A 144,179-nucleotide genomic window follows, 5' to 3' on the forward strand; every position below is an offset into this window, starting at 1 on the left:
CCAGCAGCAGTCAGGATTTTGCAAGAAGCAGAAGTAGCTGTTGTTACAAATCGTTGCTTACTGCTATTAGATTTCTACCACTACGGCAACACGTTGGGATGTTTCACAGGCGCTGTGCTTAAAGTCCCTATTAATACAGCACAGAAAATTATTTGCATTGCAAAGTCATTAGGAGCAAAACTATTTTTTTTCAAAGATATCCTTTGCTCATTTAAAACTTAATTTTTTAATCTATCCAAATAAGCTGCTGAATCTGTTGTTCTAAAGAGACAGGTTGGATTTCTTGCTTTTGCTTTACTTGTATTGCAAACTAACTACGTTTCAAACAGCAAAAAAAAATTGTATCCAGAAATATGAGAGCAGAGGATGTTATGGACGAGGACACATTTTTCTGACTGGATATTCATTTTTCTATTCAAGCCCGAGTATGTAACTACAGATATGCAGCAGGGCCAAGGCTGCAGCTAGCAGGCAATGCATCCAATACATTTAGACACTGCTGGCACTGATCCACGAGCAGGAGACCTCACCTTTCTCAGTATAGCACACACTGATTAGTTTGTTGCTTAAACTTAAAGGTATAATAAATAGGATTTTCCTAGAAAAATAAAATATAGACTTTTACAAATAAAATATAATATAAATCATCACTTATGGGCCTCTATACATGTGTGTTGGTGAGTGTGTGTGCAGACCCTTGTGAGACCCTTCGCTCTGCATCTGTTCTCTTGTTTTGCTTTGCTCGGGATGTTTTCAGGAGGGGTGCTGTTGTGGTTCCCTGAGCCAATCACAGCGTATAGCTGAGTGTGGGAGTGGTTCAAATTAGCAACTGGGCCCCATTCAGACCGGCGAACATGGTGTAAGAGCGATGCAGAGTTGGCCTTCTTTCTGTTGGACAGGTAAGTGCCTCAAACTGGGTAGGACAAGCTAACCAGAGGTTAGCATGCTAGCGCAAAGGTAACCGTGATGCTGTTGGTGTTAGCTTATTATACCTTTAACACTTTAACCATAAACACTGACTGGACATCCACATAAAATGTGTCAACATTTTCCTTTAATGCAAAAAAATGGATGTCCAACTTTAAGTGGTCTAAAAATCTAAAAGTTAAGACCTTAGTTACGAGTATGAGCCTAGATTTGTTTGAAAGCAACATAAGTGGATGCAGTATACTGTACAGTATATTATACACTACACACAGCATCCAGGCTGAGAAACGACGCCAGAGACACAGCAAGAGGAAATGAAGCTGAGCTGATGTGAGTTGCCGTCTCGCCCTTCTGAGTCGCTGTCTGAGTCAGAGGAGAAACTGGGAGGTTGTGGCTCTGTTCTCAGCCTCTCCTCCCTCCTCATCCGCTGCCTCTCCTCCTCCGCTCGCTCCTGCTGTTCCTCTTTCCGCAGGAGGTGGAAGTAGCTCTGGCCTCGCTTAATTGCTGTTGCCAAACGCCTGCAAAGCAGAGAGACACACGAGCAGATGTCATAAATACAGGGCTTTAATAATGATGTATGTTCACAATCCAACAGTCCAAATGACAGGGAAGAAAAAACTAAAGCAAATGTAAGGCGCACACATCCATCACATCCATCTCCTGTGATTGTCAGACACGTACAAAACCATCAAAGCTGATGAGTAATATTCAAATGCTTGTGTCATTGCATTAATCCCTCACAGCCATGCACACACGCACACACACACACACACACACACACACACACACACACACACACACACACACACACACACACACAAGTGCACTGTAAATCATCCAAATCAGAGCACACCAAAGCAGCAGGCGGGCACAAATGACACCTAACTAGAGCATTATGGGGGAAACGTGTTACGTCTGGCCAGATTAATGGCTTAATTAAGGCGGTTTAGCTTCCAAGCGTAACCTTTCCTCAAATACTGTTTGCTTGTTTTCCTCATGCTGCACGCGTAATTACCTTTGCATTAATTTTGTGGTGGAAAATTAAAAGACTCACGCACAGAAGCAACTGTCGAGGTGACTTTGCCAGGAGACCGGGTGAGGAAGCACTCCTCTGTGTTTCTTAATAATTTCACATCATGAGCAGTTTTGTGAGGGGAAGAAGGTCAAAGTGCACGCTGCTACAGAGCTCATTACTGTGATGAGATGGAGAGTCAAGGTGGTTTACACTGTCGCCTGTATGATGCTTTGTTGTTGGAGCTGGCTGGGATTCATAAGAAGTATTACAGCGCTGTCTGTGCGATCAAATGTAATGTGGCTGAGCTTATGTGGATGTTAGAGGAGGCTCAGCAGATTCAGAATGACTGTGACTCTGAGATAAGATGTCACGTTAGATAAAGGCAATATCTTCTTGACAATAAAGTACGTCAGGGAAGGAAAACAATTCATATCGTTTTTTATATGTTTCCAGTGAAATTGTATTGAGATGATATGAACTAGTGTTATCAATTACAATATTCTGCTGTCCAAATTAATGATTTAAAGCTTACTGTATTTAGAAAACTAACGACAGCAGTCATTGGGGCGGCTGTGGCTCAGTGGTCGTCTTTCAATCGGAAGGTCGGAGGTTCGATCCCCAGCTCCCTCAGGCTACATGTCGAAGTGTCCTTGGGCAAGACACTGAACCATGGCATAGCCAACGGGTATGAATGTCGGGTATGATATCTGATTGACAGTTGGGTACATTACGTAGGAGCCTCTGCCATCAGTGCATAAATGTGTGTGTGAATGGGTGAAAGTGCCATGTAGTGTTAAAGCAGCTTTGAGTGGTCGCAAAGACTAGAAAAGCGCTATATAAGTACAGTCCATTTAAGTACAGTTAAGTTAAGTGTTCAGGGACGTTGTGCAGAACGACAAGACACAGACTGTAAGACACAGTGCCGATGGAAAGGTCTGTCTGATGTCAACGTGAAGCGGTGACAAAAACCTAAAATACAGCGTACACTTAAACTGAACTGAAATTTAAAAGGGACCATGTACAGTTTAAAACATAAATGTCACCATTTGATGCACCGTACCAGATTATAGCTTTAAGCTAATTCGCATCTGTAGTCCCTTTAATTAAGTGGCTAAAGTACATGGTACTCCTGACCCCGTCTGCAGCGGTGCTTAGCTTCTATGTAGGAACTGCGGCCGGCTTCTCCTAAGAGGGGCCGTGCTGACTGTTACCTACTGTATGTTGTACACTTACTATTGATAAGTACCTCATACAACCCAAAAATCGATCCCTTTAAACATTCTCTCATAAAAGTGTCCAAGAACATATACCTTTGCCATCCCGACTCTGCTCATTGTCTCGTTCCATTACACTGACAGACAAGTGGTTGCAGTAAAGTAGTAAAACACATGCAAAGAGCAGAGAAGAAAAGGATCTCAAAAGAAGTTGGACAAATGGCAGATGTGTTCACTTGATTGTTCAACGTTGTATGCTTACAGGGGATTTACAGGGATTGTTGTAAAAAGAATAAAAATAAAAAAGCCTCTAAAGACAACATGTTTACAAAAGAAATGCCACCAGAGAACTGAGAGAGGAACTGCGGAGGGTCGAGTCTGAGAAAGGCCTGATGGAAGCTGGATGGGGTCCGGACGTTCTGGTGGCTGCTCGTGGTACAACAAGGAAACCTCTCCCCCAGGAACCACCTTTATAAAAGATGTGAAACCTTTTGATGTTTAATCCAAGAAGATTTTGCTTTCTGAAAACATTTGCCTCGAAAATCCATTTGCATGCAGGTAGGGTCAGTGAGCCATACTATGTGAACAAGTCTCTAATGTGCACGTGTTCCACTGAGCAGGCTAGGGAAGGACTGCAGGGCTCAATGAGCACATAAACGCAGCATCCCAAGCAAACTGAGAAAACGTTTGTATGAGAGTAACCGACTTGATTTAAAATTATATACATTTTAAATACATTTAAAATGAACGAGGTCACTTCTTGGAACACAGATCCAGTTTCCTTAATAGAACCATGATGTAAATGCAGCAGCACCAACGTGCTCTGGAAACATCCGTTTTGCAATGATTTCATGAGGACTAACCCAGTTGTCCAGATCTTACATCGAATAGAACAGAGAGCCACTTCAGTGTGCTGAGAATGAAGAGTGAGGGTCAGAGCCACACTGACCTTACAGTATTGTGGTGACCTTTCTTTTCATGAGACCTAGATTTTTGCGAGGGTGAAAGCAGACATGCAAAGGCACAAGCGCCTGCATATGTTTCCACCCTCTGCTGCTCCAGTTCTTATTTGTTATCTCGCAAGCAGCTGGCTCGTAATATTTCGCCTACAAGTGGAGCCAAGCACTTCAGCCTGGGAGGGGGGCACGGAGCACTTGTGCTCCAGCATGCTAATTTGGCTCAGTTCGGTGATACAGCGAGTGCACCAGTTTAGCTGGGAGGCATGTCTGTTCCATTTGCATACCACCACACCCCTGATATTACTTATTAATCTTCAGATGTGACATCTTAGTCCAAAATGCAGCAGTCTTAATTAAAGTGTGTTTCTATCAGCATCGCTAATGACTCGTAGCTCCGAATGTGCAAAAAGTTGTTTCCCCGGAGTGGCTGCCGGCTGCCAAGAGTGTGGGAGGTGGCTCAGTGACCTTGCCTCAGACGTGACTAATTTCGTTAGCTCTTTGTGCTAAAGTGACTCTTTCACTTTAGCACAGCTTTTGTTATTTTAAACTGATTCATATCTTCTAATTGGCAGGAAAGTGGGTGTGTTTCTAACTGTGTTTGATGCACCATATGCGCTAATGTTTGTGACAACAGGACAGGAAAGCTGCAAATAATATGCTGAAGAGAAGAAGAAAGCTGCAGACTCAATGACAGGCTGCTGTATGTGGTGTGACAAGAACATAAAAGGCATTGAGAAGAAGCAATGTATCATCAATACGTGAACACACAATGAAACTTTTGTGTTTGAAAGCCAAGAAGCTCTGAAGTGAAACCCCATTACGCCTTTTCTCATCACCGCCGTCTGTCCTCCCAGTCAATAACAAGTTATTCTTTTTTGTGGGAGTGAATCATCACCACAGACCAGAGACTGGCTTGAAAAGCTCATTAAAAATGACAATGCTTGGAAGGACGACTTGATAGGTGGTAAAAAATGTAGACATTTGTGCCGAGAGGAGGGTGGAGGGGACAGTGTCTTTTAACATTTCAGATCATGGGGGTCGTTGGGTGGCAACAAGACAGATAGGGTTCAGGGAATCTTTACAGTGATCAGACCCGCTACGATGTTGTGGGTTATTCTCTATTCTCATGTCATAATACAATGCTATACGGGAGCTTTTGACGCAGAACAATGTGGGAAGTGTTATCTGCCTGCTACAACGTGAAATGAAACAGGACTCCAGTAGTGTTGACAAGACGGACCGGGTTGTTTCATGTCAACACCGCCAGAGACAAATGGCAGACTGTGACAACACAAGCTGGCGCAGTCATAAGTGACGGAGTACCACAGGCAAGGGTAAGAGCCAAAACACTGACTGGGCTCTGTAGTGTCTACTGAGACAAAGCAGGACGGAAAAGACAGGAAATAAGAAACAAAATTGGACACTAAAGACGTCTACACTCTAGAAAAACATCATGGAGCAGCACAGCGTGCCACCATATTGGCCCACGAATGCTGTTGGTATACAAGGATTTACTTTTTCAGCAGGATTTTGTGAGACTGTGGTGGAAGGACCCTCGAGGGGTGTCTGAGGCTTTCTCCCGAGATGAACACGTAATAGATTTTAAAGTAAGATGAATCAATCTGGTGAACTTTGACAGCAAACTATGAAGAACTTTGTGCTGAACAATTTGGTGTTCTAATAATTGTATCATAAATTTGAACAATTCAGTTATTAAAGTAACAATCTCAAAGATTTAAACTTTTGAGCTCTTGAGCGCCTCCCACTGGCGATAATCAGTGATTACAAGAGCACTCTCCCGAGTTTAACCAGACGTCTATGGCTGGCTTCCTTTGTCGTGATTCTAACTCTTGATTTTCCTCGCTCATCGTTTGTAGACTGACTTGATCTGAGTGTCAAATTTGTTTCTTTTCTTTGGATTTTCACTTATTTTTAAAGAAGATTATCGTTTACTCGCAATGCTTACGAAAACCGGAAGTGCAGCCGCTTAGCTCCGCCTACCCTCACTGGCAGACCAACCACTGCTGGGGGAAACCGCTCGTGAAAAAAATCACAAGCGCCGCCCAGTTAGTGACGCGTTTTCCAGCAGCCAGCAGTGGTTGGTCTGCCAGAGAGGGTAGGCGGAGCTAAGCGGCTGCTTTTCCGGTCTCTGGAAGTGTTATGAGTAAACAGTAATCTACTATGGCTGAACAAACAAAGAAAAGATCGATGACTACAGATACAACTTCAACAATAAGTGAAAATCCAAAGAAAAAGAAACAAACTCGACGCTCAGATGAAGCAAACAGTCTGAAAAGGAAAGTGACCGTCAGCGAGGAAAATCAAGAGTTACAACCGTAACAAAGGGAGCCAGCTGTAGACGTCTATATCTAAAGAAGGGGTATTATGCTATTTCAGATCTGTAGGTAAAAGTATGTTGGAGTAATCCCCAGGCTTCTCAGCTCAGGCTGCTGTGAACGCCAGGTTTCACACACTTTTTTCTACACGCTGCACTTTGTGATGACACAGGGTTCTTGGATGCCACAAGGAATGTTCTAGTGCATGTGAGCTAAGGCCTCAAAACACTTCTTTTATGTTGTTATGAGAAGAGAACAAATCTTTGTGTGTGGCAGGACAAACTAGGCTGTGAAGGGATGGGACAGTCAAAGGTATAAGTGGAAAACACTAGGATAGAACCCATATAATCAACGCCAAATGCCAAAGCGGTAAAACAAAGCCATTTTTTGTACACATGATGTGAATAAAATGATGGGTGTGGTGCATGAAACTCGAGTGGATATCTTAAATTTGTGTCCTAATTTCTAACTCATCTTTAAATGGCAAAGAGACAGTTCAGACAGTACAGCTGCGTCTGTGTTCTGGGATTATCTCATTTATGAGACAAATCTCTGTCCTAGAGAGAATTAAGGCCATTTGAAATACATTATATGACATTATGTAACACAATTATGCATATGTTTTGACATGTTTGTGCTTTTACGGAGAATTGTGATTATTTTTACTTAACTGTGACTATTAAAAGAGCTATAATGTTTTTTTCCCATGGCACTGCTTTTCCTTATTCCCCCTTATGATTATCCTGCTAGATGAAACTCTTTTTACTGGTGGAGATTTTACATTTCTGTGTTATTACTGCACTTATGAATGCATACACTATTTATAAAAGGGAAAAGCTGTGTTCAAATCATCCTTTTTTTTTGTTGCAGTCAGTTTAACATCATGGTTATGTAAGTATTATTGAGATGGTTTCCAAGAGTTAAATATGCCTCGTGAACTGATGATTTTCCATTAAACGAGCTGAAGCTCCTGTGAGGAACCTGCTTGCTTAAGGAGCAATTGACCCCCGGAAAAAGCCACTGTCAGTCAAAGCTGGTGTTCTCTGTAATCAATAGAAGCAATAATATTTGGTCGAGGTTTCGCCCATTCTACATTCCAACAACACCCAGCATGCATTGCGCCCCCCCCCCTCTGAAAGGAACAGCCCAGCGAGAGATGCTGTAGTGAAACACAACCTACTACAGTGGGACAGAATCTGAAATACGATGAGAATATACCGCTGGATCGTCTATAAAATCTTCAGCTCTGCAGTCTGCATTTCAAACCTGACGATTTAGAATGAGACATGACATCGGAGGCGGGCGTCCTAGATTGAGGAAGTGTAGTTTAGCGAGCTCCCTGGCCTCCGTCAGATGACGTGTTTTACATAGTCTGGCGGAGGTTTTCCAGGGCCCATTGGAGAAGCAGAAAGCGTCCTCCAAAGGCACAGAGCAAAATTGCATTTTTTTCCTACCATGATGGCATTAGCTCCCCATAATAGCACGATAGCACTGAGGTTGAACTGGCCCTTTAAGACCTCCATAAACATGAAGATGGAGTAGCTGAAAAACAGACCAGCACGTGAAATATTCCCACCAAACTGCCCGAGCTGAAAAACAAAACCCAGCTGATTAAGTTGGAGAGGTTTTGGCTCTGGACAGAGAAGCAGTAAGATGCATGAGCTTTCGACATGTGAGCTGACAGAGAATGGGCCTGCCATTTGGCTTAAAAGGCATCACAGCCCCAAATCATTACTACTGTATTCACTTGCCGGGATAAACAGCCACAATTCATCTGGGGGTTAGTTTCTCCTGTGAAAATGGCAACCTTTCCCCACAACACCTGAATGAATAATTCAACACTCTGCGCTCTATCAGAGGCTGTCAGAAATGTCAGCCGGTTGGAAGTACCCTCGGCTGCCCCCAGAGGATGTTGTCTCTGCACCCTGTGGTGGGGTTAGGGGGTTGCACACAATCTCACAATACACACATGCGCACACACTGGACCAAATGCCACAGCTTTTTCACTGCCAGGACTCCACTGCCTGCAGGACACAGAAGCACTGAGAGCTGAGCATACCTGCGGCGAGCAAACAGTCGCTGCTTTCCCTTTTTTAAAGATATAGGTTGCTTTTTTCATCTGTTTCAGGGAGAATATCAGCTTAAATCCACATGTTTCTACCAACAGAGGGGATTCATTTCTACATTTGCTAAAAACCCGCAGCTGTAACTCTCACCTGGTGTAGCCGGGGTGCCTCCTCAGGGAGACAATAGCTGCTCTCTTTCCAGCCTGGGTACGACAAACTCTGAAAAGAAAGTGCACAAAAATAAAGGACACGCAGCTATTATCTTCTTGTCTTTGGAGCTCAAAGTATCTCTCTACCCATGAGAGACTCTGCCGCATCCTCGTGCGACCTCTGCAGAGGAAAATTAGGCAGCAGGCCAAGAGTAAAAATTGTGACATCGTTATTAAAATGACAGATAATCAGGGAATTAATCTCAATATAATTAACTGCAATGAGTAAAAAAAAATCCTTATGCAAGATAAAGTGATGTTTTCTACAGAATAAATTGGATAACAGGGTGTGAGAGGAGTGTAAATGTGGGCCTGATGATTATCCGTCACACCTTACTTCCTCCTGTGGAATCTGGAGGTTTGCTGTTAATGGATTTGTCGACTATCTTTGGTGGGTCATCCGTAGTTGCCTCTGAATACATCATCAGACTGGCAAAGGGGCATGAGCTAGGACTGGATCTTCTAGAGTTTTCTTTTTATTAACTTAGGTATCTACAACAACATAAAATACTTTTCAAAGCCAAGAACGTGAAAGCAAAAAGTGTTATGAATGGATTACAGTGTGTTGATCTGCTCGAATGTAAACTGCAATCATTAGTGTGTCCTGCAAGCTATCTTACCAACTAGAATAGTAACCAGACTTAACTTCTCCGGTCAAGGATGACTGAATAACTAGGTCAGATTAGTTTGCAGGATTAAAGGTTATAATAAAAAAAAAAAGTCCTGCAGAGGGAACTAGTCCCCGATGCCCTCAGAATTTAAGCTACTGTTAGCATCTCAATCTTGATATCACATATGGGGAAACTTAAGCCCCCTTTACACTGCCAGTTCAAGGCGGGATTATTACGCCTCTGTTATGTTCTGTCTTCTATGTAAAACACACAGAGAATAAAAGGTGTGGCAAAGTCGTTCCGCGTGTATGCTGTTTGTTTACACCTGGAGCACGTCTTGCTTCCACAACGCCAGAACACAATGTAAAAACACACACTGGGGCGGCTTTACGCCGGCGTTGCATGGGCCAATGTAAAATGGCAGAGGCTGCACGACGGTGGAGCTTCGTTACGGCGCTGAAGCGGAACCACAGTGTAAAAAGGGCTTTACACACAAGCAACCCCAGCCAATTACCAGATATAATTACATTTACCAATGCTTTGCCTGGTCCTTGTCCTAAACCCCTTTAATCTTTTCCCTCTAATGCAAAAATAAAAACACGCAGTTTGAAACTACAGTTAAGAGCGTTTGCTAAGAAGCCATGTTGACATGCAGCTTTATTCTTAGAACAGTTTTATGTATGTAGCCATAAAGTGCATATTTAAGACTCCTTTTCCAAGGTTAGATTTGAAAGATCAACAAATGCAGCTGACGTTAGCTTAATTAGCTAGTAAGCTATAGGGAAGGAAACTTGTAACAGCCAGCAAAATAAACGGTTGCTGACAAGCAAGCAGAATCGTACTTTTGCCTTCCGCTGTGTGAAGTGGACCCATGCAAAATTAACCCATCAAACTGCCTTTAACCCTCTGTTAGGCTTGTGAATCCAGAGTCATGCTGTGCAGCCAAATGCTCTTCAAACTCAAAGAACTTTATTTAAAATCCTGTCCTGCTTTCAGACAACAAATCTGTCTGCATTTGAGGAGAAATGTGTCTAAAATTATGCAAAGACGTCTAGAGTATTCCTTAATTAAAAATGAAAACAACAAACAGTCTTTAGTTTGAATATTTCAGTCAGTGTAAACAAGATATATTTTTGATTAAGAGTTGGAATATCATAGTAATATCTGTGATACTGTCAGACAGCCAGGAGGATATTTCCAACCTTAAAGCTGTAAAAAAAAAAATCGGGGTAAACTGTATGTAAAGAGGTTAAGGAAAACTGAGCTCCAGTAATGCTGAATCATTGGTGGTTAATGCAGTTACAATTTTACCCTGCTAGATGTCAGGACTTTTTTAAAGATTTATGGCAAAGCTACAGATGATCTGGACAACCACCAAGAACTAAAGTCTGCAAGCTGCAACATCCAAAGGACAAGAGCAAAGGTGCCGGAGAGCACGGAAATGCCACTGCCGTCATATTTCACCGTGAGGCTTCTCCTCTCTGCTCGGCCCCTGCTCCGCCCCACCGTCTCTCTTCATCTTCCTCCTCACCCTCCTTCTCCTCATCATCCCCTTGTCCCCATGCGCTTCTGCTGATGGATGAGCTCATTTGCCGCAAATCTCTTTCGAGTCAAACCGGGACGCTGGTGTTGCCTTTCTGCTACTTCAGCGGACGCACAGAATGGAGACCTCAGCATGAATACAGTATGTGTGCACATGAAAGCACTCAGAAAATGCTCCTTATATACATGAAATGGGAAAACTTGGTCTGTGAAGCGGTTTTTAGCCTGTGTGATTCTATAAGCACCCAGGAGAAACACATTTACACCAAACATTGTTGTCAGTATTGCATTTGTCTTAACAGCACCACAGAGAGCTGAATGAAAAGCACTGTAAATGCAATAACACAGCGCAGGAAAGTGCACATTAGATTGCCTTGTTTTCCCTCTTTGGTGATGTACAGTGTGTATGGGCTGATTCTTGTTCACTGTAGTCATAGAGACAATAGATTGGAAACAAGCACGGCTAAACCAATTCAGCAATGTATTTCTTCTATCAATAGCATCCTTTTATGTTCAATTAAAGTTCAAGCCTCACTTTGTATTGTTTCAGAGTCGTGCTGGCTGCAATAACTTGTAAAATACCAACATTTCCATGGATAAGATACTCCATTCTGATGTGTCAGTTTTGATACGTGGCATGCATCTATTCACCAGCCAGCCAGCCTGCCTCAGCAACTGAGCCAGCCTCACAATAACTATGATGAATGCAGTGTCCACAGGGACAAACCAGCCGTTTGACACTTCATCCCCCTTGATGCATTAGCTGCTAATATTGCGCGGATTTGTGGCGGGCTGTTTGAAGCCTTGTGATTCGCTGTGACTGGCCTCTGCTGAGCCCTCCCCTGAGCATAGGTGACTGTAATCATCTTACAAATGGCAACGTCTTACTTCAAATGCATTTGTTAGTGGGAACGGGCTTTAGATCAGACACAGCATCTGTGTTGTTGATTAGGAAAACTGACTTTGAAGATCCTCTCTGACTCAATCACACGGGCAGTAAAGTAAACTGGGTCAGGGGTGTGTTTCCTTTACTCTAACGGCAAGTCCAAAATGTCTCATCTGGGCTGGAAAATTGTATTTAAGACGCACTTCATGTGCACGAGTGCAGAGAGGGGTCAGTGCAGATTAAAAAAGTAGATGAAGTGACTGGACTAGAGGGGTAGTGGGGGTGAAATAGACGCCCTGCCATGAAATGAAAGGGATCACACACACACATACACAGAGAGATATGAAAATATCACTTGAGAGGGGCATTAGCAGTTCAAGGGAGGAAAATCAAGAGGGACCAGGAAGGAAGACTTTCTGATCTCTAGCAGCTGCCAGATGGGATGTGGATGAATGAAGAATAAGAAGAAAAGACAGCAGAGAGAGAAAGAGAGAGAGAGAGTTCAAATTAGCTTTTTTAAGATTGAGGTGAATAAACTGCCAGCAAACTTTAAAGTTAATCCTGATTTAAGGCATCAAAATGATTTGGTGATGATGTGTTTACAGGGGGGCTGTCATCTGAGAGAATATATTACGTCAGTCTCTCTTCTCCTGTTAAGACACAGACACAAACTAAATAATGGTATGCCCAGTATTGCAAGGCTTTTTTGTGGGGGAAAAATGCATTACAATATACAATAACTATTGGTTCAGTGCTGTGTAATTAATTATTATTTAGTTTTGTGTTATTTCTGTGAGACAACTAGAATACATATCCCTGACATATTTGACTTTTTAGCAATTATTCTTCAATATTTAGCTGGTTTGCAAATAAGAGAGAAATTACTCAATCTCATAATAATGTTGAGTTAAATCTGAATTAAAAATAAAATTCAGAAGTGGAACTAAATGAGCAATGTGTGTGTGTAAGGAGCCGACTCCTATTTCTAGGCTGTGCCAAATGATCAGACTCACTGAAAAGAGCTGAAATTCCCATCAAACTTTACAACATTTGATTAACCCCTTGCAGCTAAGGTAGGCTAATAAGTGAAAATCTTACCCGTATTTTGTTGTCCTACATTTTCCAGGATCACTGGTTTGATTTTCAGATAGCAGGCTCCCCTGGGTGCTTCTGTCAGTCTCTAGGGACCTTCCGGTTAACCCTGCCGGCTCAGGTGCAGCTTTCGGCGGTCATGATTTTACCGGAAGTCTGCCTCCCTCCGACTCGGACGTCCAGTTATGCTCCGTTTCTGGTCACAAACCAAGACAGGCGTATCTGTACACAAATGACGCGGATACAGCGTCTGCAAGTTGCGAAGTACGCTACAGTTGTACAGACAGAGGAATATATAGTGAATAAACGGAGTTGATCAGTAATAGGGTAAAAACATTTTTTTTAAATCGCCAAACATCTCCACACGATTTGGCCCTGTGACCTCCGGTTCCCATGGTAACGGTACTTATTCTATTTCTTCTTCTTTGGTGTTTTACGGCAGTTGGCGACTGTGTAGTTGCATTACGGCCACCTTCAGGGTTTCCATTTTCCTGACTTTTCAACAAAATAAGATTTGTTTGTCCAGCTCAGTCGTCTTTAAAAAAAACAACATCCACTTTCTGTGGTCTCTACTTTCTAAAATACTTGTGTAAATAATGTATATTTATTTTATTTTTAATAGGGTATTGATATTTTTATTATTACTTCTTTATTTCTTGTTGTTGCTGTCTTACTATTTTTGTTTATTTATCACTGTTTTTTGAGCTGTTGTAACAAGTTAATTTCTCCCAATGGGGGGATCAATAAAGATGATCTTATCTTAACTCATTGCTCTCTTCTAGAATTCTTGTGTCTAGTGTGTATATTTTGTTACTATTATAGATGGTAATGGTTAAAATTATTTGGACACTTATTAATCTACCATAAGTCCTAGATGTGCCCACACTTTGCAGCATAACTAAGCTAAACATATATTAGCATTGTTTATAAAACATAAACGTTTGCGGTTGCTGCACTACAACCAATTATACGGCAATTGTGAAAACTCTTGCTTATAAGTGATTCTCACAGGTGGTTGAAAGTCTGATTAGTGCGATGTTACAGTAGCTTAACATGGTAGCATCATGGCAAAGCAAGGCCTATTTATATTACAAACTAGGCCTACACAGAGAAATAATAATGTCTTGTTTGAATGCCCTATTTCAGGCTGGTCATTTCATATTGTCTTTAAATTATTTAGCAATTGAAACCATCTTAGGACATCTGTAAAACATGTAATTAACAGACAGGCCTGCCTTACCAACACAATTTACATTCATTACAAAAGTTTGAAGATGGTGGCGATGTAGATCTTGTAGATGTAGATCTAGAAGCTTATGTGAGCACCTTTAGCAGAATTTTAGCTAGATTTTAATTCTTCATAATCAGATTTAGCATTTTGACCTTCATTTAGTTTATAGAATTGCTAATTGAATTACAAAGATGGCCGTTTTATCGAGACTGGATTTACAAATAACAGCTAGAGGGGGGAAATCATTTAGTTTTAGCTGGAGCTATTAGAAGTAACTAGCTATGCAGTTAGCCTTCAATATAGCATAATTACCTGTCTTGCTGTAGTTGCATTGTTGGGTCTCTTCATTTACTGCAATGTAAGATAGATAATTAGATACAGTATATGTGTTATATATTTTAGAAAGAGGATAATTGAAAGTATAAGCTTAGGATGCTCTTCTCCTTGTTTAAACCAGCATGTTGTGCAGGGACTAAGACACATTGTCCAAGCTACCAACTTGGCAGTAACATCCTCTTGTCGGTCATCTTGTCCAGTTCAACTCCTCCTCCAATCCCTGAGGCAACCAGTCCCAGTCTGTACCATCCATGTGTTTTCCTACTGCAACAAGTTGGACTCAAGCTGTTGTAGAAAAAGCACAGGTATGACTCATGACATGAAAAATGGAGATGCTCTATGCTGTCCCAGTAAGTTCTGAATGTGACAGTGACCCAGCATGTACAATACCAGGACCCTGAAACTGAAGAAGGTATTCATTCGTTAATCAGCCATCATTCATGTTATCATTTAAACCGGTTTTTCCTCTTCTTGCATTTCAAAATGTCTGCATGAAAAAGGCCTATTTTCCTTTAATTGTCGTCTTCCTGTTGCGATTGACCCAACAGTGAATGTCCCTGCTTGGCTACATTAACTTCTTCTACACAGAGATTTATATCAATCACCTCTGAGATTATCGATGTTATGAAACCATCAATCACACTCTAAATATTGTGACTTTATTTATATTAGCTGAAGTGAGCCAAATCTTTTTTATAGCTTAGTAGGTTTAGTCAAAATAACCGCTCTGTGTGAGGCTGAATGTAATCAATCCCGATAAATAAATCAAGATAATGATGCAGAATCAATATTCATTTTCCCTCAGCCCATTAATCTACCTTTTCATGCTCCATCTCTTCAGTATCATTACAGTCATGCAGCTCTGGGTTAAACCTGGATAACTCTCAACCTACTAATTATAAAAATTACTCTTTAATCACCTTCTGTCCAATTATCTATTTCACCAAAGAAAAACACTTAAAAAAAACCGAATTGAGTTTCTCTATTGTGATGGATGGACTCGACCCTGTGCCACTAACCAGAGGAGAGGAACTCATCAAATGTTGCTGTTTGGCTGCAAACCTGCACATGAAGGGCAAGTAAATTTTACCCCACACAAGCAGGACGGAAATCTGAGTTTAGAAAAAGAAGATAAGTAAAGTTCAAACTGTGATTTATAAATACACTTTTAAAGCCATACCATTTATTTGTAATTATGTACTCCAAGACAAAATAGGCAACTAATGCGCTTTCTGAACTGTAAACTGGTGAATGATGAAAAGGCTCTTTTTCAGCTAGATAAACTAAAACATTTGGATGCATTTCAGGGTGAAATTTAAATGTATCCAGCATTTTATGTCATGTGATGCATTTGGTATTTCTAAAATGCAAATTAGTGTGGCGCCTCTATTCAATGTCAAAGGGGCGTAGACCAAAATAACTCTGGTTACTATGACAAAGCACAGCATAAAAACCTGTGTCATAATGGTAGGCTGCTAGGCTATTTAGCTTGTTCCAACATCCAATTTGTACACTGTCTGGTTCTAAATAACACACATGTGGTGTGACAACATTTTTTTAAGCTAACACTAAGCATTTTTGCAGATTCAGAATGTTCTACATCAGCCATCTTGGTTGTTTATGTAAATCTTTCAATGGCACTTAAACCCCGCCCATTATTAGAGAACAGTAGTGATTGGTCTGCCCTGAATCAGGTCAGCTTGAAAACTGTCTATACGGGAAGGGAACCTGATGTATCCTCAGGCTAAAAAAAACAACATTTGTTTGTCATTTCATCTGGTCTAGAAACTCATATTTAAAATAATAGGCTTAATTTTAAAGTATTTTTTCGATGTCGAACAATAGTCACAAAAGTAGTAGAAAAAATCCAGTAAGTTTCCTCAGTTTTCCCTTATTATATTTCCACTATAGGCAAAGTGATTATGAAGAATAGCATGAACTTCTTGGTGCACTTGTGTGCTTTTAATGTGAACATGATGGAAGTCTTTATGGTTCAAATAGATGAACCAACGTTTCGGGCAAAGAATCCCAAATGTAACCTCTCACAGCATGGACAGAATCTGTGGGTGAAGCATCTCCCAAAGTGTCAGAAACATCTGTTCAATCTGTTTTGTGCTCCAGTGGACAGTACGCCAGGATCTCAGGGCACACGGCTCTAAAAATGAAACACTGACAAGTCTGTCACACTTGATAAAAGAGGGAACAATAATAATCCTGTTGAAACTGCACAGCGAAAGAGAAATGGAGTAGAAGGGAGCTTTGCACAGTCAACACACACAAGAAACCTTTCTGATAACACACAAAAAGGAGCATTTGCAGCGTCTAGTAGAGGTATTTCATGCTTCAGACAAACTGTGTGTCCTTTGGGGGGTGAAACACTATCACTCGCTTATGACAAGACTGAGGAGCCCAGTCACCGCCGACAGAATAGCGTTCACTGGGATGTGAGAGGAACGGTCTTCAGGCAACAGATGCAACAGTTCAAACACACAAGTAGCTCCGGCCAACTGCTCGCTATTTGCCACTGTGCGCTCAAAAGTTATAAATACAACTACCGGTAATTAGTCTGCCGCCTTCTTCAGGCCAGGGAGAGGTAACAGCCTCCAATCCACACCCATCACCCCATGCCCACACTCTCTTCTCATGGGATTGGCATGAGTGCTTAATAAGTGCTAAAACAGACAGGAGCAGTATATAAAGCCCCTCAGAGAAGTCTTTGTCTCATCACCCTTAGCTTTGGGGAATCATTTCCTCACTCATGATGAGATTTTAATTGCTAAAATTTCAGTGAGTCAACCCTAAAAGTCCAGAACTTATAGACAGTCGCTGCCTTACATCAAAAAAGAGTTGCCATTTTCTGCAGAAACATGAGTGTGCAGGCAAAAACAGAGCTGTCATGTGGGCAGTATGGGAGGGAAGTCCCCTGGTACCCCCTGAGAAAATGGTGGCAATCCAGCCGGCTTCTCAGTCAGGATGTTGGCCTGCCGCCTTTCCTGGACCCTCGGGACCCTCTGTGGATGGATGTGGAGCGGCTCCAGAGGAGTTTGGCAGCCTGTTCCTGGCCAGGCTACACACCCGCTCCGCTGTTTGTGCCCTACATCTCTGCTTCGATGCATCATCCCGACCAGAAGATTAGCAAGGAGCAGTACAAGTGGCGGGTCAGCCTGGACGTGGCTCACTTCGCCCCCTCTGAGGTTTCTCTCAGCGTCAGTGAAGGATTGCTGGAGGTCGGAGGTACAGAACATTAATTTGCTCACAGCTCTGTTAATTAAACAGCTCTAAAAGTTCACTTTATTAACATCGCTAATTACTTTTATACACAAGATAGTTTCTGCTCTTATTAAAGTATTAATAATCTTGTCTATCTAACATTATTATCTCAAAGAGTAACATAGTTATCTAAATAGACTTCTCCCACAGTTCACAGAACAAATCCCTTAAAACTAAACGAGAAAGCTGAATGTAACAAAATTAGAAAGCTGCTTAAATAATATGCTCAGGGAAATCACTGCTCTGTGGCAGAAATTAATTTCTGCGTTGAGTGGTTTTGTCTGTGTTGCCTGATTCCTCTGCGTGTCCTCACATTCCTCCCCATAAACGGTAATCCATCCCCAGGGAGACACGAGGAGAGGCCAGACGAGCATGGATTTATTGCCAGATGTTTTACAAGGAAATACAGGTATGCAAAGCAAACACGGATCTAAATACAGACGATGGAATATCCACACTTTAAGCTATTCTAAACACCCGTCAGCAGCCAAGAATGCAGCACTGTAGGTCTTTTTTTAAACAGTATCCAATCTGTAATGTGCTCACTGGGCTGAAAAATTAGATATCTTGTACATCAGTTTCAGTATTGAAAACGCTGGCACTTTGCATGTAGAGACATTGTAAACACATTTCTGTCATTTTCAGGCTCCCAACTGAGATTGATGTCACCACAATTGTATCCACTCTTTCTGTTGATGGTATCCTGACTGTGGAGGCTCCAGTGCCTGAATCCTCTGTTCCTACTGCCATCATCATTCCCATTAAGGTGATCACTACTGGAAAATGTATCTACATGAAAAGGCATAGTGCATGCTCACTTACTTTGTTGCAGAGAGTAGCATGAGAAGGTTGAGGCTTTTTACATACATGCTCGGTAAATGTAAGTCTGTAGCTTGCAGGCACTAGCATAAAGACTGGAAACAGGTGGAGCAGCCAGCCTGACATTACATGCATCTTGTTTTTTTTTAGCTAGAAGTGAGTGTGACCATGTGTGGTCAACAGGATGGATTAGCATTGCTATGTCTTTGTGCTAGCTGAGAGGTCACCGTGATTGCAACTTCAATCACAGGTACCCAAGCCTCTAAAGCAAACCCTGCTTTATTTTACTCTGGATGGGACAATAACTTATCTTTCTACTTTGAAAAAGACTTGAATCAAGCGACTGAGAATTGTAAACTCATTAGGCAAATGTTTACTGAGGTTAAAAATCAACTACCCTTCGATTCCAGAGGATCCGTCTCCGGCGCGTTCCGTGCGCACCGCGACCTCCAGAGTCGATCGCGTCTTGAAAAAAGACACTTTTAATTAAGTAGTGTACTCAGCCATGGTAGAAGCACAAAAATCACGGAAAGATGTCCAAATGAGCAGATAATCAACCTCGGAGGTGCAAACTGAACTGTTGTGTATTGATGTTATCGCGTGACTTCGCAATTCTCACGCAATAATGTAGTTCTCCTGCGATCTTGTAGTCTCGCAAACCCAGCCATCCATCCATTATCTATACCACTTATCCTGCAGGGGGCTGGAGCCTATCCCAGCTGTCATTGGGCGAGAGGCAGGGTACACCCCGGACTGATCGCCAGTCAATCACAGGGCTGACACATAGAGGCAGACAACCTTTCACACTCACAGTAGTGCAGATTTGAGTCATCAATGAACCTAACGAGCATGTCTTTGGACTGTGGGAGGAGGCCGGAGTACCTGGAGGGAAACCACGCATGCACAGGGAGAACATGCAAACTCCACACAGAAAGGTCCACTACATCCAAACCGGGATTCGAACTAGGAACTTTCTAGCTGTGAGGCTACGGTGTTAACCACTGAACCACCGTGCAGCCCAAAACACGTTTCAGAACAAGTTGTTTTGACTGAATGTAACTAATACAACATGTTGAGCTTTAAAGGTGAAATTTGTTATCCTCAAACAGAGCCGAGTAAGCTGTCCCCGCTTTCAGTCTTATGCTAAGCTAAGCTAACCTTAATCCAACACAGCCAAATAAACAAATTTCCAAAAACTCTTCTTTGTAACTGATTTTCAAGACAAGTTCTGAACAATATCTGCTGATTGCATCCAAGTCGATATCCCTCTTGAGTTCCCACTAATGAAAGGACTGGCATACAGATTCAGTAATTAGGAGGGGCATGAAAGCCGAGCCAGCTAACCTTTAATTATAACCATTCATTTAATTTCACTGCTGACATTTTCAACACATTTATGCACCCATGCAGGTGGAGATGGAGGCAGCGGGAGAAAAACAGGAGACAGAAGACGCCCCTGATAAAGACCCAGATTCCTGCAGAGCACCAGAGGCCGCAGACAGTACGTGTGCAGAGGGCGGTGGAGAAGAGTCTCCACTAGAGGTCCACGGTGATCTTGCCCACCCTGGCAGCTCCACAGCTGGACTTCAGCAGCATGAAGAGAGGAGGGAACAAGAGGAGGAGACCTATGAAAAGCCAGCTGGAGAGTCCCACCCTTCAGAGCCCGCAGATGGCGAGCACACAGAGAGTCTTCAAGATCCTTTTAAGCACCGTGAAGCCCTGGAAAGCCAAGAAAGCCCAGACAAAGAAGCGTCCAAACAGCCGGAACACAAAGAAGCAGGCGTGGATGGAGAGATCCAGGTAATGGCAGGCTCAAGAGAGGCCACTGAAGAGATCGCCCAGCCTGAGGAGCCAGAGCTGGGCAAGAGTCCACCGAGCCAGGTCCCGAGCCAGGAGCCGGAGGCTCTGGACATAAAACAAGCACACACTGCTTAGAAACACAAAAATCTGGAAAGTGTTGCACACACCACACATTGATAAAATGTGAAACAGCCTGCATAGATCGCCTTGCACCAAATCTTCAGATGCATTTTAGTCAATAGATATAATAACCACGCTGTCTTTGGAGCTCCAATAAAGCAAAAGCATGTGATAATGTGATAAATTGTGTTGGTGTTACTCATTAGTTCTTCAAGCTTTACCTCCTCTTAATCATAAAATGAATTGTGAACGATCCACGTGTGAATTTGCAACTGTTAATGAATAAGCGATCACATTCATGAGCATCATATTCATAATTACCTCTGAAGAAATTAAAAACAAGATTAATTATCCTGCTGTGTCAGCTAGGAGGTTTCGACATTAATCAGATACTATACGTCTGTACAGCTGTTCATTAGTCACCTCTGCAGTGACACAGGAGTAACTTAGCCAAGGAGACATCGGCCTGATTCTAATGATGCTATGAGTCCACACATGTAGTCTAATACCAATGAGTGCAGCAGTCTATGAGAGCTGGCACATCACACAGAACTGCAGAGGGCTTTTGTCGTTTAGTGTAGCTTCAGTTTGGAAACTTTTTCAATTCAAAGCGATCATCCCTCTTGATTCCAACACACTGAGAAGATTACATTATTTTGCATCACACAACATGCAATGGAACTGCCCCAATTTTTTTGCACTTGCATACAAAAGCTCTGGCAGTGTTGCCTCCGTGCGTTCGGCCAATCTCGCCCAGCACTAAACCCTCTGTTAATCTGCTGCTTGTTACCCAACAATAACACCACAGGCTGCCTGGAACCCTGGAGCCAGGCCTGTGAGTGGCACGGCTCTCAATACAAAGACACAGATGTTAAGACACACTGGAAGATTGGCTGGACATTTTTATTGCGTCAGCCGATACAAAGACATCAACAGAAAACAAAGAAACAAACGTCTTTGGCATAAAAGTCAGTCCGTCCGCTCCGACATGCAGCCGACCGCCTGAATGCTCAAATAGAAAAGAAAATTCAAACCGTATTGCAAAACCTGGAACACTTCAGATTAATGCTCATAATGAATTGGCACATATTAAAGTATATTTACAATACACTTTGCTAGAATACAGTATCAATGCACACAATTCACCCTGTAATGAAGACACAAAAGGTGACTCACTTTCGTTTCTTGTCAGTTTAAGTGACATTCATTAACTCAAAAGATTCACAACGGTGACACTGAAGGAAGTCGAGGCACTCGTGTCAATAAAGGCACATTTATGATGATTCAAAAGCCAAATAAATCACTTACAATATGTTTGATAGAAAGACCATCATACTAACTTCATTGCATATTAATATAAATACAAGAATAGATTTGATGCTGTAGAAGTTCTCACACAATCTCATGTTAACTTGCTATGACTTATAATGTGTCGGTGACCAAACAGCTCTTATATGACCTCAGAATACAGCCTTGTATAATATTAAAGCTGCACAGGTAAAGGGGACAACCTGACGGCTTTGTAATGTAGCTGCAGCTGAACATCTGAACACCAGAAATCAAGCATCAAGTTTGTCCCAAAAAATGACGAAGGGTTATTTAAAACAATTTCTGCTGTGCTGAAGATACTTAAAGACTGTTTGATATATACAGCTCCAGAAAATAATTAGAGGTGATTTGTGAACTCATCCTGAGTTAAATCATTAATATTTGGTTGTTTAAACATGAACATTAACTTGTTTTCTTTGCATTAATCAAGGTCTGGAAAACATCTGTTTTGCATCTCTTTGTTATCTTAACCAGTCGCTATTTTCTGCGAATAAAAGACCTCAATGAGAATATTTGATGTGGTAGTAGTAGTTCATCAATTTCTTCTTGAGCTGTTATTGATTCAAGGATTCAGTATAACAGATACAAAGTGAAAAAAAATGTATAAGCACAATCATCTTTAAGATACGCACACCAATATATCGTCTGGCTGAAATGTTGTATGTTTAACACAAGATATAAGTTTGTATGTTTTACACCCTGGACTGATCGGCAGTCATATTGAGACAGACAATTTTAGAGTAACCAATGAGCCTAACGAGCATGTCTTTGGACTGTGGGAGGAAGCCGGAGTACCCGGAGGGAACCCACGCATGCACGGGGAGAACATACAAACTCCACACAGAAAGGCGCCCTACTTCGAAACCAGGAACCTTCTGGCTCTGAGGCGACAGCGCTAACCACTGCACCACCGCACAGCCCATGTTGTACACAATAAAACAAAAGTTATTTTTACTCAAACACAGTGGTCTCTTAATTTTTTCCGGAGCTGTATATTGATTCAAGGTTAAAGAAGAATTCAATATAACAATCATGTTTAAGATACGCACACCAATATATCACCTGGCCGAAATATCATATGTTTTTCACAAGATATAAGTCTGTATGTTTTTCATTTAAATGTCTAGATTAGTTCAGTAGAACATATTATCATATTTTAGTGTTTTTGAGTTGACGGAAATGTGACTAATTGTATAAAACGTTTCATAATATCGTCTCATATCCGTCTCAGGCCCAAATCAGGTTAAAAACTATCTTCAACATCCAGCCGGGCCTTTACTTTTCATCAAACCCAGAGCTTAAGTCTGCTACTAAAATGTAAGGGTAACATATCAGAGGACAACTAGACATTGTGAAGTGACCTTTAAGTTCATGTTTATCAAACCAGCTGGTCTGTAAACATTTTGTGATAAAAGACAACAAGGGGATAAAAGTGAAATTAAACAAAAACTTAAGATTCAGTTTCTTTTTGTCTTTCTTTTTTATATATTTGAGCGTTGGTTCATATTATTAAGATAAAAGATAATTAACACCAGACATGTCTGTGGACATATTCCTTTGGGGTAAATCTGTAGCAGCTCAGTCAGTAGGTCGAGGAGTCTGTTCAATATCCTGCTTGTATACACAACAATGATGCCCTTATTTGACACATTTGAATTCCAGGTGTTTAACAACATGAAGCTGAAGGCCACACATATCATATCAAACTTGAAACCAAATGTGCAAATGTTATGTTAGTATGGATGAGGGGGTTTAGACTATAGGGGCCTCTTGGGGCTTGGGGGCCTCCACCTCCAGCGAGTCGCACCCCTGGGAGCCCTCGTTGCTGAAGAGGGAATACGGAGGCGTCTGCCGAGCTTCAATGATGAGGACGCCCTCAGGGGACAAGGAGGCGAAGACGGTGAGCGGGTCCACATCTATGGGGATCCTGGAAAAAGAAAAGTGAGAAGAAGAAGTTGGTTTGAGTTTTTTTTTTTATGCCTGAATAGAAGTTTTGATGTTAAGAGTGGCAGAAGTTTACTCTGTGCTGTGTGTGTTCAGCATGTTTAAAAGCCTGAGTGGGAGGAACGGAGTGAGGAGAGCGGTGAGAAACAGCCTGGAGAAACAGTTCCTGCTTGGAGGTCATGCAAAACTCTGTGACATTTTCCTCCGTAAGAGCCGCTCTGCGAACATTGTTAAATGCTCAGATTTTTCACTGACACTTTGTCAATACCCATAAACAGCCTGCAGTCAGATAATTTTAGCACTGTACGTCTCCGGGAGAAAAAAAAAATGTTGGCTCGGGATTTTTGACTGTTATTAGAAAACGCTCACCATCTCCTCCTCGGCTAGCGCTCGTTCTGTACTCACAAAAACCATCTCACACCCAGGAGATGATGTGAAAGCCATCAGGAGTTTTCATTAAAACCCTCTAGCTCTGCGTCAGAGGGGAGGGAGACAAAACACACCGCGGCTGCAGGTGTGAGGTTGACAATGAAACCTGATTCCAATTAAAGAGAGTGTCATCTGCATAAGTTTAACACCTGTAAATATCCATCGGTGCGTACCTGCTGCTCTCATCTGTCATACAGGCAAGCTAATTTTGTCTCAGGCATATTTCTGCCACATTTTTTGACACTAAAAATGTTATTTTGTCCATGGCAGAGAGGGATAATTGGCTTTTAAAACTTGCAGGAAATACAGTGTTGATGGAAAATAAGCCAGTGCTGCTTTAAGTAAGGGATTACTTCCTTAAAACTTTACACCTTAGGAACAATGATGATGGTAATATGCTAATTTCAAGCTTCATATTTCACTCTGTGATACTTGTGGAGTAGCTTGGCATAATTTATAGTAAAAACTCCCTCCTACAGCCTCTGCCTGAAACAACTCAGTCAGCTCTGTCCCTTTAAGAAACCCCGCCCCTACGAGCCAACTTTCTTCTAATTGGCCAGCTCTCCGAAAGCCTGCTGAGGCTGCACCGTGTGACGTCACAAAGTGCAGCGTGTAGAAAAAACTGTTTAAAACCTGGCGTTCATAGCAGCCTGCAGACTGAGCTGAGAAGCCTGGGGATTACTCCAAAATACTTTTACCTACAGATATGAAACCCACCCACGTTTAGTCTGGACATCCAACATTGTGACATTATATATATATATGTCTTAAAGTGTGTAACAGCATACTCTTTAATTAACTTAATTTATCAAACTTCTTGATATCAAGTTCGTTTTGAAGTTATAGTTGCTCCACTTTGGGATGAAAGATGACCAAAACGGTCCGTAGAGGCAGAACAGAGATCAAGGCAGCTCTTTGTCAGACAGTGTGGCCAAATATGGGTATTGTAGATTTTCTGTGAGAGCAGCCAAGTGTCTCTGGGATTTAATATAAACATCAGGCTGCCATGTGCAGAGAGGGAGACGGGGGGGTTTACCCTCCATTTAATTAGAGAGGACCCTCCACTGCATGACTTCCCACTCCACTGAGAAATACAAGGCAGCAGGAGAACTTCATCTCACAGGAGCAGACAGACAGAGAGGTCATGTCAGGTCTATTTGTGAAGACAAATATCAAATACAGTGCCTCATCGAGCTATACAAATCCACTTTATAAACAACAAGCTCCAGACCCAGCCCAAGCTCAGAGAATAGCTGGGGATGCAGTAAGTAGGGTGGATAAAGGCTATAAAAAGAAGTCACAAAGTTGTAACAATAAAACGATGTTAAACAATAGGACCAAAGCAAATCCAACTTAGACAAAACAAGTCTAATGCATTACTTTTTTCTCATTGTTGGGCCATGAACGCCTGTTTGAAATATTATGAGAGACAAATATAATAGCTGTTGAGATATTTCAGTCAATATGGACAGGTGTAATGTCAGGGATCTCCTAAATCATTAGGATTCATCCTCTGTGGACAATAAATCAGTGTGTGTAGCTTAACAAAAATTCTTACAGAGGTTTTTGAGATATTTTCAGTCAGGACCAAATTGTTAGTCACCATATTCAGATGGCAGACAGCTCAAATGCTCTTATAATGTCGTACTGGTGTGTTCCAGGTTTGCAAATCTTACAAACATGGGGAATCTGACAAATCACATTGAATCACTGCTGGAATGATCAGCAACTGAAAAGCTAATGGGTAGTGGAACTTGAGAGAGACATCGGTCCATATTTCAAGTTAAAACAACATTTGCTAACTCACTAGCTAACGTTAGACAACAGCTAACATTAGCATTTAGCCCCACTTCCTAGCTAGCATTGCAGTTTGAAAGTGTAAGGGCCTGTGTCCACTAACAGTGTTTTTTTTGCGCTGGCAGCACCAATTTTCTTTACAAAACCAATGTAGTTCAGCGCCCTCAGCGCAAAGGCGCCCTCAGCGTCAGCGTTTTTGTTGCTGCGCTCACAGCACTCTCAGTTGAAAATAGTTAAACTTTTGGAACACCTCCGGGCTCGTCAATGTAACCTCTCCCCTCACAGAGCAATCGAAATCATAAAGAAGCGGGACTTCAGTTATCAACTTTGTCAACAACAATGCCAGAGGAGAAGCTAATCCTTCCGTTTTTTTGAAGGTTACAATTTCCAGGTCTAGAGCTGTTGCTAATGCAAGACACGATTCCTCTCCATTGTTTTCATGTTTCCATGTACAATTTCCTTGAATAAAAGCAAATCAATAAAAACAGAGAGATTTAAAACAGACTAAACAGTTGCTACAAAGGGAAGCGGAAGTGCCACCAGTCAACTTTCGTAACCTAGCAACAGTTACCACCGGTGACAATTGCTCTGAAATTAAGGTCATGGGTGCTGCCAGTGCAAATAACACCATTAGTGGTCACAGGCCCTTACAAGACACACTGGGAGAGGGGTGTAAACTAGCTAACTGCATTTTGAGCTAGGAATTGGTTGAATGCTGTTAGTTTCTGTGACTTAGAAGTCAGTACCTAATGGGTTGTCAAATATGTATTTAACATTAAATTATAACTGTGTGCGCCTCTGGAATTTTGGAACTATTGTCTTTTTAACTTGCAGATCAGTCAGGACTACGACTACTTTTATGACTTGCAAAGGTAGAACGTAGCAGTAGGACCTTATATCAGCATTTGAGCTGAACTGAGCATGATGTCAGGGGAAAATGGCCGCCTGGTAAATATTGTGAATAGAGCCATGACGCTGCTAGGGCTAGAAGTTATGTAATTTAGTCTACTGTAATATATACTTGCTCATTATATTGACTAAAATATGATTTTACATATATTTGAAGTTAGAGTACGCCCCCCAGCTGCCTTCAACGAGCCAATTGCTGCAAAGCACAGTCACCCCCTTCTCCCAAAGTCAAATCAGTCGGCCCATTGCGTGCGACTCCGGCAGAAACCTTATCTGTCCAGCTTGGGAGTTTATTTACAGTACCTCTGGCAAACGCACTTTTTATCCCATGCATTGATTTTGTACAGCTGCCAAAATTCTGTCCAATGTGCTTTCACCCGCAGAGAGGCCGAGAAAGACGAGACGCTTAGACCGGACCAGGCTGTGTGTGTGTGTGTGTGGTGTGTAACACATATAACCCATGTGCTCCTCCCTCCCACACACCCTGACACTGAGCACATGAGTCAGTCCGGTAATATCATGTGTCTGATGAGAATAGAAACAGAGGCAGAAGCAGACATTCATAAATTACAGACCTCTCACACTGCAGACATTGGATGTAAACAGGTGGGAGTTCTTGTGTTGCTGCTGGGCGACATGACCCGGAGGTTTCAAGCCACCTTTGGCCTCACAATTCAGGAACAACACATTTTGTTAATAACTAACATATTTCTCACTTGTTTACAAAGAGTTTAACAGAAAAACCCAACCTTTCACCTCGTTGTACTTGTTTACTGTCCAACCCGGTGAATATTATTAATCATTCCTGTAAGTAACTGTTGGTGTTGGTACTTTATTAGGAGAATTTACTCTCTTCATCTGCTGTTTCGTCTGCCAGTAGAGCAAGAACGTCTTACTTTTATTTGTTGGTAATGCATGCAGTTATATTAACAAACACATAAACTGAAGTACTGCACTTAAAGGTATTTCTACATGAATTTTGCCTTTTCATGCTTCTTTATTCTTCTACTCTGCTGCATACAGAAGGAATGATGCATTTTACTCAGCTACAAGATTAAAATATTTCTTAGATGTACTGTGATAATGTTTTACTGATATAAAGATACTGTCTATGGGTCTAAAAGGAACTGTTCTTCACAGCGAGGACTTTAAGTACATTTGGCTGATATTACTCCTATACGTTCACCACAGATCAATGTATTAAAATGTTGATGTTTAAATTTTTATTTTGTCGGACTAAAAGTAAAAAAATATTTTATTTAATATTGAATAAGAGGAAATAAAATCCTGCAAATCCTGATACATGAGAAGTTGGCACTACTTAATGTTTTAAAGAGCAGCTCCAGTCATGTTTTAAGACGTGCACAAATATGCTCTGCTTGAACAACTACAAAAATCCTCCCGAGGCATCTCCTCCTTCATTACAAAATTCCTGAATCTGCAAAGTCCCCGCCCACTCTGTGCTACGTTTCTCTTTTTGTAAAATTACAGCCAAAAACAAAACACGTCTCTGCCATCGTTTAGAGGCAACTTGTTGAAACTTAGCGAGCTTGAAATGTAGTGATTAGTAGTAGTAACGTTAACGTTAGTAGTCAGTAGTGAGCAAAAAATACGATGACGGTTACAGCTGGCTCGCACGTCGCCGAAGTTGTTGCCATAGCTTACACATAATGATATGCATGGCATCAACCCGTCCATTAACAGGATTGGCTCCTTAGGTTTGTGATGTCTGAAACCTGCCAATCTGAAAACGTGTTGTTCAGCTTGTCCTTGGTACACTGCAGTTTAAAAGCAGACAGGCCCAGCCATGGAGATGACTGCTGATGTTGTCCCTGATATGTCTTGTAGCACATGAAGAACACCACATGGAGATGTTTACAAGGTTAAACACTTGATTTTCACTGGACGGGGGTCTTTAAATTATCCTACAACCAGTGAAACAAGAGTCTGCTGTGTGATTCAGAGGTACAAGGTTGATCAATGTAGACATACACGCTGTAATGTCAATTAACAGTATTCAGAAGAGGTGGCTGAGGCAGAGTTAGGCTATACACAGAGATTGAAAGGTCCCAGTGATGTTGTTCTCTATATCAGTACTCAATGCCTCTTGTCCAATCAGATTACTTGGTCTGAACCAACTGTTGCATAAAGTGATTTATTCGACTGATTGTTTCAGCTCTTTTAATCATTTTTCAAAAGTTTTTGACTTTTCTCTAATGTTGGCTCTTATCTGTCTTGTTTGGCTCTTGAATATTTGGATAATTTAACTTTAAGAACTGCGTAGGAAAGAGGTGTAAAGTAGCAGAAGAAGTAAATACTTTCACCTTATTATTGTTCCAAGCAGTGATTCATTTAAAAGTACATTCCCAGCCATGTAAACTACAGTAATGTGACATCCCTGTGCTGCCTCTCCCTTTCATATAACCAGAAGGATTTGGGTATCGAGGTCAGTTATTTATATATGACCCCCCTTCTCACTTCCTCCACCACCAGACCCCTGCTCCTCTTTATACATTCAGTGTGTCACTGCTTTTAGGTTTTGCTCGGCTGGCCAGATCTCAGGGCTTTCCAATTAAAAGGATTGTGATATGAACAGTGCGCGGCTAACACAACTGCTTACTAATTAGCCAACAGGAAATTAGCAGAACTGGAGTGACGCGCCAGAGAGACGGCGATTCGCACCAGCGATTAGCGCTGCCGTTTGAAGTCTTCCCACTGGCCAATTAAACGAGCAGTGAGCCGGGAAGGTTCTGGAAACTTCTGGGATGAGTTTGAATGTGATAAGTCTACAATATGTAAGACATGTGTGCTGCCCTGTGCTACAAAACACTTCTCCTTGTAGAGCTCATGCTTCAGTTCTAGTGTTCATAAGTGTTTCTGTTAGTGTCGACAGTTCGGAGGTGACAGGTTTGGATTGGAGAGTTTTTCTTTAAAGATTTTTGAGGGTGAAAGTTGACTGGAACAAAACTGACAGAATAAAAAGCACTGATAAATACAGGATGTTGTCACAATATAGGATAACAAAATGTATCTGTGTATACTCGGTTAGCTTCTGATTAACTAGCATTTAGCGTTCAGACTTTTTGAGCTTTCTCTCCAACGTGTTAAGCTAACAGGCGAAATGTACTGGGCAGTGTAATAAACCACATTGTCTTCTATGTACATGTTAGGTAGCAAGTTAATATGCATGGACATTTTGAAATACATTTCAATACAAATACATCATGCATTTTATGTTTTGAAAAGTAGCAAGGGGAAAAAGCGGAAAAGAGGGACTGAAAGTTGCTGAGAAGAAAATACAACTAAATAAGGACCAAACGATAAGACACTGTAGAAAATGAAGTGTTAATTTGAGGGGGAAAAAATACCGTACTTTTTGCCTTTATTTGATTACAGTGGATAGAGTTAAAAAGGAGGGAAGCGAGAGTGGGGGATAACATGCAGCAAAGGTCCAAGGGTCGGAGTTGAGCCTGGGGCCGCTGGGTCGAGGGCTGGGCCTCTCTGCATGGGGTAGGCGCTTTGACCGCTGAACTAAACCAACGCCTCCTCTTCTGCTTTTTGTCCCCTTAATGTGAGGACATGAACGTGCTTCCCTTCACATTGATTTAGTCTACAAACGATCTATCACATAGTGTAGCATACTTCAGTTTGTCATTCAACGCCAGTATTCATGTAACATCCCCTCAGATCCATGTCCTTGTTGGAGTCTGGAGAGTGGAACGACTACTATGGCATTTATATACTTTAAATTTAAATAAAACTAATCTAAAAGGCACCAAGGGGAGTTTCTGACCACTAGGAGCTACATGGAGTGATGTTTTATGAGCAGTGTTGGGGGTAACTTGTTTTAAAAGTAATCCGTTGAGTACTCAGATTACGTTTTTGTTGTAATGAGTAACATAACACAAGTCGTTAGTTTTGCAAGTCAAGTAATCCGTTATTTTGTTACTTTTTAATAAAAAGTAATCTGTTACTGAAAAAAAATTGCCGTATTTTGTTGTTCCTTTTTTCGACACGAAAAGAGACAATCCCTGAAGCACCGTTTCTGTTTCTCTCCTACTTCTGGTACGGTGAAACATAACTTGTGTCTAGAGGATAAGTGCTCGTCAGCTGTGAAAAGCTCGACTTTAAATGTGAAAGAGCATCTGCAGCTAAACGCACTGGTGGGACTAAGAGCCTGTGTTGTATTGTTGTCATGGAAACAGCTGTGCCTAAAGGCCAGTTCAGATCAATGATTTGCAACGAGACTGGATGCATCTGCCAAAAGAATCCCCTGACATCTGATCCGTAAACATTCTAAAACTGGGCCGTTCACATCAAAGCAACGCAACGCACACAGACACAGCTGACCGTCTCCATAGCAACGACGCACTGACATACCCCACTAATTCTGCTTTAATACTATATAACGTTAGAATTAGGCCCACATGTATTTTCTAGCTGGATTTCTGTTGTTATAAAAAGAAGTGGATGACAGTGACAGTGACGTGCTCACAATGTTAGCTGTAACATTGATTAATAAACGTTGAAGACAGAGAGGTTGGAAAGAGAGGATCTGGAGCCGAGACAGGGTGCCTACGCCAACTTATGCTGTTTCCTGATTGGCTGAAGTGAAATAGCTACATCATTCATTTCTAAAACTGCATTTGGAGATTTGACAAGTCAAATCTTCTGCAACACCACACAACGGCTTCAGACGTTCTGCAACTAACCAGCTCACACCACTGACATTTTCTTTGCAACATTCTAAAACTGTTTTGTTTTGTTGCGAATCATTGATCTGAACTGGGCTTACTACTGTCTGCCTCTGCCCAGTTCACTGTCAGATTGTTAGCATAACAAAGAGCTGTAAAAGTTATACAGCGTCTGTCATTCCTGTTATGAGGCTGCAGTTACAGCTCATGGGCCGTGAACGAGGCTATGCAACATCGGTAGAGTCGATACATTCAGAGGTAGACGTACAGCAGGCTACACGCCGTCCCAACAATATAACCTACATGTGTATCGAGTCACAAAGGGGGGTTTAATTTTTGGTAACACAAAAGTAATATAACACGTTACTTTTCTCAGTAGGTAACAGTAACATTACGAGTTACTCTTTAAAGAAACCCAACACTGTTTATTAGTGGGTCCTATTTTGTTTGTCTCATGCATGCACATTTGAACACAGGTTTACAGTTTCCGGCCGATGGTCTCACACTACCAACAGGTTTTGGGGTAAACGAGAAAATTCCACGCTTAGAAAAAATGCTTGTTTCATGATGAAGGAAGTGCATTTAACCATTTTTAGAGAGACTCGGGCTCCGATCTGGTGCCGAATATGGTGTGTAAATAGTGTGTGTGCAGTGTGAGAGGGCTATTATTTATGAATGTCTGCTTCTGCCTCTGTTTCTATTCTCATCAGACACATGATACTACCGGACTGACTCGGACTCACATCACATCAAAGAGTGGGCAAACATCTAACAATACAAAGATTTATATTTCACCAGCCTCTTGTGTCCATAACATGTAAACACAGAGGAGAGAACAAAAAGCATGGCCCCAGAGAACGTGCAGTTATCATACAGCGTTCCCTGAAATGATACTCACTGTATCTTCTTTGTGAAGTTCTTTGTCACTATGCCTCCTTCTTCCTGCTTCTCTTCGTGCTTTCCTGTTTAAAAAAACAGCAGAAAAAAGTGAATGAGTCAAGTGGAGTGACTGTGAATAGCAGCTGCTCAAGATTATGCAACAGTTTGGCGAGGTCATGGATCATAAAAGAGTGTCCTTCTAACCAGTTTAACATCTACGTTAGATTCAGTTTGTAACTGGACAACGAGCTGCTGATGACAACATTTGGCACACACAGTTTTCCATTGCTCCATCGCTGGACTCTTCGTGTTCTGGGACCTCTGGGTGCGTTTAAATGAGTATGTTGAATTAATGAAACACCTTTTTCTCCTTTAAACTTTCATCCAAGAACAATTTTCCAACAAAAGACACGTTGCATGTTAAAGATGTGGAGGACAGCTAAGCCTGGAAAGCCCCTGCCCCCCTCCACCTTCTCTTCTGAGCTCTGTTTATGGTCGCTCTCTCTCTGGCTCGCTAGCAGCTGCTCTGGAGCTGCTAAATATCCCTGCCTCCAGCCAGCAGCGTGGTCGCCCCACCCCTCAACCCCTCCGTCTGCACTCCAGGCTCGACTATGTGCTACCCTACACCCCCTCAGTGACGTCTCTGCTTGCCGCAAGTGCTGGACTCCACCGGAGGTCGAGGTTGGAATAAAACTCCTGAGAGGTTGTGCTAAGATCACCGGTGAAGTCATGAGTTTAAAATTCAAACCTCGTCAGGACTTAAAACTGCTCCCCTGATTACCTCCCGCAGACGTGTCATCAATAATGAAGGTTTGGTCAGAGAGTGCTCCCAAATCAAGCTGCCTCTCCTTGTTTTTAAGGCTCTTAGGACAGAGATGCCAAATTCCAGATGCTCTGTGTAACACTGATGTTCTGGGAGGAGATCTTATCCTGATACATGATGTAATAAAAGGTTTCAGTCTGTTCAAGTAGCAAGGACGGAGCTGCAGTTTCCACATATGCAGATGACGCTTTTTTATACTTTTGTGACCGTGTCAACGGGGAATGCATCTGTTCCCCTCTCTGTCCAAGCAGTGAGCTATCAATATGACTCTTTATATACTGTGTGTTAATCTGTATCAAAATGTCAGTGTCGCCTATTCAGGTTCAGGGGCGCTTGATGCCCTTTACTGTATTTGTAGCATAGGCTTACACATAGGCATAGGCGACCTAAAATATGTATTCATACTGCTCTTAGCTCGGTGGTATTATATTACCGCGAATCTGGCTGTGTTTACTTTAATCTTGGGTCCTTAATCCAAGGTTTAAGGTCAGTCCAGCCCAAAACAAGGCATACAGAAGTGCTATTTATAGCGTTAGAGACCCCGTCCAGTGAAAATCAAGTGTTTAACCTTGTAAACATCTCCATGTGGTGTTCTTCATGTGCTACAAGACATATCAGGGACAACATGAGCAGTCATCTCCATGGCTGGGCCTGTCTGCTCTTAAACTGCAGTGTACCAAGGACAGGCTGAACAACACGTTTTCAGATTGGCAGGTTTGAGACGTCACAAACCTAAGGAGCCAATCCTGTTAATGGACGGGGTGACGCTACGCATATCATTATGTGTAACCTATGGCAACCACTTCAGCGACGGGCGAGCCAGCTGTAACCATCATCTTAATGTTTACAAACTCACTACTGACTACTAACGTTAACGTCATTACTACTAATAACTACATTTCAAGCTAAGTTTCAACAAGTTGCCGCTAAACGATGGCAGAGACGTGTTTTGTTTTCGCGACAGAGGGGGGCGGTCGGAAATGTGCATAGTGGGCGGGGCCTATGCAGATTCAGGAGTTTTTAATGAGGGAGAAGGAGGAGATGCCTTGGGAGGATTTTTACAAGGTAATTAAACGTATTCTGCAGAAAAAATATATCAGACACAATTAATTATTTCAAGCAGAGCATTTTATAAGTCTGAAAACATGACTGGAGCTGCTCTTTAATAGTGCAACCCATTTGATTATTTGTGAATATTGTCCGTACTTTCACTGAGAATAAGACTTTTGTAAAGATTCTACATTAAGATTTTAATCGACTTGTTTCTGACCAACTTTACGAATAATTCAGTCCCATTCTTTTAGTGATTTTTCATAGGAAGAAACCCACGCATAACATCACTGACCTCCACCTTAAAAAGCAACTGATTCACTAAGTGACAAAGATAATAAGTAACTTCAGTGTCCTCTGAGTAAAACATTTGTTGCTTCATGTACTGATGCTCCCTGTCATACTTGTAGAGCCGTGTTGAGTCACTGAGACCGGACGGCCTAACATGGCGCTGATTGAATGACCCAACTGGCATACCAACAATGTTCTTATAAAAAAACTCAGAGCTGGGGGGGCTGCTGTCCCCTCGGCCTCCAGGCCGGGGTATCCCTGGAATTCATGTATCTTTTGAAACACGGACATGAGGAAGCAACTTCTACAACTTACTCCCATCGCCTGAGACAAAACGTGACACCGGCAGAAGCGAAAGCTGCCAGGTAACAGTGTGATCCTATTTCCAGAACATTCTCCCCGGTGTTTAATGGCAGCGAGCAGCGTGTCTTATTGTAAACAGAGACTGTTGTCACGGGCCTTGCCTTGCTTTAAATCTAAATCGAGCTCAGAGTGATTCTCCAGGAATCTGAAACAGGTGTCTAAGCTTGAGGATCTGCCTGCCAACGTGCAAGTCCCAGTCCCCAAAATCTGTCAGCCTCTTCCATATCGAGACTCATTAATGTGGAGAGAATGTTTTTACCTCTGAGGCTTTCATTATAGAGCTTCAAATGTGCTGCCAAAGAAAAAGAGTCGATAGTTCTTGGCCAATGTAGAGTGAGGATCCTGAGAGAGACAAGGCAAGGTGTTTTTTATGCTTTGTTTCTTTAAGATCTCGGAAGACTTTTGCTTTTTTCTCAACTTTTTTATTTTTTTGATGTATTTTATTTTGTTTGAGCAGGAATGGGCGTTATCTTTCGGTGAAGGGTTAAATAAAAATAAAAAGATAACATAGAAGAATGAGAAGTAAAGAGAAGCTTTAGAGAGATCAAGGTCAGGAGTCCAATTTCCCTCGGTGATATCCAACCATCACTGCGGGGGAAATAGTTACACAGGCCAATAAATAAGTTTGTAAAATGTTTAAATGATTAATTACTTTGTTAAAGTATACTGTAACTGTTTGAATATGTTTTCTTTGACCTTTTAATTTCAGAAAATCTAAGTCTAAATGTTTTTTACCTTCCTTACTCAAACAGATACATTCCTGCTGGAGAGAATAAATAACTTCATTAAGAGGTGTTTACCGTGTATTAATAGCCATACTTATTTAATTGACCTTTTAAATCTTCATTTAAATAACCTTTGAGCAGCATTTGTTGTGTTTGAATATTCTCTATATTTCTCGTTAATCTGAACTGCTGGTTATCACAGGTTAAACACCTGGTGGATTGACCACCAGTAATTGATTAGAAGACAGTCGTCCATTTACCAAGACAGTTCCTTCCCATAAACGCCTTTAATCCTTGTGAAGTTTATTATTCTGTTATTAAATGTCCTGGAAAGGTCGTTACATTTGGTTTAGACCTCTGCACCAGCACCCCAACTCACCTGACACTTCTACAAATCCGTCCCTCGTTTTGACGTTTAGTTCCTCCGGTTTGAAGCTGTGCACGTTCACACAAACTTTCCATGGCTCCCCCCCGGTGGTGGTGGGTGAGGCCCGGGACGAGGGCTCTCCGTACCTGCTGGTGTACAGCGTGGGGCCTCCTGCCGGGGACTGCCGCGAGGGGAAACCTGTGCGTAAACTGCTGCTGAAGGGCGACGGCGTGAGGCGCGTGCTGAGCCGGCCCGGCCGAGCCCAGCCCGGCCAGTCCATTGCAAGATCATCAGGGAAATGTGGCATCCCAAAGTCTTCTTCCATAAACCGAGATGCGAGCTGATCCCGGAACGGAGACTGCTCTCTGAACGGCGATTCTCCAAACGGATCCCTGGGAAACCTCTGCCGGTTTCCCATAGTGTAGAAGTCTCCCTCTGCCATGTCCAATGTGGGGATCAAAACCAGGTAAACTTATGCTATTTATGCTAAAAACAATCGACCAAAACTTTTATTTTGAAAAACATAAAGACCTTAAATCTACGCGCGATAAAACTTTATCTCTTTTGGATTACGCGCATTACCGTTACGCAATCAGTCACTAGTTCATCCAACAACAACTTGTTAAGTGTGCGCAGCCTGTCCTTAAAGTGAATCCCTCCTGGCTCTGGGTTTTATACTGGACCCTGATTTCCCAGACGACGATCCGGCTCAGAGCAAGTGTCAGGAAAGTGCTGGGAGGATCTAGAGAGCATGCGCACTGCAAAAAAAAATCAGTCTCAGAAGTTATTTACAATCTTAAGACCTATGTAGTTAAAACTTGATGGAATAATCTCTTACTTTAAACAAAGGTGAACTATTCCTGCTTTCTGTCAGAGTCAAAGAACATTTTAAGACTTCAATGGAGATAACATTTCATACTCATGTTGATATTTTTTGCAGCGTGCAGGCGCAACAGCTGACCAAAGACCGGCCCCCTTCTTACCGAAATAAGTTACTGTCCACATGTCACTCATACTAGTTGGACCCCCCTCTCTTTATGACTCATCTGCTTTTTAATAGAAAGTAACTCAGCGCTTCAGGTCAAACATGTGATGTCACAGTACAGATACAACAAACAGCTAAGGATCTAACTTTGTGCAGATGTTGCCTGATACTGTCAGAACATAAAACAAGACTTCAGGGCTGTTTTTATTCAGAACATGATTCTCTTTTAATACAGCTTATTCTAAACACGCAGTGAAGGGAAAAGTTTTCATTGGGTTTTTCAATTTCCAGGTGACACATTATTACAATGGCGGAGATTGCACTGACACAAGATCAAATGTGACAGTATGAAAAACATATGCTTCTGCAATATGCTCCTTCAGATGTAAAACAGAGAGAGTATGCTGATTTAACACTGAAACACTTGGTCACTATTGCTATATGATGCTGTTATTGTGGACTTTTGAAAGAACATAAGATATGATCAGAGGGATCTTCAGCACAAAGACATCTAGAGTTCATTGATTGATGCCTGCCTTTTCACTGCACAATGCTTCATATCCACATTTTAACATCCAACAAGGCCCAAATCACATTCTGCAAATAAATTAATCACACTTTTGTATAATTTATACAATGCAGAGGCATATTTACACCATAGTACTTACATATTCAAAATTATTTTCCACAAGAACATATGTAAACTTTACATTATGAGATGGGGAGAAGGCCATCGGCCTCTGTGCCCATCTTAAGAAATTTGTCAGCACGACTGCACAAATCTTCCCTCGGCACCTCGTCAACACTGGCTGACATGAGTCATCATCAGTTTAGAGTTTATGAATGACTTTTGTGCCAAGTCCCTTCCTCCTCCAGCCACATATTTCCCTCATTCGTCCAATTTAGTTGACATTCAGGGAAATAATCTGAGTGTATTGAGTGCATAGAGAGCAGTCTGTCGGGCCTGGAGCAGTCACACAGACAGGATGATGGATTTGAAATGATCGAGAAATATAACTCTCTTAATTTTATGGAAAGGCAGTTTAAAACTTTTTTGCAGATTCAAACTCTGGAGTCAAAGCAGCCTGGAATTCACCTTCTTCCAATAGTTTCACATTTTAAAAACAAGCGTTTTTGCGAGTTTTTAAGAGTTAGATTAGAAAATTGATATAGCTGTCATGTCTTTGTGATAAGTCATGATCAGTGGCCTGTTAGCTTAGCTCAGCGTTTAGACCAGAAACAAGGAGAATAGCTCGCCCGATTCTGTACAAAGGTATTTAAAAAAAACAATCTGCCTGCATCCTGCTAACATTAGCTTGCTCGCTAACGCAGGCAAACTGGTAGCTAGCTAATGTAGCACAATGCTGTCCTGAGTGGATAACATGAGCTTCATTCTTTCAGAGTCCGTGGGCTAGGGTGGCTACTTAATAGTCTAGTCTGCTGTTTTTGAATGACTTTAGCTAACTTGACAAAGCATCTAACACCATATCCATGTAGCTCGGATGAGCTATAGCTAGCTGGCTAATCTTAGCTTGCTTGCTTGCTAAAAATATCCCTAGCTAACATGCTGCATAATAATAACTAATGTTTTAAAATAAGTGATGAATTTATTAGCTAAGAGAACAAAACAAAGATGTAGCCTATCGCTAACGTGGTGCGGGTCAATCACTTTGAGTCTCCTGTATGTCAGGCAGGTCAATGCCAAAGATGCTGGGTTCAGAGGTGCTGGTAGTCAGTTTTGTTAAAGGCCGTCATTGCGACCCCCAAATTTGTAAAAATAGGGCCCAGGTGTAAAAATACCAGAGATATCCTGTAAGACTTTGACAGAGCTAAGCTGCTTCCCTTCTTTCAGCGTTCATGCTAAGCTAAATTAGCCTGCAGCTGCCTAAGCGTCATATTCATCCGACTGCAACAGTGGTATTAATCTTCTCATCAAACACTCGCCAGGACAGCATATTTCCTCATAGTGTTTCACAGGTACAGGTTGGATCTTTTCTCCCATCCCAGCTTTTTTCTCCTCCATCGTTTGAACATCTGCTTCTACATGAGGGTCATGAAGGTGTCAAATCCCCAAAATAATTTACAGCAAACCAGAAAGAAATTACAGCAGTGTCATAATAACTATAACTTGACAGTGTTGCATAGAAAGATTGAGCACTACTGACAGGGACAAGAAACCAATAAATATTAAATAAGTAATAAATATGCATGATGCTGCACAATTCATAACCTGACCTTCTGCTGCGACAAAACTCAAGAACAAAAACATAGCTGACGAAGACTGTCCGTGTTTGGGTCCATTGTGCAACACGATGCACAGCTTTACATTTCTGTCATGTCCTGAAATCAAAAGTATGATAGTAAGATCCCAATATGTGCATTAAATTAGGTTTTAAAAAGTCCATTATATTTAGTTTAAAAGTCCTTCTCCCAAAACAAACTCATCACATTTAATTCCCCATGAGTTGTCAGTGAAAATACCTCCTCTGACTCCATGGACATTTTGTCAAAAGAAATCCCCCTCCCTGTTCCCTGCGCAACGTTTCAATCGCTCACTGTTGTACTACACGGACTGACATTTCAATTGTTTTCCACCTGATCAGAGGATAAATTAATTTGACATTTGAGCTGACAGGCAGTTTGCTCGCCGTCAGGCCACCCTCGCCGTTTCATTTTTCAGAGGCTCCTTTTTTTTCCCCGAGCTTGTGAAGTGTCGAGATCAGAGCTATGAACCTTTTCCGTATTCCTGATAACGATCCCTCTGAAGCCATTTGTAAACACTCGGATCAAACGGCTCAAATGTTACCTCGATACTTCACATCTCGGCACTGAATCTAAGACATGGGGACCTGACGAGGGACAGTAAACGTCTGATGTCTTATGACACTTTGAAATGTTTACTTGGTGCTTGCATTAGCCGACACATTCTGCATATTTCACCTCAAAAACATCATTGGAATCAAGTTATTTCAACCCTTCTAGGTCCCTCAGGCCTCGCTGTGCACCAAAATAGAAGAATAATTTTAAAGCAATTAATTCAAATAATATCAGTGAGAAGTGCAGCGATATAAACACAAACAACGGTGATGTTAGCCGACGAAATACAGGATTCTGTTTCTGTCTCATGTGCTGTCTCTATTGTAAATATCTAAGGGATGAACAGTCGCAGGCCGTTGCGAGTGCTGATGCAAGAGGAGGATGCAGTCCAAGAACAAAACATAGAAACAAAAAGACATTCAGGCTCCAGCGGTCTCTGTGGGCCGAGTGAACAACACTGCATCAATAAAGGACGTGGTCGGACCCCTGCTGGGACATTTCCACTCAAGCGTCAAAGCGGACGCTCACAGTCGATTGCTCCGACATCCAGCGCTGTCCTCGCTCTCAACTGGAAACACGACCAACGCTTCAGTCCCTTAATGTTCTCTGAGACACCCTAATGCCTGTTTTTGTTGTGTTTGTTCAACGGACCACGACTCCGGCTTCGACTCCGGGTCCCAAAGATAGAGTTCCAGGATGAGCTGCGGCTGTAGCTCCTGTAGGAGGAGTAACTGTGGCTTCTGCTCCGGCTCCTGCTCCGGCTGAGGCTGTGGATCGGGCTGCGGCTGCGGCTGCGGGTGAAGAGGCTGCTCCAGGACGACACGCTGGTGGACCGACTGCTGGACGAAGGACTGGGTCGGAAGTACGGGATGGGTCGCTTCCTGGCACTGTGGAGAGCCAAAAGAGCCGGTGTGAAAATGAGAAACAGTCAGAGATCTAAAGCTGCACCGATTTATATTCTCATATTAATATGACTAAGGGGTTTCTTATAATGACAAACACCCAGAGAATATTCCCCTGACTGTTGTTCCCCTCGAGGCTCGAGCAGCTTTTAGATTATTGTTTTGGTTTTACATCGACAATTTCTCGTGTTGGAACAATGGAAGTTTAAACTTTTCAAGTCTGAATGTTAAATGGACTGTACTTTTGCTTTTCTAGTCTTCTGACCACTCAAAGCTGCTTTTACACTACATGCCACATTCACCCATTCACACTCACATTCACACACTGATGGCAGAGGCCTAAGTCCCAATCTCCAATCAGTTTCTATGCCCATTCATACCTGATGGCTCTGCCTTCGGGAGCAATTTGGGGTTCAGTGTTTTGCCCAAGGACACTTCGACATGTGACTGTAGCAGTCAGGGATCGAACCCCCAACCTTCTGACTGAGAGACGACCGACTCTACCACTGAGCCACAGCCCTTTAAAACATGCTTATGCTGCTCTGTGATGGCTTGTAAAAAAGGGCTGTTTGCTTTTGTAAATGTTACCTCCATTGTCTATACCACTTATCGTGAGAGCAGCGGTTCCCAAACTTTTATGCAACTTTAGTTTAGACTAATGAAAAAATTAATTAATGAAAAATAAAAACGCAACATAGCCTATTTATAGACGCATTAAAGGCATCAAGTTTCATTCTGCACAAATAATCAAGATATTCAAAATATTCAACTGATCACATCGATGTGTTCTTATATTCGAAACTGAAACTACACAAACTCACGCACAAGTCCTCGATTTTAAAGAGCAAAGAAGACGAGTGAGGACGAGGAGAAACACACAGGCCCATCATGAGTAAGACGGACATGCTGTCACATTTTCAACCACATTAAAGAAAAATTTAATCAAGTTAAAAATTACAATTACCAAACATAGCGGTTATGGAAATAAGAACATCAGTAGCCTAATTTGAATCAAACTGCAAAGTTACACACGATCCACCAAGTAAAGAAAAGTTAGACTGACATGCACAGGCTCAGAAACAGATCACATGGACAAAAAGTAGATCCATTTGAGGATTTTCAAGTGAAAAATCCCACATGGTGTAATTAAGACACCATTACACCACCATTACATTTTTCCTCACGCGCACCCCCCAGAGGGAGCTTGCACCTCACTTTGGGAATCCATGTCTTAGAGGATCAAGGGGGGCCGGAACCTGTCCGAGCTATTGACAGAGACAGCCATGCTCACTCTGGCAGGTTCGAACCACAAGCTGTCTTGCAGGGATGGAACAATGTTAACCACTGCGCCACTGTGCCGCCTCTAGTCCAATATTTACATTTGCCTTTTAGCTCTGTTTTGGTCTTAAAATATTCGGTTCTTTAGTTTCCAAAAGCTTCACTGTGTTCATCCGCTTGTTCCTAACTTAGTCTGTCTGCTGTACAAATAACCTTATTTAACCTTTATTCAACTCACTGAAAATAGCATCTCTTCATGGGAATGTTGTCAGATAACAGTTCTTAGTCGGCTGTCTCTATGAGTGACCTCTTTCAGATCACATGTACTGAGTTTGCCCGTAATTAATATACTTATATTAAACAGTGCCGCATTAAAACAATCTTCTGAATCAGTTATCTGTGAACTCTCTGAGGTTTTCATGTTCTTCTGTTCATATTTCTGGTTGTATGTTTTTAGCTGCTGTGAAAAAGCAGCATAAAATGAAAGAAAAGTAACACTAACAGTGTGGCAGACCAGATAAAACTGAAAAACCGATTTGCCTGTTATTTTTTTTACATTTCAGATTGCTTGTGTTTGCCATCTGCTTCTTTAGCACCTGCGGTGGCTTCAGAGCTGACGGTTATCTCATCCTCTGGCTGAATGCCATTCAAGGTGCGCAGCACATCAACACGATGTGACTTCAGGTTGGGGATTTGTCCAACTGAGGGGGCGGAGGGAGGAACCAGCAGCATTCGTGCTGCCTTTAGGCAAACAAAAGGGATATTACAGCTATAAATTACCATGGTGGTAAAGCTGTAGGCTACCTTGTGATTCGGCGTGCTTCCAGATGGCTTGGTGAGTCTCTCCTCCTCTTCTTCATGGGGGAGTAGGATTTGCGTCTTCGTCTCTTCCCGCTAACCTTGTGTGCATGCTTCACATCTGTCTCTCTGGAGCTCTGTGTTCTCTTCCTGTCTCGCAGTCTGGGAAGCAGACACAACACTATGAAATTTTAATCACCAGCAATGTAAATATAGATATTTATCCTCGTGAAACTCTAATGAGGAGTCATGAGCAGCTGAAAGTTCACCTGTCAGGACTGTATCTGGAGTAGCTTCCTCTGGAGCTCAGGCTGGCCACGCTGCCTCGTCGCCTCGGATCAGCCGAGTAACTCGGCGAGCGCGAGTACGAGCTGGCAACGACAAAGATCACAATTATCCCCTGAAAGTTGTAGTTACACAAAGTTGAACACATTTTATGCAAAAATCTTGAACTCGTGACCTGATTACCAAAGTTTTGCTCAATCAACTTTTAGGGCAATTTCTCTCCAAATCAGGAAGTTAACTCTGTGGTGATCTTCGAGGAATCAAGTGACCAAAGTCATTACCATTCATTGTCTGGAGCTGCAAATGTCTGTTCTACATTTTGCACCAAGTTATCAAGTAGATTTTGAGATATTTCTCATATAAAGTATAATGTGATCTGCTGCTGACACTAGAAAAAGTCAGGGGATGACTAACAGCCGTGCACGACGACACCGTGGACATCTGTACCACATTTCATGAGATATTTAGTCTGGATCAAAGTAGTGGCTGTCATATGACACAGTAAAGCCTTGAACCACCTCAGTGCCATGGCTCAAAATCAGTTGTGTTCAGCAACAAAGCCCCTAATGTATTTGGTAACACCATTTAACTGACCTGCATGATGACAGCGACAGGCTTCGAGAGTGACGCCCAGAGTATCTGGAACTCCCCGAGGATCTGCTCCTGCTCCTGCTGCTGGACGACCGCGTTTTCAGTCGCCTCCGAGACGCTTTGCTCATCCTCTGTGAACAGCTGGAGGTCTTTGGAGATCTCACCACTTCTACCCGACACCCCAAGGTTATCTGCTCCCTGCAAAGAAAACACATTAAGACGTTTCACTGCTTTGAGTGATAACAGCCAAACTGTATGCTGGGCTGTCCTTTTAAGAAAAGCTCTCCCTTATTCTCACATAAGATGAATATTTCAAAGAGGAAACAGAGCGTGGAAACAGAAGATAAACAGCTTGCTATTTTCCTGGGAAGCATTCTTTCGAATGCATTATTAAAATGAAAACAACATTACCTCTTGCCGTTTGCACTGAAAAGCGTTGCAGACAAGCCGTCCTCCCCGTAAGGTTTGCACAAGGAGGCGTAGCTGGTCACAGAGTTTCCTGAATCAGACACATTGTCTCTGTCTGTGAACCTCAGCTTCTCCGGCGAGGCCAGACGTTGACAGTGATTCCTCTTGTTGTCAGTGACACTCGCCCGAGAAACTCCAGTTTTGCTCGACGGCGGCGAAGACGTGTCATTCCCAGAATCGTAATCGTGCGGACCTTCGATGTGGCTCGATAAACCCTGAGACCCGTTTCCTTGTAAAAGCTCGCCTGCAGGTTTTGGTGACAAAATCTGCAAACAGACAAACAGGCTGCAGCTTAAAACCAATCATGTGTTAATATATGGAACCTGCTATCTGCTTTGATGCACAGTGATTACTCTAGTACAAAGCCACATATTCCCTTGAAAACATAAAGAAGAGATTTCTTTTTTTTCTCCGGACAGAAAACTTTGAAAGGTAAACGACATCATGCAAATTTGAAGCATGCGATTAACCTCAAAAGAAGGTCTGAACTCAACTAAAGTCAAAGAAATCAAGAAGAAAGAAATTCAGATAAAGTCTAAACTAAAACAATTATATGAAAGGAACAACAGAACAGCAGAGAAGAAAGGAAAACTATGCGTGGAAAGATCTACCGCCTCTAACTGGAGTGAAGAGAAGAAGAGTAAACAATAGCCCCGTTGAAAAGCCTCATTTAAAGAACATTGAACAAACATCACAAAATGGGTATTATGTAGAAATGAAAAGGATTGCAGACAAAGAGAGATCCCATCAGTCTAACTAAGAAAGCCCTCAGAATAGGACAGATGACTGTGACTCTGTCTCCTGTAAGAAGTAAATAATTAGCCTGCAGCGACCTACAAGTAAATCCCTAAATCTGCGGATAGCATCGACTTACCAATCAAGATTTCCTCCTTAAGTAGGTAAGGTGTAAGAAAAAGGGAAGAGCGGGCAACATAAGTGCATCATTAGAGTCGTGAATTGCAAGAAAAAGACAATAACCCTCTCTTCAAACCCAGAGACTTTTATTGGCATGTTCCTTTTTCTTTCCTTAATGCTGCTTTGCTTTGCAGTTTTATGTTGGAAGAGAATTCTTTAAATGCGTGCGTGCATGTTGCACACTGAAATAAAAATGCCTTTACTGCAGACATCCACAGATGGAAAAGGATAGTGACTCTCCATGGATCATGGTGGACTAATCTCATAAAATTATGATCTCTCTTTACTTATTGAGACTCTCGGAGGTTTAGCGTCCTCTTTTCCTGAAGGTTTCCCGCTATCTAAAGTCGACACTGCGGAGCAGCCCTGAGGGAAATTTAAACAAATCTTGGTTCCTCTACCATCCTTCTTTACCATCGATCTACACATAATCTGTGTGCACTCAACAGTAAAAGATCTCACTTACAGAAAGACACATTTTAAACAGAGTCATTCTTCAACGTCACCATGAGACATTTGGTCAAGGCTGCCTTCAAATAAACATTTTATATTTCTTTTGCTTCCACCACAAAACAAATTCAATAAAACTGATTATATTTACAGAACAGGTTTATATTTTATGCCCGACCACTTTCACTTTGAATCTTCTGATTTTTAGGATTTTCTTTCAACCTTTACCTACCGTTCCCTTCAGGATAAAATTCAGGGTACTTTATTGTCCGTTAAATTTACATAAAATGGAAATTCAGAGCACACACCAAACACAAGACAAATAAGAAAATAACTTTTTTGGGGTAAAAATTAAGCAAAGCTCATTCTATTACTTGTGAAATTACATGCTTTCATTCCCCAAATAAAAACCCATAAATAAAAGCAAAAAAACCCTCAGTAAGCAAACGTGAAGTCCTCCTTAAAGACTCTGGGATATTGAATTCCAGCCATGATTCAATATATGGATTAATTTATTGAATTTCAATTAAAATCCTGTGGTGTGTAATTAAAAACATTTGTCTGTGCAATTAGCATAATTTAATGATTGCTGGAGAGAAATTAAATATATTTCATGCTCCAATAAGCACCAGACAAAGACTTTAAGGACGTGGCTGTTTTTACGAGGCTCTTTGGGAAAATCAACCTGCAGTAACACAGCACGATGTTAAGAGTCTGCCGTCTGGAGGCTGTCTATCAGAGATCACAGATGTTTAGTTGTTGTGGGTCAGGTCTAAATCAGATCTGCAATCTGAAGAACTTAATGTCTGTAGGAAGTTTAACCTTAAACAGATGCAATGACCTATTTCTGTGGGGTTTAATCATCCTTTATGATTCGATGAGGCGATCACTCTAGAGATGTCCTAATTCAGTCAAGTCTCCCTACTGATTCAAAGAGCATGATGTCAAAGCTTGGTGCCAGAAGAGGACGTCCATGTGTGTCAGGAAGGTGTCTAAGGTTGCAGCAGCGAAACAGGCTGGATAGACTGCATTGTTCTCATTGCGGGCAACAGAACCAAAACACATCCACTAGAGGCCCTTCTGTTGTTTCATGACTGGTTTGAATGCAAGTCTAAGTGTCTGGCAGCGATATGCAAAGCATCCCTACAAGGATAGACCGTTTAGTCAAAGAGTAAGACCCTTTTTGTCTCGCTCCACGAGAAGTCTCACTCTGAAATCTCATGCGAGGTCAGGTGTTTCACGAAGAAGACAGAGAGTTACAGAGAGGAGTTTGAGGTTGACATAGCGTAGCTACTAGCAAGAATTCATTTTAATCTGAGCGCTTCAGTGGAAGTGCTTTAAAGCTCCTGTGAGGAGTTTTTCGCTGGTTCTGAAACAGACTGAAATTAACTCTGATTACTCTACATGACTTAAAAAAGGAAACATAACATTAGCGTCAAGACTGATTATTTCTATATAGTTATTTTTAATGCCTGAAACTGCTGGCAACTGCTAGGTGTCAGATGAAGCGATTAACTGCACGCTGCCTTTGTTTACATTTTCCAGGGCAAACATTTAAAGTGAGTGATACATATGATGGTTAAAGAAAGCAGGGTGAGATTTTTTGTATAAAAAACCCAAAACTAAACGGCCAGTTTGCTGATTTTCTACCTCAGTCCTATCATATTATGGGGAGCTAATGCCACTATGGCAATTTGGCTCTGTGCCTTTGGAGGACGCTATCTGCTTCTTCAATGGGCCCTGGAAAACCTCCACCAGACTACGTAAAACTTGAACTACACCTCCGATGTCATGTCTCGTTCAAGATCATCAGGTTTGAAATGTAGACTGCAGACCTGAAGATTTTTTACACAATCCACCGGTATATTCTCGTCGTATTTCAGATTCTGTACAGCTCTGAGCCATCGCCTGCAGCGTAACAGTAGTATTTCACTCCAGCGAGGGGCGCAATGCACGCTGGGTGTTGTAGGAATGTAGAATGGGTAAAACCCCGAGCTGTTTGTACAACTTTCTCCACAACTATGACGTCAATTTCAAATATTATTGCTTCTATTGATTACAGAGAACACCAGCTTTGACTGACAGCGGCTTTTTCCAGGGGTTCCTCACAGCTTTAATCACAGTTGCCCCAAGGATTACACTGCAGCCATTACAGCCTGTTTCACTGCTGCAGACTGAAGCAATCTACTGGACCGATTCCAAAACTATTCATCATTTAGACCTCATAATCTGGGTTTAGAATCACTGGAATTACCCTGTTAATGTTGGTTGTAACTAAGCAGTCTGTCAGACTAGTGATGGCCTTCTAAAACACACAAGCGTTTCCTATTTGCTGCAGTTCACTGCTTCATGCAACGAACGCAGAATATTTTCTGTTGATGATAGAGGAAAGAAAATTCACTTCCTTGAACTATACTATAGACTTCTATAATAAACCACAAATCTAGTAAACACGAGGTCATTTTTTTGGCTGTAACCAAGTTTTTATACTTTCCCTAACTTGACCGCTGCTGCCATGTCACAGCTGAAATAATTCAGTCAGACTTCAAACTACAGAAATATAAATGTGTGGAGGGGAATAGCTTTTGTATGTTGTTCATTTGAGTATTTTCCAGCGGTGTCATTATTATTATAATGAGGAGTCTTCTCTACAGAGAACTTGATGGTGTTAGTTTTAAAAACAGAAAAGCAAGAACAAAATTACCTCAAAATAAAGAATCCATGTAAAGAGCTCAGAGTAGGGCCATGTGTAGTTTGAGGATAAAATAAATATTGCATTTTGGTCGAATATTAATGTCAGGAATTATTTAAAACATTTTTAAATCTCAAAAGGAAGACAAATTTCTTCTCTTTAATCACAATACTTTCAGCCCCCTCCGCCTCACTGTGGGCATTTCTGACTGACAATAAGCTGTTCAACATGGCCGTAGCTGAGAGATCACAGTGAAGCAGCGGCAGCACCGTTAAGAGTCCTAAAGTGTACTTACGGTGGCGGTGGAGAGGATGGAGCGATATTTTGGAGCCGTTTTACACACTGATTTGGTTGCAGGTCTCCACTTCATGTCCGTGCGGTCGAGCACTCCGTTGGTTTCCTCAACTACAGCTGCCAGGTCTCCTAACGCCTGATGCACCACAGACTTCTGCAGATGGTGTCTGTGGGAGAACGCTGGATTTAGTTTCCATGACACGGCTTCATCAAACAAAGGCTCCGTTTCACGCGCTCTGCACTTCACAGAACGGGGCACAAAGTGGAACCTATAGACTTCAGCCTGACTTGAGTTGAGGCATGAGTTTAACCAATCTATAAGTTGTCTAAAGATGCTGTCATTCTAACTCAGTGTGCAATATTCTGTAGGCTAAGGTAATCAATAAGAAATCAAGCCTTAATTATCACCAGTTATTGCACTTGCTACAGGAGATCATCAGGCCACCGACCTGTTCTTTATAACCCATAAAACAGTGAGAAATGTTCTTTCATATTATCACACGTCTAAGATTCGTCTTTATAATTGAGTCCATCGATCTGTGCAGTGAATTTGGGGCCGTTTCCTGTGAAGCTGTGATAAGGGCCTGAGATCAGGAAGTCACCTCCGCCTTATCAGTCATCGCTGCCGTGTGACCGGGAACTCTGCAGACACCTCGGGCTGATAAGATAAAGTGAGGGAGTAGTGGGGGGGTAAGCAAGGGGGGGGGGGGGTGATGGGTTCCTACCTGTCCTCTGTGGACGATTGGCAGGAAGAACTGTCCGACTCTGACCTCCGATGGCGTCGTCTGCGCCGTGAGTGAGTCCGTGAACTGAAGGAGGTGAGGAGGAGAGAGGAGGAGAGAGGACACGAGTGGATAAGGAGCTTCGAGAACTGTGATCAATGAATGAATACTTGACAATTATGACGATAATCTTTCAAATAGCTTTAGCTAACCAGCATTTAAGGCGTAAAACAATGAACCACTATCTCCTAGGTTTACATCTCTGCTGGGAAACGTTGTCGTGTCTTTCTGCTTATATGTCTCTCTCACCCTTGGACTTATTTTTAGCATTGCCGCTGCCTTGCCAGACCTCAGATACAAACTTTTAAATCAATTGGAGAAGGTCTGCGGTTGTGCTCTCTGATGTATTCAGTCCAATAAGAAGTAATCACCTGGCTCATACAACGAAAAAGTTCACTTTTGGCACATACAGCCTCCTCAAAGCGAGCAGAAGTTTTTCTCTTCCTGGACTCTGCCTGCTCGGCCTGTAGACTCACGTCCACACATTTCAGATGGATTTTCTTGGTTTAGTTTTACAGATGTTAAACCTCCACAGAGAGAATATTAATGATAGAAGGAGTCATTATTGACCTTGGTTGCAGTTAGACGTGTCCTGTAAACAGCTACACTGACAGGAAAGCTGAAGAGAGACAGGAAATATTGGGAGGAGAGAAAGGGGGATGACACGCAGCAAAGGGCTGAGAACAGGAGTCCAACCGGCAGCCGCTGCATCGAGGACTGTAGCCTCTTTATATAAAGCGCCTGCTCCACTGACTGAGCTAAACCAGTGACCAGGAATATCCTTTTTTGACTGCAGGGGAATTTCTCATAAAGGGCCAGTGAGCAAAATTGGAGGAACAGGGCTTAGCGGTGGTGCCGGATTCAGGTATTAAAAATATAAATATATATATATATAAATACAGAGCTAGCTAGCTAATGGAGCATAACCAGGAAGAATTGTTATAGAAACATGCATGAAATTGTGTCATCTGTGGAAGGCCTAATAACATTTTTATATGACCTTTTTGGCCTTTTGCCTTTATTAGAAAGGACAGTGGATAGAGTCGGAAATGTAGGAAGACAGAGTGGGGATGACATGTAGTAGAGGGCCAAGGGTCGGAGTCGAGCCCGGGGCTGCTGCGTCCAGGATTGAGCCTCTGTGCTTTAACCGCTAAGCTAACCACCAGCACCTCCGAAAAAATAACTTTTAAATCTAAATATTTCTTTCAATAACATAAAAACGTGAAGTTCACTGCCTGTCCAGGAGATTCTGGGAAAACTTAAGGAGAAAGGAACTGATGGAGCTGTGGAACAAAACATTAAAGTGAGCGATCGTGTTGAGTGTGGTTGATGGAGTGCGCTCCTTCTCTCTCTTTACTGCAGGGAGTTTTCCCACATGGTAATTCTGACCAATCAGAGCAGTTTCCTCGCCAGCCAAACTTTTGGTCAGTTGGTAAAAGGAGACATGTGAGCACAAACCAAACCTCGAGGCAAAATGCAACATTGTAACAATTTGGTCTTTGATTTGGAATTCAGGTGTGAAAGCACCCTTAAACTTCAATTGTCCCTCAACCAACCAATCATGTATGGATAGATCAATCAAAGTTTCTACAGTTCTATAGCGTTTACCCAGAGTGTGACCTAATTTGTTCCCTTTAATGTTCTGGAATAAACCTCCCTGAATCCTGTAGCCCTGTGGAGCACCCTCTGTATATAAGTCTGTCGGCGTTAGCGGCTGTTTGGATCTTGTTTTCTGATCTGCACAGCTCAAGATTATAAATATACACTCGGAGTTTAGATGTATAATTCAAATAGGCTTTTTTCAAGTACCCCATCTCCCCCTCTGATGTATATGGAATGTGTTTGAAAAATATGAGAGCCCATCAGAGAGGGGGAGACTATAAAGGAAGAGGAAAGGCTTGAAGACAACAAAGGAGGGGAGAGGAGAGCGTTGTAGTGAGCCAGAAAGCCGAGGTTTCTGTTGGAGTAAGCAGCGGCTGAACTCGGCTCTGTGCTTACAAACAACGGCTCGCTCATCCAAAGTCGAATTATAAAATGTTGAAAGATCACAGCATGAAATTGGTTTCTCTTACCCTCTTTCACCCCTCTTTTCCCTCTCTTTGTGGCTCAGGCTTTCAATCTGTTTCCCTCTTTACGAGGCTTTTTTCACGCTCTGCTCGGAAAAATAAAAGCTGCACGTTTCTGTATTCACCCGTCGTGCCCTTACATGAGAAGCTTCTGGAGGATGCTCTCTCTTTCTTCCTCGGCATTGGGTGTTGTGAAAAGGGTGGCTGGGCTTACCATGAGGGCGGAAGAGGAGGTGGAGGAGGTGAAGGGGGCGGCAGGGGGGTCAAAAAAGTTGTGTAGGATTTGGAGAGTACATGATTCTGATGCAACCAGCACACACTGACCTTTTCTTGTGCTTGCGCTCATCCTTCCTCTTATGTTTTAAACTTGAAGAGCTGGTGGGATGAAAGAGAATAGAGTCATGAGCGAGGAGTATTAAATCTGCATAGACAGCCTGCTTTCTGATACATAAAGGGAATTGGCTTTTAGGTTGAAAATCCAGCAATCTTATGGAAAGCAGAAGCGTAACAGTACAGCAGGAATTATCCAGGTGAGGGCTTAAAGTTTGCTCTTTTAATAAATATACGAAGCATAAGGCATGCTGACATTACCCACAAACCCTTGCTTAATCATATACATACCTGTGTTTGGACTTTTTCGAGGTATACCTGCAATAGAGGGGAAAAAAACATGATTTCAGCACCCTAAATATAAATGTCAGGACATTTTGCTGATACGTTCTTAGTAAGCAGGAAATACCTATGCCGCTTGCTTTTCTTGGAGCTCTTCTTCTTCTTCTTTTTCTTCTTCCTCAGCGGCGACAGGCTGTGGGAAGGAGACCTAAAGCAGGAGAAGAAATAAACATGAGCTCCAGCGAGTACCGAGCATTCTCCTGCACACGACAGGGGCGACAAACAAACACCTCACTGCAGAGTCATCGCATATCTGGGAACTGACCTTTTCCTCTTCCTCCTCCGTTCGGACTTTCTCTTCTTCTTCTTCCCCTTGGGGCGAGGGGAGAGATCCTCGTCAAAGGACGGGCTGCGAGCAAAGAGAGAGCAGAGGGGACAATTACTCCTGTGCTCATTGCAATGATGGGATATGAAATGAGAAACTCCAGCACATTGTTTCAGGGCGAGTAACAGCATCCCAATATCTGAACTTCTGGAATTGGATATATACACCAAGTCCGCTGAGTGTTAAAGGGTCTTCCACACAAATTACACTTCTTCTTCTTCCCTCTCACTTCTGGTAATTTAATCAGTAGCTAGTTCTAGTTTTCGCCCAGTTTTGGGATATCCCTCTCTGAGATTTATTCTTCCGCTCCGATACAATAGAGGTGAATTGAATTTCACAGACTGGCATCCCTTCAGACCAGAAGAGCATTGCAGGTAAAATTGCAGCAGTGAGTTGGCACCTGTTTGCACTGTCCCGGAAAAAGATGGGAGAAGAGGGGTGATATTCGGCATTCGGCATGAATTTGTGAAATCCTCTCTGAATATTCGCTCACGGACAGCTCAAAATTCTTGACTTTCATGTTGTTTTTCATGTTGTAAGTGCAGAGAGTTGTTGCAATGTTTCCTCTAGTCCCACTGGTGTTAAGATGCAGGTTTCAGAGCGTTGCAGACAGGAGCGCTGCAAGAAAGTTTCAACTCGTCTTGTTGCAGAACCATATGCTGTGTTTGAATGAGGATACTATATACTACATACTGCATTCGGCGGTAGTATGTAGCACGGAGCTGTTCAACGCCAGGTGGCAGTTTCCGGTTTTGGACAGCGGAAGTAAACAATAGTTATATGATAATAATAATAATTATAATAATATATAATATAATAATAATAATAATTCTTTAGCTACAGCGCCCCCTTCTGCTGCCATCTGCCATTTCAACTGCTGCTGTGACGTTCCAGCATTTGCATTGTGGGATAAAGCAGGCGAGGCGGACTGGTCTGATGCATGCTGGAGATTTTTTCCGAATCAGTACGACATCCGGGTATTTTTGCCGTACTGTATATTTTGCTCTTGTTTGCATGCTGCATAATTCATTTAGGCCAAATCAGGATGTACTGCTAGTGTAGTACGGCATCATGAACACATCCTTAGTCTCTAATAATCTAAGTCCAATGATAGCAATGCCAAGTGGTTAACTTTAACATGATCCTTCCCTGACCTTGCAATCACCAAGAGCACATTTAGTAGAAAGTGATTTTTAAAAATGTTGCTATTTGAAAGAAAGTCACTGTAATCACTTGTCTTAAGTCTTAAAAGTATTTTTAAAAAGTCTTGAATTGAACTTCTCAAGAAATAGTCCCTATGAAAATTTTGAATGATATTTCTTAGATCCTCAGGTCGGGCCTTTCAGGTCGTTCCAAAGTCGAGGCTCGAATCTAAAGGTGACCGTGCTTTTGCCGCCAGAGCCTCTCAGCTTTGGAACGACCTGCCTGAGGAGATGAGTCTGCAGAGTCACTGACTTCTTTTAAACCAATCCTTTAAACTCACTTGCTTTTATGTGATGTCTGTTTTAAATGCATTTTTAAAATGCTCTTAATCCATTCATCTGTTCATAAGTCCTCCTCTGACTTTCTATTCTAACCGTCCTTTCTTGCTTTTATATATTCACTTATTTATTTATTGGTATTCGTCTCACTGTTTCAAACCTTTTATCTGTTTTTATTTCCTCTGATGCGATGTCGTATTCTTATAATCTTTTTAGTGTCTTTTGTTGCTTTTGTATTGATCTCTTTACTTATTGCTTTAACTGCATTTCCAGATCTGCTGGTTTTATTCTTCTTATTTGCATTTATTCTTGTTGACCTTTTGCGGATTTTCAAGATTACTCTCTGCTTGGCCTGACTGTCGACTGATTATTCTGTAATCTTCACGAGTTCCTGCCTTTGCTTTGTAAACATTGACAAATAAAAACCTGCAGATGAAACCGGAACTATCAGCATGTCCTGACCCCACCAAAGGTGAGTAAAAACTATTCATGTTTTTGCTGTTATTTCAGGTGAGCTGCTCCTCTAATATGAGATATTAATGAAACATGTTCACAGTTTCAAAATACCAAAGAGTGACCACCTACAAGGATCCCACCAGTTAAGCAGTTTATACAGCTTTAACAGTTTGCATAAACAGCAAGTTTAACACTTAAATCGACTGTGTGAGAGCTGTTATATGATTCTGCTTCCTCTCATATCACCAGAAGATTCTACAGAGGGAGTTTCACAGTTTGCTGGAATCGACAGAGAAAGCTTTGAAACTCCCTCTATAGAATCTTCTTCCCTAAATTATTTGCATACAAATAACTCCAACAGAATGGTCGGGGTAAAATAATCCACATGACTCATTGTTGGCATCACATAACTGCACATAAAAGCATCCTGATAGATCCTGACACACATAAGCAAGATTATCTGTGAGCCAAATGTCCCGTATGAGATGATCCCATCACAACAGGATGATGAAATCCAATCCAGACGGGTACAAAGCACGAAACAGATCTCATGCCAGCGAGCTGCACCGGAGTCAAGTCAAACACGGCCTCAGTCACAGATCATCCCTTCACTTCCAGTGTCTCTCGCTGACTGTTGGATCTGTATCCTGCATGTCTATGTGCAGTTTAGGCCTGATGGATCGTCTCCTTTCTGTTTTATTCTTTACAATTATACAAGAAAACAATGACACTTCAGCAGCAAAGCCTGTGAACATAAACGTATGATTTGTTTGAACTGAATAGACGGTTTATTTCTTTATTATTTGCCATTGAAAATGAACCTTCAGCGTGTTGGACTGACTCTATATGTTACGCGAGTGTTTAAAGAGAAGAGTTTTTATCATTTTAAAAACTTGATTTTAAGCTTTCGAGGTGTAAATGTTCAGTTTGGCTCGGCAGTTAAATGGCGCGTCCCATGTGCGGCGGCCCTTTGCCACGTGTCGTCCCCACTCTCTCTTCCCTTGTTTCTGACGCTATCCACTCTACTTTATCACTATCAAAGAAAAGGTAAAAGAGCCAAAAAATAAACATCAAATGTATTTTATTGTTTTATTTTAAAGTAATAATTTCAAAGATTTTCATTTAAATAAATGTCTGTTAAGTCACTATCTATCGCAGAATGAGCTTTCACAATGGTGACTGAGCCTATGGCCCGCTGATGAAAGCCTTTGTAGTTGCAGTATTACAGACTGGGGCGCACAGACGTGTTTTCCATCAGCCAGCAGTAGTTGGTCTGCCAGAGAGGGTAAGCGGAGCTAAGCGGCTGCTTTTCCGCTCTCTGCAAGTGCTGCGAGTAAACAGTAATCTACTATGGCTGAACAAACAAAGAAAAGATGGATGACTATGAAATGTGAAAATCCAAAGAAAAAGAAACAAATTGGAGGCTCAGATGAAGCAAACAGTCTAAAAAGGAAAGCGACCGTCAGCGAGGAAAATCAAGAGTTACAACCGTAACAAAGAAAGCCAACCGTAGACGTATAGTAAAATTGGGAAGTGTCCTCCCGCAAAGAGAACTAAACTGAAATCTTTGAGATTGTCAGTTTAATTACTTCTTTAAGAAATTATTTTAGTACATTTTAGGGCTGTCAATTTTTAATTGGAATTTGATATATCGTTCAAACCTGGTGAAACATTAATAGTTCTTCATGTAATGATGTGATCAAATGCAAAATTGAAGCACAGCAGAAAACGCTTTCCCATGAACAACTTAGCTGATGTTAGTGTTTGATATAATTCAAACGAGATATGGAATTTGTTCCAACTTGATTTTTGAGTTAAGTGACAGCCCTAGTACATTTTGAGTTTTATTTCCTCCGTACCAGTATTTAATTTGACCTTTGTATCATCTTTGTGTCAAAACGTCCTCCCTGTCTGCAGATTTCCGTGGCGTTTTATCAACCTGTTTTTTTTAGTGCGCATTGTTGTTTGTCTTTTATTTGCTTTGGTGATTGACTCTAAGTCATGTTATTTACTGTACCTGTAAATACGACTGTTCATCTCATTGTATGGACACACCTTTTAATCATGTAAATATCATCCCTCACCTGACATGACTCTATGCACACTGTTTTTACTGTAAGTACTGTATCTACCTCATGTCATCTGTAACATAATTATATATTTTTTTACATTATTTCAAGATCTTTTTCACTTTTCATCATTGCACTTTTATCATTTGTAGCTTGTACATATTAGTTTAATGTTTAATGTAGGCTTGTACATATTAGTTTAATAACTAATGTCTAAGGTAGGCTTGTAGTTTTTCACTTAATATTTAAAGTTTAATGCTTGTACATAGAGAGCGAAGTTAAACCAGAATGAAATTCCTTGTATGTTTCATACCTGGCCAATAAAGCTGATTCTGATTGTACATGAGATTTGCCCCCTAAGTATAAATAAATGTTGATGAATGATAATCTTAAAAGAGGACTCTAGAAGCCTAGTGCAGCTGTTTTACTGAAACTTGAACAAGACTGTTATTTTAAAATAATAATATCAATTTTATTCTTAAAACAAGCTTTACAACTGTGTTTCTCAAACCTTTTTTGCCCTTTAGTGGCAAAGAAACAGAATGTCCCACCAGCTTTATATCAATCATTAACAAAAATGAAGGCCACAGATTCAGGTTAGCATGATAGCCTTGCTAGCATGAGAGCACTTGTATTTGAGAGCCACTGGTTTAAAAGGAGTTTTATAGTGAAAAAAGAGAAAATGTAACATGAAAACGATAAGGAAAAAAAGCAACATCATTAAGACTCATTAAATAAAACACATGAAACACAGAAGAAAAACTGACACTAAAGAATTGAAACAACAAAAAGGTGTTGGAAGGTGAGATGGGAAGATCACAGGAGGGCTGGATTATAAACTTGTGTTTTAGGAAGAGAATTAAATGAAGAGAAAGATTTAGCCGTCCTAATCTCCTTGTTCTAAAGTCTGGGGGCCCTGACGGCAAAAAAAAAATCCTCTGTCACCTTCATTTTTTTTGGTTTGGATTTAGGAACCACCAGGAGAGCAGCATTAAAGGATCTCAGAGCCCGTGACGGCACATGGGGAGTTAAAAGGTCAGAAATATAACTTGGGGCTGAACTCTTCCAGGCTGTAAAACTTAAAACTAACTCTAAAACTAACCGACAGTCGGTGCAAAGATGAAAGGATAGGTGCTCTCATTTTCTGGTACCTGTTAAAATCCTGCTGGCTGCATTTTGGATTAATTGTCGAGATGAGAGAGACTTTTTGCAGCAGATGGAGAAGAGGGAGTTGCAAAAATCTGGTACTGAAAAATTGGATCCTACACTTTCCACATGAAAGGAAGGAGGAATCTTTTTTTAGACCCTACCTGCCTGGGAAATGCCTGCGTCTCTTTAACTTCTCGCCTCCGGATTGTAACGCAGGATTTATGTTAAATGTGGAGCCCGATGGAGGATTACTAAAGTGAGACCGCTTCAGTAATTTGCTCAGACTTCAGAGAACTCTGACACAACAGAAAAAACATTATGTTTTCACTGAGTTAGGCTTAAAGCCTATTTTTGATCAACACACTGTGATGTGTTTTCCACTTCATACAGCCTTCTTTCGGATAGCACCTTGGCACACATATGAACCAAAAGAGCAGCAAATTTTGATGCTTTTAAGACTCATCACATTAACTTGTGCATAGATACCAAGATGATTCCCAAATAGTCTACTAATGTGGAACCTCTCCGTTTATATTATATATTCAGAAGGTTCTAGCAGTGGGCGCTGAACAAAATGCTGGATGCTACAGCCATTTAGAATAACACATGGGACACTGTATAACCTTATTTAGCATCCACTCCTAATATACTACATACACATTAAAAGTAGTTAGCGGTAGCAGGCAGCCTACGGTAACGTTGATTGCTGTAAGGGTGGTGGCTGCAATGGTGATCATGACGGTGCATGTCCATTGAAAAAAACCCATAAAATTTGACATAAAAATATTAATATAAAATATTAGCAGCAATTAAATCCAATGTAATGAGGTGTGTTTCATTTGTTCAAGTGAGTATTAACATCTGACATTGATTTGAGGACACTGTTTCACATGACATGGAAGCTATTGAAAAAAAACCGATACATGTTTCTATAAATAGATGAAAAAAATGTATTAAAAGTCTTACACACCAAATTTGATGGTATTTGTTTTGTGTTAATGCAACTTGAAAGGTTTAAGGTAATCAGTTTCCTCAACTGAGATGAGTCGACACAGGAGAGTTTTAAGTTGAGATAAGCTACTGAACTAAGTTCATCTGACTTAATTGATAAGTTCAAAATACTCACTCATTTTAAGTTCAATACACTGAATGGAATGGGAACTGTTTACTGTTTAATTTATTCAAGTTACCTGAACAGAAAATAAAGGAGTTAGGTTTCTTCAAATGGTTTGAGTTGAGTTAACTTACCAGGTTTTACAGTTTACTTGGAGACATTAAGTGCTCACATCAAAAAGTACAGCTTATTCAAATAACGTATGTTCGTTCTGAACACTTCAATGACTTTCAATGACTTGACACAGTTAAGGTCTTTCACTTTTCCCAAGGTAATCGGTTTCCTAATTATTATTTTTTTAAGTAAGTAGTTAGAGTTTACAGTGTAGGCCGCTAGGCTACGTAGCTAGTTACAACATCCAATTCATCTTACTTCTTCCATCTCAAAAACATTACCTGTCGTCGCCCCTCCCTCACCTCATTCATGCCTTCATCACCTCACGACTGGACTATTGCAATAGTATTCTTTTTGGCACATCCTCCACAACCCTCAATAAACTCCAGTGCATCCAAAACTCTGCCGCCCGTCTGCTCACCCACTGTCGCACAGAGACCACATCACCCCTGTCCTACAACACCTCCACTGGCTTCCCATTAATTTTCGTATACAATTCAAAATCCTACTTATCACCTACAAGGCTCTTCACAATCTTGCCCCCTCCTACCTCACTGACCTCCTTCTCCAATACACCCCCACCCGCAACCTCAGATCGACTGATGCCAACCTCCTCACCCCTCTCACCCGAACTAAATACCGGACCTGGGGGGACAGAGCCTTTTCCACTGCTGCCCCCTCCCTCTGGAACTCTCTCCCCCAACACCTCAGGACCTCTCCCTCTCTTCCTTCCTTTTAAACGGCACTCAAAATCCACCTATTTAAATCTGCTTTTAACCAATGACCTGTTATTATTTCTTGCATTGTATATGTTCTTAATGTATTTGCTGTTGTTGCTTTTGTTCTTTGTTTTTTGTAAAGTGCCTTTGAGTACCTTTTAAAGTGCTATATAAATAAAATGTATTATTATTATTGTTACTTCTAGCTGAACATAATACACAGCTGTTGGCATGACACCATTAAGTAACCAACACTTGTTGTATGTAACTTAAATCAACATCCATGGTTCCACATCAGAGGCAGCCATCTTGTTTGTTTACGAAAATGTCTGAACAGCACTTATACCAGTCCAGTATTAGATACTGGTTGTGATTGGCCCGACCTGAATCAGGTCAGTTTAAAATCGGTCTGAACAGAAGAGCTACCAGACACATCTGCCACAGCAAATAAGACGGGAGCTTGCAGATTCGTCTGCTTCCAAGGCAAAACCTACTGTAGTAGAAGCTAATGTCAAAGGCTTTGAAGACATCTTACCATAAACAAAGGTTGATTCACTGACTTTGTAGCTTAAAATGACAAACACCTGTTCTTTATAAGAGTGCCACTACGGACTGTGACATGACCGTGTTCCATGGACACCACATACCTCTACACATTTTTATTTTCAAAGACAAATATGCTAATGCTAGCCTGATTTATTTCTTGTCCTTGATCTATTGTTGTCTGTGTAGCTTTGGAGGCATCTACTGTTACAGTTGCAGACTGTAACCAACTGATAACCCCTCTCCTCTATGTCCTCCATGCATGTAGGGTATTGTATGGTGGCTGCAAAAGTTGCTAAGCAAGCCGTCTCCATTAGTGTTTGGTATGTCCATTCTTGGCTTCTTTAGTAGGATTGGGAATCACAGGGTAACTCACGATGCGATACCCGATACGCGGCCCAGGATAACGAAAATATCACGAGCAGCGATTCTGCAATAATTGATATATTGCAAGAAAATTATATAATAATACATCACGATATCTGATTAACTTCTTGTGCCACTTAATTCACGTTACCCTCATGCGTGTCATAAGTGCCATAATGAGGAGAGATTAAGTACTGAAGCAGTGAGTCAAAATCGCAGGGAAATCTGTGAAAAGCGCAGTATATTTGTTAATTAAAAAAATCGCCTATGATAATTGTATTGCACGAGTCAGGACGTCGATATGTTGCCGTATCGATATTTTGTCCCACCCCTATTCTTGAGACACATGGCCATGCAGCATAGACTATGTGGACAAGCTGGCTCCGTCTGTAGATACCAAGAGCTCATTTAGAATTAATGAAAACACCACACTTTGTATTTCAGGTGATTTTACACTTATTAAAAACGTACCCCCCTAAATCTTACACACTGGGCCTTTAAAGTGTAACCTCTTCATTATACAGAAACGTGTTAGATTCCATCTGTTGTCCGGCTTGATTGCAGTCCAGAGGTCCACTTCATGTGCTCTCTGAAAGTGAGCGATGTGGGAGAGCAGATGAAGTCCTTTGAAGTGGCTTATTGAATGAGCCTTTCAAGTAGGAGTGACTGACTTTCATAAGAAGCATAGATCAGGATGTGAGTGAGCATGTAGGGAGAATGAGAGGATGCTTTAACTGAATCTTACCTTGACTTTGATAATGTAGATAAAATAAGCTTTATTTGAAAACTGGAAAGGGTGTCTGGTGCAGGTTAAATCCGAGTTTATGTCGGAGCTATGGGGGCTTTACATCGTTAATGATCGAGTAGTAAATAAGGAGAGGAGGAAGCTGGCATTGAGACACAAGGCACTGCTGTTATAGCCTGACAAGCTGGTTGACTCCCATACAGACAGGGAACTATATGGGTACTCCAAACACCCTGAACCGCTCTGAAGATTTACAAAGGTGTTGATGAGAATGATGTCATTTTCAGACATTCCATCTTGTGGTTTATCCCAGCGATCAAAGCATCATGTCATCTGTAAAATGTCAAGTAAACCTCCTTTAATGTTCACTCCAACATGCTGCCATGCCTCCTCTTGATTTTCTTGATCCGCCATCAAGGCGATCAGCAAATTCCCCCCGGTAAGGATGTTGAATCTTTAAATTAAGACCCATCGGGAAGATGGTCAGAAACATCCTTTTTAGTGAGTGATCAACGTGAAATTAATCTGCAGCTGTTTTGATATTGGATTCATCATTCAGGCGTTTTCTCATCCTTTCACAGACGCCAGCTTCTCTGAAGTAAACATGTTTGTTTCTCTTTTATATTGTTTTAAATGTAATGCCTTTGTGTTTTGGACTGTTGGTCAGACAAGTCAAGCAGCACGAAACATCATTATTGGCTATGCACTTTTATAGACTAAAAAATGAACTTTCAAAATAAAAGATTAACAAACATTAAAAATAATTTGGGGTGAATGTTTCCACTACTGCACATTTTTGTTGTTCAAGTTGGAAGATCTTCCCAAAGTACAAAGGCTCTCATTGGCTCAGCATATAAATTAAACTACAGATCCCAGATTTGGTCTTTTAACTGGTCTTACCCAGAATAAAACTGAACACTTCAGATCGTCTTCATTTCTGAATGAATATCAGTAAAGTAAAATATCATAGACTGTTTATAGGAAGAAGACGTAGCCTCCAAGTCAATGTGAATTTTGGCAGCTATTTTAGATTTAGTCGTAGTCTTAGGACCAAAATGCTTTTAAGTTTTAGTCAGTAATTTTACCCTTCTAGTTTTAGTCAATATAAAGAAATCACATTTTAGTCATTACTTTTAGTGAAAATGTTCTCTCTTTGGAAACTAATTTACTGAGCCTGATACAGGTTCAGTCTACTGTCAAGTCCTTTTAACCGTCCTTAGATTAATTATGTCCTAACGATGTTCTGCACATAATACAGATCCTCAGCTGAGGTTATATGTGTTCATGGAAACTTCTGGAACGTAACGTTAGGCATGTAAAGCTACAGTTACAGAGGCACATACTGCACAGTGCTCCTTTTTATATATTGGTAAATGGACTGTACTTATATAGCGCTTTTCTAGCCTTTGCGACCACTCAAAGCTGCTTTTACACTACATATCACATTCACCCATTCACACACACAGTCATACACTGATGGCAAAGGTAAAGTGCAAATCAGTTATCACATTGATACCCGTTGGCTATGCCACCGGGAGCAATTTGGTGTTCAGTGTCTTGCCCAAGGACACTTCGACATGTAGCCTGAGGGAGCTGGGGATTGGACCTCCGACCTTCTGACTGAAAGACGACCGACTCTACCACTGAGCCACAGCCGCCCCAAATATTCCTGACTGAGTCTGACTGAAGCACCCAGCTAGAAATGTTTTGTTCTAAGAACGTTCTGATAATGTTACGTGCAATGTTCTGGTAATGTTGTGAGCGGGAAGTTTTTATTTGGTTCCCAGAATGTTCCTTTCAATAGCAGGAGAACGTTCTCTGAAAACATTTTCAGAAGAAAGTTGCAGTGAGAATGTTCAAATTCACATTTCAGGAACGTTTTATAAATCACGTTCTGACAGTTCAGGCCGTACTAACATCCTGAAGAGATCCTCAGAATGTTGATCTAAGCATGTTCTACCTTTGTTTTTACGTATCATTGAGCAAATGTTTTATAAAAGGCGTTCCGACATCCCAGGCCTCAATAACATCCTGAAAATCTCTTCAGAATGTTGCAGTTAAAACGTTTTGTCTTCGTTTAAGTTTTAACGTTACAAGAACTTTATTTGAAATGATAAACATCCTTAAAACACTCGAACGATTTATTTTTAGCTTGCAAACATCTCATCCTCATCATCGAAAAATGATTGTTGACGAACATTTTTCTTCATAATTTCATGAACGAAATGAACACTGCTCCAGGTATGAAATTGAAGCCAATGCAGAAGAGCTTGAACCTTTTTCTGTTGGCCAGCAGGGGGCGACTCCACTGGTTGCAACAAAAAATGACCTTGTATAGAATTGGATGAGAAAGTGACCCTGTTTTCACTGGATTTATGACCTCTCCATAAAAACAGTTTCCTACTGAGTTTTTGATCTCAGTCACTAGTTTAAAGTCTTCTTCACTAAAGCATGATTTCCTTTCATTAGGTTATGGTCCCATTTAGAGTGAAGTAGACATTAAAGCAGGGTCTGCTTTCGGGAGTGGCCACCTGTGCAAACTTGAGGCTTCAAAGTGGCCGTCAAAAAATCTTCTTCTTATTGACAGTGTATGATGATGTCTTGATATGTTTTCATAGCACAGAATCAGGCTTCACTCATCCCTGGGAAGAAAACATTCAAATATGTACAAATAATAACTGCTATACATTTGTAGGCACTTTCGTGCTTCCTCGAGGGTAATTGTTTGCCTTTTATGTCATGTTTAAAGGAAATGTGGTCTTATATTACACAAAAAGCAGGTCATGCTAACAGGTTAGCGTCATCAGAGCTGACACAGACATTGACAAACTGCCCTCCTTGTTGATATATGTGACCACAGAGCGCCGTGCCTGTTTCATTGGATGCCGAGGACTGTCTGGCTATAATAAATGACCCTGCTCTGTGCAGTCGGCAGTTTGGGAGCATTAGGAACTGAAATGCATTAGGGCTGATTAGACAGACCAAGCCCAAGTACCCTCTCCTGGTAATGAGAACGCTTTGTCACTCATTAACACCTCCACCATTCTGGCCTTGTAAAAAGGGAGCACAAGGCAAGCATTTGCATTTTTTTCTTGCCAGCAGAAACGCTTTCTTTTGATGAGGTGGAGAGAATGAAAGGCAGAATGAGAGAGCAAGTCAATTGCCAGCTACATTGGGATGGTGATTGTGCGAAACAATGGTGTATGGAAAAGGGATTTGGGGACATTTGATGGGAGTATGCTCGATGCTAAATGCAGCATTTTTCCTGAAGAGCATGTGCTTCTTTCCCTGCCGCAATCGTGCATGAATACCATTAATGTATACATGTGACTATACTCCAAACATGTCATTATATATATACAAAAATACATCCCCCGCCTGGCATAGGGCTCTGTGTTTGGTGCAGTTGTGATCCGGTGGGTTTCTTATGCTTCTTTTCAGGTTATTCAATGCTTTCACTGATTCAGCTGTATTCAAATGAAATGGTTTGTCGAAAACTGCTTTGTAAAACTGTCTGTAGCTATCATACTGTTTCTAGAAGGCTTGTGGTTTCATGTTATAATCAACATTGGATGCTCTGCTAAATTGGGCTGCTGCCAGCCAATTAGCAAGATAACAATCCAAAGAAAAAACGTCTCTCAACAGAGGAGACTTTTCTCAGGCAGAGACTGGCGGTGCTTTGTAACTGCGACAAAGAACGGGCCTCATTAGCCACTTCTCACTAAGTGGAAATGAGTAAACAAAACACAGTATTTTTAATGTACTGCTTCTTTTCGTGGTCACTTTTAATCCATTATTTATTTACATTTATAGCTTTTTGCTCACAGCTGGAGAACCTTGGTGTCTCAGGCATCTATTCAGCTGCAGAAGCTCAATCACAGCCTGATGTAGCTGCTGTCTCTCGTCCTACCAGCCGACCTTGTGATCAGAGTTGATAAAGAATCGACCTGAGATAAAAAATGACCCTCTACTATCAGATTCCCAGATACAAGGTTACAATCTCACAGACGCCGCTAACACTGAGATTTTGAGTCCTTGTCTTTGTGGTTCGTGATGAACAGAAATTACTAATATTCAGAAAGCTTGAGTCACTCTCTTGTGTTCAAGGCTTTGCGTGGGCTTGCACAGGAGTATATACCTAAACTTCCAAGCTTGCGCTGCACTCCTGAAAATGTCCCTACATTGTCCGGGTGGGCTGCATGTGTGAACGCATTTTCACCCCGATTTTATGCAGAACTTTTCCGGCCAGCCTCCTCGTAAAAACTGACCGCAAGAAGTCGGGGCGATGTGTAAGCAGCAGGTAATAGTCAGGAACATTCACCGCAAGTGAGTGGGTCGATGACGTATATATCATGTGACCGGTGTTAAACAAGAAAAGCAACATTTAACAGGATGATCAAAAAAGGATCATGTATAAGACGACAGTAGCAAAGATGTCTGCAAACTGGTGAGGTTCAGGAGCTTCTGGCTGTGAGGGCTGACGCTGAAATTCTTCGCCGCTTGTGAGGAAACGGCAAAGAATTTGGTCGTGTATGAACAAATGACTACGCTGCTACGCTACACGGTGACTTCTGTGACGTACTTTTTATCTCATGTCCTGCCTCATGAGACCCCCAATCCGCCCGACAGAGAGAATCTCCCCCTGTGAGGGACACGTGTGAAAGGGCGACTCTGACTTTTGTGGATATTGTCAAGAGCGCATGTGTGAAAGGGGCTTAAGTGTGATGAATGGGCTGTATGGGCTCCTTGACTCTGGAACATTTTCTTTGCTTTTTAATTTCAGATTAAAGCTTGTTGATAGAGGTGATTGACTGAACTTGACTTGTAACAAAAGGAAGCCTTGTAGGTGTTCTCTGACGCTTATTTTGCTTCACCTTTTGTCCTGTTTTGTGGGAAGTGATGGAGCTTATTTTGTTTTTCTGTTTGGTTCTGCAGCTTTTATTTCCTCGTCAGTGTGGGTTTTTTGTTTATTATTTTGGCCTTGGAGACGCTAACGCCTTTTTCTGCAATTTTCATTGGTTTATCTCTTAATTTTTCTGCACTGAGAGTGCTTCAGCAGCCTTTTCCTCAGTACTTATGTTTCAAACGACTTCTCATATCTTGCTGCCTTTTGAAATTACTGAACAGAGAAGTCCTCTAGTGCAAATTCAGCTCAGAGAAAAAAAAAACCTCTCAGTTTCAAGGATGAAAAACACTATAAATCTTTTCTTTCAGATGTCTTCTCTGGCACACACACACCAGGAAAATGAAAATCAGCAGCGTGCACGCCTGCGTGTTCTCTCCACTCGCTGTTTAACTCTGAAAACAAAGCGAAGCAGCCGCTGGGTAAAGTTCAACCAAAGAGAAGTGATTCATGTCTGTGATCCTCTGCAACACCTCAGATGGAGCTTCAGTCATGTTTTACACATCACCGGCTGCTCCCCTGCTGTGGGACTGTAAAAAGACTTTGAAGGTGTCGGATTAATTAAGACGTTTCTCTCTTTTTCAGCCTCAGAATGGGAAGCCTGAGAATGATATCAGACTTGTGCTTGTTGGTGAACAGAGAGCGTCTGAATGACAGCGCGTGGAATTCCTCACAACATGTTTGTATTTCTCTGCTGGGGCCGACCTGATAAGACTGTTTACATTCACGGCAACAGAATATAGAGATTAGCTCTGTTTTCTCTGTGAGAGGAAAGCCCTGAAGGAGTTTTGTTGTACTTTAAAAAAGGCTTTATCAGCAGCAGTCAAATCTGCACAAGCAACTCCAGAAACAAATAAAAAGCATCCATCTTTAGAAATTTAACATCTTTAAAGCATCTGATTCCTCGACTTCTCTTTACAAGCGCTCGCTCTTTGAGAGGAGGAAACCTTTCTTGATGGTTTTCGAGTGCAAGCACAGCGACCGGCTCACCTCCTGGCCCTGCGATGACTGTGGTGTTTGCGTCCTTTTGCTTTGATGCAGCCATTTCTGTCAGCGGTGTCCACCCGGGAGTCCGCCGCTTTCCTCTCATCAGTGCTGAGCGGCTGGCAGGCGGTCGTCTCCGAGCTGTGAGGGGAGAGAAACAGAAAATAATGTAGTTTTCGCACTTCTCAGGAGAACTTTCTCTAGTTGTCCACACAGCTAACGCTTCCATCGCACAATGGTGAGGAGGATTAACATGCTTGGTTAGCCTTATTCCCTCTGGTCTACTGGATATGTGTTTTATTCCCCTCCATTTCTCCCTCCCAGACATTTCTCCGGGAAAAATTGGAGGTCAGCCATTTACTATTCAAATCGAGGTGTCAATTGAAATGTAGTTATTTACACGCTCCAGTTGCCCTGACATTTTGGGAAATGGTTGCTTCTATCTCGTGCTTTGCAGATGCAGCCACGGAAGATGCATGTTCATGAGAGGAGTCGCTTTTATTTCTATTTCTCATCACCCAGAGCTTAAATATTTTTAGTTATTTACATATATTAACGCAGGTATAAGAGTGAAACCAGGAATCACGTACTCAGCCTCATGTTTAAATATTTTTTGCAGTTTTAAAATGTATGAAAATGATTCCTGGCGGCCTGCTAATGCTGCTATAAGTCAGGTGTTTACTAATCCAACCTCCAAAATATCCTCATCCATAGTCAAATGTGCCTGCAGAACGAATGACTAAATAAACTGAACGATTAGACGTGAGCACACAGTTCCAGCCCTGCTTATTATCCTCTGTTTTAGTCATGGGAGATTTGAGTGTAATTACACATTCTCCTCTTCTTCGAGTGGCTCCCGTCTGATCGTAATGAGAAGATAATCAGAGACAGAGATTAGGCCGTCAACGCCACCTCCTCCTCTCCCACCCCCCAGCGTCGACCAGGCAGGAGCCGTCGCTTTCCATCTCCCTCACCTTCGCTCTCCTCTGCTTCCCCGCATGAGACGGAGTGCCCCCGAGCAGGGAGCTAATAATGTAGAGCGGCAGACTGGGTGCTCCAACATGACCGGGAGTTTGAAAGGTGGGAGGGGAGATAAAGACGGCCACCTGAAGGATGATTAGTCTGATCAAGGAGGCTGCTGGGAAACGAGCCTCTGAATGTCGTGGTGAGTGAAGATGTAAGATGTAAAGAAAGCTCTGCTTACATTTAGTCCTGGATCGTTTGATGTCATTTAAAGTGTTTGATAGGGCTGCACGATATTGGAAAAAACTGACATTGCGATAACTTTTTGTTCGGCGATATTTGTTGCAGTTTTAAAAAACACAGGAAATTATACCAGATAAATGCATTGTTTTTATGCACATATTAACATATTATCATACTTTTATTCTTTGGGACTTTAAGTCTATTTTCTTCGAACAAAACAAAACATCTCTCCTACTTTTAACACACTGACAGCCTTATGAAAAAGTAGAGAGAGTTCAGGTGGAGCGACATGTTTCTATAAAATAAATACAAACAGGCAGAAGCTGTGTTACTTACACGGTATGTCATCTACTGTTTCTAACAGTGTTCAAACGTATAAATCATCCTGATCAGCCCGGTGACAGTAACATTTGAAACAAAAGCTCACGTCTCCTTCTTCCTGTCGACGCACACAACCTCACGCCACAGCGTTTAACCAGCACCGGGAGGAGGTGCCGCTGATGACGGGAATGCACTCATTAATAAGCCACCTGGTAACGTGTGTAACGGAGCGTCTGCTTCGATCATCCTGCAGCATGATCTGTGACAGCGGCAGCGTCGCGTGCTTGAGTTTACAGGCAGGTGACACACAGACTCTTCAGGAGAAGAGCTGCACTGATGTGACATCAGACGGACTTCTCCTGTAGATTAGTGATGGAAAACAAGAAAGTGGCGAGAATTCGTTTTGCACCAAGCGACAACAAAGCAGCAGCTCGAAGTGTTCAACGTGACTATTGCACATGCGCACATTGCAATTACGATTGTTATATATAGTATATATTGTGCAGCCCTAGTGTTTGAGGTAAAAAACTGAGAAATAATTCACGTACTATATTCATGGTCGAGAGCATGATACAGATTGTGACGACCCTCTGGGAGCAGGCCTCACCATCCAGGGGCCTGGTAGGCGGAGTCAGGACATTTGGCCTTGCTTCTTGCCATATAAGCTGGTGGCAATCAGTCAATCTTCTTCACTCCCCTGGCTGCCCTTCTGTTTGGTTTTGTCGTCTTTAGTTTGTGTAAAATAAGCCTATAATTACTTTAACTCATGTGTGGTCTCCCATTCTTCGTCTAGCTTTGACACGTCTTGAAAATCACAGAAATTCTAATTGGATACAAACTCCTTTTGGCTGATGCGAAAGTTATAAAATCTAATACTGGCAAAAAGAAATCACTTTTACTTTGTTCTCACGTCATTCTTGTATCCTCCAAACTTACTATTTTCTTTAAGTCTATATCTCTGTAAAACACCTCAAAACTGCCTGGATTGTAAATTGTGCGGTATAAATAAAGTGGCCTTGCCTAGCTCGCTTATGGATTTGCATGTTTGCCAACAATAGTCTTGTATATCCTGAGATGTCACGTTGCAGCCAGTGCTACAACATCATGAGAAGATCTGAACAATGTGAGCATTTTCCTCAAAACAGGAGAAAAACAGGCTGAAACGTTTGTGCTGTTGCACGCTCTGATCTGTGTCCCTGCATGAGGCTGCAGAGGAAAGTCGCTCAAAGCTCCTCTTTACTGGCCTCCTCTCTGCCTCGTTGTTATTCGCTGTCACTCTAAGAGCTGCGCTTGATGACTTGTAAATGAAATCGATTTGCCATCACGGATGCACATTCCCTTGATCCGGCCGTGCAATTTATGTCCCAAACTTTCCAAGCTATAAGCACCCGGATTTATAGCGAGCTGTTTGTATCTGTCAAACGAGGCCCTCGCTCCTTCTCTCTCTCACAAACACATGCAGGCCCACAGTACACACACTCTCTCACACATGGACAATCCTTTTTCTGTCTGAATTCATAACCAGGAAGTGATTGAAGGTATTTAAAGGGACAATCCAAACAGGCAAAAAAAGCTCGAAATGAACGCAAATACTGAGCGGATTAAGTTAAAGTACTTCATGACGGAGAATTACGTGGACACTAATCCTCCGAAATCCTGACTGGATTTGTTTACCGTAACGCAGGTAAAATGGAGTCATGGGCAGGCATCAGCTCCATTCGCTCCCTGCTGAAGTAAGGCATGCTGGGAAGGAAGGACTACTCATTGAAACCACTGTCTGTGTGCAGAAACACTGCAGATACAGGTCCACTTCTCCACGTTTTTGACCTCTTCTCTTTATGTGTCATACTGTGCATGTTTGCCTCCCTCAGCGAGGACTAACTCTGTCATCCGAGGAGTGACCGTGCTGAGACTGGCTCTCATTTCGCTCTTTGTCGTCTCACTCCTCTAGACTCTGTCATAGACCGCTGCTGCTCAGCGTCACGTGGATGGGTAACAAATACTGACAGATGGTGCAGGAACAACACACTGCAAACAGGAAGACTGTGCTTTCTTTTTTAAAGGGGGTGAGGATGTAAATTTCCCCGCTTTGAGCTTCCAAATTTGGACGGAGAGATGGCTCGCAGTGCAGGATGTGCGAGCATGCCAACGCTGTCTCCTGCAAAATACATCTATATAAAACCAATTTGCCAACTACATTTCACATGGTGATGGCTGCCTGGATTAATTTAACACACAAAGTTTTTTCCAAACCAGAAAGTGGGGCACTCTTTTAAAGCACAGGTCACAGGAAGGTCAGGGTTGATGGTTTGGGCACGGAAAACTAGATTACGACATCCTGCTTGCCAAGTGTTGTTCTAGGCAATAAAAAGACTCGCGGGAAGGAAACTCTGGAAGATTCGACATTTTTGTAATCGTAACCAACACGTATTGTCCTTTTGGTTATTATCATAGATGTATAAAAAGATGGACGACATGACAGCTCCCCAAAAGTGAAGTCAAACCCTCTCTATCGCCCCCTGCTGACTGGCTGCAGTATAGGTCATAAAGCCCGCCTCCTCCATGTTAACAGATGGGACATGAGTCAAACTATAAAATCAAAATACACGCCAAATACATTTTTCTCAAACATGGTTTCTGTCATTATAGTTAGTTCTTATCATGCTGATTTACGTCCAAGTGTTCATGTTTCTGACAAGTCTTAATTAGTTATTTGATGCTGTAAAAATAGGTTCTGTTCTGGATTAGCAGAGCAGAAGAGGAACTGCGAGAGGAGACGTAACAAACACTAACCCCTCAAACCCACAGGATCCGTCTCCGGCGCGTTCCGTCTGCGCCGCGACCTCCGGAGTCGATCGCGCCCATTCAAGTCAATGCTCGTGATTCCACAGCACGCGCCGCGGTCCCAGAAGCGTGTCTCCGCTCTGCTCCGCTAAAGATATGCGCCAGGTCTATTTTTGACGGAGGCCGTTTCAAACACGCGTCAAGCTGAACAGAGCAGATCGTTCCAAACAGGAAGTCACACACGAAAGCAGCATACAGCATCCGGTCATTTCAAAATAAAACACCATGTTCGGACCGGTTCATACTCCCGTTTTTTTCAGTTTATTTTAAGATCAACACACTGAAATCTCCAAAAAAGAACACTTTTAATTAAGTACTGTAGTCCTCCATGGTAGAAGCACAAAAATCACAGAATAATTTCCAAATGAGCAGATAATTAACCTCGGAGGTGAAAACTGAACTGTAGTTTGTGTGTTGCTCCGCTAACATTGATGTTATCGCGTAATTCCTCAATTCTGCTGCGCTGCGGACCAGACAAGCTTCCTGTGGCCGAGGGCTCGTGCCGTTGACGGATCAGAAACGCGCCGCAGACGGACTGCGCTGCATACGGATCCTGTGGGATCGAGGGGTAACACAGTCATTGAACTTTCCATAACTGTGAATATCTGCTTCAGAGCAACACAAGAAATTAAATGTGTGTTGTGGTCACAGCAGAAGGGGTGGGACGTCAATACCACGGCTTCACCAGCTGATCTCTACTGCGCAGACTCTGACTACAAATGCGCAAGATATTAGAATAAGAAGAATGAAGACGAGATATCGTGATGTATATTTACACATTTTTTCCTGACAAAATGTTGATCAAACAATTGCCAGATGAAGGAATAAAAAAAAGAGCTGCAGCTTTAAATTAGTTGAGATGTGGATGTAACTTTTAAGAGACAAGAGTTGTTTTATACATGAGTGCACAACTGCAAATGTGTCACATAAATGGGTCTATTTTTTCTGGCAAAAAAAGATGATGAAAGAGAAACAAAAGGCAGAACATGTTTGATCTTTTCATCTAACCATCTGCTTGTCTCTCCAACCTCCAGCTCTGCGCTCGGATCTTCATAAAACATCATCTACTGCCGGAGCCACGGGACCATCATCATAGTTTGTGTACAGTTTCATTGTCCACGCCCCATTTACGATGTGAAATTGAGATAAACTGCGACAATATCTGCCAGGAGCTGCTCAGTAATCTGCCAGCTGCTTTACACACCAGCAGCTCTCTGTGGGAGGGCTCAAGCTCACATCAGCTGACATGGTTCAGGTGTGCAGGAAGCACGCAGGCAGCCATTAAAGTAACCGGCAACACGGAGCTGCACAGCTCCGGTGTTTGCGTTAAAAATGTGTCAAAATCACACAGACGATTAACACAGATTGCATTCTCACCTGCTTCAATTACATCCTGGGATACATATTTACATCTGCACTCTGCTACTTCAAATTATGTGTTTACTCAAAGCGTGTGAACAGAGCTGTTTGACAGTTTGCTTCAGCGGGCCTTCTGGGGTGTTTGAGTGTGTGCAGAGCCGAGAGAGGATCTTCAGGGACACAATAAAACACGCAGCACTCAAACGCAACCTTTTCCTTCTTCCCCTTGTGTGGATATAAGAACCCCGCTGTGACAGAATGAGATCTTACAAGATAGAGCTGAGAGATACTCGAGGGGCATTTGTACATTTTCTTTGCTGTGATCTTGTGTATTCCTTAAAGCACAGACAGACAGACTCACTCCCTCTGATGTGTTGTGCTCTCTCAGCAGGACGTCAGTGTATACTTCCAACCCCTGCTACTCGGGTCCACTCTGTTTACTTCATTTTGTTTAACTATACATGTGTGCATCAGAAGTGTACACTGGATAATTTTACTCATAATTCAAATTCAAGAAAATTCTTCATCAAGAGGTTACTGTATCCCTTTAACTATTGAACTGGTCAGTAGGTCTCACTCTTCTTTTGTGACCATGTAAAGTAGAAAGGTTTGGTAGCAGTAAGAAGTTATTTGCTTTCTTGCTCAGAGCTATATTAAAAGATACAACTCTCACATGTCTACTACCAGCTATACCAGCAGCCTGTTAGCCTGGCTTAGCACATTGTCTTGTCATCAGCCATGAAATTGCAAAGCAACAAGCTAAGACTTCAGGAAACACTGCCCTGGCCAAGAAATAGATAAACAATTTAACAACAGAATTTGTTTTTAGCACAAATTAAACAAAGACTATAGCATGGTAAAGAGTCAGCATTAAAGGTGCTGGTTTTCAGGTTGTGTTACCTTTTGACACAGTCAGGCTAATGTTTTCCTCCTGTCTTTATGCTAAGCTTAGCTAACGGGTTGCTTGCAGTAGCTTCCTGTTTACTCCATGAGCAGCTGTGTCTCAATCCCGGGGCTGCATCCTACGCAGGATGAGTCATTCGTAGCCTGCGTAGACGCTTGGGTTGAAGTGAAACGAGACGGTCTGGTCTACAGAGGATTTCCTGTTTGCGTCACCAGCTGTTCCCGCCCTTACCCTTGCATCACAAAACATTGCTCATGTTGCCTAGCAGCAGGTAGCTAGCTGGCTAAGTATCTAACATAACATCACGTAACTTAATCTATTATTTTAAAGATAACTGTTTCAAGGGCCCTTTCATTTTTTTTTTACATGTGTAACTAGGTACTCGATTGAGCTGAAACCAAAAGCTTCGACATTTGAAAGTGTATTCCTCGGCCGCCATCTCATTCGAATTAGTGCGCAATGAATCTCGGAATACGCTGGGAAAAAGGAGGACGCATCTGTCGGCCGCATCTGAAGGAGCCTTCAAAATGGGACAGCTTTCGACGCACCGCTGTGACGCACTTTGCCTTCAAATACGTCCTTCGAAGGATACAGCCCCTGATTTGGGACACAGCTAACGTTGTGATGTTTGGGACTTCATCAGATTTGTCTCTATTTTTCATTTATGTTGTTGTTTTGCTACCCTCCTTCAAAGCTAATTTTAAACTATTCCTCTTAAAATGAAGGGAAATCTACTTGTGATCTGTTACAGGATACATGTTGATCATAAATAATCAGCAGTTAGCCAGAAAGTTCTTTTTTTCTCAGATAGTTTCCTCTGATGGATTTTTAGAGGTCGTTTGAAGAAGTGTTAAATGTTTTACAGGGAAAATAAATATATAGATATGATTTTTGTGTAACAGTAGTATTTCTGTCTCCCTGTTCCCTTTAATCATCTCTAAGACTCCTTAGATTTCTGTATTTGCAGCGACTTCTGTTTGAACACACTGTTTACAGTTGCAGTCTAAAGAGCCATCTTGGCGGACCCTCTGTTTTGATGGTGCCATCCCGATCCTCACAGAGATGCTCTGTCCTGCTGAGTGCTGGCCTCATGCCTAATAGTTCAAGTGAATAACAAACTGTGGCGAACGAGTCAGAGGACATAAAAGGAACGATCAATACAGCTAAGTCAAAAGGAACAACAGGAAATCAACAGCAGGCGATCGATGGATGATACGTCACTTTGAGAAAACAAGGGAATGAAACATTTTAAAGCCAAAGAAAATTTACAATTTACAAGAGTCATGCTGAAATACAGACTGGCAACTCTTGAGCTAGAACTACTTTATTAAGGGTTAAAAGTAACTGACGGAAACTTTACTTCACATTAGGTATATTGGAACAAAGATTTCCACAGAGTGTCATTACTGTCTACATTGGAGTGGCCCTCAGTCTAACCCTCCAAACATCCGGATTATTCAAAGTATAGAGTCCTGCCAAATTGTCCCAATTAGCTCTTGAGGAGCTCTGCTCTCAGTCACAAGCTTGTAAACACGTCAGAGCTATCAGGGCTGATAATGGAGACAGTGGAAGGACTTACAGGACCTCCATCCTCTCAGGAGACGTTAGTGTAAGAGGCGGGGAAGCGTTATTTTTTTCTCTTTGGTTCCACAGATGATTTAAGAGTTCCCCAGCCTCTCGTGAGGTTCAGAGAGGCTAATAAACTTTTCATTATCCCCGTCAGAGGCACCAGGAACAATTGATTATCCTTGTTACACGAGTGATGATAGTTGAGATAATTACCAGGGAAAGAGATGATCTACTACCACAATTACACCCCAAACAGGGTGGTCCCAAGGCGCGTCGCTTTCATTTACACTGAGTGTTCTCCAAATTTCAGACTCGAGTCGAGCACAACTTTATCATCACCCAAAGGACTCGAGCGGGCGATTAAACCAACAGGAAGTGAATCGAGCACATCCCTCATAAGGCCTACTGTTACCGCACTTGAAACCTGTTCAAACTTTCAATTAAAACAGGATACTTTAGTGAGAAGTGTTGATTAAATGTAAGAGACTTTAAGCCGGGCATGCAATCAAGCAGCCCCAATCAATTAGGCCCATTAGCAAACGATGTGACCATTTGATGACTGAAGCCGCCGTTAAAACTTGAGGATAATGTCACCAGGTTTCTGTATCAAAAGCTTGACATTCACAAAATCACATTCAGGAAATTTAGAAGGTACTTAAATGTAAATGAGCTTCTGAATGAGCTGGTATTTTTAGTGAAGCATAATCAGATATCTGACAAGTGAACACTTATGTTACCATGAAATTAATACATTTCCCATCAGTGTTAGGGTGAGAAATGTTCTGGGGGTTCTCATGTCCCCAGAAACAAGTCTGTTCATGTGAAAGTGCTTTCTCTTCTCTTATGGGTAAGAAAATCACCTCCTGTATTCCCGCCCCAGCGGAGGTGATTTTCCTCCCAAACGTACGCAGATAGGTAATAGATTTTTTTGGTGACGTTCCTCCTGCCAGAATAAATTGCAAGGATGGATGCAAATCCTTTTGAGCTGCTGAGATCAGCCCCAAATTGGCCGCCTCCTCTTCCTTACAATGCATGATGGGAAGGCAGAATGATAGAAGTGAACATCAAAGATTTAATGGCTGTACAGCCGCGGTTAGGAGGTATCACTGGCTCCAGGCAATTTCTCGTCTTCGCTGGTTTGCTCCAAATCTAACATCCAACTTGAGCATTAAGCTTTGACAGTACATTAGGCTGGAATAATGGAGGAAGGGAGTTGAGTTTCCTGCTTTCTGTTTTAATTTCAAAGCTCGTGATTTATCTGTTAATGAATTCTCTCAACAGTTTGCACTGGAAAGCTTGTATCAAGAGAGGATGTTGAAGTACATTCATTTCATGCTACTTTAAAAAGACATGCATTTACTTTTTACTCCTCGACATTTATCTTATATCTTTAATTATTCTTAGGCCTAAAATGTTTGGTTATATAATAATAAATGTAGCTTATTCAGTTTCAGCCTTTTGTCTCATTTCTGATTTCTTTAGGTTGTCAGCAGTTCCACCAAACACAGATTTCTGCTCTAACACATTTTAGATTTTCTCCTTTTAAAAAAACACAGAAAAGAAAAAACGTCTTCACTCTTCAACTGCAAACTTCAAATATGTTAAAAATGACTCCACCCTGAACAGTAAAAAATATACTTTTACTTAAGGAACGTTTTGTTCTTGATATTTTGTACTTTTCCTTAAAGGGGCCGGATCCTTTAAATGGGTATTATCATATTCTCATGGGTTTAACTTGTTTGGGTGTTTATTGTTCACAGTGAAAAAGTGAAAACTGCATAATTCATGCATAATAAGGTCGCCTCTGAAATGGGCCGTTCAGACCAGCTGCAGGTTTCTACGTATAACCTTGCTTTCGCTGAAATCGACCAATCGTCATTCACTGTCATTCACCTCAGGCTGCCTTCTTGCACGAACTTGTAGTCAAGTCATTGTCAAAATTTCAACTTACCATTCTGATACCTCCTGGTGATTCTGGCTCGTACATATAGGGCCGAATAACCGATCCTAGAGCAGCCATGTTTTCTACAACTTTGGAGTGACGGTGCAGTGCGGCCGCTTCCCCACATCGATCACACATGGGGGAGGGGCTGTAGCTAGGCCTAACCTTTGAATGGCAAAACGGCTTGTTTGTTTCAGGAGGAAGGAGAGGCTCCGAAAAATAATTACATTAAAATATGTATACAATTTTTACAATGAAACAAACTTTGCCAACGTGATTCAAAAACACATTGATTGCATAGCTAAAATATGTCCCCTTTAAGAGGGATTCAAAATGAAGGCATTTTCACTTGTAAGAGTACAACATGTTCTGGTTCTTTCACTGATGTAAATGCAGGGATGTTGCTAGGTACTGAACGTACTAAACAATAAATCCATGTTGAACTCATAGAAAAAATTAAGAAACCGCACTGTAAGAAAAATAACAATTCTTCAACCAACAATCAAGGCTACAAACTATTTGCAAATTAACTCATTCGTAGGTAATAAATCAACAAAAGATTTCTGCTTAGCACAAAACAAGTTGGTAAAATTTGAGAGAGAGCAGAAAGGGAAGAAACTTAATAAAAAAGAAAACAATTAACAAACATGACCACAATAAAACCCATATAACCTTGTTTATCACGACAACATTTTACCAACGACTCTCAGTTTCTGTCGAACTAACTGAAAGGATCTGAACACTTCTTCAGCACTGTCTGTCACCTAAATGTGTTTATTATAAACAAAGTACCTCCAATAACAGTTAATAATGTGGGTTTGTGATTTAATTTGCAGAACAACTGACTAGATTATTTCAATCAGAATCACTGCACTGTCTGGATGAACATCGTTGCCTCACTATCTATCAGCCAATCAGCACGAGCGAGCCCTTTCCCCTTCCTGCGGCTGAGTACGCTGCGAGCCAGAGTGACTTTGAAGACAAGTGAGGTTGGTTTATTCAATTATTGTGTCCTGATGATAAAATGGGGGCAACATAATGGCTTGATTAATTTCCTTATCACGGTGAGCACAAAGAGTAATTACAACCAAATCCACCGCTTGGTGAACCACACATCAATCAAATTAAAGCAGTCTCCACTCGGCAGCAATCACTTCCAGAACAGAACAAATGAGTCGATTGGCTCAGACCTCCGCCTCCGGCCAGGGAAGTGTTTACTTAGGAGCTGTAACTCCAAGTAAAGGTTACTCAGGGTGATTAGAAAGCTCCTAACATGTCAGAAATCTTAATAGAAACTGTGTACGCACAATTATAATGCCAGCGCGAGTTAGGCTGTGCACAAACTCGGAGATGTATTTGCCTGAAGCGGTCATTAAAGTTCACGACAATCTTGGAGACTGGCTGCTTCAAACCAGCAGGAAAATAGTGTGAACTGTGATCAAATGTCAACCCATAATCATGCATGAGAAACTCCATGACCTGCAATCACACCCACAACACCTATTTAAAATGCTAATTTCCTGAGAGCAGCTATTATGTGAAGCTAAACTGATGGTGTACGTACAAGTGTCCAGTTGAATAATTGGCTTCAATAATGAGTAAAGGGGCCTCTCTTCTCTTCACTGTTATTGTGAGGGAGAAGTGGTTAGAGATGGGTCGATACAGTTAGAAAACTGTGACCTCTGACCTCAGCACTCAGTCCTGACATGGCAGCTCATCAGGGCAATGGCTGGACCTATAGCTTTAGTCATTAGACTTATTGATTTTACAGCTGTTATGAGGCTACAGCACAGTCACTAATCTCATAATGGCCATAGACGTCGATTAAATAACCAACTATGGATAATATAACTATGTTCTGGATGTATTTGCAGAATCCTCACACATCTTGTGCACGATTAAAATGGTTTTTAACTTGTTTCCTAAACTTTTCCCCAATCCTATCAAAGATGGTAGCTGCGCATATTAATAATAACTATTCACAGCACTTTATTACTCAAAGCAAGTAACAAAGTGCTTCCAAAAAGACAGGAAACAGACTCAATTAAAAAGAACAAATGCAGTAAAAGCTCACATAAATCTGTTTAAGACTTGAAATATTAAAATAATTGCCCTGACTGCACAGGCTGCTCTCTCTCTCTCTCTCTCTCTCTCTTAGGAGCCCGTCCCGTAGATGCCTTAAGTGATCATTAAAGTCTTAAACTGGGGTTAAATGCATCTTCAGATGAAGCTTGTGAGCGGTCTTCCTGCAGCATTTTAAACCAGTTGAAGTTTGGACAGGTTGTGCTGGCCCGGGCACAATTATGGAGTGTTACAGCAATCTAACTGGTACAAATTAAAAAGATTTAAGCCTATGTGTGCTTTGCTGATTAAAAAGATATTGAATTTTGAAAAAAAGTTGTAGGAAGCAGGATCGGACAACGAATATGAAGCTTTATTGCCATTATACTGAAGTCCAAGACAACAATACAATGAAACTGTGATGGCACTCCCTGAGTAAAACCTATAAATATCATTAGATAAAGACAATAAAAAAAACAATATAAACAGTTAGAAACACAATAGTTTGTGGGAGCACCAAGCCACTGCCTCCAATGCGCGGCACCATTTGTAAATGTCTGGCTCCCAGACACTGAGATTTAAGCCACGAAACTTTACATTCTCAAGACAAACACTCTAATTGTAAAGATTTGATTTTCAGGAATGCTGTGATTAATACCATAACACCTCCTGACAGGTAGAAGATGCAATTTTAATTTTATCAGCAAGAAGGCCAGTCTCTCAATCTTGGAAACAAAATACAGCTGAAGTGAAGAAACAAAACAGCCACCTCACTCATGGTTACAACTATAAACCAGCACAAACATGACAATTACCAACATATGCAGAACATATGTTCTAAACAGACACATTAAAAACACTAACAAAATACTTTTTTTTCATGTTGGAACATAAATAGCAAACTTAACAACTTAAACTACTCAGTCAGCACTAGGCGACAGGCATGATGGGAAATGAGGACGTCCCTATCGCTGCCAGAGTGCGCGTCACAGCTGAGCAGAGCAGCACACACAGCAAAGGGAAGCATTATCTTTCCCATACAGAACGAAACATTGTGAACAACAAACTCATGTTAAAATCACAGTCATCAGCCAAAGAAAGCTTGCTTTCAGAGCACCGCTGTTTCTACCCTCTGCGCATCTAAACTGCGCAGACGAGATCCGGTGTGCACAGTCTGGCTCTCAGTTAGTTTTAAGTTCGATAATAACGAAGGCACAGGAGCTTTAAAGTCGAGCTGTCCCAAAAATGCCCCAAACAGAGCAGAATAATAACAATAGAAACACAGACAAAGGGCAGATCCTCTGCAGATACAGACACCATCTCACACTCCTCCTGGATTATGATGTTGATTAAGAGTGAATATTTAATATGGAAAATCCTGATCATGAAGCCTTTCATTAGAGTTATTAACAGTATCAGTCTGTGAGCTGGTCTGTGTTTAGTGAAGGTGGGAAAAACAAGAAAATCATTTTTGTTCCTACTTTTGTGTGTTTTTGTGTTATACTCACTTCTATTTAATTTGATATTTTATTTTAGTGCTATTTAAGTTGCTAAAGAAAAGCTATTTTATTTGAATTTTGTATGTCATGCAAATGTGACAATAACTTTTCAGATTTGGAATTTTAATATTTTAATTTCAGATACATTTTGAACATATATGACTATATCGGAATTTTTTTACTCTCTAATATCGGAATCAGCATCGGCCCCAAAAATCCAATACTGATCGGGCTCTAAAATAAATGTCTGTTAAGTCACTATCTATCGCCATATGAGGTAACACAATGGTGACTGAGCCTATGGCCCACTGATGAAATTGCATTTGCAGAATATAGTATTATTAAGGGCTGGGTGTCTGGTGCGACATTCGTGGAAAAAAATCACTGCTTTTTCTGGTCTCTGCAAGTGTTGCGAGTAAACTAAAGATACAACTTCAAAAATAAGTGAAAAAAAAAGGAAAAAAAAAAAAGGAAACAAACTCGACGCTCAGATGAAGGCAAACAGTCTGAAAAGGAAAGCGACCGTCAGCCAGGAAAATCAAGAGTTAAATTGGGAAGTGTGCTCCCGCAATTACCGTTTATCGCCAAAGGTGCCGCCAAAAGGAAAAAAAGTGAAATCTTCGAGATTCAATCTTTAACTGAACTAGGTTCTGAGATGTAATCAGTCAGGTAGTTTTTCACTTCTGTAAGTCAGACCTGTAGTTTGGGCAGTTTCAAGACCTTATTTTAATTGAACGAGAAGTAGAGTATCATCTGCATAGCAAGATAATACTCTACTTCTTATTTTACCTAGAGTGAAAAGTAAAGCTCAGCATGAAAACTATTCACTATGATAAAACATAGTTAATCTGTTTTATGATATATATACTTACAGATATGACTCTTTAATATAAGGACACTTGTCATTTACAGTACTGACATTTGTGAAGGAAATACTTGAACAAAAGGTTTAAACTTTTTTCATGTAACAGATGGAATTATTTTTCATTCAGATGGTTAGAAAATAAGGATTCTGGATATACTTCCAGAACAACCAACAAGTGTTGCTTAGCCACCCAAAGACTGAAGGGTATTTATGCTAACTTATTCAATTTGAATGTAACAGTAACACTTGATATGCACAGACTGGATGTTGGAGGCGGGTATGACCTCAATAGATGCTCAAAACAAGTGAAGTGAGTCAAAAATCAAAGTTTAAGATACCCACAGGATATTAAAATAATGCTTAAAGTTACATCAAGTTCAATAAGATTATTAGTTAGTCAAAGAATTTCTTCTGAGGAAAAGATTGTACTGCATCAACAAGGATTACAAGTCCTTACTGCTAGCTTAAGCAGTATTTTAAATAGACAGCCTGTGGGTCTTTATACAGCTAATCCACTATTATATTAATGAATACATAATTTGATTAAGAGGCTGATTTAACTTATTGGAAAAAGTAAAACTTGCAACCAAAATATCAGAGTGTCAGTCAAAACATATGCCCAAAGCTGGCCCCTGAGCTTGGAGCATCTCATATATTAAACATCTCGAGATGTTCCTCTCCAGAGTTACGCATACATCAACTGGAGGATGACACTTCTGGATAATAAATTCACTGGCTAATAAATAAATTTATTAGCCAGTGAATCATAGCCGGAAGGCTTCATTTGACTTGGGTAAACCTGCTGGATTCCATTGGCAGCTCTTTGTATTTGCCTTCCCTCTGTAGAGCTTAAATCAAATCACAAGAGCTGTTAGCGCCGTGGTTCATTATAGGAGCCACTACAGGCTGAGAGGAGGGGACAACTTGTAGGAAGGAATAGCGTCTTCATACGTCATGCTGCTGCTGCTCAGAGTGCGATCAGAGTAGAAAATGTGTGTCTGACGGTCACATGTATGTGTCAGTGCTGTCTGTGTGGTAACATTTTGCAAGAGTGAGCTCATGTCGGAGTTAGGGCAGCATCACTTCACTGTGAATTGAAAGGTGAAGCTGGAGGCTCAGAAAAAATGGCACCAATCCCTGTAGCTGCTGCTTAACGTTTCATTCCTGCTACAAGCTGCTTTGGCCTGAGAAGCAAAATGTTCGACAAAGTTTATTCCAGTGTAGAGCGCGGAGCCAAAGCCAGCGGAGTAATTCTCAGCTGTTCAGTCCAACTGCAAAGAAAAGGGATTTGTAAACGCATGGGCATGAAGACAACACCCCCCAGCAAACAGCAACATGCACAACACAGCCTGTCTGACTCTTGATTAGCCTGAAACCTCATAATGCCAACACTGTGGTGCAGCCATCATCATCATCATCATCAACGTTATGCCCTTTGTGGCCAGAATCGACGAGTCCATTAGGAGGAAGCATTTAGAAGAAGAATAACACTAGCGTCACATGGTCCTCTTAGGCCAGACTGTTAACATCTAAACTGGTAGTGTTTCTCCTCTTTCACGCATCATAAACCTTATATGTGCATCAATTACTTGCTTCCAAATCGAGTTAGAAGTGATTAGAGGGTTCTTTGTGCGAAGGCGGAGGGAGGGAAGCAGGCATAGTTGGGTTTAATTAGCTGCTTGTGAGGCGCACTTCCTCACTGCACTTCTTCCTGTGTGAAGGAGATTACTGAAGAGCCTTCTGCAGATGCTAATGTATGTGGAGTGCACCGAGCAATAATCATTGCACACCCTGAGTTTAATTAGCACAACTATGACACCAGAGATGAAGAACGCGCCAGCAGGAAGCTGCTGAGGAAAAAGCTTGCAGATGATTGGCAGAAGTTTCTACAGGGTTCGACCGAAGTAGAAGACAAAGAGTCGAGCCTTTCAGAAAAAGTTGGAAAAGGGAAACGAGCCTGGAAGTCTATTCTGTGAAAAGGGGGGTTTTATTGTTCCCAATGAAGTCTAATTGTCTCACTCAAACAGCAGCTGACAGGTGGGTTCAGGATTGGGCGTTTCATTCTGAATGAGAGTTTTGGGTTCTGTGTGAAAAACAGCATTTTTGTGTGAAACTAAACAAACACTTTGCAGCGCACTTCGCCCAATTAATTGAGAGAACAGACAGATAAATAAAACTGCCATCTGCTTGAAAGTTAATCAGCCAATTAAACGAGTGATATTTACCAGCAACTGCAAAGAAAACTGTAAATAACTTTCTCCATGACACTGAAGCTCATTTAGATTCAGCTTTGACAGACCAGCAGCCGCAGCTCTGTGCATTAAGGACCTTCTGATCTGCCTTTTCCCACTTCTACCTCCAATTATCAACCATCATGCTTCCTTGTAATTGCTCTATGGGAATCATTCGTAGCACTGATTCACACGTTTCTCCTCACACCTGTCTGGATGCACAGACCTCAACAGGCAAACAGATTGGGACCCAACACTTTGGTATTTCAATCTCCCTGCTGCCTTAATGAGCTGCCAGAGTTCCACGCTAATTTGTGTCAGTAAACATATCAGGTTTGCAGCCGCCCATGACAGGCAGAATGAAGCTCAATGGGACAATCAACACCTCAATGCAGGACAGAGAGTGAGGGAACTCCTGACAGGATGTGGATATACGCTGGTAATTAGAGCGCGTGTTCAGAATGGACCGGCATGTTCTCTCTCTTTCTTCAACCTCGTCCTCAGCCGTGCCGCCCTTTCCCATGCAAAATAGCCGTTTGAATTATTCACGAAGGCCCGCCTGTGACCGTGTTTCACAGTGTCTGTTCCCTCATTAGATAATCAATGTCAGTAGAATAGAAAGTGGAGCAAAATTTAGAATAAAGAGGATTTTTTTTCCTGCCCTTTTTATTGAATTACCCTCATCGGAGCCGTGTGCAATCTGGCGGGGAGGGTTGAGGCAGAAAATGTTACATCTGGATCCTGGATAAGGACGTATTATCACATGTCAGTCAAGGTTTTTATTACATATTCATCATAAATCACATTGCGACCAGGAAGGCTTTTGGAAAGGGGGATAAATTCATCATCAATTTATTGTAGATTATTGTGATAATTGGAGTTCGAAGCAGTATCGGGTATCTGCGAAGAAGCCAGTGAACTCACCGATCGGACAGTTTGGCGCTAGCTGAAACTGTAATTTTAGTCAAAGCTAGCAAAATGTAAGCAATCTGTGTTTTTCTGCCAAGATTTTTTTTTTATTTGCACCATTATATATCCCACCTGGCCTGGGAACGCCTCGGGATCCCCCAGGAGGAGCTGGAAAATGTTACTAAGGAGAGGGATGTCTGGGCTAACTTGTTAAGCCTGCTGCCATTGCGAATCGATCCCAGATGAGCGGAAGAAAATGGATGGATGGTGTCGGTTGGGTACTCGGTATTGGTATCGGAAAATGCAAAATGTTATTGGGAACATCTGTCATTGAAACTGCCAACCATCAGTCGAGGAATACATGCAAAGAGGACTTTTTTAAACCAAGAAACTTGCTCAGGAAACTCTGACAACCAGAATACAACAGGAAGATTAGCACTTAAACTGTACATTTAAGACATTAAAAGCATCATTAAGTCTTTTTCTTTAGGTCTTACATCATCCTGAATTCCCCGACACCTGTCCTTCCCGCCTCACCGGTGCTCATTACAGTTTTCACACTATGCACTGTGTCCTATCCTGCTGCTTTTGGAGCGGAGACATGCAGCAGGTAAACTATCCCCATGCTCCTTCCTCACGTTCCGCGTCTTTGTCACCTATCAGGTGTGGTGCACGAGCAGATGGAGGCCCAGCATCCAACAGATCCAGCAGACCCAGCACCATTTTTGCTGCTATAAATGTACCTCAGTGGATGCCGTCACATGCAATCTCCAGCCAACTGACTCCCTGCTCTCCTCATATGCTTGTTTCAGACCTCCGGGCTTGTTTCGTCTTCGCTTCTGTGCCGCTTTAACCTTCTGTCTCAGTCTATTTGAGTCTCGTCCAAGAAGCTGAGTCTTGGTTTGAGTGGAGCTCCGCAGTCCCGCACCACCTGCTGTCTGTGTGTATCAAAGTCAGGACCTCCTCCCACGTCTGCTGCTACACCCTGTGGGCTGTTATGTGGGTCAGGGGTGTCATATCCTCAGTGTAATCTCTTTCTCCATTGCTCTTCTTTTTTCCCCTTTTTGTCTTCTTCTGTCCTCAAATGGATCCTTTGCCCCACGCGCTGTCTCTATTTCTGTCCTGTAACTCCACTTATATCTCACTCCAGTGTCCTTAGAATCCTTTGAAAGGGATTTGAGGTATGCACATCACTATTATGTCCACTCTACATGACTGTGCATGTATGAACATGTAGGATTGTGTGCAGGCATCGTTTACAAGCGTGACATATCTCTGTTTGCTCATGATGAGACTTACATTACTTATGCGACCTGGCTATCTAATCTGAAACAATCATCTTAAAATTGGAGCAGGCCATGCAGAATGTGACGACTGCAGAGAGCAATCAAGTCACCCGCTGACTTCCCCTTCCTCCACCCACCTCTCCCCCTCGATGCTAATCAGTGTGGGTGCTGCTGGCTGTCTGGAAGACATGATCTGATTTTGAGACAGAGGCGACATTAGCCTGTGAAAGATAAGCAAGGCAGCCCGCACAATGAACCGTAATCAGAGTCGGCATGGTGGTCCAGTGATCTGAGGATCTTAAACTTCTACTACTACTTCTTTTAAGCGCTGAAATCCTGTGATTATCTATAGCACTTGCTAGAGAGAAAAACTTTCATTCTGTCATCCCATGTGTTTTTTTTCGGTCACATTTGGATTGAAATAAGGGCGGCTTTGGATTCTCAGTTGTAATGATTTGCTGTTTTTCTTCGTCTTACGTGATGATGAGCTGAACAGCTTTGGGTTTGGACTGATGGTCGGACAAAACAAGACATTGGTTGACATCACGTGAGCTCTAAGAGGTTGGACTTCCCACTTCTAACTTTTTTCTAACAACCTATAGACCAAACGACAAACGACTAGGGATGTAACGATAACTCGCAATGCAGTTAAAAATCGATGCATATAAGTGACGAGTCAAATCGATAAGATGAGGAGATGAATCGCAATACTATTTTTTAAACAGCCGAGGGCGCTGTTGGCTCCTCTTGTTCAACCTCATCTCATTTCTATCTGTGTCTGTAGCTGAATAGAGGAGTAAATAAATAGCTCAACCGTCGCAATTGTGATGTGCGCCTGTGCAACTGGTTTTCCGCGACTTATCAGCAGGAAAAGTCAATCTGATATCACTTTTGTGCAGCCCTTCATCAGTGCTTCAGAGTCTGTAGCTGTGTCCCCATCCAGGGGCTGCATCCTGTTTTGTCACCTGCATGTAAACTTTTAGCACACGATGCTGCTGCTGCTGTCACGCAGTGTCGGCTAGGTTACGCTTTCAGGGCTTTTCAGTTACGCGAGGCAGCTTTTCAGTGAATGTATTCCCGTTATCAGCGACACCTCACCCTGGTGTTGGCTGCACCTGCTGCACACGGCGTGAGGTTGTGTGTGTGGACAGGAAGTAGGAGATTTAAGCCTTTGTCTCCAAAAGCTACCGTCACCGGGCTCCTCACGCTGATTAAACATACATTTGAACGCCGTTAGAAACGGTCGATGAAATGCCGTATAAATAAGACGACTGCAGCCCACAGGTCTGTTTGTGTTTACTGTATAAAGAAATGTGTCGCTCCACCTGAACTCTCTCTACTTTTATTTGTGTGTCTGAGCTGGTGGACCAACATACATCACAATAAATAAACTATACAACCTCAAAATTAAAAATGGATATTTAAATTTATATTTATATATATTTATAAATATATGAACCCAGTATTAGGATTTGTATCGAATCATGAGTTGAGTGTATCATTACATCTCTACAAATGACTGATTCATTATGAAAAGCTAATCATTACTGGCAGCTTAACTGGCTCATTCACCCTTATCCCGAATTTTATATCCCAGGTGTAGTTATTTGTTTTCCTCCTTAAAGCTGCACCAGCAGAGCTAGATGCCAGATGGAGATTTTACTACCTATCTGGCCTCTCAGGTAATTGGGAGATTTGTGTTGCAGCCCAACATCATGAGTTAGGTTGCTGAGACTGGGTTTGCATTTCAAGCATGCTTCGTGCACAGTTAATGACCGTGGCGTATTGTACATTTCTAATCCCTTTTCTACACAGTGTGCTTCTTTGTTGGCTCGTCGATCTGTAGGCAACAGAGCACACAAAAAACATGCCTCATGCATTGTGAATTGACCAAATGTGGAGCAATTTCCATCCATGCATCCATTATCTATACCGTCTGTCCTGTTCAGGGTCACGGGGCCTATCCCAGCTGTCATTAGGCGAGAGGCGGGGGTTACACCCTGGACTCATCGCCAGTCAATCACAGGATTGACACGTAAAGACAGACAACCTTTCACGCTCACACTCACACCTACGGGCAATTTTAGAGTCACCAACGAACCTAGCGAGCATGTCTTTGGACTGTGGGAGGAAGCTGGAGTACCCGGAGGGAACCCAAGCATTCACAAGGAGAACATGCAAACTCCACACAGAAAGGCCCACTCTTTGTCCGAACCGGGATCGAACCAGGAACCTTCTAGCTTTGAGACTATGTGTCTGTCGTCTAAAAGTGGTACTTATTCTTTTTTGCATACTACAAATCTTCTAAAAACTAAAATGTTCTGTCAGTAATAAAAACGTTTTTGCATCCATGACCAGGCTATCACAGATTTTAAAATTACAACCTAGTCTTCTTTGTAAAGTGAAATGTACAGAACGTATTACAACACGTTATTTAACACTTTCACATCACCATAAAATCAAGCAAGTTCAATGACACAGCAGTTTTAATCTATACTGAAACAATAATGTTCCACAACACAGCTCCACTTCCTCCCCGGAGGTTTCGGAACCCTTGGTGGCGATGGCTGGAGGTGACCCCGGTGCATGTTGGTACACATAATTACCATTTCCCTACAGGGGGAGCGGTGATCAATGAGAGGGTGACCTTCCCCTCCGTACGCACCTTCCTCAAAGTCAGGTAATAAATTGGCTCATCTCACCTCCCCTACCGTACGTGTTATTTAGAGGGCTATCCGAGGGAGTCCATTACCTTTTTATGGAAAGGAGGTTCATTCAATTTGCTGCCGCCCCAATGAGAAGTTCTGTATGGATGCATTGAGAGGGGCTCAAGGGCAAGTGAATTATTCCATTATCTTTAATGTGTGGGAGGGCTAAGGACGTCAAGGTCCTGAGGGGATTTATTTAGCTGTGTAACCTCTGTTCCTCCAGGGGAAACAATGACAGTGTAATACAAATGAACAACACAGAATCCCTCATGCTTATTCAAGACTGTTTGATTGATTTCAAGAATATATTCCTCTTTAAATAAGTGTATCAAAAGGTGCTTCACCTGCTTCAGATTAGATTTTGTTGTAAACAAGCTTATTTTAAAGCTGTTGTTGATAGATTGGTGTTTGTTGCACTCAAAATAAAGAGCTTAAAGTTGTCTGGTGTCATTTCTGCCCGGTCATGTTAATGTACACTGAACTTCCCCAGGACCCTTTATTCTCCCTGTGTTCCTGGTGGGATGCTGATGTGACGAACACTAAACTATAGCGACGTGTAATTGAAAAGCATCACAGCCACACGGTTTGAAATGATTGGCTTCATTTAAGGCTCTTCTTATATTTGGCTTAAACCTTATTAAAGGATAATCCTGCTCAAAGTCAAAGGTGGTGTTGAATGGATTCACCATGCCGCATCAGGCTGCACGTTCGCTACTGTAATTATGTGGATATAATAAGAGGCATTAAGTGTAAAGCAGCATGCACATATGGTCCGGTACTGTTGCTTGTTACTTGACTAAATGATTATAGTTAGTAGGGTTCACAGCTGTCTCGCCATTAAAACAGACAGTCAAAGAACTTAATTTTGCTCCTGTGGGAAAGTTTTATAATTTAACTAAACATAAATCACCCTTTGTACTATTTACTTTTCTGTAATATTTATCCTTGAACACTTGAATACTGTTAAAAACATATATTTCTGGAAACACTCTGGTGTTGTATGTTTCTTTTTAGCCCCAAGGGTTGTGATCAATTTAGATGAAGGTTTGGCCTAAACAAGAGCCACACCCATTTAATATTCAGCATTTGTTGGAGTTCAATGAGTTAATTTGAAGTTAATTTGAACAACATGAACATAAGAGAAAGGGCTCATCTGGTTGTGTCCAAAGGTAAGAAAAACAGCCTCCCAGCACCTTTAGCACTCACAAATTAGCCTATCATATCTCTTTTCTCCTGTAAGTTAATGTGGCCCAAACTGGTAGGATTATGTCATATCTTATTAAGGAAAAGAAGGTAGGAATTGTAGCTGAAGTCTGTCAGGACAAAGAAGAAGTATGTTGATGTTTATATAGAAAGTCTTAACGGTAGGGCTGTGACGGTAACCGCATGACTGCAACACCGTGGTTGCGTGACGCCAGTGATGATCATAACACCTTTTTTTCCTTTTAAATATCTTAAACCGATAGCTTGCTGACTTAAAATCCCAGGCTCAATAAATTAACTGAAATAAGATGAGAAAACTGCTGCAAGTACGTATGGAACATTAAAAAGAAATGTGCTCATCATTGTCGATAGTTTATTTGTGGTTCGCAGCAATTCAAGTGCAAATACATCAGATTCATATTTGTCAAACAAACCATGAGGGAATAGAGACAGACCTGGCTGTGGTCAGAAGGGAATTAAGACACACGACAGCTGGCTCGGCTCGTTGGTAGGATTTAATGTTAGATTTGACAGGGAGAATATTAACTTTATCTTTTACTTCTTGTGCATGTTGGTGGCGGCGGCAGGCTAGGGCAGCGGTTAACTCTCAACTGCAAGGTGGCGCTAGTGTTTCATCGGCTTAGAAAAATGTAGTACCGTCACAGCCCTACTTCAGGGACGTGGCGACAGAGAGACCTATGTCCATGTCTAAGTATAAGTAACCCAAACCAGGGTGTGTCCCTACACCTAACAGGTTCTACCTAAATGTTAACCAGCATGCTGACATATTTTAACAGTGATTTTAAACAGTTTTGGAAGGACTTGCTGAGTTTAATGGGAGCTTACATGGAATATATTCATTAGCTGGGAGTTCTGACTTCCTGCTCTGGTTGTCACGGCTTCTGGAAAATAAATAGTCCCACATGTTCTGTCTCTGAGCAAGAAAGCGAGTAAGCAAATATCACAAAATGTCAAACCAGTGCATTATAAATACAATCAACATTTGTAATCGAGTTATCTCTCTCTGGGTTAGCATTGTTTTCAGTTTTTTTGTAGGTAGCTGAAGGTAATGGGAAATGTAGTTACACATTCTCTCACAAAGAAAAGTTCAATATAAAGACAATTCTGTGGGCAAAGTTTAATCACGCAACACCTCATTACAGCAATAATTTCCCGAGGTGAAAACAGATTTCATTAAAGGGATGTAACGTGTCGGCTCGCGGAGCTTATTGAATGCAGATCTAATTTGAGTGCTCTATGAATAGCATCACCGCTTCATAACATAGGTAAATAGGCGTAATATTATAAATTGCATATTTCATCTGGTTTTCCACTGTGGAGGACGTATCGGGAAATAAGATATGTTCAGGAATAATCCCTCAAGGCATGTATGAGGCATCTGGCGCAAAGCCTGTCAGCTGCTTTAGACACCGTCAGCGTGTTGACAGCGTGTTTTTTGTCATTTTTCTGGCAGCCACGGCCGGTCTCAGCGTGAGCGCTGCTTGTATGTATAATAAATGCAAACTTGAGTCTCCCTTTAGTCGCAGAAATCTTACAAGCCTGTTTTCCAAAAAGAAAATAATAGCGATGGGAGGGTGAAGCAAAAGTGACTCAGGAGTGCGGAGTCCACTCTCGGTTCGCAGGGGAGCTGGAGGAGACAAGGCGAGTATGATTGTGCAGAGTTTGGAGAAGAAGCAGATTATGAAAAACAGAACGGCCTGATGAAAAACGGCTTAATACTTATTCTCACGAGGCAACAACAGTTCAGTATGTTGGGAACTGCAAGCAATTAATGAATCACCCTGTCAACCTCTGTATCCGTGACTATAAATATCTAAATGTAAGAGTTTTCCTTTGTAATTCATGTTCAAAGTTCAAACATTCAAAATCTTACACTCCCTATAATCATACTAAAAAATGCATCCAAGAAACATGAGTTCTAGGAGTCAGAAATGAGGTTATGAGGAGACAAAAAAAGAATTCACAAGAGACGACTTTTATTGATGCACTTCTATCAGTCTAAAATTTGCCCCAAAACATGAAATTATAGACCTGGAAGTTTTGCACAGAATTCAAATCATCACAAATCTTCCAAACTGCTGCAAAATCATCTCACGTCCTCGAGCAATATTGCTCCTGTGGTAATGGGGAACGGAGCTTTAGGCCAGGATTAGAGCTGATAGCACAGGCGGTCATCCACAATCATGACCTGAGGGCTAAGACGCTACTTTGCTAACTGGCTTTTAAACCCGACTCCTCCAATCTGACGTAGCCTAACCTTGGCGGCTGTCAGTCAGGCTGGAGGACCATCCACTCGCCTCCGACTTTATGAGAAAAGATAGGGTGTCTGTGAGATTATGCCTCCTTTCCAATACGATATTAGCCCCTAATCTCCTGCCTCTCTCGGCCCGTTCTCGACTGGATGAGGTGTCGTTAAGGGCAGCGACAGATGGAGAGAGGGATGGTGGAGGACTTTGCTGGAGAAGGAGTAAATATGTCAATCACTTGAAGCGCTGAGAGGTTTTCCTTGAAGAGGACGAGAGGAGAAGCCAACACGCTAACTCGCGTCCTCTCTAATGGCTCTGCATCTGAAGTATTCAGACGAATTACCGCATCAGAATACATGCCTGCTGGATGGTTAATATGCAGAATGAGTTTATATAAATGTTTCCTTATCAACAGAGACACACACACAGAGTGGTTTTGATTCATTTGCACCACCTGTAATTCGAAAGCGCTGCATTTCAAAAGCAGTTTTCATCAGGTTGAATAACGACGCTAATGTGCAGAAAATCAAGGACTCAGATAAGTGGATTAAAAATAGACTCCATTCTGCTCTTTGACTTTGACGTTGATATCTCAGTGCATTAAGTTTTTCCCTTCGGCCATCATGGGAAGGATTATGCCACCAGTCAAGATCTGTTTGTTTACGCAAATCATCACTTGAGAGGCCAACTCTTCCCCCTCCCAGCTCGGCTGCATAAATCAAACAAGATGAGGGCGTCCTGCAGTCAAACCGTAGCCGGCAGCTTAATGTCCATCACGTGCTAAATGCTGGGCTGTATTTGCTGCAGTAAGCTCTGAATCAATACACAAATATGAGACAATGTAGGTAAATGTAAAAGTTGATGAGATTAGGCAGATGTTCTGCAACTTGTAGTCGATGAGGCGTCATAATTATTGCAAACACGGTTCGGATTCTATTTTAAACCTTTTGAATCTTTGCCAAAAGGTTCCCTCGGTGCAATGCAGGAGGAATGCCAAAAAAGTTCCAGCAAAGCCTTAATAATTTAGCGGTCTTCAACAGATCGAGGGACCCATTTATATGAGGACAAAAGGCAAGCATGCTTCGCCCTCCCCGGATCAAAGGCAAATCATTAACTCTGCGCCTCCCGTTGTAGTCAGATCTGCTGTTTTATTGCGGCTGGATTTCCTTAAACTGGCTCAAAGAGAGTCAGAGAGAGTGCTGAGACAAAGCAATTCTCTTCCTCCTACAAGGGCACCGCTGAGCACGAGTTTAAATTGAATGCCCCAAAATAACTGTTTAATTATGTGGCTATCAGAGAGGCTTTCATGTTTTCCAAATGAATCAGGGCGAGCGCGATAACCGATTCTTTCATCGATGCAAAAGTGGAATAAAAAAGGAAAGTCTTCCTCGCTTCTATCACAAGTGATAGGAAGCCATTGAACAGAGAGCAGAGACATTAATTATATTTCTTATAATTAGGCCGAATATCCCCAGATCACCCCGATCCCTGCCAGATAAATTTAATTAGTGGACATTCAACAGCCAGAGCAGCGTCCATATCTCTGTAAAGCAGTCCTTCTGAGGCTGGTAGACATCTTAGTTTTTAATGTTTTACTGTCAAGGTGCAGACAAGACAAATTACCCCGTATCAGGCAAAGCTCAAACTTAATGTAGATTTAAGGTTTAACCACTAACTGTTTCTGGAGGGCCAGAGCTCTGCCTATAGCTCATGAAATACTGAATCTATATCAGACACCTCTGTGTGATAATGAATGAGGCTGAGGCTAATTAAACCTGGATTGTGGAGCACTCGTCTTGTTGACAGAACTGAACAGATTCATTGATTATTTATGGATTTACAAGACAAACAAGACAAAATGTTACAGTTAATTGAGGACATTTCTTTTTCCAACATGGTCTGAAGAGGCGGGTAATGCTAACATAGCAACGCCCCCAAAAGGCAAGCCTACCATGCAGATTTTACTGCTCAATAATGGCAAAATTCACAAACACGGTTACTTTGCTAAATACTGGAATTATGATTATTGAACATCTCTTGGATTGAGCAGGACTAAACAAGCTACAGCTTGACTTAAAATGATGCTGCGTTCAATGAACAGACGGCAACATGGATATCATATTCCCGGACAAGAGCAGGCCGGCAAAACGACCTGCCATCCATTTGTTTCTCTTCTCAACGTCACAAATGTTACATAGGTCCCTCAGACAAGGAGAAAACATGGACTATCAGGTATAGAGCTGTTGGACCTTGTAGTCTACCAACGTCCTGAATTAGGGATGCACGATATTGGATTTTTTGCTGATATCCGATATGCGATATTTTCCAACCTTTTTTGCAGATTGCCGATTTTGATACCGATATATTAGGCACATGTTTTTTTGTGTTGATTATTTGTTACATTTCATTACTTTAATGGCTTAATTATCATTTCCGGTTACGGATGGGGGGGGCGGGGTTTGTCATTATTTGTATCATTCAGCTGGGTGGCGCGAGCAGAACAAAAGAGGGTTAGTGTGGGTTGAGTATTTTCTGTTGACCATCATCGTTTTAGTCATAGTGGTTTTCAAGTTATTTTATTGCCTTTTGTTTCAGTATTTTGATCGTCTTCTGTCTAATAAAAGGTAAAAATTGATTTGGACTTTGGATTTTCTTCTGTAATGACAGCATCACAGTTACAGCCCACTCTTATGCTGTAAGCAACATTTTACCACCTTAGTCGCTGCAGCCGATATGTCATTTTAAAGCCAATATCTACAGAGACCAATAACGTGCCAATAATATGTGCCAACATTGTGAAATGGTCATCTTGTTTAATCTTGTATGTGGTAATCTTTTCAATCAATCTTTTCGTGATCCTCATGAAAGCAAAAGTCAGATGATCACCAAATCAATATGATTCATCCTCTTAGGACCATATCACAATGTCCCTGACAATGTCACAACAGCCCTGCTTATAACGTGGTCATCATAAGCCCAACTTTTCTTACAATTGCGACTTGACATTTTGGATACAACAATAACATAAATTGTGTTAGCAGTAAATAGCAGAGAGTCTTTCATTGACACTTCTGGCTGGTTCATTGACAGACTTGATCTCCTCCAAAAAAACTACTCTGACTCATCTGACAAAACAAACAGCACCACAGAGGCAATGACTCAGCAAAGCTGTTGCTAAACTTCATCTGCAAAGTTATTTCTGCATCCGTAGCTCCCGAATCGCTTACACTGACCATATTTAACACGTCTAATGACTGAGCCGTTCACAAGGCTGTCACTGAACTTAATTAAGGAAAGAAATGAGCCATTTCCTGAAACCAAGGCAAAAGAAACACCAATCGTTTGGTGTTTGGGCAGTTTGCTGATGTCGTGTAAAAATGATAACTTTCTTTAATGATTTTCTGGAGTCTGCAGAAATAAAATTGCATGAATGATCATCATGATTTGAGAGATCGTCCACTTACTGATGAGAAATAGATGTGTTGTTTTGTTGTCACCAGCTTATAAGAGCCCTAATCATCAAGACATTCAAAAACAAGCTGAACTATTTAAGTGCTAAAGAAGATAATATCTCCCCTCTCCTCTCAGGGTGATCTGGCCTGACAGAACAGGATATTTCTACTTTACTTCCTCGCATGTCTCTTCTCACTCCGGGAACAGCGACGAACCTGTCAGCTCCATTTGTCCTGATCAGTTCTCAGTGGGACGCGCCGACGACCGGAATGTCATTAGGAATATCAGTCACTTGGAAGCAGCACGCTGGGACGATGAGCGTTTGAACAACAGTCTGCACCCTCTGCACGGCTCTCTACCTGCTGCACTGACACGCTTTGACTCCATGTTGACCTTGACATGGTAGTCTTAGATCGCTCAGGAGCAGCTTGTTGCTTTTGGCAAACCAGATCTATGTTCATCTGATGTGGCATTAGGGAGGTTGTGCCTCTGAAATTTGACTGGAAGCTCTGTAAGGCAGCTGGACATGATGGTGAAAAATGGTGACAAGAGCTGCAACCTAAAACCTAGACTTAAACATCAAGACATCTCGCCATGTGACTTAAAGATAATGCTTCTGTGACACTATTCTCTGCTCAGAAATAATTTGAATGTCAATATACAACTACAATTCATACCTTAACGTTGACAGAAATGTTTCCACATGCTACACCAATATTTAATTTAGTAAGGCTGGGTTAATTTACTTTACAGCAGACTGACTTGCTTACGGGCTTAAATGTTAGCTAGCTTCAAACATGCTAGCGCTAGTCAGTTCCAATAGCTCATGGTCTTTGGTGTTTTTTTATCTTGTGGCACTACTGCCCCAAATTGACATGTTGCTCTCAGGATTTTCAATCATTCGATGCATTTAAATCAATAAAGTTATTGAACAGGGGGGAATAAGTCACTTTCAGTTAGCTAGCTATCAGTTAGCAAGCTCATTAGCTCAACTGCTGTCTCGAACTGTCTCGCGCACGTCTACACCTCTTTTGTGGAGCAGATTGTACAACACAGGCGAAAATAATACATGTGTTCAGCTGTATTTAGTCTCTGCGAGTATCCACTGGTCGAGACTGGGAGATATCTTGAACTATTTTTCCTGTATTAGTCAGGACAGCTGAAGAGAGACAGAAAATAATGGTAGAAGAGAGAGGGGAATGACATGCAGCAAAGGCCCGAAGGCGTGAGTCAACCTGCTGCCGCTGTGTCGAGGTCTATATCCTCTGTATTTGGGGCGCCTGCTCTACCCACTTAGGTAAACCAGCGCCCTAATTTTTGCCATCTTTAACTTCGGGCTTATTTCCGATCCTCAGCACTCCAAAGACAATAGTTAAAAGAAATGAACTCACATATTATTCTTATTCATTAAATCCCACACTCTCTTACTTACTCGTACTTAAATAGTTCCACCTTTGGTTACAGCAGGAGTGAAATGATTGTCCCATAATGATAGCTAATGATTGAATTCTTTGCCCATCACAGGCCTGTTATTTTCTTCCATTGCCAATCTCGTCTCTCATTGATGATGTTCTTATTTGTCTGAGTCTAACTGAGAGCTTTAAGGCACCTATATTTAGTCTACAAACAAGCCGTATAAGTGATTTTTTTAACTGACAGACAGACTGAACCTCTCACATTCCTCGCCTCACTAATAACACTAAACTGTGAAGGTTGCTTTACTGTCTGTGACTCTGCTCGTCCTTGTGGTGTTAAAACCTTCCCCTGAGCGGCTATAACTGCACTAATGACTAGTTGTTATGAGCTGGGAGTGCCTTAAAATTGGGAGACACTGGTATTGATCAGCAGCCCTGTCACCCCTCAGATATAATGAAGTCGTTTTACTGCTAAAAGGCAGTAAAAATTACATTACGGCTTTAAAAGGAAATGAATCCTGGCCGGTGGGTACATTTTATTCCCACACCAGGAAGGTAAAGCGTGAGGCAAAATGGTTTTATTATTTATGACTGAATACTGAAAGCAGGAATAATAACATAATAAGGCTAAAGTGTTGAGGCTACTTAACTGGAATCATAAGAGGTTTAGTGGCATTAATTCTTAATGCAGACATTTTGTGGCTGTTTGAAATGTTTGAAAATCCCGTTTAATGATTGGAAAAGATGCTAAAAACAAACATATCAGTCTCTGTCCTCAGACGCAACTTCACCACAAAGTTTTAACAGAGAAGCAGCACAAAGGAAATCTGACTTTCACCTTTTCCACAGTCTTGGAATCACTTGTCATTGTGTGACATTAAATGTCAAGAAGCGACAGCAGAGGTGAGAGCGAGGCGGAGGGAAGGAAGAAACGCTGCGAGCCAATTAATTCCTCCGCTTCCATCTCCGATTGCATTTGTGACATCAACATCGCCGCAGTTTGCACCCTTAGCCCTGCATCAGTTATGCAAATGGCTGCAATTCCACGTGAATGGCAGACCGTGGTCCTGAAATGAGGATGGGCAAGAAGCGAAAATGAAAAATGAAGAAGGAGGCTGAGACGTGGGAGCCACTCAGCCTTGAAATGATTTAATTTAAGTGATGAGGAGTTGACTTTGATAAGTTTGCATTTTAATAATGAATACTGTGACCGCTTCAGGGGTCCAGTTACCAAGAAGAAGCATGCTCAGAAAAAAATAGAGTCCAACATTTCTGACAGTCACTGAAACTCATCGTCCATCGTCTGCATGTCCTCTGTGTGTGTGTGTGTGTGTGTGTGTGTGTGTGTGTGTGTTTGGTGTGTGTGTGTGTGTGTTTGGCCCCACAGTAAATAAGATGTTCCTGGGAGTTTTTGGACTCTGGAGTTAAATTTGCAGCCAGGGGGAAAAAGGCTTCAGCCTATTATGGAGGATTTTTTTTTACATTTTCCAATATGCCATCTCTGGGGTGTGTATGCATATTTAATGAGGCCTTTGCCTCAGTGCGTTTTTAGATTGAGAAGGATTTCAGCATACTGTCATTATGAGTGATTGTGCTTCCTCGTGGCACATTCCAGTTGGATGTGGCACAATAACTGTCTGTCTTTTCCCCAAAGCACCGCTGATCTTATTATGATTATGACTTTTTCAGACGCTGTATATTCAGAACCTGTCGACTATCACTCATGTTGATGCGTCTTACAGACTCAGGAGTTCATCACACAGTAATGTATGATGATTGTATGTTGTATGTTGAAAATGGTGCATGCAAAATGGTAAATGGACTGTACTTGTATAGCACATTTCAAGTCTTCAGACCACGCTTTTACATTACATGTCACACTCACCCTTTCACACTCATGTTCATACACTGATGGCAAAACCTAAGTGGCAATCAGTCCCATTCATACCCGATGGCTTAGCCTTCAGGAGCAATTTGGGGTGCAGTGTCTTGACCAAGGACACTTTGATATGTTACTGTAGCAACCAGGGATCGACCACCCAACCTCCCGATTGAGAGACGACTGACTCTACCACTGAGCCACAGCCGCCCCTAAGCAACAGTTCATACCGGTGTGTCTGATTTTTGAAGCAGAATGGAAATACTGCATTTAGTGGATTTGCTAACGAGGGCAACTGTGGCTAACTTTCTCACGCACACACACTCACACACACACACACACACACACACACACACACACACACATATATATGTGTTTACCAATAGCAAGCCAGCTTGACAGTGACCTTTGAGGGAATAGGGGGCTGGGGTTTGCAAAGCTTTCTTGAATGCCTTCCTAGATTATTAGCTGAGCTTCACCACCTTTTCTTCTCTGCAATAGAAAATAAAGTGCTACAGTGAAGAGCCCTGGACTCAGATAGTAAGGAGTCTATGCATCTCTTGAATGAACTGTATGTGCTCATTAGACACAGGTAACTCCAGGTCTCGAAAAGTGTTAAGAAGCATTCAGTTTGCACAAGTCTTAAATATTCACTGCTCTAGTGACTACTCCTGTTTATATACTGTGAAACCAATAAATTAAAAGGCTGATTGTTGCAAAAGTAGGCACCTTAGTTAGCACCGTCACACCTGTAGCAAACACTGTTACTACAGCTAGCTCCATAAGTTTAAATTAACTTTAATGAGTAATTGTTGCAACCATCCGTCTATATGATGCTGCTTACCCATGGTCAAATTAATTAAATTAATTACTTGATAAGGAGATCGAAAAGAAAAAAAGTTAATCTAAAGGAGCCAGCTGAGGTGGTTCAGGCATTAGATCAGGATGCCTCCTGGGCGCCTCCCTGGGGAGGTTTTCCGGGCACGTCCAAATGGGAGGAGACCCCCAGGGCAGACCCAGAGCTCTCTGGAGGGATTATATATCCCACCTGGCCTGGGAACGCCTCGGGATCCCCCAGGAGGAGCTGGAAAATGTTGCTAGGGAGAGGGACTTAAGGGCTAACTTGCTTAGCCTGCTGCCACCGCGACCCAAACCCGGATAAGGAGATGAAAATAGATGGATGGATGGACATCAAAGGAAATAATTGTTACATACTACTTATAAAACAAAACATAATAAAAAGTTAAAGGCCTTGTTGTCCTAACTTGTTTCAGGTTTGATTCACAACTAATGCCTTAAGGATTCTTTACATTAGTAATTGCCTCAAAAAGAATTGGCCTGTATTAAATAACAGTGAACTTACAAACACAAAACACACAAATGTGGTGCTTTAAAAAATATAAACAAACATAAGATTATGTCTCATCATTATCCCCATAATCATCTTCTTCTGTCTCCTGTGGTGTGTGGTGCCTCTACGCTGCGGGTCAGACGATCAGCAGTTAAAGTTGAAAGTTGGCTCATATCTTTTTCATGTCCGGGGACATCCCCGCTTTGAGAAGATCTAATAGGTCGTAATGAGCGAGCCGACCCTCTCTCTCAGCCACTCATCGGTAATGAATCGCTCAGAGGAATAGGTCATCTCGGACTGCCTGTAAGATTTACTGCCGTCCATTTCATGTGGAGCCGGCCGAGGACCGAGCAGTGTTTCACCTTCTCTCCCGTCGCCGATTATGAGTTTATTCAATGCTGTACATTATGTGGCTTCATATAATTCAATCCCTTTTGGCTGAGACTCAAGACAGGATTTTTATTCACGCGCTGGAAGATGATAATCAGTCCAATGTAATAACCTTGGCTGCCCCAGTGTCCTGAAGTGGACAATCTCAAAATGTCACTCACAGGCTCCCCTATCATTTCTTTCTCTCTCTTTCATTCTCTCTGTCTCTCTTCCTTTTTGTCTCTTCTTCTCTTCCTTTTCATCCCTTTCCTTCTCCTCCTTTTTATATCTCTCTTTCCTCCCTTTCATCCCTTTCTTTCCTCCTTTGTGTCTTTCTTTCTGTCCACCTTTTTGTCTTTCTTTCTCTCCTATTTTGTGTCTCTCTCCTCCTTTGTCTCTTTCTCTTCTCCTTTGTGTCTTTCTTTCTCTCCTCCTTTGTCTTTCTTTCTGTCCACCTTTTTGTCTTTCTTTCTTTCCTCCTTTGTGTATCTTCTTCTCTTCCTTTTCATCCCTTTCCTTCTCCTTTTTATATCTTTCTCCTCCTATTCATCCCTTTCTCTCCTCCTTTTTGTCTTTCTTTCTCTCCTGTTTTGTGTCTCTTTCTCTTCTCCTTTTTGTCTTTCTTTCTCTCCTCCTTTGTCTTTCTCTCTCCTTGTTTTGTCTCTTTTACTTCTTTATGTCTCTTTCTCTCCATCCTGTCTTTCTTTCTTCCTTTCCGTCTTTCTCTGTTATCTATCAGTCTCTTTGTTAGAAAAAATAACAACACTGATTCCTTTTCGTTTCTTGTTTCCTCCCCCTCTCCTTTTCTCTCCTTTTCTCTGCTTCGTGTGTCTCTCACTAAAGAAGACAATTACATAAAGCAGCTCGCTGTCGGACACTCTCCTAAAAAAATCACATAACACATTTCTGTATGAGACCAAATGTGAGAAGTTTGTGTGGGTTTTTTTTGCATGAGTCAGCTTTAACCTCGCTGTGTTCTATTTCCTCAATGTCAAGAGTACAAATGATCTTCTTCAGAAGCCCTTTGAACAAGGTTAAGCTACAGACCAGAGCAGAGCTGGAAGTTCACTGAAGTATTTGAGGCAACATCTGTCCGTACGTGTTAATCACATCGCCAAATAAAGTCGTGCAGCCAGAACATTACGGGGCCAAAGCTCGTGGAGATAAGAAACCCCCTAACCCCTTTCAAATGAGGTTTAAGAGACTAAAACTAGTGACTCCTGACAGTTTATGTAAAACACAGAATCTGTGTCAGCCAAACTCCAGAGGACATATTCCACTTTTTACAGAAGACACTCGTCTCGTTACATTTCAGAGAGTTTTTGTGCATTGATAATGAATCCCAGCTTTTGTGTCTCCATCTGTTATATCTTTTCTGCACAGAGCTGCTGGCAAACTGACTAAATGACAAGCACACACACAAACACAAGGACACACAAACACACAAACACTCTACTATGTTAATGGACTTAAATGCCACGAGTCTGTTTAAATGTCAGTGCACTCGATTGTAACATAAAGTAAGTGCAACCAGGTGCGGATCACATCCATATTACTCTATTAAAGGCACATTTGTGTGCATGGACTGTTCAAATTCCAATAAACAAGACAGTTCACTTTCATACAGCGCTGATGTTTTTGTTTTCCTTGCTGTGATTATGAAACGAAGCTAATTCAGGCGTAAAAACTCTGAGCTCAAACAGAATCAGTTCCCCCCGTCCCTGCCACTGGAGCAGAAAATGTCTCTCCACAGCGTGACAGGAAACGCTCGCCTTACGTTTAACTGATGCTGATTGAACATCTACATCTTTGTACACGGATTAAATAAACTGCATTTAGTGTGTTTGTGTCTTAGTGTCATCGTCAGCGTTCAGAGTTGACTTACACAAGCACATTAGTAACATTAAGAAGCACAATAACCCTGGGAAGTTACCTTCTGTGCATCCTTTTTTAATACATTTTCCTCCACTTTATTTACATTTTAAATTTGGTGCGGAAGTGTTTCAGGTAAAGCTTGTGTGATATTATATATCATTTTAAAATTTGTGACAGACAGAAATGTGTCTGCATATTATTTAATATCAAGTCTCTTCGAGCAGTGGTTCCCAACCTTTTTTCCTTGGAGCCCCCCTGCTTGTGTCTGAGCCCGCCTAGCCCGCACACATGTGCACCAAAACAATAAAGTGATTCATTATAAATCTTTATCGGAACAAATGAACACCAATCAGCCTTCAGTTCACAGAGGTGTGGCCTACAAAGTAGCTACTATTATTGAATGAGGAGAAATATTTTCTAATAGTTGAACAGACTTTTGATTATCAACTAAGTGCTTTTTCACTGATTTTATTTAACATATGCAAATCTAATCTCGACAGTCTCAGTGCAGACAAAGCCTCGCACACCCCCACCCCCATCTTGTTTTAAGACTTTATCTTTATGCCTTCATATTTGTGTGTATAAAGTTGCATTACAGTGCTGTGAACCTTATGCACAATGGATAAAGCACTTTCAATGCATTTGCTGTAAAATGTCCTTTTCCTTTTGTTAAACTTTTAATTAATGTCTTTTGAAGCTTAAGTAAGATAATGCAAAGATAATAAAATACCATTCATTATAAAACACAAATTACATTGTTTTATAAATCACAGGACAACAATTAGTAAATATGATGAAATATATTATCATGGGAAACCATGAAAAATGACCTGTAATGCTTCTTATTTTAGTTTTTATTTTATATTTTTGTGGATTGTTTTATGTTTAAATCCACTCATCTCTCATAGGTAAGGATAAAGTACAGGAATGGTACATGTCACATTCACACACTGTTGGTAAAGTCTACTATGCTCCAATCAGGATCTATGGATTCACTGGGGTCCATGTCTTGCCCAAGGACACTTGGATGAGTGGACTGTAGCAGTCAAGGATCGAACCATCAGTCTTCCGACTGAGAGAAGATCCACTCTACCACTGAGCCACAGGAGAGGTAAGTAAATATTGAACAAAAAAACTAAAGAAGTTCCCTAAGCAAAATTATAAAAAGAGGCCGCTCAGTGATAAGCAAAGGCATGTTTGAGATGTAGAAGACACATAAATGTGTCTGTACAGGTGATCAGATACCTGGATGATGTGTCATACATAATCTTAAATAACCAGGAAACGGGATGTAAACAATGATAAGGGGGGAAAAAGTTACAAAAAAACAGGGATACTACAGGAAGTGTTAATGCAATTCGACTAAAACATCATCAAGTGAATGGCACCAGTTGATGTCGGGCATTATGGCAATAAAAAGGCCAGACATCAGCCCTCCACTCGTCTGTCTGGGACTCTTCATCCTTGACTTTCAGATTTGTAGGTGAACCTTTTTTTTTAACCCAAACAATGAAGATATTTCTGGACTGCACACAAACGTTGCACATGAGAATTTGCCGGCCAGGACTGCAGGAGGAAGGACGTTCCCCCTCACAGTGGGCTGGGATCTGTGAGGGGGAATTTCACAGCAGCTTTGAGCTGATGTTTGAAGGAAAGGGTTAACTCCCAGCTCTTTGCTTTCATCTTCAGAAATGCTGCTGCTGCTGCTCAGCTCTCCAGGATTTATCATGTTGAACCCCCTCTGGCGCAATGTGTGTCAGTGCCCATATGTACTGGATGTGCACGCCCATATACAGTATGTCTGTGCATCTGCTGTCATGTGCATACGTACCTGCATGTGAAAGCAGTTTGTGCACGCCTGCTGCAATTTTGTTCCTGTATAGGATTATAGAATATGTTTATCCTCAGAAGAAGAGACAAAATGACGTCATCACTCCCTCAGAGTTTGTATTATGGTTTTAGATTACATGGTTGTGAGGGTTAAAGTTAAGGTCAGGCTAAGGTCAGGATACAGCTACAGTCGAACAAACTTGCAGGTTTTGACACGACTCCAAATCTTTACTAAATTAATATCAGTTGTCCTGTTGTGACAAAGTGTCTCAATTTGCTTTGAGTCAGTTGTTTTGCTTTCAGCGCCAACACTGAATTCTTCAACATGTCTTGCTGAACAAACTAAAGGTTGCCCATGTCTTTATGATGGATTCAAACTGCTTCTAAAGACTCACATTTATCAGAGCTGTCTGTGTCGCTCTTTCACCGCAGCCGATGTTTGCTATTCTCTCAGTTGATGTCATCGCTATTTATGTTTTTTTGTAGGATACAGACGACTCTTTATATTGTCTTCATGTTGCCTGCCTGTCATGGACAGTAACACAAAAAGCAACATGACACAAAAATGATCGCAACAGATTTGTATGTGTTCATGTGTTGATTCTATTTAGGCACGCTCCTCATGTTGATGCCTTTAGGGTTTGTATCGCACCCAACACCTGAATACAGTGATAACAACAATATACAGACTGTGTATGTGTGTACACAGACAAGCACCAAACAAGCACCAACCTCACAGCTTTCCAGGAATTGTGAAGAGATTGGCTGGATATCAAAGACTCTTTTGAGCTCTGCATTCACAGAGACCTGCTGCTTGCGTGTGCAGTCATTGTTACATCATGCTATATTTAACATCTACACTAATGACACTCCTATTGTTTCTGGGAAATGATATGCTGCACTTAATAAGTAACTTCTGATAAAGTAACAATCTGATGATCTGTGTTTTTGTCTCTTAGGTGGCACCTCTGGCGATAAGAGGTCATTGCAGGTGTGTGTTGGACATCAGCTATAGTGACCGTTTACTCCTGTGCTTCACACATTAGAGGAATGAAGAACGATTCTCGTGCGTTAAGTCCTCTTATCCCCTCTAGTGATCAATCCAGGGGATTGACAATATCACTCACTGTGTTGCTTGTGAAATTTGCTGGAAATATCGATGCCACCACTCATAATACTGTAAATGCAAGAGCTTTGATCACTGGGCCATAGGCATAGTCACCATTGTGTTACCCAATATGGCGACAGATAGTGACTTTTATTTAAACAAAAATCATTAAAAGCAGATCTAATTTCTACTCAGAGTATTACTATTGTACTGCTTTCTTTCAAACCGGGATCTGAGTATCTTAATTTGTTTCTTAACACGCTCTGGAATGACAAACCTTCATGAATCCTTGAATGTCCCACAGGATGTAAGTGCTAGGTTGCACTTTGGAAACATAAAGTGTTTAAATGTCAAAGTCGGCTTTAAAAGCCAGAAAAATCCCCCTGAAGTAAAAGTTGAGTCATTGGCATTTATCAATAACACCTTCAACCCAGCTTATATTCTAGTATGGGCTCGAGAACGTCTTTCTTTTACCTTTTATGTGTCGCTGTTCTGCCCGTCAGTTGGGCATTCGAATGAAGTGAACAAACCCTTTCACTGAATCTTCCACTTAATTATACACATTTGTAACAGATTGAGACAGAAGAAAGAGAACTTTACATTTTTAACTGTGTAGTCTACGCTGCAGCAGCACTTGGAAGGGATTAGTCTTCCTACAATAGTTCCCTGCAGGTTCAGTGAAATATGGATGGCTGCAGTGGTTTTAATTGGAACAGTAGAAGCAGTGGGGCTGGCTGTCCTCTGCAGGTTGCATCCACCGTAGACTAAATGACAGCATCAGTTAATTTCCACTTAAAAATCAGCAGTAGTATTGTATGACGTCTGTCTCACGTGTCAAATAGAACAGAAAAAGATTGATTTTCCTTCACTCATTAAGCCTTGGTGAGAAACACATGACTGCTGATACATTCAAGTTTTAAAGGAAGAAAATGACACGTTTGTCTTGTTTAGAATGGAAAGTTAAATTCTCAAGTAATTAAACACAACAGCTCAATATAACACACGCAGTCGGTTTGTTGCCTCAGGCAAACTTTTGTCTGGTATGATCAAGTAGCTTAAGCTTGGCTAATGTTATTATTTGATAACAACTTTTGTGCTCTACAGTGGATAATACTGACTCAATGACTTGATTTGAACACACCTCTGTAATATTATAATGTTACAGTATTTAGCTCTTAATATAATTCCATAAATGTCATGTTTGGCTGCTGTTTCTCACAGTTTCAGTAGAAATACAATCCATCCATTATCTATACCGCTTATCCTGTTCAGGGTCGCGGGGGTGGGCTGGAGCCTATCCCAGGTGTCATTGGGCGAGAGGCGGGGTAACACCCTGGGCTGATTGTCAGTCAATCACAGAGACAGACAACGTTTCACGCACACACTCAATTTTAGAGTAACCAATGAACCTAACGAGCAGTCTTTGGACTGTGGGAGGAAGTCGGAGTGTCCAGAGAGAGCCCACACATGCACAGGGAGAACATGCAAACATGCAAAGGCCCCCTGCGTCCGAACCAGGAACCTTGTAGCTGTGAGGCGACAGCACTAACCACTGCACCACCGTGCAGCCCCAGAAATACGATCACCCACCATTATTTTCCCATTGGTTTTAGATGCAGCAGACCCAAATAGACATAAAGCATTAATGCAATGCTCCAAAACATACTTATATTGAATTAATGAAAACTGAATTGAATCGAAATTTGTTAAATTAGTCTTCTCACTGCATCAATACACAGCTATCAGAAGTAAATGTTTGACATTTTGGTTTCTGCTATTAAAATGATTTCATTTGCTTTTTTCACATAAAGGTTTACATGTCTTGTTCGAGTTTGGCTGAGCGGTTTAGTGCTGTTTGGGTAATAAGGGATGTTCTACACATCTCAGAAATACTGAAAATCTTTGAAACCCCATTGGACAAACTAAAACTACTCGCCTCAGGCTACAAACATCTCTCTCTCGTTTTCATACAGCAAAGCTCGTGTTTTCCTGAGAGGTCTTCACCCAAACAACAAATAAGCCGTCTTCTGTCTTCTGCATCACATTTTTCTTTTTCCAACAATATTACAGCGTCTGTCAGAGATGTCGGTGCATCTTCAGATCTCAACCTTTATTTGACTTGCTATCGGCAGGGGCGTCCAGTCTGGTTTTCAGCATCTATGAAATATTGTTAAAAATCTGTTGAGACACTTTTATTCTCTCACAGTTGGATTATGAAATTGTCTATTGACAGGCATCCATTGGTGAACAATTCCAAAGTTTTACTGAATGTAGCAGCTAGAAAGCCAACACAAACCAAGAAAAGAAACTTCCCAATGCTTCTATATTGGAGACTAGTTTTACTCATGAGACATCAGTTAGATTAAAATGGATTAGCGCTGCAGAAATCAATGCCAAATATAAACCCACTCCACAAATTAGCATCTCTGTTATGGCTCAGATTTCCATAATAAAAACGCATCCTTCTGTAAAACACACTGGAACGGTGCATCAAGTGCGGACTCGCTGACACTGGTTTGATTCGAATGGATTGGCTGTGCGGGAATCAATATCAAATGTGAATCCGTTTCTGTGATAAGTCTGATTCCTGCCTGGGGAGTCGGCATCGTCTCCTTCTCTCCTGTCAGTACGCCTCAGCGGCCGCATCCTATGCGCTCTGAGTAATACGACACAGACACAGCGAGGGCGAGTTAACGCACACTGAAAAGATACTGAGAGGAGGACGGGGAGAGATACTGATGTGAGGAGAGGGAGGCGAGTGGAGGAAAGATACTCTGCGATGAAGAGAGCAGAAGCACAGACAGAGATATATATAACGGCAGACAAAGCCCTCGTCCGTCACTAAATCATGTTTGTCATTCTGGCGGAGTGAAGGAGAGAGTGATGCTTGGTCCCAGAGAGAGCTCTGACTGCTGCTCCTTGATGTTTTTGAGTCTGTATATCCTGTATTCATTAATTCCCACGCTCACAACATTTTAAGCCTGCATTTGTGTGTATTTGTGGATGATTTAAAGCGTGGCGGTAGAAATTCACACCAGAGACAAATGGTTTCCACCACACAGGGGGTGTACACAAAAACACTAACACCTTCTTAAAGGATAATTCCTGTTTATAACAGCTCAGCAACAATTGGCTGGATTTGACTCTGATGATGCAAGGAACGCAGGCGGCTGACAATCATACAGGTGGTAAACAAACCAACAAATTACCCAAACTTATTGTGAAGAGAAAACCATATTTATAGTCCATCCATCAGCTTCCAAGTTGAGCTATGACTGACCATGTCTAAGTTGAGTATGCACAGCTACCCCTTGAAATTAGGGACTATAGTAATTAGGTGGGACAAAATATCGATACAGCATCTTGACTCGTGCAATAAAATTACCGATAGGCTAGTACCCAAATATGTATTTATTTAATGTGTATTTATATAGGGACAAGTATGAAGCACATAAACTGATGCCACACACTACAGCATGTATAGCCTTGGCTAATTTGCAATGCCGTCCCTAGATGGGCCTTTAGACAAGAGACAGAACAAAACAGACTCAACCATAAAACAAATATAACAATACAGGATACAAAATATCCTACCATAAAACTTAATGTAAAACAGGAAGCACCAAATCAAACAGGACTACATGACAGAGCCCTCTTCAAAAACTGTTTCAGATTGAGTTTAAAAAGCTCCAAGTCAGGGTCCAGTTTGAGCTCTGCAGGTAAGGCATTCCACATATTGATCCCCTGAACACGAAAAGCGCTTTGTCCGAGTGATAACTTACCAGAGGGTATGTATGTATATGGTATATGGACTGTTCTTATCTAGCGCTTTTCTAGTCTTTGTGACCACTCAACGCTGCTTTTACACTATGTGTCACATTCACCCATTCACACACTGATGGCAGAGGCTGCTACATAAAGTGCCCAACTGTCAGTTATCACATTCATACACGTTGGCTATGCCAGTGGGCGCAATTTGGGGTTCAGTGTCTTGCCCAAGGACACTTCAACATGTAGCCTGAGAGAACTGGGGATCGAACCTCCGACCTTCCGATTGAAAGATGACCGACTCTACCGCTCCAGAGGGCACCTTACCATCTCCATTAGATGCTCCAGGTGTTACAGAGCCTGATAGTCTCAGTGGGACCACGAGGTCACTGAGCACCTGAGGAGCCTGATGATGTAAGCATTTATGGACTCATTTGAGATTATCAAATTTAATAAAATGATATGAACATATTAAACTTTTTTAGAACATCACAGTGTAAGACATGTGATCTTATCGGCCTCCTGTCTAAAATCCTCATGGCTTTATTATATATCATCATCAGAGGCTTGATTGTTGAAGATGCTGCATGTGACCAGGAGGTTACACAATAACTTAGATGTGAGAAAATCATAGAGTGCATAAAACTATTAGCGGCATGGAATGGTAGACAGTCTCTGATAAGCCTGATATATTATCAAATTTTAGTCGGGAATCTAAAACAAGGCCGAGATATTTTACTTCTGGAGCCTGCCTGCTTCAGTTGATATTTTATTATACAAATATACGGCACTCTAAACAGATTTCCCTGCAATTTTGACTCACCGTGTCACTACTTCATTACTCCTCGCGGTGGCGCATCACGGTGTTGTCTTCATGGTGTAATTATAGCCAGTAATACTGATTAACTACAAGCACCAATTGGCTGGACCTCTGTTCAATTAGGTCAGTCACTTTAAAGTGGGTGAATACTTATGCAATCACTTATTTTACATTATATATTTTTAATTAATTGACATTCCTTTGTATCTGTTTTCACTTTGACATTAAACGTTTTTTTAATAAAGTCAAAAAATCCAAATTATATTGACCATGATTCAATTTATAAAAGCAAGGGGGTCAATACTTTTTATAGGCACTAAAAATCGAGTATCGCAGAATCGCTGTATCATGATATTATCGTTATCGTTGGCCACATATCGCATATCGTATTGTAAGTTACCTTGTGATTCCCACCCCAAATTGAAATGCAAAGTTACTACAATACTATCGCTTCAATGATTAGTCCATTCATAGATTTATCAATAAGTTGATCAAGACAAAATATGTTTCAAGCTACTTTGATAATCCATTAAATGTTTCAGCTATCATGCAAGCATAAATGTCAAACATTAGCTAGCTAGTTAAGAATTTGCTGCATTTCTGATAGTAAAGTCTTCTGGTTTAGGACTAAAATAATTTGAAGAGTTGCTTTGTGCTGTGGAATTCTGGAATGAGCAGAGTCATTTTTTATATATATTATGGACTAAATGATTATTCATAAAAATTACCAAAACTTTGTTGTTGTAGTTGAAAATAAAACCATGAGGGGATAGTTGCTAAATTCATTATAAACTAATCCAGTATCCCAAAGTCAATCATTTAAGCTAGAGATCGTACTGTCAGTTTTCACAACAGATTTCCGAGCTTGGTGTTTGGATGTTAGAAATGCACCATGGGAATATAAATATACAAGCCTTTGTTCTTAAAAAGGTGCGACTTTTCATCAAAGACCCAGATGTTTTCTAAAGTCATCCGTATTTAGTGCTAATGTTCCATCCAGCAGAGTTTTATGTGAATCTAAGCCATAGAAGAGCTCCAACTGTCAATCATGCAACATTGCCTTTTAATTCCAAAAGCAGGTGCAGCCAAAATAGCTCCTCCTACTCTATACCTGTCATTTCGGGTACACTCTCTTTTAGTTTCACCTCAAAGCAAAGATAATCTTGCATGTTTACAACCTGTCTGATATTTTAACTCAAATGTACCTTGCTGTGTCAGACGTCGTTGTTGCTGTGTTACCAGATTAGATTTTTATTCATCATTAACTCGGAGATTTCTTTATAAATGAAAGAAATAAATTGTAAAAAGAACTTTATGGTTCTTCATTCCGCTTCAGGAGTCTATAAAAATCTTTCAATCTACTACAACTATTTCAATTCACATCATTAACTCAATTATCTTACCCACTTCCCTAAAGTAACAACAACAAAATAGAGGTCCAAAATCATTATAGCTAAAAAACCAAAGACATCTGACTACAAATCCCTCCCCCTTCATCTACATCTCTCCTGAGCCAGTTCCTTTATTCACTCATTTTGATCTGATCGGTGTGTCAAAACCTCCTCCTGCTCTCTAGATGTCTTAACCACTTAATTTTCTGGTTTCACACATCATTAAATCGAATATTCTTTCCATTATTAATTTTATCTCTCCACTGGCACTTTACTTGCTAGTATTACGATTACAGTTGCCCAGCTTCTGCTGAAAAAGTCCACCATTGCCTTATTGGTATCAAATGATTTCCAGTCGAAACAAAATCTTAATTAGTTTCCTTCTGACCTTTGTCATAGGAGTATCTCTCTTATTTGTATTAAAACAGCTTCGTCTTAATGAACAAATTCTTATCAATCTCCGACCCTTGGCAAAGAAGTATCACTGTTCAAATTGGGGCAACCCCATCCATGATTGTTCGCTGTACTTGTGGTGTACCTCAAGGGTCAATGTTAGGTCCTCTTTTAATTTCCATTTACATGCTGCTACTGGGCCACAAATTTCATCAACACTGTATTAATTAGGGGTGGGAATCACACGGAAACTCACAATACGATACCGTACGTGATACGTGGCCCACGATAATGATAGTATCACGATACAGAGATTCTATGATAATTGATATATTGCAAGACAATCATATAACGATACATCACGACATCTGATTAACTGAAGAATACAAAATGCTCCTAAAAAGGTCAAGTGCAGGATTATTTATTCACTGCAATTTGGTGTTTTACAGAATTTCTTACAAACTGAGATGAAACAATCTACGTGTTTTCAGTCTGTGAATTAAAACGACAGAACTTTAGAACAACTGTAAAAACAAATCAGGACTTTGGATGTGAAAGTGGCTGCCGCATCTTTTAACTTCTTTTCACTGCTGTCTGACATTATCCTGCTGTCTTCTTCTTTTTTTTCTGCTGTCAACTTCTTCTTCAGCCAATAAATTTCCCTTCACGTTAGCCTCATTCATGTCGTAATCGCCACCGCGAGGAGTCATGGAGTAGTGACGCAGTGACTCAAAATCGCAGGGAAATCAGTTTAGAGTGACATATACATATTTGTAATTTAAAATATTGATACTTTGCACCAGCCTATTGATAATTGTATTGCAAGAGTCAGAACGATGATATATTGCCATATCAATATTTTGTCCCACCCCTAGTATTAATTTTGTAGTGTACACTGATGACACTAAGCTGTATGTTCTACCTAAAACCTGATGAGACTGCGAATAAAGCCTGACTCCTGTCTCTTTACCTCAAGAGCTGGATGGCGCAGAACTGAATCAAACCATTCCAGCCATCTCTGTCAGCTCCTCTACAAAATGTGGTTGCTTATTACCTATTATAAAATAAGCCTGCTAGTAATATAGGGATCATATCTGACATATTTTTCATTTAACAACCAAGTATCCGCTGTGCTACAAATTTCCTTCAGCTGAGAAAAATATTTAAAATTAACTCACTTTTAAGAGCTGCAGATCTTAAGAAAGTAATCCATGCCTTTATTTCCTCCCACTTGAACTACTGTAATTCTCTTCACCGACCTCTGCCATAAGTCAACTGCCTGCCTCAAGCTCATCCAAATCACTAGACTTTTAAAAAACTCTAGGAAATCAGATGTAATCACTCCCGTTCTTGCATTTTTGCTCGAGCTCCTAGTGAGTTTTAAGAATTGTCTTTAAGATCTTCATAAAAACTTGCAGCGGTCATTGTTAATATGCGTATGAGCCTGAGATCCTCCGGCAGGGATCTCGTTGTTGTTCCAACTACTCGTTTTTCCTCGAGCTAACAGGAAGTTCCACAATGGCATGGACCGACCAGTCTCAGGTATCTCCGACTAGCAAACTCTAAAGCACTCTAACCGGATAGCCTTTTTTTTTTTTTTATCGTAACTAAGTCTTCGCTATGTTTTGTTTTCCCCCTTGTTGCTCTGCATTCTTTTTGTTTAGAAGAATGCCACATACATTAAGTTTGAATTATTATTCAGTTTTATTTTCCTTATGATCCAGTTTTGATGAGACCATTGCAAAGATTTAGATTAGATTTCACTCTGTTCTATCCTGAAGTGTTCCTGTTATTTTGTCCACCACGTTGTATATTCCCACTGGGGCTGTCAGTGTACAAGCCCCTCCAAACCCTTCTCCTCTCATCCTCGTTAAACCAGCATCTGCTGAGGTAAGAGGCCCGAAACCCCTACCACACACACACAAACACACGCAGACACACACACACTTTCCCCCCTCCTTTGCACTCCATTCTCTTGAGCCTGCCATCTGCCACAGTGTTGGACAAGACCCCACTAACACGACAGCCACACACACAAGCTTACACCCTCATTTCAAACCCTTGCAATTGCTGGAGAACAGTTCCAGTACAGATGCACATGAATGCACACAGCTTACTCACACACACACACACACACACACACACACACACACACTACACGAGCCAAAGTTAGCCAGGCTGCATATTTAATGAGGAGCCCCCCCATGTGACAAAACAGCTTGCAGGGTCATAATGGTTTCAAACAGAGCCCCACCCCACGGAAAAGAGCCAGTGCACTCCTTCCCTCCTCTGTGAGTGAGGGAGGACAGAGAGGGGAGGACGGAGGGAGAACAACAAACTCTAATTACTCCTCTGTGGCTCTCGGGCCCCTCCAGCATTTTTATTTCAGGAGTTAAGAGAGAGAAGGAGGAGAAGAGAGAGGAGAGGAGAGAAGGCTGCAAACAGAAGAAAGACCCCTGCTGATTGAACATGAAACATCTCCCTATGGCTCCCCCTCAGCCTCCACTCGTCTCGTCGTACATAATGCCCCCTCACTTTCCCTGCAATTGTTCATCAGCCCTCAGTCATCCACAGTGAATAATGATGTTTCCTCTTGGAGAGGACGAGGCAAAAGGAGCAAGCCCGAGGCCATGCATTCTGATGGTCTAAGCATTCCCCAGTCACACTCTGGCTCGGGCAAAATCAACAGCAGAGAGGGGAGGGAGGATGCATGCATGAGCCGCATCCTCCTGCATCCATATTCTCCGGGTGTTTGTTTGTTGTGTTTCGCTCATTATTTACAATCTGTATCACCCAAAAGTCCCTCTGCATTTCACCCCGCTTAAAATAAACACAGATGCGGGATGAGAGAAGAACAGTGGACGCCAGAGACGCCGCTGTCGTCTTTCACAAACAGACCCGGGCGAGTTAGCAGCATTATGTCTGCTCTCTGGGGACGTTCGCTCTCACCTGCCCCTGCCACGCTGCCATCATCGTCACTGTCACCCTGGACGGAGCCCTTGGAGGGGCGAAAACACTTGAGGAAGCTTGCTTCCCCCAGAAGTTGAAGCTAAAGAGACAGTCGGGCCTTGATCCCGAGTCTTGGGCTATTTCAAAAAGGCTGCTCAGTTCGTTTCTGCCAGCCGCCATCACGTTTCTTTTCATGGGTTCATTTGCTTTTTTCCTAATTTCCCCTGAATAGATTTGAATCTATGGTCTGTGCCAGGCTACGGATGATTGACAGGGAAATTGAAGCCGAGGTTGTTTGGTTAGATTGCTTTGCTGGGGCCCAATGAAAAAATGGCATATTTGGTCACATTCTTGCAATATACTTGGTTTTTTTGTCAGATTCCACAAGCTAATAAAATCCTTAATAACCAGGCCATGTGCAGCATTATGGTCCCGCTGTAATAGAACCCATTAAAGACACATTATCTGGTTCAGTGTGTCTTTCCGCTGCCTGTGCCGATGTAGGATGAAATGGGCCATTCTAATCCTCATTAACATAGCTAATTTCACATAAGAGAAAGTTGATAGTGGGTGTCAAAACCATTCAAAGGTCAGCCAAGCAAGCTACACCATTTGATATGCAACTACGCAGCTGCAAATGGGTATTTCTGTAACAGTGCTTTTGTAAATGTTCTCGCCGTCTGAACATTTATTAGGTGCTGTGTTACATTTACTGTAAGCCGCTTCAGAGGCAGAGCAGTGTCATTGCTGCTGTTGTGTAATGTTTGACAAATAGGCACAGCAGGCAGAGCATGCATAGCAAAACGGATAAAGTTGTCAAATCCAGCTGATGATGGTTTATCGTGCATACAGGAACAAAAAGGAGGAAGGAGGGCGATAGATTTCCATCCGTCCCTCTCCTCCTTTCTCAGGCTGCACAGGCTACAGCTAACCTTTGGTCAGAGAGAGGGGAACAAACATGTGACATGCTGCTCCTTCAGCAGACTCTGGCATAACGCCATGTCACAGGAGGAAGAGGGGACAAGACTGGCATTAGAGGCATGACGATGCTGCCACATGACCTTAACAGGGGACAATTAACTGAACGTCACCCTCCTCAGGCCAGCTGTGTTTGGCTATGTGGCGAATGTGTTCGACAGCGCACAACAGCAAAGAGAGATCATAATAATAAATCAACACCAAAGACTTCATTTTTCAGATCGTACAGGGGCCCTGGTAGCCCCGATGTGGGGGTCAAAATATGTCGAGGTCAAAACTGGGCTACTTGCGGATGAAATGTGGAAGTTTTTACACTGATTTATATACAACTGTGGTATTAAAAACATTTTAAATTTACTTTTTCAAGGGATGACAGGTTTTTAAAACATGTTAAATACAGTCAGTGAAATGCTCTTGAAAACAAAGCCACCTAGACATACTTTTCAACCGATGTAACCCGTTTTCAACTAGACGTCCTTTGATTTGTACATTATCAATAGCACTTCATTGGGATTGCAGATATAATCAACTTGTTTTTGTGTGAAAAAATAACATTTCTTAAAGAAATATCTTAAAATCAATGCTAGGACCTTTGAAAATTCAATGTCTTGACATGTGCACACAACAGGAAACCTACTGTATGTGACACAGAAGATATGTTTAGTGGTCTGGCCTCATGAAGTGTAGAAAAGTGTCACTCCTTCTTAGCAATCACTCCACAGCCACTTGATGATGTTTTGTATAATCAACAAGAAAAAATAAGCTGAGCAATCTTTGAAACCTCTCCCGAAAGCAGCTGGATTTAAAACTCCTTTGAAGAAGAGGGGAAACACTGTGATAAGAAAGTATTAAACTCACTCAGGCACCCTCCTGCGGGCTGTGATGCTGGCCACGATGACGCTCTCCGGTCTCGGGGTGGCCACAGCTTTGAAAGTCCCCTTCCAAAACTTCTCAAAGAGCAGCTTCTCCTCCAGCTGCTGGAGGCCGGCAGTGCTGCCCTGCGATCCCAGGGCAGGAGGGGGGCCACAGGGGCCAAGCTGGAGCGAACACGGGGGCTGCATCTGTGGTTCTCGGTCTCCAAACCACACCGACAGAGTCTCTCATGGAAATACACGAACACACGCAGGCTGGTTGTCGCTCAGGAGCTGTCCAAGTACTGAATCAAACGGCGTAAAGCGCAGCAAGTGTTCGGCACAGTCTTCTCCTCTCGCAGCGGCAGGTCAATGTGTCAGCGCGTCTGTCTGCCCCCGCGCTCTTCAGCGGGAGCGTGGGGAGAGGGACAAAAGCTGACCCTCTCCAACTGGAGGCTGGGTATTGTTCTCCCAGATGAAGGAAGGAGGGGTGGGGGAGATTTTGTTTCTCTCTCTCCGCCTCTCCTCTTCTGTCACATCTGCTGCTTTTTGGAACGGGGTCTGGGAGTCGTAGCGCTCCTTTTTCTCCCCTTGTGCTCCTTCACACAGAATAAGGCATCACTCACGAGAGCCGGAGCGTGTTTCAGTCCAGAGGAGTGAGAGACCAAATGCTTTTCTTGGTGCTGGAGTGCTGTGTTTTGGTGCTGAGATGATTGGACGCCTTCGCACACCGGCTCAGGGCAAGTGTTGCTGCGGCGTGTCTGAGGGCAGGTGTGAGAGAGTGTGCGGGTGAGAAGCGAGTGAGGAGCTCAGCTGAGAGCCGCTTGTTTTGTGTCTCTCAGCTCGTGACGTCAAAATTGGGGGCTGGCCGGTTGGGAGAGGGACACCTCCTGTCAACCTCTCTCTGTCTCTTTCTACTATACCCTTGATTAAGTTCACGTCTCATCTTGACATGCAGTAAGATGTCTCTTTTTCTATCTTGTTCGGTTTCCTTCCTCCTTTGTGACGTTGTTTCTGTATTTCCATTTTCATCCTTCTTTCCTTTTTTCCTCTCTTTTCCTAATTTCTTCTTTTAGTAAATACTGGTGTTAAAACTACAATAATTAGTCAGCTAATCTCTCGGAAAAACACGAAACATTCTCTGTTTGCAGCTTTTCCGATGCAAGGATCCTCTGCTTGTACACCTCCGTAAACTGAAAATCTCTGGATTTGTTCTGTTGCTCAGACAAACAGGATATTTGTCTGTGTTACCTTTGGCTCTGGGAAACTGTGAGGGGCATTTTTTTATTACAGTCTGACATTTAAAGGTCAAACACTTAATCGATAATGAAAATAATTGCAAGTTGAAGCACCTACAATTTCTCCCTTGAATGAAATAATGCTCGCCTTCGTTTTTAAGCGTTTTGAATAATTTATTTTTGTGTTTGAATAAAATAGAAATCTGTGACTTTTCCTTTTTTAAATGTGCATTATGAGACTACAGAGAAAAAAGAATTCCTAGTGTTTCCATCTATCACCATGCTTTTAGAGTGACAGACAGAGCTATCAGCTTCCTCCAGCTCTTTCCAAACCATTGCATCTTCCACTGAACCTTCCTGTAATGTGTTATGTTGCTGTTCATTACTGCTCCGATATGTATTGGCTTTTTTTCCCCCCGTCTGTTATATTGAACCTTCTGCCAGCACCACCGTGACTGATGTTGATGGTGAATAAGTCAAATTTTCTGCAGGGAGAAATAAATGTCATCATCATCATTTAGCTGTATGTGAAGACGACACATCTCTACAACTGCAGCTGAAGAGTCGTCGCATGTTGAAGGTTAACTGCAGAAAGAGTTGATTAAATAAGAGAACGGTCTTACTGTATGATGTTTAATCCAACCAAACGAAACCTTAGGACTGCAGCCAACTCGGAATTCATTCAGTTCAATGGATTTGTCTGTTTCAAGTCACATAACTATTATTTTTAACTATATCATAAAAACAGTAAAAAGCTAAAGTTAACGACAGCTCGGCTCCCAGTCCCTGAAACCTGCAGAAGAGCGTCAGAAAAACAATGATGCTTTACTCAGTGCTTTTTACCTGTTTTAAGTTCTATTTCTGTTTGTTTTGGAGAGGAGGAGACCTCTGCAAATAATTTGGCTCCATGTATATACCTTCTGGATGATGAACACTAAAGGAATCGTAACCTAAAAATAGCCCCTTTTACACTGCCAGTTCAAGGCAGGATTATTACGCCTCTGTTACGTTCCGTCTTCTATGTAAAACGCACGGAGGCGTAATCATGGGGCGAAGTCGTTCAGCCTCTGAGCCAGCATCAGAGGTAGTAATAGAGGCGAAACGGCATCTGTGTCAACAGTGGAGTCGGCAGGGCGGAACAGTGTCGCGTGTGTATTTTTGAAGCATGAGCTGTTTGATTACACCTCACGCTCGTCTTGCTTCCGCAACACAACAACGCTACGTAAAAACCCACACTGGGGCGACTTTACGCCGGCATTGCTCGGTCCAGTGTAAAATGGCAAAGGCTGCATGACCGCGGAGCTTCGTTACAGTGCTGAGTGGGAACCGCAGTGTAAAAAGGGCTGAAGCTAGCCGCAGCTCAGCTCGCAGCCCCTCCTGACATCCTGTTGCTGTCAAAGAGCCTCAGAGAAACTCTGAGTTTTAACTTGAAACTGATCTATCGAGCATTTTATCCGTTTTTATCACCGGGTTGGTTTGTTTCCAAGAGGATGAGACCTCTGCAGACCATCTCCTGTGAATGATCAATAGTGAAGGTTAATTTTGACACTTCATTTGTAAAGTTTACAGCCTGCCCTGCTGCTGCTGTTGTTGTTCCGGCTCTGTGTGGAATGACTAAACAAAAAACTAAAGGGCAGATATCAGACTGATGAAATGCAGGTCAACTTGAGATCTTTTGACTGATGATACAAATCATCGACTTTTAGTGGGAGCCCTGGAAAAACATTGTACTGGCAGATAACCAAAGAGTTGGATCAACAACTTCCTCAGTCATTAATAATTGCTAGTAGTGATTATGTGCTGTATAGAAAAGTTAGATATTGTAAGAAGTTGTGATTGCTTTCTTTTTCCCATTCATGCTTTTACTCTCCATATAGTGTGCTATATCTTGTAAACTCGGTCAGCCTTTCTCTCTTTCTTCTCCTCTTCCCTCACACACAAACATCATCAGCGTCTTGGACAAAAGGCCTGAGTGCATCAGCATAACAAAAGGCCCGGCTCAGTGAGGACCAGCCGGAGCATGTGGCTGACACAAACCTCCCCCGGGGGTTTCAGCTTTTCCCTGCCGTCGGATACCTCCCCCCCCCTCCACTACTCTCCTCTCCAGTCTGCTTCAACACGATACATAACACGGAGCAACAGCTCAACAACTTCACCCCGGCCCTCCCTCCCTCTTTTCCTCTCCTTCTCTTCTTCGTCTGTCTCTAATGCTGCATATCATCGGCTGTTTGCTGCTGCTGTAAAACACGCGGGACTCAGTCTGGATTATTGAGTACGACAGGGATGCCACGCTGTTTAAGCTACAACAGACAGCCTGAATAATACTTTACAGAGGGATATTATTAACAGCCTTTTGGAATTGCTTGAAATCAATCACATGTGACAGAAAACTCTGCTGATTTGTTCACTTATTTCACAAGCTCACTTTCGTTACTGTAACATGCTTCCTGCATTTTTTATATTTTATGATTATGCCTTTTTGATACTCTCTTGGAAAGGTGGTCCTGTTTTAAAGAGCAGCTCCAGTCATGTTTTAAGACATAACATGCTCTGCTTGATATAATAAATTGTGTCTAATATGTTTTTTCTGCAAAATACTTTTAATTACCTTGTAAAAATCCTCCAGAGACATCTCGTCCTTCTCCCTCATTAAAAACTTCTGAATCTGCAGAGGCCCCGCCCACTATGTGCTATGTTTCTCCTTTCGTAAAATTACAGCCGAAAACAAAACACGTCTCTGTCATCGTTTAGTGGCAACTTGTTGAAACTTAGCTAGCTTGAAATGTAGTAATTAGTAGTAGTAACGTTAACGTTAGTAGTCAGTAGTGAGATTGCAAAAATTACGATGACGGTTACAGCTTGCTCGCTCATCGCGTGCAGTGGTAGGTTGCACATAATGATATGCATAGTGTCACCCCGTCCATTAACAGGATTGGCTCCTTAGGTTTGTGACGTCTCAAACCTGCCAATCTGAAAACGTGTTGTTCAGCCTGTCCTTGGTACACTGCAGTTTAAAAGCAGACAGGTCCAGCCATGGAGATGACTGCTGATGTTGTCCCTGATATGTCTTGTAGCACATGAAGAACACCACATGGAGATGGAGGTTAAACAATTGATTTCCACTGGAGGGGGTCTTTAGTGTATTTGCTCTGAATCAAACTCTTTGCATTGTTGACCATATTACAAAGCATTCCACTCATTTTTAGATGGATCTCCAATATTCCAGACAACAATTGGCTTCGATTAATTTCAGGTTTCCACAAAAATAACCCTAACCTTTAATAAATTGAACACTTTATTTTTGTCATGTGGCGCTTGTGTGCAGCAACTGTGAGCAAAGACAATTTCAAACTGACATGGACGTTGCATTCAAGGACTCTTCAGCATCCAGGAAGTGATTATTGCCTGACAGGAAGAATTGCATTGATTATTATCATTATCAAGATGTCGTCAACAAACATACGCCCGCTTTAAACAAGGTTTGAAGCCGCCTGCTGGAGGTCCACTTTCATAGGGTTCAATATAAATTAAGTATCTTTGAGTTTTGGACTGTATGTTGGAATAAACAAGCAATGTTTAGCAACCTTTGTTACCGTCTACGTGCATTCTTTCTTCTATTAACTATACAAACAAAAGTCTAAATATCATCATTATAAGATCTATTAATATATTTTCATAACCTAACAAGTTAGAATATCCGTTTTTATAGATGACATGATGCAGACTACATTTATATTTTTCATCACACCATAATATTCCCAAGCGGACCAACACTGTCATGTGAACTTCTCTTTCCCCTGATGAGGATTTGTTGGCGTGGGCAGGAATTAATATCTGTCCCTGCTAATAAGTATGCATAAAGACACAGCGCTGTACCTCATCTGGATTAATAATGCATATATTAGCTGATAACATGGAACCTTGATGTATAACAACCGCAGTCACTTAATGATAAGTGGCTGCTTCATCCCTGTGCTTTGCATAAAGATTGGACCGAGGCACTCTTGAATCAAACCAGAGGGCAGAGACGAGCCGCTCCAGCAAAACACGGAATATGTTTCATTTATGGCGAGGAATATCAAACAGCCGGTTCTGCCGCGAGATGAAGTCGAGGTTATATTGGAGGGCTGTGCCGAGGGCAGCGAGGTGGGCTTCCTCCTGCTGAGTGTTTTTATGAAGTGCTTCTGCTGCCACTGGTTTTATATGGAAAGATGAGCTGAAGGACACAGAGCTGCTGTGGAAGAAGTCATTAAACTGAGGATTTTTTCATGTGTTCACCTTGGTGTTTTCATAGAGAGAAATGCACCCACAGACAGTAATTGTTTTTGAAGTGTTAGATGGAGGTAGATATGGTATATTATTCACCTTAATTGGTCCTCTTAATGTCTCTATGGTAAAAACATCACATCAGATATAAAACCGAAAGCTGAAATCATTTCTTATTTGACTACAAAACTAGCTCCCGTCACTTTGCACACACAGCAGCGAGCAAGAAGCAAGACATGGGAGCGCAGCTTCAGTCTTGAGGAGTACGTGGCTTTATTACACACACATCCTGACTGTATAGTCGTTCTGTTATTTTCAGTTACCGATAACACTCTCAGCTGATCCCTGTTCTCATAACTCATGCGCACACACTCACTCCCTGTGTCTCTCACTCACTTGCTCCAACACCCACACTCACGCACTCAGCTTTTCCCAACCAGAGCTACGCTTCAAGTACAACACCAAGCTCACGCGGGTTGCCAGGTTGAGGACACTGAAAACTACTCGAGCGTAAGATGTGCGCTTTGACAATGACAAGCGAGTCCTGTGCACCAATTTGTTTCATATCTGGCAACCCGGGTGACGGAATGGGCAGTGGGCGGGAACACGCAGGCCAAAACACGCACGTTCCGCACCAGTATTTCAATTTAGCATGTTTCCTTAATCTCTGATGACATATCATGGCCATTTTATGATAAATTCCAGTAAGTATATTACTTATTGTTCCTTTAAACAGGCCATTACCACTTGGACAATTCCACAACCCCTTCCTAGAGTGGTGTGTTCCGTCTCCTCACTGTAGTGCACGATGATTGAAGGAGAGAGACCAGAGATGGATTGAGTTTCTGTGTTCGGTTGCTACTGTTTTGTTTCTGCTGTTGTGTGCATCCAAGTGAATTTCCCCCTTTAGAAACCACCTGTATAATAATCTACGGAGCCACTAATAGAGCACTTGCTGGAGCTACAAATTCTGCAATAGAAAACGTTTTTCTTAATGGACTCTCAGTGATTTATCCAGTCACTTCAGTGGTGGGTGGTGATTTAACAACCGATATGAGAGAAGCAACAGTTGACCATTTTTTCTTTTCTTGTAAAACACACTACACTTAGACATAAGAGAAGGCAGCTCCATAAACACATTCAAACATGCTAGATGCTGTGACTTTAATGATGCGCTTTCAGTGCTGCACCGCTGTACTTTACAGTCGAGGTGCAATGAAAAATGTCATTTTAAACCTTTTAGATCACATTCTCTGTAATATATCTATTTGACAATATAGGCTAAAAAAATACAGAAAATCCATTTCTTCATATTCTTGTATCAAAATCCGATCATTTTTTCTTCCTGTAAAAAAGAAAAGTATCCCGTGTGCTTACGTAAGCTAGCACCAAACAATTTCAACCAATCAATCTGCAACATTTAGCCACAGAGCACCAAGAACGCTCGGTCAGTTAGCTAGCTACTGCGCTGTGGAGAACGTCTGTCTACGCCCACTTCTCAACGATCAAATCACATCCCTCTAATGATATGTCCCTCCTGCGCGTCCTGTTTCACTCAGAAATACGTCACGATTCGGAAGCTAGATACTCTCGAAATGCCGTTTCAGCTCGACTTTAATGTTGCATTTTACTTGATTTTACACACTGTATGTAGTCTAATGTCTAATTGATGGGTTTTATTTACTTTAAGCTTGAGATAAGCTTAAGCTTTAAGCGAAATTGCATTTTTTCCTACCATAATTGCATTAGCTCCCCAGCAAACTGGTCCTTTAACAAAGTAACACAGACACAGCAGGAAGTAAAAACATTGAGGTTATATATAAGCTATTCAAAGCAGGATTCAATACAAATGGGTTTGTATTTTTCAGACTTTGATTAAAGCATAATAAATGGACTATCGAAATGGCTCCAATTATTATTATAATTATTATTATTATTATTATAAATTGATATTTTATTGCAAAATGAATGCTTATTTTGAAGTTCTGTTTGGTACATGGTGGAACAATGGTCTGAGAAGATTGGGTACCTCTGCTATATTCTATACATATACTTGACTTGCACTCTTATACATATAAGGTTGTCTTTTTATTTTAGTGATTTTCTTATGCATATATTTAAAAGCGTTTGTGGACAGAGCCTGGCAATTAAAAATGTCATCATTAAAAAAAATTGTTGTGCACACGACAATCAAGAGTCTTGGATCTGGACAGTCCTCTGTAATTTTCTGGGTAATCTGACTCACAGCCCCAGCTTAGCATGAAGTGCATCCATTCAAAGTCAATCAGAAATTAGATGAATTTTTAAAGAGAAGCAGAGGGAATATATGAAATGGCTCAGATCCACAGCAGACAGTAATTGCAGTTGTTAGAGCAGATGGATTCATCTCGATGGATTTTTTAAAGTTGCAAATCTATTCAATAAGAAAGGGAAAATTGTTCAGGAATGTAATGTGTCTTTCTTTTTACCAACAAACTTTCAAGTCGGCGCATTTCTTTGTGCTGTTCGCCGACTGATGCATAATTTGTTGTTATTTTTGTTCTGCATGAAAACAGTGAAGCTGAAATTCAGCCTTCTTTCAACAGCCTGCACAGTATTTTCTTTTCATAGCATTGTTCATTTCTTTTCATTTTCCCTTTCAGCGTGCACACCTCCTCATAACTTCAACAGCAATCACCTGCTGGTATTATTTGAAGATAAGCTGTCGCCGCAGCATTCGGGACAGCCAAGCTCACTTTATAGAAAGCTCTGAAGAGATGTGACAGTAATGATGTTTCTGGGCTCTACTTTTTCTCTGCAGGTTTAGTTACAATAAGTTTAGATGTAGTTGTAAACTTTAGTGAGCAGTGAAAACTGATACAAACTTAGACAAGCGTGCTGCTGCATGTTTGGTTTCTGGTTTCATTTGTCATTCATGTTGTTTTCACAGGATGATTAATCGAATGATCCTGTTCCTTTTTGACTTATTGTCACTGGTTTGATCGCAGCAGGTGAGCAGTTGTACAATTTTGGGTGCTGCCTAAACCCGCATCTCAACTGAAGCTGTACTTCCATCCATCCTTAATTTATACCGCTTATCCTGCTCAGGGTCGCGGAGGGCTGGAGCCAATCCCAGCTGTCATTGGGCGAGAGGCGGGGTACATCCTGGACTGGTCACTAGTCAATCACAGGGCTGACAGAGAACCTTTCTCACTCACATTCACACCTAGAGGCAATTTAGAGTCATCAATGAACCTCAAGAGCATGTCTTTGGACAGTGGAGAAGATGTCCGAACCGGGATTCATTGATGTCATTACACTACTCGCGCACCTGCACATGCGTTGTTTTTGATATGCGGTGTTAAACTTGTATATCATATAAACACTAGTTCAACACCAGGCAGTCTCGCATCACATCATTTGCTAGCCCTGTTAGCACACATCGTTGTGATGATACCAAAGCAGAGAAGATTAGCCTGCTAATAACGAAAATGGTGACTGCTCCCATGAAGTGTTGTGGAAGGAGAAGGCTTCCGTGAGCTGATGCCGTCTGTTGAGCCGGAGTACGAGCCACCATCACGCCGGACAACAGCTACGAGAGTGGAAAACATGTACTATGCCCAGTAAGACTATTTTTATTACCTTCATCATTAAGTTGAAGGTATTATTCATGACTCATCATTGCGTGATGTTTTTTGTTTTATTTTTCAAGGGAAGCTGCAGAATAAAACTGCCATAAATTAAATTAATTTAATATTTATTTTAACTTGGAACGTATGATCGGCTGTTGATTTAGAGTCATGTGTTAACAGCACAGAACAGAAGTCCATACAGTCCGCTACCGCCTTGACGTTTGACAACGAAATGTTACAACAACGTTAACTGAAGGGCCTGTTATGGTTCTTCAATAAATATTGACGTTAATGTAAAAGTGTTAGATAGTAATGTCCTCTTACAGGCATATAGCCTACTATTTCCGGGCGGGAGGTCCGTGTCCGACATATGTTTGTTTAACGGTAAAAAATATACTTGATTACTCGTTCATGAGGTAAACAGAGTACTCGAATTCTGATATTACTGGAAACACCCATCCCTAGTATATGTATCTCTACCACATGTAGGCTATCTCAGAGTGACTGTGTATTGTTATACTGGATAAAAGAAATACTCCACAGCTCCAAACAAATCCCAGCAATCGAACATCATTCCCTTTTTTAAATTCTGTTGTAGTTTTTCTAAAACGTTTCAGACGGCTGAAAAGCTTTGAGCAGCTGTAATCAATTCCTTGTGTTTACACACCAGACAGAACAGCGTTCCCAAAACGGTTTACATCAATAATCATTTATCTGTGACCTATTTTTCTAACTGCCTTCCTGCATTTTCAACTTTTTATAAAAATAAAAAACTTTCCTCATTGTTGGAAAAAGTGCAAAGATCTTTTACTAATAAAGGTAGCAAGACCATCGTATTACGAAAAAGTAATGCATATAAAAATGTACTTAATTAAAAGTACTCAAGTATAAGCACCAAAATAAACTTAAAGTACCAAAAGCAACAGTAGTCCATATGATATTGTTACATTATGATTGTGGATGCATCATTGTGTAGGCCTACATCACCGTAATACTGCAGCTGGTAGAGGTGGAGCTAATTATAGGTACTATATAATGCAGCCGAGCAGAGGTATAAAGTTTGACAGAGTGGAACTGCTCAAATACAGAACAAGAACCTCAGAACTGTTCTTAAGTACAGAACTTGAGTAAAAGGCCTTGATAACAAAATTTAAGTCAATAACAAGGACTGTCCCTTTTTACTTCAAACGTGGGGAGAAGTGCTCATGTCTGAACTGTAAAGACCCATCAAAAATAAATTCAGTCTATAAGTACAAACGAGCTTCTGAAGTAGTTTGCCCTGTGATCCAGCAGTTAGTCATAAATGTCATATCGGCATGATTTATAGCACGCTCAGTAAACCCTGGCATACATGTTTTGTTGTTTGCTAAAATGGAAGAAGATCCAAGCTGTCCTGAACGAACAATCGCAACACCAGTTTCAGGCGCCAGACCAGTATCACACCAGTTTACAGTCCATTGTTTACAGTCCAACTAGAAACCTGAGAAGGAGGAAAGAAGATGGAGTTGAGAGACGATGTCTAAGAGCCGATCGCTAGCTGCACTTGCATGCAGAAGTCTGTTGGGAGCCGCGGTGGTAGTACTAGCAGATTGCGTTACGCACCTTTTGCTCTCACACGGACTGCTTTCCTGCAGACAAGCAATGCCTGCTGAAACGCAAGTAGACTATACTTCCCCGCCTACAAATGGAAAGCAAATGACCAATAATCTAAGTATGCACTCGGATTACGAATGCAATCACAATCATAAGGTGGTCCCTCACCTCCAGAGGTCTGAAATACTAAATAATCCACACAACTAAAATAAATCTTCCACAAACACTCTGAGGCTCCTCTTTCAGTTATAAAGTACAAATGACTTCACAAAAAGCAGCAGCTGTATTATTATTAAAGCCAGGCGTGCGGTCACTGTGTTGTAGGACGGCTGCCAACAAAGACACAGGCTGTTTGATTGGTTTGATGCTTTACTCAGAATCCCCTCATTAACATGTAAACCCCAAATTCAAGGTGCTTTGGTTCAGGCTGCTCAAACCTGATAAGATATTTCATTTTCAGGCCACTGCAATTTGGGGAAGCAAATAGAGCTGGTGTGACCCTGTCGTGGGACATGGTACTGGGGGGGGATATCTGATCTGAGTAAAAATACCAAAGGGAGTTAAACGCTGTAACTGCTGCAAAATAGGGAGCTAGTACTGTTGTTTTTTAAATTGAACACAGCGTCCAAACAGAGACAAATAACACCACTGGAAATGTAGTGGGATATATTGCTTTGCTGCATCTTTCTATTAGCATATCATAAAGAATATAAATGTATTCCCATCCCACTTCTATCTCCCTATCAGCACTGTCACACTGAGAGGGTGGATGTAGAAAAGTGTCTCAGCCTAAGAAACATCGACTAAAACCAGCAAAGCAGTCAATCTGGCAGTGTAATTACCCATCATGCCGTAGCTCATAACTCCTCTTCCTCCCCCTAGGTGCACGACGAGATAAAATAAAGATAATCCTTCACACCCGACCTAGCTCTACCTCGCAGTGCTGGTTGTCACCATAGAAACTTTGAGCTTAAAATGTGAAAATTGGCCAATTTTATCTACGTTCACAAGACAGCAATTAGCAAATAGATGGAAAGTGGCACAGCGGGTTAGAAAGTTAAAAGGATGCTCTTTGTTTATGAAAGCAAGTCTTCTCTGTTTTAATTGCAGTTGTTAAGACCTTTGTGCTTATTTTATACCAAGTAATTTTTCATTCAGTGTGCATAGAGGTGCCACAAACATAATGAACTTGTGTAATAAGGCTGCACAATTAACAACTTGTACACCAGAGAAGGTTTTAGCAGAAACAGATCAATAAAACACCTCAGGAAGACACCTCAGTTCTCATGCAGTCTTCTTCATAATCCTCCTATGACTGACATCTGCACACTATCAGTAATCAATACAGTTTATTGCTCTGATAAGCAGAGACCACTGTCCAGGTAAACACATCGACAGACGACAGTCGGCCATTAAAATAACATGACCATGAGGTGATCTTTAAAACAGATTTTCTTTAACACATGACTTTGGTTTGACCCTCACATACCATGTATCCAATAACCACAAGATGCGAGACATGAAGAAGATTCCAAGACTGGAAGTGAAAAAGCAACCTTTTTCCAGGTGTGCTCAGGACATCTTTTATTTGTCTATCTCTTTTATGATACACTTATTTTTGAAGTTGTATCTGTAGTCATCCATCTTTTCTTTGTTTGTTCAGCCATAGTAGATTACTGTTTACTCGCAACACTTGCAGAGAGCGGAAAAGCAGCCGCTTAGCTCCGCCTACCCTCTCTGGCAGACCAACCACTGCTGGCTGCGTCACTAACTGGGCTCAGCTTGTGATTTTTTCTGCAAAAGTCACACCAGACACCCAGTCTGTAATACTGCAAACGCAAAAGGCTTTCATCAGTGGGTCAAGGGCTCAATCACCATTGTGTTACCTCATTCGATGATAGAGAGTGACTTAACAACTGAAAATCTTCAAGATTATTACTTTAATCTCAAAACAATTCATATTTCATACACTTGTGACTGTTGCAACCGCTGGAAAAAGAAACCAAAAAGGAAGTGCGAAAAACTGCAGTTCCTCAGAATGCCACTTGGGGCTGGTTCCAAAGGGGAGTCCATCCCCGTAGAGCCCATTATTAAAACGTCCAACTTCATAGTGGAATAAACATGTTTGCAGCCTCTTACCAAAAAAGTTTTTGGTCACTATAACTAATGTTAATTTTTTTTTTATATAGCCACATAAATCTTATTAAGGCTTAAAGTTATGCATAATTGAGGACGTGGCTACTTTGATTGACTTGCTGCTAGCTGTTAGCTAGGTGTAACCTCAGTTGATTTCACACACTGAACTATATCGCTTGAGTTTCACCATCTTGTCCAAACATGGTCACCTCACGCTCCAAAAAAGAAAGGGCCAAATGCAACAGTCAAGGCTTGAACAGTAGTCCTCAAACCAATGGCTGAAGCCGATTAAATCCAGGCAAAATCTACTGCAATTTAAGGAATTATTGTGACCACAAAGTCTTACCCAAAAAAAGCTAAGTTCTACAAATCAGGCTTGTCTTTGCTTTTGTCAAAGAGGCAAACAGGTAGAGTTTTTGGGCTGAGACGTTGCACAATGTTTAATAGAGCAGTCAGACTAAATATGTTTTTATAGGATTCCTTTTTTTCCACAGCTTTCAGCAAAAAAAGGGACTGTTTTGTCCAGTGCGTGCCAAATGAATGGCTTTGTCTTTACTCTTTAAATAAGCACAGGTGCGCCTGTTTGTACTGAAATAATTGTGCTGCCTGCCAACATTAAAAACATGAGTGTGCGTTATTCCCTTTACTGATGACACATCACAAGATTTCTGGGCTGAAAGTCAAACGTTTAAACCAGTTTCCCATCTCTGGCATTTGAAGCTAACTTTAATTTATGAACATTACAGCATAAATAATTATTGCTATCTCATTCTCCTCTACATTACGCTTTTTAAAAGGTGTATTTATGTTGTTAAGAAAATGTATATCTCACTAGATGCAGGAACGGACCATTACTAACACTTAACTCTCAGCCAAATGTCAGAGTGAAAAAACAGAGAACACAACAAGGGTAACAAACATCTACAAGTCTCTGTCTGGCCTCCACTATTGCATAACAGATGTGCACACTGAAATATTTATATTGTGACTCAGCACTGGGCGTGAGCCAGGCAGGTGAAGAGGCGGTCAGGGAGAGCTGTGTGAAGGAGAGACCCAGCTGCACAAGGTGAGGGGAAGAGGACGCTCCCATCCTACCAAATTAAATTACAAGACTACATCAGGGTAAATAAACTTTGGGGTTGAGGGAGGACTGTGCAGCGGATCTGCTTTTTTCGGGACCCAGGGATACAGAATAACGCTCATCTGTGGTGATGGTAGTGACAGGCTGCGGAGCGTTACGCTGAGCCCCTGAAGACAAGCTGAGGGTCACCTCGTGAGCCGTCATCCAAGCGGACAGCAGTCATGTTGCAAGACTCAAACAGAATTTACACTCCTCAGGCACAAAGAGAGAAACTCTGCGAATGTCTCTGTGAGAAACATCTGATTTTTAATTTGAACAGCTGCTTTTTCACGCCTCTCAGTAGTTAAATCCCTGATTTATTACGTTTACTGCTGCAGTCCTGTTATGGTTCTTGTTGATTACATGCATTTAGAATATATTGCATGATATTTGGGTATTAAAGAGAATCTATAAATGTCCAAATAAAGCGGTATGATTGGGTAACATTTTTACTTTACACAGTGTGCTCAAAAAGTTGCACTGAAAAGTAGCCGACTTGACAGATGGCAAAGATCCGGCTGATGCAAGTGTTGCTCCGCTCGACATGCAGTGCTGCCCTCCAGCACCTCACGGCTGAGTCCTTTATCTATAAATACAGTTGGCAATTAAGAAAAGGTGGTAGGTGTTGGTAAATGTCTGATGTTGACTTGCAGTGGGGGAGACTTTCTCCTGCCCTGAGAGGACCTCCTGTTGACACAGGCCAGAGCTCTGTCACTCTCTGTGAGCGGAGGCTTTGAATAAAGAGACACTTTGTGGTGCTGTTTTTTTGTCCATTTGTTTGTCTGCAGGATTACACAAAAACTACCCACCAAAAATTGATGAAACTTAATTTAAGGTTAAAACATGGACCAAGGATCAAGATCAGACTTATTAAAAAGCAATAATTGCATTTCCAACTCAAGAACATGGCAATTTCTTTCTTTTTTTAGCTGCAGTTGTTTCAGATAACAAGGTGCCATGTTCATTTCCAGAGCTGAATCCATCCTAGCATTGTCACTAACAGACGGCTAGCTCCGTGTGTGCGCTAGTAAAATGTATATTTTAAAGGCTTATTATAACGGTGTAATATAGCACAGTGGTAACAATGGCTTTTATCACTGTCTTTGTCGGCTTGTAACTGAAATCGTTTTCTGATGCCCTGAATTATGTATATTTACCCATTAAATTCATCATAAACGTGCAACAAAAGTAGACTATTGTCTTAAGTTTATGACCAACCAGAAAATTCTAGAAAAAGTCTAGGGCATGACTAGTTTATTTTGTCTTAGAATTTGATACTTGTAAATGATCGTGTGTTTCACAAACGTATGTTAGGTACTAAAAAAAAGTATTACGTTTGTTTTTGTTCAGGTATGTGTTCTTTAGTAACACAAAACACAAGAAGCACATAATAAATACACACCTGATGATATCATATCCGGATAATATATAGTGGTGGCTAGGGCTGTCAATGAATATTCTAAATATAAATATGTAACTGAATTGTATTAAAAACAGATTTTCGGTCATTACAATGTTACAATTTCATTTAGCAGACACGGATGTGGATTAACGGGGAGGCAATTGTTCTGGTTTTCCGTTTGAAGTACGCTTGTTGTCCGAGTAATATTGACCAATCACGTATCAGCAGGCTGTGGTGTATGCAAGAAAAACAGTCCGTGAGGAGAGCAAAAGCAGGCGGAACATAATCCGCCGCAATGCCATCCCGGCCCCCATCAGTGTGATCTGATGACGATTTAGCTTCTGCAGCAGGTTCAGCTGACAATCTGTTCTAGATTTAAGAATTTAACTTGAGATAATCCCTTGATGATGTGTCACAAAAGCCGTTCAGCGTTCAGATTTCCCGACTTCCTCGAATGCGTCAGGTCGATCCAACCTCCGTTCAACAAACAAGCATTTTACAAGTTTTTTTAAAAGGACAGACCTGACAAAGCTTCATTTTTACTTGTTACTACACTGTATCATGATGTTGAAATTTCGACAAAGGTAAGACCCGTTAATAAAAAGTAAATCAGAGGCTATATCGTCTCAGACTATAGCTGATGGGATCAGAGATTGTGAATATCCTAATCAACATGAACATCCTCAATGTCATCATCATCAATAGCATCAATGTCATTAAGGTCAGGGGTGTTCACAAAGAGCTGGGTCTTTAGCTTCTTCTTAAAGGTGAAAGGGACTCTGCAGAACGAATGGAGTTTGGTAACTCATTCCACGCCCGGGGGACGACAGAGGAGAAGAGGCTAGAATTAATACATTAAAATTAATATTCGATGTTTAAAATATCAGCACTACCACGCCTGTCTCCCATGTTCTCTTATGTCCTCGCGAGCACTCTCTTGGTTACGGAGCATCTTTGAATGCATTAAAACATCACCTTATATGTTAATAATTAACTTAAGTCTAATTGAGACGAGCTACTACAACAACCGTGGGGCGTGTGTTGATGATGTTGGAGAATTTAAATCCCAGCCCGGCCGGAGAGACAGATTCTCACCCCAAGCATAATAGACAGGTAGAGGTATGTTGATGTTTAAATATACCTATCACAGCACAGCTCGCTCGGAGTGCTGTCCATTCTACTAAAAGCCTATGTTGATCTTTTAAAAGGCATGTTTATGATTAAATAAATACATCTTTGCAAGTAAGTTAGTCTCTCCTTGTATTGGTACGTCCTATTGTAGACATATTGTGCAAAAATAGGTATTCGAATAGTTGTGTTTTTTCAGAAGGAATAATCAAACGTCATTTTCAGTCAATTCTGACAGCACTAGTGGTGGCAGAAGACTGGAATAATGGTCTTGGTGAAGGTTTGTACACTTTGTTTGCCCTCCTACTTCTTGCTGCTTTAGTTAATTAAATCCACAAGAGGGATTCAATCAACCAATATCAACCAATTAATGTTATTACGAGTAGTACTTCTAGTTAGCAGACGTGTGAAGATAAACAGATAACAAGAGTCAGAAAGCCAACACAAGAGTTAGAGATCCAAATCTAAACTTTTGAGAGACTTTTTTCTGTAAGTTTATCTATGTGTGTGTGTGTGTATGTGTTAACATGACCTCTCTTTAAACCATCGGATGCCATGCAATAATTCATGCACTGCCTAAAACCCTGAGGAATCACATAAATGAGATGAAATGAAACATACATGCTGTAAAAAGACTCAGAGGAAGCTTTTGTAACAAAAATTTAATGAGCTTTAGCCGTGAATAAATAATCCCTGTTCTGCAGCATGCAGTCCATTTAATTGCATTACTTATCAACTTGTCAGAGAAATCCATAGCCGGACGGCAGAGAAAATTCCCACAACAAACACGGCCTCTTATGGACCCCTGTTTCATAACAGCTGTGTTTGTCTGATCGTCCTAATTTCTCTTTATCTTATTTAAATTTACTCATCCATGTGGGATAAAACGTGGATGGGAGATAAAGATATAGAGGTAAACAGAAGGGTTACAGTGATGGTGTGAACACAAAGAGAGACAGAGAGAGGGAGAGTAAAACTGCATCACGGTAAGCAGCGAGGAAGGCAGAGACAGGGAAAAAAGAGAAATACCTCGGGGCGATGCCTTTTTCAAGTCACTCCTGTTGGCATTCAGAGTCTGCCCTTGCTACTGTCTTTATAAACAGCAAAATCAATATGGCCGCCTTTCTGACCCTGGGGCTGTAGGAGCCCATCAGCAGATTCACTTACATAACAAGTTGTGCTGGGAGGGCGCTGCTCAGTGCAGGAGGAAGAAAGTTCTCAGAGGGGATACGATTTTGTTTGGAGCACTAAGAACTAACCTGATGTGGTGGTTTTACTGTCAATCATTAGTGTTGCATAAAGACTGTGTGAATGTGAATGCAGGCCGTTTTCACAGTTAAAGGTTAGGTCAATATTTGGGGAAACCTCTGCAGAATATTCTTACACTATAACCTACAGATTTAACAGATTAGATACAGTGAATTTATAACTGAGATTCACATGTGTGGGGAGATGTTGGGCGGAGCCAGGCTTGCTGTTTTCCCCTCTTTTTCCTGTCTTTATGGGAAGCTCGTCTTTCCATGTCTTGGCTTTCCCTTTGCACACAGAAAATAAACTTTTTTTTTGTCAAACTCAGATAGAAAGCAAAAAGGCATCGTTTGAAAAAATGTTGAAATATCCCTTTGATTATTAAATACGGCACATTTAACTGTCCAAATGGTTTTACACAGCCATGAACTGCACCCATAAAAAATAACCGCCTCTCTGTGAGTGTCAACTAAAAGTCAATATTAAAATCTTCATAGGGAGGATTTATTGCAGGGCTGTTGTAGTAAATGGTGTTAGATTGTACACGCACACACGCACCAGGGCTCAACGGTAATGGGTTGCAATCAGCATCAAACACTTTTTAACCAATTAAAATGTTTGTTGCATTCGTGGTTAGGGTTTGATGAATAAATGGGTCTGTAAACGAAACAAGCAACCAACGACTTGGATACATTTTTGATGGATCTTTGAAATCGTATATGGTATGTACTTATATATCTCTTTTCTAGTCTTCTGACCACTCAAAGCTGCTTTTACACTACATGTCACATTCACCCACATGTGATGAAGTGCCAATCTCCAATCAGGATCTATGCCCATTCATACACGTTGGCTCTGCCTTCCGGAGCAATTCGGGGTTCAGTGTGTTGCCCAAGGACACTTCAACATGTAGACTGCAGCAGTCAGGGATCAAATCGCCAACCTTTCCATTGAGAGACAACCGACTCTACCACAGCTGAACACTTATGATTCAAATTCTGTTTAGAGGTAAAGGCTTGGGGGAAGTCCTTTTGCTGTCTAAAGTTAAATTGTGTCACTTCCTGTGAATTTCTTACCAATGGAAATACCCTATATCTGTCGATTACTCATTACGTGTGACCTTCAAGTTAAACAAATGGGTTAAAGGCATTTCCTACCTTATTCAAAGACATTACAAGTCTGATTTGGACCTCCCAAAATTGCCAAAAATGCCCAATGCATCTTTAATTTTTGTCTCTAAGGCCAGTTTTACATTTAATACCAACATCAGGGCACACAGCATTGAATAAAACAAGACATTACCCAGTAATAACCTCTGCATGCACATCACAGAGGTGCATTAGCTTGTACAGAGCGAGGAGGACTTGAAATCAAAGACAACTGTGGGAGGGAGGAGTGTTTGTGTGTGTGTTTGTGTTGTGCCCAACATCTCCCTGAGATGACATCTGACAGCACAAGGTAAATGTAGCTCCCTGACGAGTACCACAGCCTTCGTCTGCAGGACAGTGAACAGCAGAGGCACAAAGCAAAACAGAAAGCAGCAGACAAACGCGATCTGATGGCCTCCGCTTCATTCTGCCAATCTGTGCTCCCAGAAAACACCCCTCTGCCTCTCACACCTTCCCTCCTTGACATAAAACAAGATCCACTCCCAGGTCCTCGACGGACTGTGGGATTTATTTTTGCTTACGCGCCTATAAAATAGACTCTTACGCAAGTGCTCCAGATTTAAAAGCGCTGTGAGGGTTTGAGAGTCCATATTGTGCCACTTCTGTGCACTGAGGGGGAAAAAAAAGAAAAGAGGAAGACGATGATGACTTGACTGAACCCTCTCTAATTGATGGGTCCCTTGGCCTGAGGCGTGAGTGCGTTCTGTGCAGGCTCAATCATTGTAATGGAGCTCTTGTGCCAGAAGAACTCAATGGAAGAGGACACTCAGAAGATGGCCCCGTAAGAAAAATCATTTAAAGGCAAATCACTTTTATGTGTGGTTTCTCATTGAAATGCATCATGGGCAATGAGGGGTTTTGTTCCTCTCCGCTCAAATGGCCTTTACCCGGAAGACATCCCTAATCCATGGACGGCTTGTCAGAAAGTAAAAACAGTGACTTTATCTCCACATCTGTGGGAAAATCTGATTTGGGAGCGCGCTGGTGTTCTGAGGCAAAATGAAGTTGGTGTTCTGCTTTATACAATTGAATTTTGAAACTGTTAATGGTGGAAAATGTATTTTATTTTGCTACAAGCACCACTTAAAAAGGCAAGATTTAGCCTATTACTTTGTGTATTAATATGCACTTAACTTCACACATGTATCACAGAGGAATATGAGCATTGAAGGCTTTGACTTGGCAAATTCTTATTATGGTCAAATAGTACTTTTTTTCTTTGAAGTAATAATGAAGATTTTCATGTAAATAAATGTCTGTTAAGTCCCTATCTATCGCCGAATGAGGTAACTGAGCCCACTGATGAAAGCCATTACATTTGCAGTACAGTAGTATTACGGACTGTGTGTCTGTGGTCAAAAAATCCATCACCCAGCAGTGGTTGGTCTGCAAGAGAGGGTAGGCGGAGCTAAGCGGCTGCATTTCTGGTTTCTGTAGATGTTGCAAGTAAACAGTAATCTACTATGGCTGAAAACAAATGGGTTATATAAATGGGCAGTTATGTCCACGGATAATCCAGACTGTCAGTCCAGGTAATAAAATGTAACATTCCCATTAATATCGTATGGGTTGCAGTCTGTGAAATAATGATACATTAAAGAGGAAAAAAATAATTATATTGCCCGCCACTGCAAAACGATTGCAGCCGCTGCTTCAGATTTCAATAACGTGTCCTGAACGTTTGTTCGCCGCTGTCATTTGGTAACGATCGATTGATCGTTTTGATCGCTACGTCATTAATAACGTCCCTCGTGCACACGCAGCTCACGTGCTGTTTTGAATTGCGAGGGAAAACATTCAACTTTTGTAACTTAATTAAACAGACTGCTGATGAAGACAGTCAACAAAGCAGACAGAGAGACAGACAGAAAGAGGGGGCGGGGCCAGCTTCTGTGCAGAGAGCAGAGGTGCAGGTGTGTTGGGGGACTTAAGCAAAGCAAAGTGATCAGATTAAAGTAGTTTGTGAATTAAAACTTAATACAGTGAAGAAAAGAGTACAATTAAGAGTGTGGAAGTCTACATGTAGCGGAAACACTAAACAGTATCAGTCATTTCCAGAGACAACTTCAAGTCATTTACAGGACAATTATGACACCATTACCACAGCTGTATATCGCTGTTGTACGATTATATGATTGCTGCTATTGTGACACATAGTTATTTAATGTTGATAGAAACTGAATTTGAAAGAGTGAAGAAAACATTAATTCCAAAAGATAAATTGATAAATCAATTCAGAGCTGAAAACTTGGAGACAGATTTGGCTATAGATGATAAGCCGACACAGCCATGCACAAGATGCACTTTTTATGGCTAACTAAGGGAGAGGAAATGAGGCCTGTGCATGTGCACCTAGTTCCACATTGATTGTGAAACAGAACCAGGTGTATGTGCAACTTCATAAACCTGACGTAAAGACAGAGTCTGAAAGTGTCTCTCTTTGTGTCTGTACCCAGTTTCACTTGCCCTTATCTTTAAACCCTGACTGGATTGAGTTTGACTTGTACTGCCAAAATTGAGATCAGAACATAAACGAAAGAGAAGATCCTGGAGCTATATCCTTGCTCTAATTCATTAGGAATCAATTGCTCAGCAGGCAAATGCAAATGGCGACCCCGTGTCTCTTTCCTCTTCCCACTGGGCATTGCACATCTACGTGCAAAACTTGTACGCACAGCCAGACAGAGAACAGACCACGACTCTATCAAATAACTTAGTCCAGACTTTTCACAATACTGAAACTTTATGCAACCAAACGGCTCACATAAACTGGTTAGACCTTGAGGATACACATAATGCATTTTTCCGTGAATAACACTTTATGTAAACAGAATCCTGCGATAAATAATTCACTTGTTCTATTGCTTTAGGGTAGCAAGGCAGATAACAATCACTGCCTCTTTTTCTGATTGATAAGCTTACCAAATCTAAAAGTTTATACATTTAGGTGTTTGTTAAAGTAACAATCTCAACTATTTCCATTTTTTTGCTCTTAGCCACCTCCCTCTGGTGATAATCAATACTACAGAGAGCACTCTTCACAATTTAACCAGACGTCTACGGATGGCTCCCTTTGTCATGGTTCTAACTTTTTTTTCTTCGCTTTCCTTTTTAGACTGTTTGCCTTCGTCTGAGCATTGAATTTGTTTCTTTTTCTTTGGATTTTCACTTATTTTTGAAGTTGTATCTGTAGTCATCCATCTTTTACTCGCAACACTTGCAGAGACCGGAAAAGCAGCCGCTTAGCTCCGCCTACCCTCTCTGGCAGACCAACCACTGCAGGGTGATGGAAAACGCGTCACTAACTGGGCGCCACAATGTCGCCACAGACACCCAGTCCATAAAAACATGATAAACTGCAAATGCAAAGGCTTTCATCAGTGGGCCAGAGGCTTAATCACCATTGTGTTAACTCATTCGGTGATAGTGACTTAATGTATTCAAATAAAAAAGTTTGAGATTGTTACTTTAAGAGTAACACATTTTCAAAAATCAACTTTAAAACGAAATGGTTTGTGAACGATTGAAAAGCAGGAGTGTGAGTATCAATGTAACTGTTGTGCTGCTTCAGATGCAAACAATTGTATGAATACATGCATGAACAAACACATGAATACTGTATACACGTATTATTCACATTTCTAATGGCAATTTGTTCCAGTGTACCATTACAGATGATTGTGCTGAGGAGATATGTGTATCCTCTCTCTGCACACTGTCTTGCACACAGAGCTGAGGGGTTGGAAACGTCAATACAAACTGTGAGAATTTATGACAAACAATGTGAGATGAAGAAAACAAACGATATGCTGCCAGTTATTCTTCTTTGATCAAATGGCCTATTCAAGTAAACAGATTTGCTTAACATGAGAATCTATTTGTCATGCATGTACGTATATTACTACCATTGTAATTGATATGCAGAGCTCCAACCACTGACTGTATAAAAAGATGGACGACATGACAGCTCCCCAAAAGTGAAGCCAAAACATCTCTATCGCCCCCTGTTGACGAGCGTCATGACCTGTACTGCAGCCAGCCTCCTCCATTTTAACAGATGGGACATGAGTCTACTATAAAATCAAAATACACGTCAATTACTTTTTTCTCAGACATGGTTTCTGTCATTATAGTTAGCTTTTATCATGCTGATTTAAGTCCAAGTGTTAATTTCTATTGAGAAGTTTAGTTATAATTAATTTCTGGAGGTTTAAAAAGGGGTGTAACGCCATGATTAACAGCTCTGGACCCCAGCTGGGCGTAAAAAAATAGGTTTTATCTTTTACGTCCGTCTTAGCTGCAACCAACTTCTTTAATGGAATTTACACCAAGCGCGTGCACCAAGCCTAACTGACACCGGTCATAGCTGTGTCTGGTCTTATGATGCGCATTCGCATGACCACTCGAAAAGCAGTGACTGTTACCAAGTCTGCACTCGCTAACTTCTCTCATCAAATGATCGACAGGAGATATGGATAACAAAACAAAATTAAAGAAAAATTAATCATCCGAATTCTGAAATGAGTAAACATAAATAATCAAGCAATGCCGTTGTCCGATGTTTATCATCTCTCCCTCTGTGTTCTGAAAGGCCCTACTGGCACAAAGTCTGAGCTCAATCAGCACCTGCAGGGCGGGGACAGTGTCGCGTTTCTGTCCGACACATGCTGCAGCTGAGGGGAGAGTTCTTTAATGAATTCTAACAGGAACAAAAATTAAGCCTTTCAATCAACTTACTGTCGAATCACGGATGACTCTCTCTCGTTTTACTTCCTATTTAGTTATCCTGTAAAACAACAAGACGCGCTGCCATTGTGTATTTCTTAAAGGTTTTGTGACTTACTTTTACTGTGGATTTAAGTCTGACTTTCTAAACTTACGACTGCTCCATCTTAGGCGTAAAAGATACACCTGGGTGCAATACAAACAGGGCTTAAATCTAACTGGTGCAGAGGGAGTCATCTAAACTCCATCGTAACTTTCAGCTGTAATTTGGACGTAAGGTTACGACCAGGCGTACGCCCAGCTGGTGCACTCGGCTCCTGTTGACAGTTGCGGCACCTGCAACCGAGGTATTCTGGAGTAGCAGAGGAGGAACAGCGAGAGGAGACGTACTTGACACTTTGCTAAGCCCCTCCCTTGAACGGTCACTGTCCAATCCTACGTTAGCACAGTTTAGAGGGGGGTGTCATATTTTTCTCTTTTACCAAGCCAAAAACTCAAGAGGAGAGATAATGGACATAGATTTTTCTTTTTTTAAATGAAGCTTTTTCTCTTCATTTTGCTTGGATAACGCAGCATGGGACCTTTCTTCAATGAGGTTTACTACTTACTCTGAGTTTATTTAACCTGGTTGGTCACTAAATAATGTACTTGGAACTATTGGCACTATGATTTCTCTGTCATTCCTGTTTTCCCTGCTGCCTCGTACACATGACATTAAGGCTCAATTTGTGGGCGAGTTCACAATAAACTCAAAAGAGTGTTTCTATATACAAAGAACCAGGGAATATACTGTATGTACGAGGAAGAGAAACATAACTTTACTTTAAAGCAAAAGGGATTTGCTTGAGTTCAACTGTTGTTTGGTGATTGGTTCAGAGGCGTAAGTAGGGACACGCTGAGCCTCACATTGACGCTGCATTGGTTGCCATGGGATTAATGATATGCCGCAGCTCGGCGTGAGAAAAAAAGAAAACACTCTTATGCCATTGTTGCATGCTGTTCATTATAATTAGCTTTAGATTGCCTCTCTGTTCTCGGAGGGCATGAAGGAATTGGAGTGTTTTTGAGCTGCTTTGGACTTTTTCTCCACTGATGGATAGCTTTGGTGTTAACTGCTTTTCATGGGGCTTTAATTCAAAGTAACAATATGAATTCTTAAACACAACAAGAGGACGGGGTGTTTTTGGTCTTATTTTTTAAGTTATTCAAACTGTTAAATTCTACTTCACCTTGTTTTAGTGTTAACTCACTCTTGTTTGTGTCTTTTCCTCTGGTCTCGGCGCACACATCAGCTTGCCCCAATGCGTTGGCACTATTGAACTTATTCACCCGCATTACAGCTTTCACAGTAGCAGATGAGCTGTGTGTGGAGGAGTAATCTTACATTGTAAATTACATAGCACATGAAGACCAGTGTATTACCGGATATTGGCATCAACTAGGTGTACTTACAAGCTTTGATAAACAATGGCATAAGTAGGCCTGTAAGAAAGTCTGTATACAACTTTTGTACACAAGAAACGTATTCACATGTACATTGGTTATGGGCCTTGCACTAGTCGCAGAAATACCTCTCATAAGTACTGTGTGCTTTCCATCTGTCATTGCACACTCCTGCGCTCAGGATCATGCAGTTTACGTCAATTGAAGTCCACAGCGGTAGTTATGGGAACTTGGCCCATGATACTGATTAGCGAGCTCTGACATACAAAATGGAGAAATGTATCTACCAATCATCCAGCGCCTTTTAAATGATTCCAATGTGCACTAATAACTTTCACCCCCCTCAGTGCCTAAGTAGCTTTTAGAAAGAAGAGTGATCTCCTGCCTGCTCGGCTCTTTCTAATCTACATGGATAATTGCACGACTTGAGGTCTAAATACAGATACAGACGGCCAGCAGGGTGCCTTTTATTCTCAAAGATAATAACAGTGCGCTTATAAATATGCTTGTTCCAGGCACTTAGCACATGTTACACAGAGAACAGGCTGAACAAGAAGCATAAGGATGAATGACAAAAGCAATGGCGTTGTGACATGTGCTGTTACCATTCTGTGAAGTCAAGCAGAAAACCAATAAATGACAGGATAAGGGTGTTATTCATTCTGGGGTTAAAAGAGCATTAATTGATCTGTCATATTAGTCAGCAACTTGTGCAAACTACAGTAACGTAACATCTCTCTTATGTTTTTCACTTCTCTTGCCCTTCCCTATTCACAGTAGCCATTTTTACACTGCTTGTTCAAGGCGGGATTATTACGCCTCAGTAATGTTCCGTCTTCTTTTTAGTACACACGGAAGCGGAGTGGGGCGAAGTCATTTCGCCTCTGAGCCGGCATCAGAGGTAGTAACAGAGGCGTAACAGAGACGAAACAGCGGCTGTGTAAACTGCAGAGCCTGCAGGGCGGAACAGCACAGTGTGTGTGTATTTGAAGCATGCGCTATTTGTTTACACCTCGTGCATGTTTGCTTCAACAATGCCGCAATGCTATTTAAAAAACAAACAATGGGGCGGCTTTCCATGAATCGCCACCTTAACGTGGTGGAGGGGTTTGCGTGTCCCTGTGAACCTGGGAGCTGTGTTGTCCGGGGCACTAGCCCCTGGTAGGGTCTCCCAAGGCAAATTGGTCCCAGGGGAGGGACCAGACTAAGACAGTTCAAAAATCCCTATGAAGAGGCACAAACGAAAAACAGCTACCTCGCCCGGATCAGGGAGACCGGGTCTACCTCCTGGAGCCAGACCTGGGGGGGATGCTCGTTGGCGAGCGTCTGGTGGCCGGGCTTTTGTCCATGGGGCCCGGCTGGGCTCAGCCCGAACGAGCAACATAGAGCCGCCGCCTTGTGGGCCCACCACCTGCAAGGATAGGCATAGGGGTCGGGTGCAATGCAAACCGGGCAGCAGGCAAAGGCGGGGGCCTTGGCGTGCTGATCCCCGGCAGCATAGAGTGGTGTTTTGTTATTGGACTTCTGTGCTCGTCATGGATTGGCCATAACGAACACCATGTTCGAACATAGGGTTGCTCATAAGGGTACCTGGTACCACAGCACCCTAGGCCGCAGATCAATGATCGACTTTGTGGTCGTTTCATCAGATCTGCGGCCGCATGTTTTGGATACTCGTGTGAAGAGAGGAGCAGAGCTGTCAACTGATCACCACCTGGTGGTGAGTTGGATAAGATGGCGGGGGAGGCTGCGAGACAGACCTGGTAAACCTAAAGGTGTAGTGAGGGTGAACTGGGAACGTCTGGCAGAGGCCCCTGTCCGCGCGGTCTTCAACTCCCACCTCCGGAAGAATTTCTCTTGCATCCTGGGGGAGGCTGGGGACATGGAATCCGAATGGGCCGTGTTCAAAGCCTCCATTGTGGAAGCGGCTAGTAGGAGTTGTGGCCAGAAGGCTGTCGGTGCCTGTCGTGGCGGCAACCTAAGAACCCGTTGGTGGACACCGATGGTGAGGGAAGCCGTCAGGCTGAAGAAGAAGGCCTTTCGGACTTGGTTAGCCCAGGGGTCTCCAGAGGCAGCGGACGGGTACCGAGTGGCCAGAAGGGCTGCAGCTTTGGTGGTTGCGGAAGCAAAAACCCGGGTGTGGGAGTAGTTCGGGGAGGCTATGGAGAAGGACTTTCGGTTGGCCTCAAGGAAGTTCTGGCAAACCGTTAGATGACTCAGGAAGGGGAAGCAGGGATTGGCTCAAGCTGTTTTTAGCAGGGGTGGAGAACTGCTGACCCGGACTGAGGATATTGTCGGACGGTGGAAGGAACACTTTGAGGAACTCCTGAACCCAGCCAAAACGTTCTCTGATGAGTAGGCAGAGTCTGAAGCTCCAGGGGAAGCCTTATCTATATCCGTGGCAGAGGTCGCTGAGGTAGTCAAGAAGCTCCTCAGTGGCAAGGCGCCAGGTGTAGATGAGATTCGCCCTGAGATGCTAAAGGCTCTGGACATTGTTGGG

The 144,179-nt window shown here is 41.7% G+C and overlaps 2 protein-coding genes across 2 annotated transcripts; both read right to left on the reverse strand.

The window, feature by feature from the left end:
- Nucleotides 1-21,318: 21,318 nt before the first annotated feature.
- Nucleotides 21,319-36,659, reverse strand: hspb8 (heat shock protein b8). Its single transcript, XM_069683237.1, has 3 exons — nucleotides 36,046-36,659; nucleotides 32,434-32,497; nucleotides 21,319-23,689 (listed from the first exon to the last, which is right to left on the reverse strand). Exons 1-3 carry the CDS (start codon nucleotides 36,473-36,475, stop codon nucleotides 23,515-23,517), a joined length of 669 nt encoding a protein of 222 aa, XP_069539338.1. The 5' UTR covers nucleotides 36,476-36,659; the 3' UTR covers nucleotides 21,319-23,514.
- Nucleotides 36,660-40,451: 3,792 nt separating this feature from the next.
- srrm4 (serine/arginine repetitive matrix 4) lies at nucleotides 40,452-116,948 on the reverse strand. The gene is made up of 13 exons (XM_069682397.1): nucleotides 116,608-116,948; nucleotides 67,003-67,137; nucleotides 52,294-52,377; nucleotides 52,096-52,176; nucleotides 51,978-52,004; nucleotides 51,681-51,731; nucleotides 49,234-49,317; nucleotides 48,510-48,675; nucleotides 44,101-44,423; nucleotides 43,693-43,887; nucleotides 43,083-43,184; nucleotides 42,820-42,975; nucleotides 40,452-40,722 (listed from the first exon to the last, which is right to left on the reverse strand). Exons 1-13 carry the CDS (start codon nucleotides 116,808-116,810, stop codon nucleotides 40,452-40,454), a joined length of 1,878 nt encoding a protein of 625 aa, XP_069538498.1. The 5' UTR covers nucleotides 116,811-116,948.
- Nucleotides 116,949-144,179: the final 27,231 nt, after the last annotated feature.

The sequence above is a fragment of the Semicossyphus pulcher genome, unplaced genomic scaffold, assembly GCF_022749685.1.
Source record: "Semicossyphus pulcher isolate SPU_LCO1_2020_fin unplaced genomic scaffold, fSemPul1.0.p SCAF_6, whole genome shotgun sequence".
Classification (NCBI taxonomy): Eukaryota; Metazoa; Chordata; class Actinopteri; order Labriformes; family Labridae; genus Semicossyphus; species Semicossyphus pulcher.

What these genes read in the sequence shown, in the direction of transcription:
- hspb8 (XM_069683237.1), bottom strand. Translation starts at nt 36,475, where the DNA reads ATGGCAGAGGGAGACTTCTACACTATGGGAAACCGGCAGAGGTTTCCC. An exon ending in CGGATTTGTAGAAGTGTCAG is followed by an intron (nt 32,498 to 36,045) that starts GTGAGTTGGGGT and finishes TTTTTTAAACAG; the next exon opens with GAAAGCACGAAGAGAAGCAG. An exon ending in AACTTCACAAAGAAGATACA is followed by an intron (nt 23,690 to 32,433) that starts GTGAGTATCATT and finishes TTCTTTTTCCAG; the next exon opens with GATCCCCATAGATGTGGACC.
- srrm4 (XM_069682397.1), bottom strand. Translation starts at nt 116,810, where the DNA reads ATGCAGCCCCCGTGTTCGCTCCAGCTTGGCCCCTGTGGCCCCCCTCCT. An exon ending in CCATCCTCTCCACCGCCACC is followed by an intron (nt 44,424 to 48,509) that starts GTAAGTACACTT and finishes GTCTGTTTGCAG; the next exon opens with ATTTTGTCACCAAAACCTGC. An exon ending in GAAGCACGCCGAATCACAAG is followed by an intron (nt 40,723 to 42,819) that starts GTAGCCTACAGC and finishes GGCTCTCCACAG; the next exon opens with TGCCAGGAAGCGACCCATCC.